Source organism: Apium graveolens, chromosome 7 (assembly GCF_009905375.1).
Source record: "Apium graveolens cultivar Ventura chromosome 7, ASM990537v1, whole genome shotgun sequence".
In the NCBI taxonomy this organism is placed as follows: domain Eukaryota; kingdom Viridiplantae; phylum Streptophyta; class Magnoliopsida; order Apiales; family Apiaceae; genus Apium; species Apium graveolens.
Window position 1 is genome coordinate 219,881,664 of NC_133653.1, and position 144,179 is coordinate 220,025,842.

Genomic DNA, 144,179 nt, shown 5'->3' on the forward strand with positions numbered 1-144,179 from the left:
CGTAGTTCTATGCAAATTAGAAGCTCCTTTCTAATTTCATTTACTCTGGCCAGAGATTCCTGAACTAGCATAAGTGGATCAGCCTTGAACATTCGCTTCCTTCACTGGAAGGGGTAGATCCTTTATTGATCATACACTATCTTCGTGTACAAATTCCTATACCCAGTAGAGCCCTAATAATTGTCCCTGGAGACTAAGAACTAAACCAAAGCATAGTTCAGTGTACACAAGATGACTATGATGACCTCAAGTCTAAGGATACTTGTACAACTATCACTATGTGAACAACTGCTGACACGTGAGTGAACTCCATCAGTTGTTCAGCTGTGCGAGTCATGTTCAGTGAACTTATTCCATAATAAGCACCTACATACTAGCTATAGTGTCACCACACAAATGTCTATGAGAACAGACATCCTTCATAATGAAGTAAGCATAGTATATACCGATCTTTGCGGATTATTAATTACCAGTTAGTAATCCTATGACCAAGAACTATTTAAGTTTAGAGTTATCATCTTTTTAGGTCTCACTATTATGATCTCATCATAATCTATAAAAAGCTTTACTCTAAACTATGGTATATCTTATTTAAACACTTAAATAGATAGAGCCCGTAATAAAAACAAAACAAGCCTTTTATTAATATCAATGAAATCAAACAGATTATATAAAAAGTTATTCCTAAATCCTAATACATGATTGGACTTAGGATATATTCCTTTCAATCTCCCACTTGTACTAAAGCCAATCACTCTGGTATCTAATACCCATCTTGTCTTTATGACGATCAAAGTGACTTTCATAAAGTAGCTTTGTGAGTGGGTCTGCTATGTTGTTATGTGTGTCAACTCTAATTCAATACAATAAAAGAAATGTTACCGCGCTCCCACTAACCCTTTTGTAGACGCATGGTTCATCTACGCTTTTGATAAAATCAAACTCTTTGATTGTCTCATCAAAACGAATGTTCCATCTGCGAGAAGCTTTCTTTAAACCACATATGGTTCGCAGTAGCTTACACACTAGGTTTTTATTTCCCTTGGAAAGAAAACCATCTGGCTATTTTCCAGATCTCATAGTCGTAGTAAGCAGCAAATGCAAGCAAAATCCGAACTGATTTTAATAGGGCTACAGGTAAAAGGTTTTATCAAAGTCAATCCATTGCCTTTGTTTGAATCCTTTTGCCAAAAGCCTGGCCTTTTAGGTCTCCACCTGGCCATCTGCTATAATCTATCTTTTGTATACCGTATACATAGATTCCATTCTGGATTTCATGGCACTATGCCATTTCTCTGAGTCAACACTACTCATAGCCTCATTATAGGTCACAGGGTCGTCATCATCAATGATCGACAACTCATTGTCATTCTCAATGACAAGGCCATAATACCTCTCAGGTTGGCGAGACACTCTCCCTGATCTATGAATGGGCTGTTCCACAAAAGGTTGTTCAGTCAGAACAGGTGTTTCCACTTGATCTGTAGTAGTTTGTGCTTCTTGAACTTCATCAAGTTCAATTTTGCTCTCACTGTTTCCTTCAAGGATAAACTCCTTTTCCAAGAAGGTAGCATGTCTGGAGACAAACACCCGATGATCGGTGTAAAAGTAATACCCTAAAGTCTCTTTAGGATATCCCACAAAACTACATTTTATGGATCGATATTCCAGCTTATCTGGGTCAACTAACTTGACATAAGCTGGACATCCCCAAATCTTAACGTGTTTAAGACTCGGTTTCCTTTCTTTCCATATCTCATACGGAGTTTGAGGTACAGATTTGGAAGGCACCTTATTCAGTAAATATGCTGAGGTTTCCAATGCATAACCCCATAGGAATACTGGAAGATTTGCATAGCTCATCATGGACTGAACTATGTCTAACAAAGTTTGATTTCTCCTTTCAGATACCAATCTGGAGGAGTCCACTGGGAGACTATACCATTTACTTTGAGATAATCTAGAAACACTCCATTAAAGTATTCACTACCTCGATCTAATCGAAGAATTATAATACTATGTTTGGTTTATTTCTCCACTTCATACTTATACTCTTTGAACTTTTCAAAGGCTTCAGACTTGTGTTTCATCAAACACATATCCGAATCTAGATCTATAATCTATGAAAGTAATGAAGTTTTAAAATCCACCCATGGCTTGCTTAGACATTGGTCCACATACATCTGTGTGTACCATTCCCAACAAATTTGCAGTCCTCTCTCCATGTCTACTAAATGGAGACTACAGTGCCACAATAAAGTGAGATTTTCATCATCCCTTTTCTTTTATTAGTTTGTTCAATCTGAAGTAAATTATGTCGCATATATATAGACCATTATTTAAAGTACCACGTCCATAAAGAATATTATCTCTAAGAATAGAACATTCATTATTCTCAATAATAAATGAAAAATCCAGCCAAGTCTAACATGGGAATAATATTCCTCACAATCGAGGGAACAAAATAACAATTATTTAAAAACAATAGTCTTGCCCGTAGGCATATGTAAATGAAATGATTCTACATCTTCAGCAGCAACTCTTGCTCCATTTCCCATCAGTAGAATCACCTCCTCTTCCTCAAGAGTCCTACTTCTCCTTGGTCCCTGCAACAAATTGCAGATATGAGAACCACAGGCGGTATCTAATACCCAAGTAGAAATTTGATTTAATGACATATTCACTTCTATCATGAACATACCTGAATCAGAAGCGATAGTCTCACTACCCTTCTTCTTCAATTCTGCAAGGTAAACCTTGCAGTTCCTCTTCCAGTGCCCCACCTTGTTACAGTGAAAGCAAACAACTTTGCTCTTGGGGTCTTCAGCTTTTGGTGGAATCGACGTTTTCTCACCTACTTTCTTCTTCTTGGAAGAGTTCCTCTTCCTTTTCTTAGGATTGGAACCTTCACCAATTAGAAGAACAGAACTCTTCTTAGGGGGAAAATTCGATTCCGCAGTCTTCAACATGTTGTGGAGTTCAGGCAGGCTGACATCCAACTTATTCATGTGAAAGTTCACAACAAACTGCGAGAACGAACTCGGAAGCGATTGCAAGACCAAGTCTTGGCTCAGCTCCCCATCCATGGCAAAACCAAGTTGTCCAAGACGTTCAATCAAATTGACCATGTACCCCTCAGACATCCTACAACCGAACAACTCCTTCGATATCTCATATCGAGCTGTCCTTCCCGCCACATCATATAACTCTTGTAGATGCATTAGGATAGTGTGAGCATCCATATACTCATGTTGCTTCTGTAGCTCAATGTTCATGGAAGCTAGCATGATGCATTGATCAACATTTGCATCATCTAACCACTTACGATACATAACATGTTCATCATTATGTGCATCACTAGCAGGTTCAGTAGGCTTAGGTGAGTCAAACACGTATTCCAGCTTCTCAATCCTGAGAACAATTCTCAAGTTTCGAAGCCAGTCAGCATAATTAGGACCAGTCAATTTGTGAGCATCTAGTATGCTCCTGAGTGATAGTGCAGAAGACATAACGTACAAAGTAAATCTGTAAATTATAAACATATAACAACACTTAGCAAATATTCGATTTCATTTCAAAAACACTATATGAATCGGGTCTTTATTCATAAGTGGCTCCCACTAGTTTATCTAATTTATTCAACCCCCTACGTGAAAAATTAAGCATTCATAATGCTAGTGGGAATAGGGATCCTACATTCCATTACACAACCCCGGCTGTGGCACGAAACGCCATGTAATGTTCAATAGGCAGACAACTCTTGTCAATTACATCTAATGTTATTCCTTAATCAAACTTTAGCCTCTTGAATAATTGAGTCACGGATGTGGCATGACAAACTCAATATTCTAAGTCAAGTCTAACCCAACATTCCGTACAATTGAATCAGTCCCCAAAGGCCCACGGCTGTGGCACGTAACGACCTTTAGATTCTTATTCAATGTACACATCTCTATGTAATAGACAAGTATTTCTTACTTCGAAATCAAAGCCCTCGGCTGTGGAACGAAACGACAATGATTCAAAAATAAGAACTACTTTTCTATCATGTTGGAAGGCTATGACCGACACAAGCCCGTTGTGTCACTGGCCAATTACTACTTGATATTATTTAATTTTAGAGGGATTATATTACGTTACAATCATAATCATATTATAAAGAGATTCTTCCTTTTAAATTAAATATTTCAAATCAATGATCAATAATCAGATGATTCCCAGATCGGGTGGAGCATTGTCAAGAGGCGTCACTTAATAACCCTTTCTTACAGATAGAAATCTGTTGTTGACAGAATCATCCTTTCTCTCATATCAAAAATTCATATTCAATTACGTGTTTCATAAACACAAGAATCTCATGATTGTATTCATAATAATATTATTAAGGTTATGAAACAATTTCACTATACTAGGTTGTCTAACAAACGCCTTATGTTCATTTAAGTTCACCTAAATCTATCATCGCATGATAAACTAAGCATATATCATATATATCAACATGAATAAACATCAAGGTAGGCATGTTACATCATCTAGCACATTAGTCTAAGCATTATACATCTCTATGTATCACATGAAGCATTTAAAAGCAATTAAAAACAGTCAAAAACAGCTTTAAAATACTTCATGGAAATATAAACAGTTCAAAACTTTTATATAAACTAAAATTGATCACTCCATTAGATCCGTCTCGGAAAAACGAATCCAACGGTATATTGCACGCCTAAAACGGAGTTACGAAACTCCCAGAAAATCAATTTAAAATTAACAGACGGGCTGTAACGCATTACAGGAACGCGTTACAAGCCCTGTAACGCATTCCGGTGATGCGTTACAAGCCTTTTAAGCAATTAAAAGGTGTAACGTATTTCGTGAATGCGTCACAGGGTGTAACGCATTCCCGGAATGCGCGACACCCCCAGCCGCCGCCTGACAGCTTCCTCGATCGCTTTTCTATCTTTTCTTCCGTGCAGAATTCAAACAACAGCAGTAATGTAGATAACTTACAGATGTACATATATATATACTTACAAATAATATATATATATATGATTTATTTAATTATGAATTTAATTACAAGATCTTCAAAAATTCATAATAAAAAATCTATACATCCTAAAATTATGAAAAAAAATACCCAGACGATCTACAACACTTGAAGAACCCAGATCAATATTCAAAATTATTCTGAGAAACGATTTCTCATCAGACAAAATTAATCCATGATATAACTTGTAAAAATCATAATTAATTCATACAAGCACATAAAATTCTGAAATTTTTACCACAGATCTATATGCATACAACCTAGGCTCTGATACCATTGTTGGATTTTTAAACGTAGCGGGGCTTGGAAAAACACTTTCGCACATATAAAATCCAATTAAAAGCATACAGATCATGAATAAAAATTCGTGGGATCGAATCTAACCTTTAAAATTAATTCGGAGACAACGATCAGAGATCCTTAGCAGTTGCTCCTCAAGTGTGAAGCACTCCACCGGTATCCACCAAGAAAACGATGTTAAGGAGGAGGAAGGAGGTGGAGAGAATTGGGTTTTTCAAATTTTTTGGGTTTTGGGGTTCAATGGTTCGAATAAAAATAGAGTCTATAATAGTGTATTTATAGGCAAAATTTTCAGCTGAAATTTTCCCATAAATATTATTATTATTATCCCATTTATTATTCTCATTAATAATTATAACACCTTTTAATTATTAATCCTTTTTCTAAACACTTTAGAAATAATTCTCTCTCTTGATTTAATTTCCAAAAATTAAATCCTTAATTAATAATATTAAGAACTTTTCTTAAATAATTTATAATCATTAAATCTCATTTAATCAATTATTAAATTTGCCAATTAATTATTTATTTCACAAATAAATAATTATTAGCCATTATTAATTAATTCCTCCACCGTTAAATCATTCTCCTTTTATGGTGTGACCCTGTAGGTTTAATATTAAGCCGGTAGTAGAAATAAATAATAATAAAACTATTTTATCATTATTTATATAAATTCTCTAATTTATTAAATATGATTAATTAATTAATCACATTTATTCTACATCGTGAGGGATACTTCTCAGCATATCGCGACTATCCGGATAATATGAATTCACTGCTTAGAATACCAAGAACCTATTCAGTGAATAGTTACCGTACAATAAACTCCTTCCACCCTACAATGTCCCGATTAAATACAAGGCATGGATCTCGTGTCAAGCCTATCTAATTCAATCACTTGCTTACCATTTACTATGCATAGTTCTATGCAAATTAGAAACTCCTTTCTAATTTCATTTACTCTGGCCAGAGATTCCTGAACTAGCATAAGTGGATCAGCCTTGAACATTCGCTTCCTTCACTGAAAGGGGTAGATCCTTTATTGATCATACACTATCTTCGTGTACAAATTCCTATACCCAGTAGAGCCCTAATCATTGTCCATGGAGACTAAGAAGTAAACCAAAGCATAGTTCAGTGTACACAAGATGACTATGATGACCTCAAGTCTAAGGATACTTGTACAACTATCACTATGTGAACAACTGCTGACACGTGAGTGAACTCCATCAGTTGTTCAGCTGTGCGAGTCATGTTCAGTGAACTTATTCCATAATAAGCACCTACATACTAGCTATAGTGTCACCACATAAATGTCTATGAGAACGGACATCCTTCATAATGAAGCAAGTATAGTATGTACCGATCCTTGCGGATTATTAATTACCAGTTAGTAATCCTATGAGCAGGAACTATTTAAGTTTAGAGTTATCATCTTTTTAGGTATCACTATTATGATCTCATCATAATCCATAAAAAGCATTACTCTAAACTATGGTATATCTTATTTAAACATTTAAATAGATAGAGCCCGTAATAAAAACAAAACAAGTCTTTTCTTAATATCAATGAAATCAAAACAGATTACATAAAAAGTTATTCCTAAATCCTAATACATGATTGGACTTAGGACATATTCCTTTCAACTTGCATACGGAATTTAAAAGCATCAATAAGTATAAGCATTTCCTTGTAAAAGTAAACTGGAATCACGAATGATAAGGTTGAGATACTTGCATAATATATGTTTAACAGAGGGAAAACATTTGCATAACATGAGTATGAAAAAGGGCTACTTGATTAAATAAATTTGAAAGGAGTAGAATACTTGCATAAGATAAGTTATGAAGGGGAGGTGCACTTGCCTATCCTAACGACCTTAGATACACAAAAGAAACCTTGAGCTCCCTACTCGAATTTGATGGCAAGAGTCTTTCCTCTATCTTATCTTGAACCTACACATATATACAACCTCATTACTATAGGTTCTAAACACAACTCAAATGACTCTTATACTATTTGACTCTAATGCAACACATATGCACGAATTCACTTATTACCATGCATCTCTATCACATAACCACTTAGTGCACATAATCACATATCATTAGAAGTAGTCACATAGCAACATGGCATATTATTCACATAATCATACGAGTATCGAATAATCTCAAGACACTCCACCCTTGACCACTCGATCTTTGCTATTCCTCATTCTTAGACACCAAACCATGAAATTCCTAGGTACTATAAATCCAATTCTTTTCAGTCGTCTTAGCACATTCCCTTCTAATGACCTTTAAATATCTTAAAAATAACAAGACACGCCTAGGCCTCACCTAATTGAACTCACAAACATCTCACACAAGCCTAACCTTCCCGAAAGCACCATCCGGAACCACCTTGTGTGCCTTGGCAAATTCGAACCTTTATACTTAGTGAATTCACTAAAATATGACTTTCCCTACTTTCTTACTTATAAAAATAACTCCTAAAATTGTTTTGACACTAAGGCCTCACTTGGGCTCACCTATGGCTTCCTATGAAGTTGACAGAATTCTGCATATTGTAATTTTACAAATTGCCCTGATTTACCCAACTTAAAACCCATTAATATTGCTCTAAGGTTGGTTCTAATGGTTTAATAAGCTTCCTTAGACTCCATTACATCTTTACCTATCAAGGCCCGAGGTTACTTACCCAAAACCAATCCTAAATTAGACCCTAAACACACTAACTCCAAAACTGTGTCTGTTTTGAGTTACTCTCGGTTTTACACCAATGCACCCATCAAAACCAAAGAGTTTCCTCAAGTTAAGGCTACTGAATTCAAGCCTATACTATGCATCAACATTATGGAGCTTGGACCTCCTAGGGCCTCACAAATTCTCATTCAAAACACTTCAATCTTTTGACCAAAACTTCAACTCAATACTCAAGCTAAACTACACTTCACCACAAGGATCAACAAAACAAAATCACACTCCCTCTTACTCAATCTACCATCTATTGAAGAGATCATTCCATACTCTAAAAATCATAATAACCAATGATATATAAATACAACTATACATGCATGACATTAACTTCATTTTCGAACTTAACATGCACATATTCAAATTTTTAACTTTAAACCAAGTCATGATACCCACGAATTATGTAATAACCGGGAAAATTATGTGAATATTATATGTTAAATAAATAAATATTATGTTTTTTATAAATTTAGAATAATTATTTCCATGATATGAGATGTTATAGTTGTTATGTGTGTTTCTGTGCGGACCAGAAATTTTTTTCGATTGATTAAAAGGTATTTAAAACTGCAATTATCTGAACCTATCTGCAATCGGGACGCGTATTTATTAGCGTCTTTATTAAGGTACTCGTTTTATTTCAAGTTATACGCGTTTGAATCTATTATACGTGTTTTCGGGATTTTCTGGTAATTTAGGGATCGTTTCCGTTTTTCAAAAATCAACAAACCGGGACCCCACCGGGACGACAAACCCCACAAAAATCCGTGTTTTTATTTTTATAAAATTAGTCGTATTTCAAATACCCTTTATTCTTGTATTTTTAAATTATTCACAATTTTTGGGAAATTTTGACATTAATTTTGTATTTTATCATTTTTAAAATTATTCCCCGTAATTATTATTTTGAGGCCTAATTATTATAATAAGGGGATAAAAACACCCTTAATTTATTTTGGGGATATAATTTCAGATTTATATAAATAGTTGACCGGTGTAATTTATTTATTTTTATATTATAAAAAAATTCAGAAAATTCATAAAAATCAAGAATTGTTCTTGGGGGTGTTCTTGAGGGCAAAAATTAAAACCCAAAGTTGAAGGTGATTCCGGGATCCGCTTGGAACGCTCAAATAGTCGATTTGAAGCTCTCGTCAAGCTCTACATGTTGATACCAATACCTTAAACTGAGGTTAATCCTTTTGTAAATTCGTTATTTTTTATTTTTTTATTATTTAAATTCGGTTTGATCATAGGACGATTGTTTGATGTTTTTGTCAATTGATTATTATTTCTGGAGTTCTAAGGAGTGATTTAGTGTTTAATTTTGTTAATTTTGGTCAAGAATCGATGAAGCTCGAGGTCATGAGTTTAACAGTTTTTTTGATTCAAATTTTGTGGATTGCTTCTATGTTTTGATGCGTATAAAGTACATGAATAGATTATAAGTGATTCCAGCTTTGATTCGAGACCAGAATGGTTGAATTTGGTTTAAAAATGAATGAATTCCGTTTTTCCGATGTGTTCATCGGAAAACTGAAGCTTTTGGCCAGAGTATAGGGTTACAGCGGCGTGTGTGGCCGTGGTTGTGTTTTATGGGTTGCTGGAGAGGTGTTGAATGGTTTAGAGTGGAGAAATCGGGGGAAAGGAAGTTGATTAAGTTTATTTAATTATTTATGAATTTAATTAATTGATTAAAAATCAATTAATCAATTAATTTTATTTATAAATAGTTATATAAATTATTTATAATTAATTCAAATAATTCTAAAAATTATTTTAAGGTTTTAAAAATTATATTTTGGTATTTAAAAATTAATTAATATTATTATTAATTTATTTAAATCTATTTATTTCTTATTTTATTCATAATAATTAAACCATTCGTCCGTTTAATACGAAACGAACGCGTACAGACTCAGAAAAATATTGCGCTTCTAATAAAAATACTTTTGAGTCCTAATTTCTTTTATATTACAATGTCATTTGATTTGAGTATCAGTTGAGTCAGTATTTGATTGGTAAATGCTAATATTGACCTGATTTTAGTTCTGAACGCCTGAGACGTATCTTTTAATGATCTGAGTTATGTGTTACATGAAATAAGTGATTACATGTTATACGAATGCCATGATTATGTGTTACGTGATATGTATGCTATCTGTTTACAGTTTTAAAATGCCATGTTTAGTTATAAACGATTGGGAAGATGTTAAGACGTATAGTTACGTCGATTGAGTTTGGTTCTGTCAATTAAGATAGTCCTTTTGTTTATAGAATCGAGTAGCAAGGAGTGCGTTCAAGTATTAGACGGAGATAGTACCTAACAGCTATAAGTAGAGTTATATTAATAGATTATCGAGAATAGCAGGCAAGTACCCCTAACTTCACTTATTGTTCAAGTGACGTTTATTTTGAATCATATTATGCACATATTATATCTTCATTTATCATTTAATTGATATTGACTCTGAACTATATTCTTTCAATTTCCATACTATTCTAAGTTCAGAATAGTTAAACGCTTTATATTTCGCTATAAATTACTCTATACAATGGAACATTGAATTGAGATTAGCGAATAACTAATTGTTCTAGTTATTTCGTCATCGATTGTTGAGATAACTCTGGACCATGAGAAATGGAGAGTTATATAGTTAATGATGTTCTTTGATTCGGCTCCTTTGATCAAAATGTTTTATGGATTGGATGAATGCGTAAGTGACCGGGACGGACGGTCCAGCGGAGGGCTATTTCTATGTGTTATATGAAATATTATGACACCATTTTTGCCACAGGCAGGTATATTGCCTTTTTATTTGAGTACTCGTGTTTTGGGGACATGTTTCTATGAATCATGACCTTGTGCTATCACACGGGCTGATCAGCATGTGATAGTACGTCCGTCGGAATTATATTTCAATCTAAAAATTATCGTTTATTGTTGATAGCTTGTGAAGCTTTTATTATTGATCAAATATTACTGATTTTATCCTGTTGTTCAATTATTATCAGAATGTGGTTTATCTTTTTAAGCACCTTTAATACTGCTTGCTGAGCATTTCTTTCACTCATACTTGTTTATCAATCTAATCTTTCAGCTAAGCCAGAGCAGGCTTGAGATCCAGGTTTGATCAGAAGTCGAGTGCTTGTAAATAGTTGGTGTGTATTCCAGGTAGACTGTTTTGGGACGCTTGGATAGTTTAGAGGTTTGTAATAAAACTTGAATAATCTGTAAAACTAATTAGACTTATGGTTTGTAATAACAGTTGGTTTGTATTAGTGCCTGTTTCATACTAATAACCTGTGATCGATCCAGTGCATGCAAGGGGTCATATTTGTTATATTATTCCGCTGTGATTATTTTATTATAGTTAGTGGCTAGTGACCCCCAAATCTAGACCCCGGGTTTGGAGGGCGTCACAGGTTGGTATCAGAGCCACAGGTTATGGTCACTGAAACAGGCTTAGGATTGTCATAGATGAGTCATAGGAAGATCACATAAGATAGGCGCGTGTAGTTTAGCTCTTATAGGACTAAATTTAGGTTATTGGGCTGGGTTATAGTTAAGTTATTTAGGTTCCCATTTTGCGTTTAGCTTTAGGCCTTGTGTTATTGCCCTGTTATTTTGTTGGTTTAGTTGAGATTTCAAGCAAGGACTTGAAAGGTTTGGATAATTCTGAGTAAATTTTCTTTGTGTTATTATTCTCGAGATAATAAGCAGGATTATGTGATAATCATGTCGCTTGTGTTAATATGGTAGCAAGTTTATGATATTTTGAGAGGGAATAATGTTTGAGAATTTTGATATGCTAAGGAATTGCTACATATTTGACATAATGCTTGACAGATTATTATATATGTTGCTTGTTTCTTACCAGAATAAAGGCACCGAAGAGAAGGAATAATTCAGGAGAGGATCATACCGAGAGCCGTACGGATCCAGCAATTGTCCAGATGTTGGGACTGATGCAGCAGCAGATGTTACATCTTACACCGCAGCAACAACAGCAGCAACAGCAACAGCAGCACCACCTGCATTGACTTTTAAGCAGTTTCAAGCTGTGAAGCCACCTGAGTTCAAGGGAAGTGCTGACGCTGTGGAAGCCAATGCATGGCTCAAGGAAATGGAAAAGGCTTTTGAATTAGTCGGAGCAGGAACTGAACAGAAGACCAAGTTTGCAAGCTACTTTCTGAAGGGTGAGGCGAACTATTGGTGGGAATCCACACGAGCATTAGAAGGAGGTGAGTTTAAAACTTGGGAGAGATTCAGAGAGCCGTTCCTGGAAAAGTATTTCCCGAGGTATATGAAGAATCAAATGGAGATTAAGTTCTTGAACCTGACCCAGTGTGATCTTACCGTGGCTGAGTACGAGGCTAAGTTTACTGAGTTAGCAAGGTTCGTGCCAGACCAGGTTGATACAGATGAAAAGAAAGCAAGAAGATTCGAACAAGGTTTGAAGTTTTGGATTCAGAACATAGTGGCCATGTTTGAGTTGACTTCATATGTGGCAGTGGTTCAGAAAGCAATGGTGATCGAAAGTAAAAGTGACATGTCTCAGAAAGGAAAGGATGGGAAGAAAAGGAAGATAGAAACCTCAGAAGGAGGTCAGCAGCAAGGTAATTTTCAGGGCCGTTTCAGCAAAAAGCCAGAATTTCAGGGTAATAGGAATGTGGGATTCAGAAGACCACAATCAGGGAATGGAGGACAAGGCAACCGTTTTCAGAATTCAAATCAGCAGAGGCCCAATCGTCCACCAGTACCAGATTGCCAGTTTTGTGGTAGAAAGCACTTTGGGAATTATAATGCTAATGTGACGTGTTTCAAGTGCGGTAGGAAGGGACACTTTGCTAATGTGTGTCAGAATGTGGGAACTGGGTGTTATAAGTGCGGAAAGCGAGGACATATCGCCAGGAATCGCCCAACATAAGGTACGACGAGCAATACACCAAGGCTTACAGGTGCTCCATCTCAGAATGTGCCAAGGATTGAAGGACCACCAGCAAAGGACCAGCCCAAGGCTAGGACATTCAATATGACTATGAAGGATGCTGTTCAGAGTTCAGACGTGGTTGCAGGTACACTTCCAGTCAATTCCGTAGATGCTAAAGTTTTATTTGATTCTGGAGCTACAAGGTCATTTATTTCTCAAGATTTTGTCGATAAACTGCATTGCAAAGTTAAGTTGTTAGAACAAGCATTAATGATAGAATTAGCTAATAAGGATCGGGTTTGTGTCGACCGAGTGTGCCCAAAGTGTGATATTGAGATAGGAGGACATCACTTCTATGCCAACTTGATACCTTTTAAGTTGGGAGAATTTGATGTTATCTTAGGAATGGATTGGTTGTCCGAAAATAACGCTCAGATTGATTGTAAGAATAGAAAAGTAAGACTTCAGACCTTGGATAGTACGAAGAAGGTGGTATTTCGAGGAAATAAGAAAGAAAAGAAGTTCTTAACGATAGCTCAAGTGAAGAAGTTATTGCGTCAAAATTGCGAAGCGTATTTGGCCCATGTGGTAGACACCAGAAAAGAAGTCCCAACACTAGAAGCGATTCCAGTTGTCAACGAATTTCCAGATGTCTTTCCAGACGATCTACCAGGATTACCTCCCAACAGAGAAATTGAATTTGGGATTGATCTAGCACCCGGAACAGAACCAGTTTCCAAAGCTCCGTACCGGATGACACCAGTGGAGATGAAAGAATTGGCAACTCAGCTGCAAGATCTTTTGGAGAAAGGAGTTATAAGACCCAGTGTATCCCCATGGGGCGTACCAGTAATGTTTGTCTAGTAGAAGGACGGGAGTATGCGACTGTGTATTGACTATCGAGAACTGAATAAGCTAACCATTAAGAACAAGTACCCGTTACCAAGGATCGATAATTTGTTTGACCAATTGAGAGGCGCTGTATGGTTCTCTAAAATTGATTTAAGATCCGAATATCATCAACTGAAGATCAAGCCAGAAGATATTCCAAAGACCGCATTTAGAACCAGATATGGGCATTATGAGTTTCTAGTAATGGCATTTGGATTAACCAACGCACCAGCATCTTTCATGGATCTGATGAATCGAGTATTCAAGAAGTATTTGGATAAATTCGTGATCGTGTTCATAGACGACATCTTGATCTATTCTAAAACAGAAGAGGAGCATGCAGAGCATTTGAGGATAGTTCTGGAGATACTGCGATAGGAGAAATTATACGCAAAGTTTTCCAAGTGCGAATTTTGGTTAAAAGAAGTACGATTTCTTGGGCACGTGATTAGCAATAAAGGAGTGGAAGTGGATCCAGCGAAGATTGAAGCCATAATCAACTGGGAGAGGCCCAAGACACCAACGGAAGTGAGAAGTTTCATGGGACTGGAAGGTTACTACAGGAGATTCGTGCAAGATTTCGCAAAGATAGCTACGTCGTTGACAAAGCTCACCAGGAAGAACCAGAAATTTGAATGGCACGAGAAATGCGAGGAGAGTTTCCAAGAATTAAAGAATAGATTAGTATCTTCTCCAGTACTAGTCTTGCCAGATGATCAAGGAAATTTTGTGATCTACAGTGACGCGTCGTACAAAGGAGTGGGATGTGTTTTGATGTAGCATGACAAAGTGATAGCCTATGCTTCAAGACAACTGAAACCACATGAAGAAAAGTATCCAACTCATGATCTTGAATTGGCAGCTATAGTGTTTGCATTGAAGATTTTGAGGCATTATCTTTATGGGGAAAAGTGCGAGATCTACACGGACCACAAGAGTTTAAAGTATATCTTTACCTAGAAGGATTTAAACATGAGACAACGAAGATGGCTAGAACTAATCAGGGACTATGACTGTACTATCAACTATCATCCAGGCAAAGCAAATGTGGTGGCCGATGCTCTGAGCAGAAAAGAAAGGTTGAATATGATAATTTCATCCGAAGAATTGATCAAGGAATTTGAGAAGCTGAAAATAGAGGTCACTATCCCAAGTATGTCTACAGAGATATTGTGTGCAATGTCTTTTCAACCAGAATTATTAGAGAAGATAAGAAGATGTCAGGAAGAAGTCATGAGCCATGAACGAGACAGTTTGACAGGAGAAGAGATAGGGAGTCAAAAGGATGATAAAGGAATATTAAGATTTTCTTCCAGAATATGAATACCCAACGTAGCCGAGCTGAAAGATGAAATTCTTCGAGATGCTCAGAAATCTAGATATTCAATTCATCCCGGGAGTACGAAGATGTACAGAGACTTAAGAGGAAACTTTTGGTGGCCAGGCATGAAGAAGGAAATTGCAGAATGGGTAAATAAGTGCTACACTTGCCAGTGAGTCAAAGCGGAACATCAAAGGCCCAGTGGACTAATACAACCATTGGACATTCCAGAATGGAAATGGGAGCATATCGCAATGGATTTCGTAGTTGGATTACCGAGGACCAGGGCAAATCATGATGTTATTTGGGTTATTATTGACAGATTGACAAAGTCAGCGCATTTTCTTCCTATCAACGAGAGATTTTCAATGGATAAATTGGTTCAGTTATATCTTAAGGAAATTGTGACCAGACATGGAGTTCTAGTATCCATAGTTTCAGACAGAGATCCTCGATTTAATTCAAGATTTTGGAGAAGTTTTCAAGATTATCTCGGAATAAAGCTGAACATGAGTACCGCATATCATCCGCAAACAGACGGTCAAAGCGAAAGGACGATTCAGACTATAGAAGATATGTTAAGGGTATGTGCGCTAGATTTTGAAGGAAGTTGGGACGAACATTTGCCATTGGTTGAGTTCTCCTACAACAACAGTTATCATGCCAGTATTGGAATGCCGCCTTACGAAGCCTTGTACGGGAGAAGATGCAGATCTCCAATATGTCGGGAAGAAGTTGGTAAGAGAAAGATTTTGGGTCCAGAATTAATCCAGCAGACGAAAGAGAAACTAGAACTCATTCGGAAATGATTAGTAGTAGCTCAAGATCGTCAACGCAAATATGCTGATCCTACTAGAAAGGATATGGAATTTGAAGTTGGTGAAGCAGTGCTATTAAAGGTTTCGCCTTGGAAAGGTTTATCAAGATTTGGAAAGAAAGGAAAGCTGAGTCCGCGTTATGTTGGCCCTTTTGAGATTTTGAAGTGTGTGGGAAAGGTTGCTTACGAATTAGCGTTACCACCTCACATGCAGCATATTCACAACATGTTCTACGTGTCAATATTGAAGCATTATTTTCCTGATTCAAACCATGTGATAGAATACGAGCCAATCGAGATCCAGCCAGATTTGTCTTTTGTAGAGCAACCAGTGCAGATTTTAGATAAGAAAGAAAGAGTGCTTAGGAATAAGTCTGTGTCGTTAGTACGAGTCTTGTGGAGGAATCCCAAGGTTGAAGAGCCGACTTGGGAGTTGGAAAGCGAAATGTGATCCAAGTATCCTCATTTGTTTGCCTAGGCCGATTCTGAGGACAGAATCCTGTTAAGGGGAGAATAATGTAATAACCGGGAAAATTATGTGAATATTATATGTTAAATAAATAAATATTATGTGTTTTATAAATTTAGAGTTATTATTTCCATGATATGAGATGTTATAGCTTTTATGTGTGTTTCTGTGCGGACCAGAATTTTTTTTCGATTGATTAAAAGGTGTTTAAAACTGCAATTATCTGAACCTATCTGCAATCGGGACGCGTATTTATTAGCGTCTTTATTAAGGTACTCGTTTTATTTCAAGTTATACGCGTTTGAATGTATTATACGTGTTTTCGGGATTTTCTGGTAATTTAGGGATCGTTTCCGTTTTTCAAAAATCAACGAACCGGGACCCCACTCGGACGACAAACCCCACAAAAATCCGTGTTTTTATTTTTATAAAATTAGTCGTATTTCAAATACCCTTTATTCTTGTATTTTTAAATTCTTCGCAATTTTTGGGAAATTTTGACATTAATTTTGTATTTTATCGTTTTTAAAATTATTCCCCGTAATTATTATTTTGGGGCCTAATTATTATAATTAGGGGATAAAAACACCCTTAATTTATTTCGGGGATACAATTTCAGATTTATATAAATAGCTGACTGCTGTTATTTATTTATTTTTATATTATAAAAAAATTCAGAAAATTCATAAAAATCAAGAATTGTTCTTGGGGGTGTTCTTGAGGGCAGAAATTAAAACCCAAAGTTGAAGGTGATTCCGGGATCCGTTTGGGACACCCAAATAGTCGATTTGAAGCTCTCGTCAAGCTCTACCTATTGATACCAATACCTTAAACTGAGGTTAATCCTTCTGTAAATTCGTTTTTTTTATTATTTAAATTCGGTTTGATCATAGGACGATTGTTTGATGTTTTTGTCAATTGATTATTGTTTCTGGAGTTCTAAGGAGTGATTTAGTGTTTTATTTTGTTAATTTTGGTCAAGAATCGATAAAGCTCGAGGTCATGAGTTTAGTAGTTTTTTTGATTGAAATTTTGTGGATTGTTTCTATGTTTTGATGCGTATAAAGTACATGAATAGATTATAAGTGATTCCAGCTTTGATTTGAGACCAGAATGGTTGAATTTGGTTTAAAAATGAATGAATTCCGTTTTTCCGATGTGTTCATCAGAAAACTAAAGCTTTTGGCCGGAGTATAGGGTTACAGCGGCGTGTGTGGCCGTGGTTGTGTTTTATGGGCTGCTGGAGAGGTGTTGAATGGTTTAGAGGGGAGAAATCGGGGGAAAGGAAGCCGATTTGGGGGATGTTGGACCGCCGGAATCTGGGGATTACCCAGAAACCGGTCGGGGTTCTTCCCGACCCGGTTGGATCCTTCTAACCCGGTTGTGACCCGGTCGTTTGACCCGGGTTCAATCTGATTTCCCCCCGAATGCAAACCCAAAAACCTGTTTCTGATTAATTTCTTTTTACTTTTATTTCAAAATTCATTTTCTTATTTTTAAAAATCATTTAATTTGTTTTCAAAAATCATTTAATAATTATTTTAAATACCAAAAATTATTTTCAGAATTATTTTAAATTTCTAAAATTATTTCCTTTAATTATTTTCAAAAATACAATTGGATTTAATTATTTTTAGTTTATTTTAGTTAATTATTTATGAATTTAATTAATTGATTAAAAATTAATTAATCAATTAATTTTATTTATAAATAGTTAAATAAATATAAATTATTTATAATTAATTCAAATAATTCTTAAAATTATTTTAAGGTTTTAAAAATTATATTTTGGTATTTAAAAATCAATTAATATTATTATTAATTGATTTAAATCTATTTATTTCTTATTTTATTCATAATAATTAAACCGTTCGTCCGTTTAATACGAAACGAACGCGTACAGACTCAGAAAAATATTGCGCTTCTAACAAAATACTTTTGAGTCCTAATTTCTTTTATATTACAATGTCATTTGATTTGAGTATCAATTGAGTCAGTATTTGATCGGTAAATGCTAATATTGACCTGATTTTAGTTCTGAACGCCTGAGACATATCTTTTAATGATCTGACTTATGTGTTATATAAAATATGTGATTACATGTTATACGAATGCCATGATATGTATGCTATCTGTTTACAGTTTTAAAATGCCATGTTTAGTTATAAATGATTGGGTAGATGTTAAGATGTATAGTTACGTCGATTGAGTTTGGTCCTGTTAATTAAGATAGTCCTTTTGTTTATAGAATCGAGTAGCAAGGAGTGCGGTCAAGTATTAGACGGAGATAGTAGCCAACAGCTATAAGCAGAGTTATATTAAGAGATTATCGAGCATACCAGGCAAGTACCCCTAACTTTACTTATTGTTCAAGTGACGTTTATTTTGAATCATATTATGCAAATATTATATCTTCATTTATCATTCAATTGATATTGACTCTGAACTATATTCTTTCAATTTCCATACTATTCTAAGTTCAGAATAGTTAAACGTTTTATATTTCGCTATAAATTACTCTATATAGTGGAACATTGAATTGAGATTAGCGAATAACTAATTGTTCTAGTTATTTCGCCATCGATTGTTGAGATAACTCTAGACCATGAGAAATGGAGAGTTATATAGTTAAGGATGTCCTTTGATTCAGCTCCTTTGATCAAAATGTTTTATGGATTGGATGAATGCGTAAGTGACCGGGACAAACGGTCCAGCGGAGGGCTATTTCTATGTGTTATATGAAATATTATGACACCATTTTTGCCACAGGCAGGTATATTGCCTTTTTATATGAGTACTCATGTTTTGGGGACATGTTTCTATGAATCATGACCTTGTGCTATCACACGGGCTGATCAGCATGTGATAGTACGTCCGTCGGAGTTAGATTCCAATCTAAAAATTATCATTTATTGTTGATAGCTTGTGAAGCTTTTATTATTGATCAAATATTACTGATTTTATCCTGTTGTTCAATTATTATCAGAATGTAGTTTATCTTTTCAAGCACCTTTTATACTGCTTGCTGAGCATTTCTTTCGCTCATACTTATTTATCAATCTAATCTTTCAGCTAAGCCAGAGCAGGCTTGAGATCCAGGTTTGATCAGAAGTCGAGTGCTTGTAAATAGTTGGTGTGTATTCCAGGTAGACTGTTTTGGGACGCTTGGATAGTTTAGAGGTTTGTAATAAAACTTTAATAATCTGTAAAACTAATTAGACTTATGGTTTGTAATAATAGTTGGTTTGTATTAGTGCCTGTTTCATACTAATAACCTGTGATCGATCCAGTGCATGCAAGGGGTCATATTTATTATATTATTCCGCTGTGATTATTTTAATATAGTTAGTGGCTAGTGACCCCCAAATCTAGACCCCGAGTTTGGAGAGCGTCACAAATTATGCTCCCTTAATAACTTATCATACTTTAATATAGCAAGGCAAGTCATTACCTAGTGCATTAAAAACAATATTAAGACTAAAACCCCACAAATTTGAACATATAACACGTAATCATTTAAACTTGATAGTACTCTACTAATACCTTTAGATCACAACCTAAAACTTACATGCAAGCATTTATATCATTATATGTCAAGAAAACGTGGCATGCATGAGTTTATACTAACATGCAAGAATTGAAAACACGGGGATCATTGACTTGCATGAACTTAAATCAAGAGATAAGAGTGGAAACATGATTTTTACACTAAATATAAAGAAAACAACTTAATTTAGCTCCATTCGGCTCCTTTTTAAGCCATTTCCGAATGGTGAGGAGGGGAATGGTGGGAGTATAACACTTCATACACCATTACCTTCTCCAAAAACAATGTATCTCATGGTTTGTTCATAAGAACCAAAATCTTCCACTTGAGTTGTTAAATAATCTAGGCATGCAACACTTAATCACTTAAATTCTTGCACAAAACATATAAATATAACTTGAACAAAGGTAGGAGGGTTCGATTACACTAAGATCTTGAAGAATTTAATAAAATTTGAGTGTGTGTGTGTGTTTGTTTTGGTTCGGCCAAGAGAGAGGAAAAAGAGAGAGAAGGGAGAGAAAGAAATAGTTTGGTTGAGTGGTTAATCTACAAAAATTATTCACTTGATGTGGTCTTGTAATTTTATGTGCTACTTGGATAGTGGAGTGGGTAAGTACTAACCTAAGCTTCTCCCAAAATAACCAAGTTTTTGCATTCAAGGCTATTTTAGTAAATTAGTTAATAGAAAGAAGTTAATGGGGTTGGAAATGACTTTGGTACCCCTCTCTCCTTTTGGATGTTCAAATGCATGTAAGGGTAAATGGGTAATCAACAAATCTTTAATCACAATTCTAAATATCTTTTAAAAGAATGACTTCTATAAATAAAAATAAAATTCCATAAATTACAAGAATTACACTATAAAATAGCTTGGAATTTTAGAAATTTTATAAGATCACTTTTATAATTTTAGAGAAAATATATTTTTGAAAAGTAGATTTCATCAACTTATAAAATCTTGAAAATCACACACAAAATTTCAGATAAAACACTGTGCTCATCGATTTATAATAATATGCTATTTTTGGTCGCATAAATATTTAATTGACACATATTCATGCAAGTTTATAATAACTACACACAAATATCCCAATACGACTCGATTACAAGTACTTAAATACCGGTCATAACATGAAATATGTACAATATTTGTGCATTACAATTTGTGTACTTGGTAAGTACAATATTTGTGCAAAGTAAATATTATCTACTTTTTAGTGTTTGAAATATTGTATGATTAAAATATTCAGAGATGATAAATACTACAAACATGATTAATGCGTAGATCAACTTATCATGCGAAAGAAAATAAACCTCTTTATCATGAATTACCAAACCGATGTACTTGGATCAATCAAAGTTGTTCAGTCGGTATCCGAGAATTCATAATTCCAAGAATTTCATTATTCCGGTTATTTTTACCTTCACTTTGAAAGTAAAGGTTCATCATAACTAACGCGTGAACGAGACAAGCTTCTGGCATATAACAGATACCACCAACCCGAGTGATATTACATTTGACATACTCACGTGCATAATTTATATTATGATGGAGCATGTCTAGCGGCGTACCTGGTTTCGATATGCACTAGGAACGCGTCTACTTATAGAAATATAAATAAATTACAATGATATTATGTATTATATAATTATACTTCAAACATGTATTATATTGTAAAAAACAAAAAACAGGCGATATGACATTCTATTTATGTTAGAAAATATATGTAATTGAATAAAGTAGGATTATATATATATATAATATTTTATAGCTCATTAGCAAGGTGGATGAGTCTCTGTAGTTGTACATCTATTCCTTCTCCCAATGAGGTAGCCACCTAAAAATAAACATGAGTGGATGTTAATAAAAAGAATTATCCTGAAAGTTAACAAAGAAGAAGAAAAGAAGAAGAAAATGTTACGAAACCGGGCTAGGATGATTAGGAGACATAGGACACTTACAATGAACACACCCTCCTATAGGATAGTGTCCTCTCCATTACCGACATAGTTTGTACAAAAAGGAAAAAAAATAGTTTCTTATATACATGAACGTTAAAACAAAATAATACATGATGATGTAAAAACTGTTTTAGTTGCAGAAGAGTATGGGGAGCGGAACGAGGATGATAATGATTATGGGTACATGTCAGCTAAATAGAGAAGGTGGTTAATGACCCAATGTTGCTAAGAAGAGTTCGTTGGTGAAGGTGGCTATGATGATTAAATGCCATAGTGTTGTAACGATTTTCAACCTCCAAAAGAAGATGGTCTTGTCAATAGTGCCTATAGTGGCATATAAGGAAAAAAGATGTTGCATTAGCTTAAGAGTGTTACATTACACAAATACATCGACATTTAGTTAATGTAAGTAGTTTAACACAGTTTTTGTGATTTAATTTTTTTCTTAAGCTAGTAATTGAGAAAAATATTAAAAATAACCTCATTCAAAATAAATACTGCGGGTTTTTTTATAATAAAATATATGAAAAAAATGAAAAATAGATTAAAAATGATAAATAGTCAACATCCATTTCCATATTGGTAGAATTTAAAATGTCAATATGAATCTTGGGGTCTAAATGAAAGGTTTAAATATGGCAAGGTGTTTATAAGGTCTAGCAACCTAAAGATAGAAAGAAGACGGGAAAGAGGTGAAGAAGAGCGTGAGATAAAGAACAATAATAGAGATGGAGGAGATTTAGGCAGGGCAATACCGAGGGGGAATGAGGGAAAGTTATATTAAGTTAGAGGGAGAGAGAGAGAGAGGGAGAGGGAGAGAGAGAGGGAAAGAGAGAGAGAGGGGGGGAGTCCACCATGCATTCCTTGTTGAGGAGGGGGGAGAGAGGGGGAAGGTTCGGTTGGTGGTGGTGGTGTATGTGTATGTAGTTGAAGGAAAGAAAGAGTTGGAAGAAGTTCAAGGGAGAGTATCTTCATGTTCAAGGTGGTGGTCAAACTATTAGCCATGATTTTAGGCTTAGGTGGAACAAGAGATTTGGATTTGCTGAAAACCAAATTGTACATTACTCGCTGGGAGGGTGACATTACCGGCTTTAAAAAGGAATGAATATGGTCTATTTGGTTAAAGATATTAAGCATGATTATATACATTGAATTTAGGTACTTAAAAAAATAAAAAATAATTTTTTTTGCCACAATTGTCCCCGTTCACTTGATCTTATGCATGCACTTTAGACTCTGAATGGTGAAATTAAGTGTTACTCACTTTGCGGAGGATGCTGAAATCATAGAAGATGATCACAATTAAAACAAGAAAGGGGCTAAGAGAGGCCATTGGGTGGGGATAAGATAAATGAAAAATTTATATATATCACACTTCATGCGTGATGGTACTAAATATATTTTACTAATTAAATTAGTAAATTTTTTCATGTTTGTAGAATTATCTTAACTATTCATATTTGAGTTTAGTGCTAAAATCCAAAAACCTCTTTTGTTACTAATGATTTTGCATGTGATGGAGTTGTAAAAAAGTATTTATTTCTTCTTTGGTCATTAGTTGGAAAGTAAGCTTAGGGGCTGAACGTAATAAGAAGAAGGGCATAATTAAGGAATTGATATTTATATCCGTGAAAGAGTTTTACTAATTAAATAAGTGACTTGTATCGTGTTAGTATTAAAAATATTTATAATATTTAGTAAAGTGAAGTCTTCATCAAAGTAAGGAAACAAATAGGTTGTATGTTGGTAATATTTTTTCCTACTCCTAAAAATATATATTTTTATTATCCAATATTCCAGAATAATTATGTATATAGTTTTTCTTTTGTCAATATACACGTAAATGTAAGTAGACACTCTGAACTTAAAATACCAACAAATTTGCTTAAAAAAGGAAAGCTAAAAGATCTAGTACATTGCATACATGTCAATTCTTGATTAAATTTTCTTTGAACATGTTCGTTTTTACGCTCTATTTTTTATTATGAAAGGAAATTATTATTTAAACTTATATACGGATATTGTACTTTCAGTTTCATTCTGCCCTTACTCAAGACTAAGAGATAATGTTTACCTGTGAACATATGTATATATTACAATCAACATATAAATTTTCATCAAGAGCCTTTTAAATTGTAGTTTAATGCAGTTAGTAAAGCTCCATTCTAGTTCCTTTCCATAGCCTTTATGTTTTCCTCAATATTAGGGTTGAGCATTCGGTCGGTTCGGTCCAAAACCTGACCGAACCGAATAGACCGAAAAACCAAATTACCATTTTTTCTTGGACCGAACCGAACCGAAATTGTAATATGGACCGGACCGAACTAATTCGGTTCGGTCCGGTTTTGGACCGGACGGACCGAATTTTTTAAAAAAATAAGGTTTTATTGAAATTTTAAACCAAAAATTATAAAATCTAAAATATAATTAAAGTAAGGTGATTTATAGTGTACTAAGAGTGTATAAATATAATTACAAATTAAAAATTATGATTACAATTATTAAGATATATATAAAATGTATATAATATAAAATTATAGTATTTATAATTTGGTCTATTCGGTCTATTCGGTCCAGACCGAAATATTTTTTAAAAGAACCGAACCGAACCGAATTTTATTTCGGTCTATTCGGTCCGGACCGAATAGACCGAATTTCTGAAAAATCAGGACTGATAGGGATAAATAAGTCCTGATTTTATAATTAATGGGCTGCTAGGCCCAATAAGAAGATGTATGATATTCAGACCAGAAAGGTTAAGCCTGATGGACCAGATCAGGCCTGGTGGAATAAAAAAGGCCCAAAAGCCCTGATTATTAATTATTTTCGTAATTAATTAATAAGGGAAAAATCAGCTATTGAGAAGAGTCCCGATAAGGATATAAATCCTTATAGATTAGCCTCAAGGGGACCTAAAAGGATAAAGAATCAGCTTCCTGCTTCCTAGGACTCCTAAGTCTATTCTAATTATGAGACTTGCCCACCAGGTCTCCTATACCAAGTCCAATTCAAGGACTCCCAACATCTATATAAGGGGCCTCACCCCACAAATCAGAACTATGTTTTTTGGCTTGATTCTCTAATTCACAGAGATACGTAGGCATCTCGTAAAGGCAGAATTAAGCTACGATACACGAGAGCAGCCATTAAAGGCCTTGAGCTCCTGAATCTTAGTAATAAATACAGCAAATAATAACCTTAGTTTTTTATCCATAACATTTGGCGCCGTCTGTGGGAAGCACAACAACAACCATGGCGAGAACACGGAGAACAATTGGAGCTCTAGAGGAAGGAACATCAACCCAGGTGATTTCATCAACCGTAGAGGTTCCTCCCCATTCAACTTATGCATCTACTCAGGAGGAAGCCCAGACAGGGGCAACTCAACCCCAGCTACAAGGGACAACTCCCCCGATTCAAGGTACGAATCCTCAAGTTCAACAAATACATATACCTGTGAATTCTCGACCCGTCGGGTATGAATATTCAACTATTGTTACTACTAACCCCCCTTATGGGATGCCCCTTCACCCTGAGGTTGGAGGAAGCGGATATGCTGGGCGAAGCGAAGCACGAGGACGGTCGCCCCCCTATATACGAGGTTTGGGTCCTATCCCTGAGGATCGGGAATTTTCTGGTCCATACACTGAGAGAGACTCCGAATCTTCGGATGATGAAGTGGCCCCGAGAAGGAGGCGTCCTGGAAAAGAGCCAATGGCCGATGGAAGGCAACGCCCCCAAAGCACCCCAGGGGCGAATCCCCAAGAATTGCAGGAAAGGATCAGGGCTCATGAGGCTGAAATCCAAAGGCTGAGGCGTGATTTGGAGGCTCACCAGGCCACCAGACCCCACATACCTCCTAGGGGGAGAAATCCTCCTCCTGTCATAGACCTGGATGGTCCGGTAAGAAGAAGGGCTGCTGTCCCAAGAACTGATCCAAGCAATTTCCTTCCCCTTGGAGATCCTGATGATCCTACTCCACCTTTCACAGAAGAAATAATGAATGCCCATATTTCAAGAAAATTCAAGATGCCCACTATCAAAGCCTATGATGGCACGGGTGACCCCGCTAATCATGTTAGGACATTCTCTAATGCACTGTTGCTGCAACCCGTGAATGATGCTATAAAATGTCGGGCCTTCCCTCAAACCCTGTCGGGTATGGCTCAAAGATGGTACAGTCGCTTGCCCCCAAACTCTATTGGATCATTCAGAGAATTAAGTCAGGCTTTTATTAAGCAATTCATCAGTGGAAGAGTCCATGAGAAAAGTTCAGCATCTCTTATGAGTCTTGTGCAGGGAGCTAAGGAATCCTTGAGGGATTACCTGAATCGTTTTACAAAGGAGGCTTTAAAAGTCCCAGACCTTGATGATAAGGTAGCCATGATAGCACTGCAACAAGGAACTAGGGATGAGTTTTTCAAGATGTCCTTGGCCAAACGACCCCCTGAAAACATGTTGCAACTCCAAGAGAGGGCAGGGAAGTATATCAAGGTTGAAGAAAGCATGAGGAAGACCGTAGTAAGTAATGAGCCCACTGGAGGCAAGAAGCGAAAAACTGATCTGGAGTATATCGCTAAGGACAAATATCCTAGAACCGAACAAAACCCTGATTCAACCCCCAAGAAGGGAGGACCTGGGCAAAAGTTCACTGAATACGCTAAGCTGAGTGCTCTTAGAAGTCAGATTTTGATGGAGATTGAGAAAGATAGAGATATTCGCTGGCCTAAGTCCTTGAAGGCTGATCCCGCCAAGCTAGATAAGAGCAAGTATTACAGGTTTCACAAGGATGTTGGCCATGACACCGATGAGTGTAGGCAATTGAAAGATGAAATTGAGTTTTTGATTCGAAAAGGAAGGTTGAACAAGTATACTGGAGATGGAGGGGATATAAACAATAATGGAAGGAAGAACTTTGAAGATCGTAGGAGGGACCAAGACGATCAGGGGCGAAATCCCCAACCTAGAGGGCCGGTTATAAATACAATTTTTGGAGGACCACGACGCCCTCGAGGACCTGTGATAAACACGATCTTTGGAGGTCCAACTGCTGCTAGATTGTTCAAAAATTCCAGAAAGGCATACACCAGGGAGGTTATGCATATTGTTGGCGAAGCCCCGAAGAGGGCCAGGACAGAAGTAACATTGGCTTTTGATGATTCCGACCTAGAGGGCGTGAAGTTTCCCCATGACGACCCGCTCGTCATAACACCGATAATAGGAAATAGCCCGGTTAAGAGGGTCCTTGTGGATAATGGTGCTTCTGTGGATATCTTGCTCCACGACACCTTTCTAAGGATGGGGTATAACGACTCCCAGTTGACAACAACCGACATGCCGATATATGGATTTGCTGGAGTAGAATGTCCTGTGGAAGGGATAATCAAATTACCAACCACCATAGGTACGGAGCCAAGGCAAGCAACGCAGATGCTGGATTTCCTGGTGGTAAAGGCTAGTTCAACTTATAATGCTATCATGGGGAGAATAGGGATACATGCCTTCAAGGCAGTCCCCTCTTCCTACCATTCAGTTATGAAGTTTCCCACCCGAAACGGGATTGGAGAAGAGAGAGGAGATCAAAAAATGGCTAGAAGCTGTTATGTGGCCTCTTTGAGGGCAGATGGAGTCGGGGGGCAGGTTCTTCCTATTAAAGATATGGATGTTCGAGAAAATGATGAGGATAGAGGAAGGCCAGCAGAAGAATTGGTTTCGGTTCCTTTAGACCCCAAGAATCCTGAGAGGATGACTTTCATTGGAGCCACATTAGAGGAGCCCCTTAGAGGGAAGTTAGTGAAATTTTTGCAATAAAATAGTGATGTGTTTGCATGGTCAGCAGCTGATATGCCAGGCATAGACCCGGAGTTAATTACTCACAAGCTAAACGTGGATCCAAGCCGGAAGACAGTGAAACAAAAGAAAAGAAATTTTGCCCCGGAAAGACAAGAGGCTATAAAACAGGAAGTAGAAAAGCTCTTAGAGGCTGGTTTCATTGAGGAGATTTAATTTCCGGAGTGGTTAGCAAACCCTGTAATGGTGAAGAAGGCTAATGGAAAGTGGAGGATGTGTATAGACTTCACTGATTTGAATGATGCATGCCCCAAAGACTGTTTTCCGCTGCCTAGAATTGATACTTTGATTGATGCCACTGCTGGACATGAGATGCTGAGTTTCATGGATGGATTTAGCGGATACAACCAGATCAAAATGCATAAAGATGACATTCCAAAGGTATCATTTATCACTGACTTTGGTGTTTATTGTTATCTTGTTATGGCGTTTGGTCTCAAGAATGCAGGAGCCACCTATCAAAGGTTGGGGAATAAAATTTTTAAGAATCTTATTGGTAAGACTATGGAAGTTTATGTTGACGACATGTTAGTCAAGAGTCTAGTAAAGACTGATCATATAGCCCATTTAAGGGAAGCTTTTGAGGTCCTGAGGTACCACAAGATGATGTTGAATCCTACGAAGTGTGCTTTCGGAGTAGGATCTGGAAAATTCTTGGGATTGATGGTCTCAAAAAGAGGAATTGAGGCTAACCCCGATAAAATAAAGGCGATCCTGGACATGGAACCACCAAAAACCATCAAGGATGTTCAGAAGCTCACAGGAAGGGTTGCTGCACTAGGACGATTCATCTCCAAGTCAGGAGACAAGTGCTTGTCATTTTTCAAGTCACTAAAGAGCATCAAAGGCTTTGTATGGAGTGAGGAAAATCAGAAGGCATTTGAAGAGTTAAAGAAGTATATGGGCCAGGCCCCGTTGTTGGCCAAGCCAGTTCTGAATGAAGTTTTATTCTTGTACTTGGCTGTTTCAGAGAGCGCCTTGAGCGCGGTGTTGGTTAAGGAGGAACTGAAGGTCCAGAAACCCGTATACTATGTCAGCAAAATTTTGCATGGCGCTGAGTTGAATTATTCAACTATTGAGAAATTCGCTCTAGCTTTGGTAATGGCTTCAAGAAAACTGCGTCCTTACTTTCAGGCTCATCGGATTGAGGTGCTAACGAATCAGCCACTGAGAAATATCATTCACAGTCCCAAGGCAAGTGGGAGATTGATTAAGTGGGCAATAGAGTTGGGAGAGTTCGATCTCAAGTATAAGCCACGTACGGCCATAAAAGCCCAGGCACTAGCTAACTTCGTGGTGGAATGTACCATACCCAACCAAGAAGTCGGGGGGCAGGAAGATGCCATACCTCAAGACAAGGGAGTCGATAATGAAAGCAAAGAGAAGGATGATAAAGAGTATTGGGTTCTCTATTTTGATGGAGCATCAAAAACAAACTCCAGTGGAGCAGGGTTGGTTTTGCAAAGCCCTGATGGGTTCTTAATTGAGTATGCTATGAAGCTAGACTTCCCAACCACAAATAATGAGGCAGAATATGAAGCCCTGATAGCTGGCCTTGGTCTAGCTGGGACACTTAGAGTCAAAAACTTAAAGGTCCGCGGAGACTCAAAGCTTATCATATCCCAGGTAAAGGGAGAATTTGAGGCAAGGGATGATACGATGGCTAAGTATGTACGCCTAGTAAGGGCTGTGATGACTCAATTTAATGAATGCCATGTTGAACACATTCCAAGGGAAGAAAATGCTAAGACAGATGCGCTATCAAAGTTTGCTTCATCTGAGATAGAAGAAAGTTCAGGAAGTGTATACTTCCGTGTATTGAAGACACGAAGCATAGATGTTAAGCTTGTGGCTCCCATAGGCCTGGGGACGTCATGGATTGATCCCATCAAGGCTCACATTCAGACCGGTTGGTTGCCAAGTGATGCAACTGAAGCACGGAAGTTAACTATTCGAGCACTAAGGTACTCTTTGATAGATGGGATTCTGTATAAAAGATCTTTCGTGGTTCCTTACTTAAGGTGTCTCAGGCCCGATGAGGCACGCTTGGCTCTTGAGGAAGTGCATGAAGGTATTTGTGGGCAACACCTGGGGGCAGGGCCTTGGCTCATAAGATAACCCGTTTAGGCTTCTATTGGCCAGAAATGATGGCTGATGCCAAAGAATATGTGAAGAAGTGTGATCGCTGTCAGAAGCATGCACCAGTTGTTAGACAACCCCCCGAGATGCTGACCTCTATCAACTCCCCAATCCCCTTTGCTATGTGGGGGATGGATATTCTAGGGCCTTTCCCTATGGCCACAGCACAAAGGAAGTTTCTGATTGTAGCCATTGATTATTTCACTAAGTGGATTGAAGCCAAGCCCTTGGCCAAAATCACAACTAAGCAGGTTGCACAATTCCTGTGGGAAAACATTATGTGCCGATATGGGATTCCCCGTATCCTCGTTACTGACAATGGAACACAATTCAACAATGAGGAATTCAAGAAGTATTGTGAAGAAAATGAAATTGAGTTACGGTTCACCTCTGTGGCTCACCCGCAAGCCAATGGGCAAGCGGAGGTAGCAAATCGGATAATCCTGGATGGACTACGGAAGAGGATCGAGAAGTCAAGAAATAATTGGGTGGATGAGATACTTCCAATACTATGGGCCTATAGGACTACCTGTAGAGTCACGACTGGAGCAACTCCCTTCATGTTGGCATATGGGGCAGAAGCAGTGGTTCCCGTGGAGATATCACATTCTTCTTCAAGAATTCAAGCTTTCAATGCTGGGGAAAATGAGGAAGGGCAAAGGTTGGCGCTGGACTTAATTGATGAAGTGCGAGATAAGGCACATGCAAAGATAGTAGAGTATCAGAAAAAGGCTTCGTTCTACTACAACCTAAGGGTTAAAGAGAGGTTTTTCAAACAAGGTGATCTAGTCTTGAGAAAAATAGAGGCTTTTGGTGTCGGACAGAAAGGAAAGCTAGCCCCAAATTGGGAAGGGCCGTACAGAGTCAAGAGCGTTCAGGGTAGAGGAACCTACAAGCTGGAAACTATGGATGGTTTTGAAGTCCCGAGGACCTGGCACGCACAAAACCTGAAGGTTTACTACGTGTAAGATAGGCGAAGTACGATTCTCACTTGTCATTGTGACAAGTAGGTTTAAAAGCACCTGGAAGCTTTGCTTGCGTAGGATTTTATATTCCAGTAGAAATTACATTGTCTAGTTATTATTGATTAGGGTCGAACCCATGCTATGTAAGGTTTTGAAAAACCAGACTTCATTAAAGAGTTTGAAATTATTTCAATCCAAGGATGTTTAAGATTCAAATGCATATTAAGATTGTAAAGTCAAAACAGAAAGAGGCAAGAAAAGCAACATATAAAATATAAGCCCCGAAGGGTAATAAGTTCTGAATATGATTAAGTCAATACATAGAAAGCCACAATGGGCCAAACAAGAAAAACAAAATACTCAAAGATCCTTGAAGAAGTCATCATTGATGTTTCCTTCATCGGCAGCAGAAGAAGGAACTGGAACAGGATCAGCACCTCGAGGACAAACAGCTGCGGCCTCAGCAGAAGAAGCAAGAATAGGAGAAAGAGGGATATCATCAAGAAGAGGCTCTTTCCCAGGAATATCAGGGACTGGATAGGCAGTGAGAGTCACCTCCGGAATCTTCTTCCCAATCTCCTCTACTATTTGCTCCCAACAGCTAGAAAAGGTCTCCGGGAAGTTAGCATCGTACTCAGCATTTAGGACATCCTGAAAGTCCTGAGATGCCTTATACTCAGCTATCACCTCAGCTCGGGCCCTTTGAGCATCCAGCTCCATCTTACGAACTTTCTCCTTCTCATCCGCCAGCTCCTTCTCTACCTCACGGAAACGAGTGAAGTTGGCCTCAGAAGCCTTGAGGTACCTATCCCTGTCCCTCTCAGCAATAGTTAGGCTGGTCCTCACATCCTTCAAATTGTGAAGGGCAGCCTGGAGATAGGTATTCATCTGCACGAACATATCAAAGTACAGTAAGTAATTAAAAAAAATAGTTAAAAAAGGAAGAGGCTTACAGAAGCCACGGCCTGAGCACCCAGACGCTCAATTTGTAGGTCATCAGAAGACTCTACGATCTCAGCCCTGTCACGAGGCGTGATCACACTCTGAGACCAAACGGCGGCAGCCTCGGAACTCCCTACCACCGTGTCCCTCCTCTGAAGGCCCCAAGTGACGGTGAAGGGAGAGGTATCTTCATCAAGGCTAGGAGGCCTCTGGGATAAAAAGGTAGGGACGGCCTCCTGAACTGTGACTGAAGGGCCGTCACCAATCCTAACCCGCTTGTCGCGGTGGGTCTCAACAGCAGAGCCCTTGGCGGCACGGGCCTCCCGCTTCTTGAAGATCGTGTCCAAAGCGGCCCTAGCTGCAGGCAAATACGAGCACGTAAGAAAAAGGACAAATAGAGAATGGAGAAAATGGAACAAAAAAGGGAAAGAAATACCCTCGGGACCAAGGTCACTTAGACCTAAACCTTGCAAATTACCCTCTGAAAGGATGAGAGCGCAATGGTGCAAGTTATCAGCAGTAATGGCCTTGATGGCCGCATCCTCATCTATCCCCAATTTTAGGTCTCTTAAAGACTCGTCTATACTTTTTGAGAAGTTGGGCCTGTATAAATGGTCCCAACCCTCCTCGGAATCCAGAAATACATAAAACCACTCACTCTTCCATGTTGGATACGAGTCGGGATTGGTGCCAGAAATAAAGCAGGAACGAGCCAAGGATCTATGAACTATTTTGACCCATCCTTGGTCCTCAGAAGCATTTACAAATTTAAATAAATAATGAAAGACACAAACATTTGGCTCAAAACCGTGTTTACGAGATTGGGCCATATAACAGTGAATAAAACGCCAAGAGTTGGGTGTGAGTTGGGTCGGACAGACTCGGGCCTCAGCCAAAAGGCGAAAAACAAAAGGATTAGGAGGTAGGCGAAAACCAGCATATAAGGTTTCCTTATAGACCCGAATGGCCCCAGGTTTTGGGTAGCAGGCCCTATCATTTGGGCCTGGAGCCTCGGCCCTATAAGGGTGAGAAATGCCAAAAAGGCGGGCTATGGTACCTACTTGATCTGGACCAAATCTAGAATGATAATTATATGCATCTAAGTGTAACATGTTAGGAAAGGCTTGCCCGAATTCGGTTAAAAGATCCCTAAGAGAAATAACTGAGGAATGTACAAGAGATTTTTTACCTCGGCTGGCCCTAGAGGGACGGGCAACAGCTTGGGGGACATGGGAGTGAGATGAATCAGAATCCGCCATGGATGAAGACAAAAACCCAGGAAGCTCTTGAAAGTAAGTGAAGAAGATGAAGATTCAAACGGAATCTTCAAAATAAGCCCAGAAAGCGGCGGAGTAGAAAGCCGGAAATCGCTTGGAGGTGGCGATTCTTGAGAGACTAATTGCAGAGTTGAAGTTTAGAAATTTTTGTGAAAGTGAAGTGTGAGAAATGAACTCACACTCCACCTCTTATATAGAGGAGCTCAAAGATGCACAAACGGGCCTGGGCCTAAGAAAAATGCGGGAAGCCCATAAGATTTGAATTTTGAAAAGATTTAAAATCAAAGTTCATTGAATGAATCAAGGCTCGAACAGCCTCAACAACGCCCAGGGTACATTATCCCAAGCCGTTGTTAGAAGTGTGGCTCCTAGGCGTGGTACAACAACGCCCAGGAAGCATCTGTCCTCAACAACACCCAGGATGCATCGTCCCTAGCCGTTGTTAGAAGTGTGGCTCCTAGGCGTGGTACAACAACGCCCAGGAAGCATCCGTCCTCAACAACGCCCATGATGCATCGTCCCTAGCCGTTGTTAGAAGTGTGGCTCCTAGGCGTGGTACAACAACGCCCAGGAAGCATCTGTCCTCAACAACGCCCAGGATGCATTGTCCCTAGCCGTTGTGAGGAGTGTGGCTCCTAGGCGTGGATCAACAACGCCCAGGAAGCATCTGTCTCCAACAACGCCCAGGACGCAAGTTTCCTAGACGTTGTTAGAAAACTGTCTCCTAGGCGTGGGTGCACGACGTCTAGGATCTATGAATGCATCAGCCTCCAACAACGCCCAGGACGCAAGTTTCCTAGACGTTGTTAGGAAACCGTCTCCTAGGCGTGGATCAACAACGCCCAGGAAGCATCAGCCTCCAACAACGCCCAGGACGCAAGTTTCCTAGACGTTGTTAGGAAACTGTCTCCTAGGCGTGGATCAACAACGCCTAGGATGTATTGAGCAGCAAAAGTTCTATTTTTCTGATCATTTAATTAGAAATTAGGGAAAAAATCCAAGGAAATTCCTTAAATATTTTCTGAAAAATGTTAATATTTTCAGAAATAAGGAATAAATCCAGAAAATTAAAGGATAAATCCCAGAAATTAGGGAAAAAATCCAGAAAAATAAGGAAATTCCTTAAATATTTTCTGAAAAATGTTAATATCTTCAGAAATAAGGAATAAATCCAGAAAATTAAAGGATAAATCCCAGAAATTAGGGAAAAATCCAGAAATTAAGGATAAATCCCAGAAATTAGGGAAAAATCAGAAATTAAGGATAAATCCCAGTAAATTAGGGAAAAATCCAGAAAATTAAGGAAAATTCCAGAAAATTAGAAAAAAATTCCTGGAAATTAAGATGATTCCTGAATAAAAGGAAGATTCATTGTAAATGTATAGGTCGCTCCACACTTTACGCAAAAATGAAACCCTGTAAGGGAACGAATAGATTTAACTTCTGCGAAACCTAATCAATGTTTCCCAAAAGTTGGGGGGCAAATGATAGGGATAAATAAGTCCTGATTTTATAATTAATGGGTTGCTAGGCCCAATAAGAAGATGTATGATATTCAGACCAGAAAGGTTAAGCCTGATGGACCAGATCAGGCCTGGTGGAATAAAAAAGGCCCAAAAGCCCTGATTATTAATTAATTTCGTAATTAATTAATAAGGGAAAAATCAGCTATTGAGAAGAGTCCCGATAAGGATATAAATCCTTATAGATTAGCCTCAAGGGGACCTAAAAGGATAAGGAATCAGCTTCCTACTTCCTAGGACTCCTAAGTCTATTCTAATTATGAGACTTGCCCACCAGGTCTCCTATACCAAGTCCAATTCAAGGACTCCCAACATCTATATAAGGGGCCTCACCCCACAAATCAGAACTACGTTTTTTGGCTTGATTCTCTAATTCACAGAGATACGTAGGCATCTCGTAAAGGCAGAATTAAGCTACGATACACGAGAGCAGCCATTAAAGGCCTTGAGCTCCCGAATCTTAGTAATAAATACAACAAATAATAACCTTAGTTTTTTATCCATAACAAGGACCGAACCGAACCAAACCGAATTAACACGGTTCGGTTCGGTTTTTCGGTTTCGGTTCGGTTTTGCTTAAACCTTGAGTCAATATGCATATCCAGATTTCTTTTGACAATGAATATGATTTTTCCTACCTATCTTATGATGTTGACTCTTAATTCTATTTTAGATTAAATATATATTTAATCATTATATATGGTGCTCAAATGTATACAAAATATTGATAATCAGATTAATTAGGTGAAATTTTTAAACAAATATTTCTTAATTTGATTTTATGATCACAAATGTTCTATAATTTGTAATAATTATGAATATTAATATTCACTCACCAATCACTACATAACATAATAATTTCATATTATATCTTATATATATTTGGAGTAAGGTTGTTTGGCGATTTGTGTTATGGTTGCAAATAAATTGAGACGTTTTTGAATAAAATTCGAGATAAACTCGTTTAAGTTTATTACTTGGTTCGATTTGTTTCCTTAAATGATTCGATATTGAACATTAAAATGAGCTCGGATGAGTAAACAAGCTGATATTGAATATTATATCTTATATATATTTGGAGTAAGGTTGTATAACGAAGTTTGCTCGTAAGGTCGTAACTATATTTAGTTATTTTGTACGGGTTGTAAGATAGTACCTATATTTTTTTTTAATAAGTGAACCATGTTTTATTGTAATACAAAAGTACCAAAGTACAATACCAAATTTTGGTATTCTTAAGATAATCATATATAACTATTTTCCAAATTTTATATATTACTTTCAACTACCAACATAAATTAAATTTTATTCCCTGTAAAACCTTGTTTTCTATTAATTATTGTCCATCTAAACGTCGATTTACTTTTATGTTAAAAATATTTTTTCAAAATAATTAAGTAATACTAAATGATTTTGTTGACATTTATTTGCACTAAAACTGGAAATTATTGGTTTAATGATTTTATTTGTTGATGTGCATCCTAACGTCGATTTACTTTTAAGTTAAAAAAATATTTATTTACTTTAATTTTGAAAAACAATATATCAATAATTGATGAAAATAACATAAATTTTCTTTTAATTTAATTTTTTATCAATAATTATGTAATATTAAGTAAACTATATTATAAAAGATAATTATAAGATAATAATCAAGCAATATTAAATAATATTAAATTATATAAAATAACAAATATAATTGATTCATCGTTCAGAAGATAATTATACAATTCGTTTTCACAAAATAATACTATAAGAAACAAAGTTAACCTGCTAAATAATTTTTATAATAATAAAAAACTACAAAGCGGTGGAATTTTCTTATTACAGAGTCGATTCATTTTAGCTACATAATATAATAGCATTTATTTATTATATATTATCATCAGGTTTAGTTCTTTAGTTCTTTACCTGTACACATTTCGCAAAGATTTTGAAATTCAATTATGAGCTTGATAAGTTAATATTAATTTTAATATTAATTTGATATTTTTAATTTTGGGACTCGTGATTGGCTTTAAGTTTTTTGTGGACTTGATTTCAGCTTGATAAGTTCGTTCTAATATGTTATCCGACTCGAGTTCGAAACAAAAAATATATTTAATAAAATTATCAAATATTGTTCATTTTATTAAAAAAATTACTCGAGAGTTTAATAATAAAAGATTTGTTTTGTTAACAAAAAAAGCCATAAATATCAATCTAGTTGATCATTCTTGGATTTCGAATCAATTTGAACTCAATAAACTCGAATTCGAATAATATGAAGTAATATTATCTATAATTGTCTATTTTGGTATTAAATTAGTTATTCTCTAAGAATCAAATAGGGCGATTTGTAGAAGGGGAGTTGAATACAAATCAAATCTTTTTGATATTTTTGGACAAAAAACTAAATTGCTAAATTTAAAGAACAAAACAATTAAAATTGCAATTGGTTTATTTTTGATCTCACCACTTGAGATATATATTAAAGAAATAATTTGTGTAAATTACAAGAGCAATATAACATCTGCATTTTTCAGTGTTTTTCTCAAGATAATTCTCTTGAAAGATGAACATTCTTAAAATTATTTATTGAGAGGTAGCACTGCTACTACTTTGTTTATGTATCAGCAAGTTACGATCTTTATTAGACAAAGTATAGCACAATTTTCTAAGTCCAGCAAGATTGCTTCTGCATTCTTTCCTATGAGACTTGATTCGACCTTGATATATTTCTTAAATATCCTCCCTCAAATTTATCATGCATGGAAATAAAATGTTTATTCTTCTTCAAAATCCAAGATCACATGCAAAGTTTGTCTTGACTTGCATTTTCTTTGCTAAGATTCCAGTTAACCCATGTGTTGGTCAGAATCGGGATTTGATCACTGTCAAGTCAATATGAACTGATATTCAAATTGTTTTGGGTGTCGAGAGTGATTATTTAGTCATTGATGGATTGATGTTGTTAGTAATTAATTTTGTTGCTTTATTTAGCAGCTAATAACTCACTTCATTTAATCTGCATTACATGACATCGCAAATTTACAATTAACCATCCTATTCTAGATAATTCGTTAAGTCAAAATGACTTCTGAATGAATACGACATTCCTAACATATACATAATTCTCATTGAAAATGTTACAAAAACCTCATCAGTTAATGAACGGTTATCCCTCATGATGGTTATCCGTTAAAGGATACAAAATTACCTTAAACAAAATTATGATACGTGTTTTACTTATCATCAGGAAACAGGTCTGATTCTGTAAAATTGCGTGAATTTGATTGAATGAAAAATTGTAATCATTAAATGAATATAAATAAAACACCCGCCAAAATTAAAGCAAATGTTTACAAAGTATGGCTAGCAAATAACATCATTATTAAACCATTACACAAAGAATATAGTTGGCTATGAGTAGTTTGGAACTTGGAAATTAATGTTTAAACAATCACAAACTTTGTTAGATAAAATTGATGATATCAGTATTTGAGTATCAGAGTTTATCATCAGATTTTGTGACTGAAAGATATCAGAGTTTGTCACTTGATCAGTATTTGACATATCAAAGTTTATTATCAGCATTTATCTGTCAACATCTACTAAATCTGGATTCTAAGAAGAGATTGATTCTATCTTGAAGACTTGATTTGCAGAAGATATATCGGTGTAGGACTTTACTTACTTGTAGCAATCAATAGTTTGATATGTATTAGAACCCCTTATTTCATATATATCATATCTTAGATTGATTGTGTAACTATGCAATTTATAAGCACGTATTAGGTTTATACCATATGTGTTATTTATTGATATATCATTCGTGTAACCTAGAAGCTCTCAAAGATATCTGTTCATCATTTGAGAGAGTTTTGTAAAACGGTTTTTATACATTAATATAAAGACTGTTCTTCATTTTTGAGTTTTTATTTCGAATTGACTGTTATATACTGTATTCACCCCTCTCTACGGTATACCTTAAGGCCTAACAATTCGTATCAGAGTAAGCTGTTGATACACAAACAGTTTTAAGATCCAGAAAAATAATCAATAATGGCAGATCAAGAAACTCAAATAAAGCAACCACCACAAGTCATAAACTAAATCAACAATAACATAAGCAGATAAGAAACCATCCATGTTCCAATCTTGAAAGTGAATGAATATCTATTTGAAAAGTGAAGATGGTCATGTTTCTGGAAGCAACAGATCTTGAATATCTCAATAGGATTTATGATGGTCCATTCAAGCCTAAGAAACTAGCTGTTTTTTTACTGGTGAGGCTAAAAAGATGATTAATAAAGAAAAGAAGGATTATACTGCTCAAGATTTGGCATCCATCATGAAAGATGCTAAAGTTAGACATCTCTTGCATAACATTCTTGATATTATTATGTACAATAGGGTTATTGGATGTAAAACTGCTAAATAGATACGGGACACTTTGGAAGTTAAGTGTCAAGGCACCACTGCTATCAAGAAGAATAGGAAGACAATACTCACACATGAGTATGAGCACTTTGACTCAAACGCTGATGAGTCATTGAATGAGATATATGACAAATTTCAAAAACTATTGAATGACCTGTCACTTGTGGATAAATAGTATGATCCAAAAGATTTAAACCTAAAGTTGCTTCTTGCACTTTCTGAAAAATGGTATTTAAAGGTCACATCCGTAAGGGACAACTTTGATCTTGAAGATACATCTCTGGATGAGATCTATGGATTGTTGAAGACCCGTGAACTGGAAATGGAGCAAAGAATTAAGAGAAAAAGATCAAGATCTAGACTAGTTGCACTGTAATAACTCAAATTTTTGAGACCTTATAAAATGTTTAATGAATAGTAAACCTGACAGACGGGAAAAACTTTTGAGCCCACACTATGTAGTGCATGAGAAAATGAGTTTCGGAATTGATATTACAACTTCGAAGAAAATGAACTTTGAAAAAAGACCGTATTTACGACTTATCGAGGATTACGGGATTCACAATATAATTACGAGATTAAAATCCTACGGATTTATATTCAAATAGGATAAATAAAAATATAAGGAATAAATACGAAAGGAATTACATCACGAACCATTTACGAGTAAGTATTACGAAGAACGTTTAAGTAACCGAGCGAACGCGTAAACGATTAAATAAACGTAACACACTAACTAAACCATGGTAAGGAAGTAACCATGGTTACTTCATCAAATAGTGAGCTAACCATAGGATGAACAAGCTAGCTAGCAAAATAGTGTGCTAAGGAAGCTAACCTTGTAGTTTAGCTTGTAAGCTAGCAAGCTACAAAGATTTGTCCCCAAGATTTGCTATAAAGAATAAACCTAGAATGCTATACTAGGAAGAATAAAATCAAGTGCAAGATATCACCTCACCTTCCTAGAAGCAACCTATCAAAGCATCCAAGAGAAGCAACCAAGAGGAGTATAAATACCCCCTTGGAAGCTCCATTCGGCCCTAATGCAAAAAGGGAAGAAATCAAATTCAAATCTCCAAGTTCTAGCTCTTGTAAAATCACACAATTAATTCTCAAGCCTCCTAGCAACTAATCTAAGGTAAGAAAATTCTTTCATCTCTTTTTATGAAGGTTTGATGGGTGGAATAAATTCAAGAAACTCACTAGTGAATAGTGTGAATAGTAACCTCTCTTTGGTTTCTTGATTTCAATGGTGGTTTTAGGTTCTAAAAATCATACCAAGCACTTCCAAGCCTCCACCATCCTCAAGAACACATCTCAAGCTTTCAAGAAAGGTAAAAATATTTGGCCCAACTTTATTTAAGGTTCATTTTTAAGATCCATTTAGTATGTGGTAGTAAACCTAGTGTAATGGGTGTTATTGATGAAATCTTGATGATTAAGTTAAGTAGATTTAAGGTTGGTTGTTGTTGCCTCAAGAACATGATGTTTTTGAGAGAAGTTTGTGTGTTGATGATGATATGATGATTGTTGGTGATTGTGTTAATAGTTTGGGCGTAAACGAAACCCCGATCGTAAACGTAACTTCGTTAAAACCAACAAATCGTAACTTTAAGTTTCTGCAGAAAGTCCCGAAGTTTTAAACTGTATATTCTTGAAAAATAACCTTTTTTAGGATATAAAATGTTATAAGGATCGTTTAGGCACTTGAATCGCTTGATTCCGACTTACGGATCAAAAGTTATGGTCATTTTAGTAAAAGTGATTTACGCGACAAAAACTGCTACGAATTACGAACTTTGAAAATATAAAGGATAGACTTAAGTGTGTTCATAAATCACGAAATTTTTATATAGAGTAAAATATTGAGTTTCCTAACTTCCATAAAAATTTCAAGTGAAAATAATGATTTATCAATTTTATAAAAATGTCGGTGCCGAGACCGCGCGACTAGAAACCTTAAGAATCCATAAGCGGAGCCGACGACGATAATAAGAATGAACCTAAGATACTTAGGAAAATGAAGTGACCATAATGTGAATATGACTTAAAGGAATGATAAGGGTAGTGTAAGTTGAGAGGGTGCATAATAAGTAGCTCATGAGTGCGAGTTGCCGTAAATTAGAACGGAACCTAACGAAATGAAATGTGTTTATGGTTATAGATCTCCGAGCGGAACCTAGAGCATCCTCCACCTCGAGATACCCAGGCAAGTTTACGAACTGTTAGGTCCCAATGTGTTTGTAGAAGGGGGGGTTGAATACAAACAATACCGGATAATCGAATTTAGTGCGGAATAAAAAAAATTGAAACAAAATTCAAGTTAAATAAAAATATTATTAAACTTGAAAGGTGTTACAACAACGGTATCGATTACAAGGGATTAATCTCAAATAGATTATCACAAATTTTGAATAAATTCGACATGAACTTTTTCTATTTTTGCAATAAAAAGATTCAAATGCTAAACGCAATTTGAGATTAAGTTCTAGGGATTTTGATCCGCTAGATAGTTACACAAGAACAAGAGAATGATTTCTAGTTGTTTGGATTTAACTTTAAAACTAGAAATTGTGATCTTGAAGTTTGCAGATGAAAGATGAAATATTTGCTGCTACTTTTCTTTTTATTCTTGAAATGGTTGACTTGTGTTCTGTTTTTTTTGTGTCTTCTGTTGCTTCTGTCTTTTTAATTCAATCAACAGAATCACTTGAACTGGGATGACAATCAGTTGAACTAGCAAGACAATCTGCTGAACGAGTAGAACTTTCGGTATGACAATCAGTTTAAGCTAGTATGACTTTCGGCAAGACTATCTGTTGAACTAGCAAGACTATCAAACTGAACTAGCAAGACTATCTCCTTCCAGTAGAAATTTTGGTGAGACAATTGAAATGACCTGGCATGACAATCGGTATGACAATCTAGATTGTCATGCTAGTTCAATTTCAATTGTCTTGCTGAATTAAAACAGATTTTAATCCAATTATAATTCTGAAAATTCTTAATATTAATTCAGAATTAATTAATCAATTAATTTAATTAATCAATAAATTAATCTTTGCCGATATAATTTATTTTCTTAATTAAACTATATGACTTAATTAATTAATAGAGAATTAATACTAATCTTGAACAGCAACCATTCTTCTGAAAATCTTCTGAAAATCACTGTCGATTATGAATCAATTCCACCACTTCAATGTTGACACTTGATGTACTGTCTCGTTCATGAGTGACTAACTTTCATGACGTTTCTTCATGTCTTGACTTTGATAACTTGATTTTCTTCAGATTAAATCCCTGTAATTCTCTAATACCTTGACGAGATCTCTGTCACTTGATTAAATCCACAATCTTGATTTGTATCACTGAGGCTTGATCAATATCTTGAACTTCTTCCAGTGAATTAATTCCTCAATTCTGTAGATGAACCTTATTTCTGAATCCTCTGACAGATGTTACTTTGTGAGATCTCTTAGACGGTAGATCACTATTTACTTGTTACATTGTTATTTGAGTTGAGTTAAATCCTCGAATATACAGATAGGCTATGATATATGCCTTACAATCTCCCCCTATTTATTTGTTAGACAATAACAACAAATACCTAGAGGATAACTCACCTAACAAATAAGAAAAAGATATAAACAGAAATGCAAAGTAAATAGCAGAAAAGTTCTGGATAACATTTAATATTTTCCAGATTCCAAATAGATGTTCCTCTAGACTGAACATATCTTCAAGTAGTTTCATCTTCTTTTGTACAACCACATTTCTTGTTGAGAAGCACATATCTCTCTTGCTTCTCCCCCTATGAGAATCAACTGATTAAAGTAGATCACCTTCGTTTACCACCTCTCCCGTATAATAGGATCCGCAGATAAAAACCAATGGTACTCCCCTTTTAGAAAACAGCTTCTTCCCTTACTAGGAAATCACCTTGTGTTTACCATCTCTCCCGTACAATAGGATCCGTAGTTACAAACAACAATGGTGTGGTGTAGTGTACATATGTAGGATCTTTTTCTTCCTCCCTGCTATTTATCCCCCTTAGTTGAGGAATCCTCCAAACTATTACTTAAGCTTTTATCTCCCCCTTAGAAAAGGAATGTATGTCGTTGTCTGAAGGAATTCTCATATTTCACTTGGTTGGAAATAGAAATAACAAGTAGTTTCTCTTTCTTCCTCACTGTGAGTGTGTGATTCTATTTTAGTATACCTCACATGTGTTTCACTCTTCTCTCCACTCGTGTTTACACTCATTCTCACAAGTGTATCACTCCTCTCATAGCTCCAACATTCAACTGTACCTGCAAGGAAAATCACCTTAGCCATCCTTAAGGAGGTCACAGGTGGTGCAATGGGAGTTCGCAAATCCCCATCCTTGTTAAACTCGTCAGATGAATCTGAGTCATAATCTACAAGTTTCTAGTTTCCCTTTTAGGGTTCCAGATTTGAATTCTGGGAAGGTAAACAATGATCCAAGGAATTTAGCATAAAGATCAAAGTTCCCTTCTAATGTCTGTGAAGACATTTCCTTGTGACTCATCAGGTAATATCTGAATCATTGTCAACAAGTTGCCGATCTGCGCCTATGTCAGATCCACTATCCGAAGATGCATCCAGGGGATTTAAGCCTGGGGAGCTAGACACTGACCACTGACATATGGCTTTTGGATCAGTATCCTCTCCTAACACCTGTAAAGGCAATTGGTCCATTAACGAACCTTGAACAATCGAATCTGACCTTAAAATGGTCGAAACTCTTGTTTCCGTCAACTCATCCTTTGTATGTGTAACCTTTCCTTGTGCATCAAGAATTGTTTATGTTTGAGGTGGTGACACTACATCGGATACCCTGGCCGACAGGGAAATTTCAATAGACGCAACCTGTTGAGAGGATGAATCTAGTAACTATTTTTGTGCCTTTTCAGCCATTACATCTTTTTGAGAAGATGTATGGGGGCTAGTTGTTGTCTCGGTTTAAATATTACTCATCTATGTAGGAGAAAGAGCTGTTGTGTTGACTACCGAACCTTCCTTATGTGGTGCACTAAGGCACTATCTCCCTCACGCTCACTCATACTTCATTTTAGTGGTAAGAGAGTGTTGGTTGGTTCTGTTTCTGTGTTTGTCTTTACAGTATGGGATAGATGTTGTGGGTTTTCAACTTCATGACTGTCAACGAAAGAAAGTCATTGGAGACTGAACCTGTATCACAGAACATATGGCAATAGAGAGATAAAATGTACTTAAGATCTATAATGAATGAAAATTATACATTTAATCTTTTGAGAGAAATGATGTACAATAGTGATTTCAAAAGATTTTACATGAAATAAGAAATCAATAATGTAGATAGAAGTTTGAGTTCAATGATAACATTACCAGCTTACAAACAGCCATATCCCTCAGATAAACCTTTGCTGTTATCTCCAAAGGTAACCAGTGGGCCAGCTTTCTCAACCACATTTGATAGCAGGGCTCTATCTCTGGTCATATGTCTTGACGATCCACTGTCAAGAATCCACACTACTGGTTTGCACCTGTTTAATGCCCTGCACTACAAATGGATTAGACCTTCTTCAGAACCCAAATTTGGTTGGGCCCGACATACTTGTAGAATTGTCCTTTGTCTGGCAAAACAATATTTTTAATTTTAATAATCTCAACTTTCTCAATGACTGAACATTTGACCTTGTAAACAGCCTTAACAAATTTTTGTTTAGGCTTAGGCACAAATGTCTCCTTTCTAGCCTTAGAAGGACTAGCAGTCTTAGACCTATCATGCTTCTTATTATTTACATGCTGACGAGGAGTAGTCTTATCACTAGAAACATACTTACCATTAAAATAAGCATACATCAAATTAAAAGCACAAGACATACAATTAGCAACACCACATGCTTTATGAGAGGGATTAACAACAGGCAAATTATGCATGGTAGACATGGCAGTTTTGTTATCCAACTCATGTGTGTCTAAGTTAGTCTCAGTTGCTTTCACAACTTTGACTGGAACTTTCGACACACTTGACTTGGACACAACCTTCTCATTAGCAAGATCTTCAGCACACATTTCTTGTTGAATAATAGAGGAGGTCGTATCAAATGGTTCAGCAATTGATCTTTTATAGAGGGGTTCATCAACACCCTTAAACACATGTGGTACTTCCCTACCTTTAGCACAGACATGAGGAGGGGAGTTTATGCCTAATTCTCCAATAGCAGCATTGTAATCATAACCTATTCCAGGTGTTTGATTAACAGCTTGCTTACTGTAGAACTCTTTAGCCTTTGAACAAGAATTAAAGTAGGCTTTAACCTTAGTCTCAAGACCGGTGATGATTTCTTTGAGAATAGTTTCGAGTTGTCTATAACAGTTAACTCTATTCTCTAGAAAAGATACTTGTTCTTTTAACTTGTCTTGATTAATGTGCACAAGTCTTAATTCATTGACCTCTTTCTCAAGGTCTTTGATCTGTTGACTTAACAGTTCATTATCACGATGAGCCCAATCTAAGGAACCTCCTAGATGATAAACTAATTCAGCATCAGTAAATTTTACCTCTTTTCTTGACGATGAAGCTTTTCCATCAATAGCCATAAGAGCAAGATTCCCATCTTCTTCATCTTCACTATCAGTATCATCCCAACTTCTTCCCTTTTCCAGGTAAGCCCTTTCAGAGTTACTCTTCTGATTTGAATCATAAGAGTTCTTCCTTACTTGCTTTGGCTTCCTGCATTCTGTGGGAAAGTGTCCTTACTCATTACAGTTATAGCATCTAATGGTGCTCCGATCAACCATCCCTATTTTGTATCCACCACTACTGGTGTTAGAGGATGAAGATCCACCTGTATAGAATCTGTTGTAGTTGGACTTGTACTTGAACTTGGGATTTCTCTTGAATCTGACATTGGAGAATCTCTTGACAATCTGGGCCATTGACTCATCTTCCAATTGCTCCAGCTCTTCTAAGGAATAAAAATCATCACTGGATTGATTTGTAGTAGGAGGATCATATTCTGCTACTAACACATTTTCCTCAGCCTTGGAAAACTGTACCATTCTCTCCGACTGTTGAGATTGTTGTTGTTGTTGACCTTCGGCTACAAGAGCAGTAGATGTGCTGACCATTCTATCTTTCCCGTAGACTTCCTTCTACTGAATCTGCTCCAACTCATAGGTTTTTAACACACCAAAGAGTCTATCCAAAGAAATCTCACTCAGATCTCTAGCTTCTCTTATGACAATGATTCTATGCTCAAGATGAGTTGGCAGTGTTAAAAGGAACTTTTTGTTGACCTCCCTGATTGAATAATATTTTCTATTTATGTTCAGGTTGTTGATCAATGCATTATACCTCTCAAACACTTCAGTAATTCCTTCTCCTGGATTGGATTTAAAATGTTCATACTCAGAGGTTAGGATCTCCAACTTGTTCTCCCTAACTTCCTCTGTACCTTCATTAATCACCTCAATAGTTTCCCAGATGTGTTTGAAATTTTTATAGTTTATCACATGTCTGTTCATCAAGGGATCGAGGGAATCAACTAAAATTAACTGAAGGCTGGCATCCAAGGAGGCTTCTTCTTTTTCAGCAGGAGAAAAATCCTCAGGCTCTTTTGGATAGGTTCTAGCTTTGGTAATCACAACATCATCTACTATCACCTCTAGTTCAACAACCATTGGAGTTTTTGGACCTTCTTTAACAAGTTCAGATATTTGGGATTTGCAACTTGTAAAAACAAGAGTATCTTCTTCTTCCACATGATATAATTTTCTTTATCAAATAGTGGAATTTTAACGGTTCCAACTTTTTGTGAAGTCATTATAAATTTTTGAATGAATAAAAATTCAAGGAGTTGAAAAATCACAAAAGTCTTGGATCTTGATTTGTTCGTTAATCAGAAGGCTCTGATACCAATTGTTAGGTCCCAATGTGTTTGTAGAAGGGGGGGGGGTTGAATACAAACTGTAACACCCCCAAATCCGGGGTCGGGGATTCGGGTTGTCACGAGTTCCATTTCCCTTAATAATACTTAATCTTAACAATCAACCAACTGCTGCGTACTGTGACCCCACAATATACACACACACACACCACAAGTTATAGTCCCAGAGATGAATACCAAAAATAGCACAAGTCATTTTATTCCACAATTAAAAGCCATTACACCTTAAAAGGGTTCTGAATAAATTTACATATTCCTTTCCATTATTATAATTCATAAATATACATAAGTCTGGTACATCAAAAGTTGAAAGCCTAGCCTATTGGTAGACCCTACCTCAGCTACAACGGCATCAACGCCTACAGGAAACTGCGGAACGTTTCCTATCCGCTCGCGAATTGGGAGCTTGATCATGTTCATCTTGTCTATCTGTTGTTGTGTGATGAAAGAAGAAAGCAAGGGTGAGCAACAAGCCCACCGAAATAATATGTATTATAATTAACAATATATGAGCATTCTCATAGTACTCATGAAAGTCTTGGTCAAGAAGAAATGAACCAAGTTTGTTATTTAATGTGACGAAGTCGCAAAATATTCAGTATACATATATATACTTCTCAAATCTTTGAAATCCTCTGACATGTATAATATACACAGAGTTCCCGTTTATAACTGTATAAAATATCGTTGCAAGGTGATCTCATATATCTAACCTTGTCTCAACGTTTTTTCTGAAAATCTTTGTCATACATAAGATAATCATTTACTAGATATAAGTTGAAAAAATGAAGTTACAAGATACTCCCATATACTTATATCTTTTCCGAATACTACTTGAACTACGACCGTTCAAGTTATAATTAGTTTCAAAAGTTCATCACACTGATGAGACTACAAGATAAGACTTGAATAGATTCAATCTTTGAAATATCATTGAATGAAATGAAGTTACGAGATACTTCATTAAGTCCCGATATAGATATATCCATATATATCTCTCACACATTTCCTGAAAACCTCTGTCATGTAAAGTATGAACAAAGTTGCAATATCCAGTGAATTTGGAAAGGAGAAAACCTTGGCATAAACTTGATATCTTGCTGATCAGGCAAAGATACCAATAAGTAACCTTTTCTACTAGTAGATGGATGAATCCCCCACTGGTCATCACCCTGTCCGCATTAGGACCTTATGCTGGACTGCCACTCAGCCACTTACGCATTTGATGGACTCCCACTGAGCCACTTACACTTTCATGGACGCCCACTGAGCCCATGTTGCTTATGCCGACTCAAATAGATGAACTTACTTCCCGAACGTTGGGTAAGTAATCAATTCATTTATCAAAACAACAACCTCGTTGTGAATATAAAATACACCACAGAGCCGGATCCCTTAGATTTTTGAGCGAGTATTCAAGTCCCCTTCAAAAAGGAAGATCTTAAATTTGAAAACGAGTTTAGGGATCCGCTCTAACCTTTAAAAATCATTTTGAAGACTCGAAAATATTTTTAAGAATGTTTGGAGTAATGCTGATTTAATGAAATAAATCAGTCCCGATATATTAGAAAATATCTGAATATTATCATTTAAATAATATTCCCATAAAGGATAATCTCTATAAAAATAATTGAAGTAGAAGTTTTAAAACTCATAATTGAAATGAATAATAAATAACCAAAGATATACTTATACGAAAGTACGATCTTTATTTGAATAATCGAAAGTAAGTTTGATTATCGAAATATTATTCTTTAATAAAATAAAGAATATTATTTAATAAAAGAAGCGGAGTCATAAGCCCTCGAATGATTATTCAAAATAATATTTATTAAATAAATTAAACGGAGTCTTAAGTCCTCGAATGAATATTCAAAATAATATTCATTAATTAAAATAAAGTTATCGAATAAATCTTATTCAATTAATAGTTTTGAAAACTATATCTATATATTATAAATATATATATATACTCGGGAACATCGACTCCCGGTTGGGTCCCTTATACTAAGGGTATATGCAACTACTGCTTATCTCTAGCATAGGTATTATGCAACTTATAAGCATTGAATCAACAATTAGATATCAAGATTACGAAACAGACATGCATATATACCATATCAGCATGCTCCATTATATCGCAAAATTTGCTAATAACAATCACGCACTTATCACAAGATAATGCATATACATATATTTACATCACAACAACAATATAACGGGTAGAAAACTTGCTTGAGTGTTCCGGGGTAGACATAAGCTTAGAGTCGGTCCGGTAACCTATGAACAACAACATAAGCCGGAATTAAACCACGGTCGCTTAAGAAACTAGACTTTAACCATTTAGAGCCCTAATGTTCGCTTTCGCGCTTAACGATTCACTTAAGTCGCTCGAGTACCCTCGGCTCCACCATTTTTAATAAATTAACCATTAAGAGTTTTAAGGCGATTCTTTCGCGAGTACCTTACCAACTGCCTAATCCACTTAACATAATTGTTTCACACCCCAATTAGTCATTTAAAGTCCTTAACCAAGGTTTCAAAGTAAGGCATGGGGTAATGGTTCGGTTGCGAAGCGCCGTTACTTAAAACAGTCGTTTCTCCTAAACCGTACATCGGATTCAAACGAACCACATATCAAAACGAAGCTCGTAACATGAACTATCTAATAATGGTAATGGTCAGAACCTAACAGTGAGTTCATGGGTCCTGATGTTAAGAACAAAAACAGTCTAAAGTAAATCGAGCATTACGACGGCTATGTTTACGCGATTACCAAATTTTATCCTACTCCAAATCAATCCACAATCAACCACAATTCAACCATACAACCAAACTCCATCCATACATTACTAAAACAGCCCCAACACCTCAAGTTCTCCAATTTATATTATTCTCAAACATGAACTAAAACTATTTTTAAGTTCATTAACTAATAACCAAGATTTACAACTCCAAAAACATCACAAAACCAACTAATTTCAACATATTCAATCACCATGCTTCTCATGAACTATCCTACTCATAATAACCTCTTAATATTCAATAACAATGCTAGGTTAAGAGATTATACCTTCCTTGGTGAGTAAGAGTAACTAAGGAGCTTGGAATCACCCTTGAAAGTCCTTACCAAAGCTTAATCTAACCAAAAACACAAGATCAAACAATTTAAATTTCTTGAAAACACTATTCACTCTCTTCTTAAATGATTTATTGAAAGAGATTGTGAAGGAATTTGGAGCTTAAACTCCTAGGATAGCCATAACTAATCATAAGGAACCTTGGATAATTACCTTGCAATTTAACAATGGTTAGATCTTGGATTTTGAAATTTTCCTCTTTGGAAAACAAGAAAAGCCGAGAGCTTCTCTTGAATAATGAGAGTCAACTTTGTTTTTGTGGTTTTTGATTTGTTTGGCTTGGTTGATCCACTTTTGTTTTGATTTATTACCTTTTAACCATGGTGAATTTTGTGTGGTTTATAATCAACCAACCTTCCTTCCTTTTTGGTCATGCTTAGGTCATCATTCTTATGTCATCTTCCCATGCTTGTCCTCTTTTTAGTGGTTTGATGACATCATCCTCACTAACCCCTTTGATTAGCTCCCAATTACTTGGCTAATGACCGCTGATCTGTTATACGGTTCGCTTAACTTTCGTTTTCGTTTATCGTTTGAGGGATCATACCCGTGATCTTATTACTTGGGTTCCCTTAACCTTTCTCAATACATTATATTCCTTTTATGATCCTTTCTTATAATCCTTGAATTTAAATCATTTTTATCATGTTCCCTTATACTCAATTCTTTCGGTATCTAGTGGATTTTCGGGAAAAATCAAAGTGTTCGAATTTGGATTCTGACGATCTTTACATACACTTATATCCCATATCAAGTACTAATAAGATCTCAGAATAACAATAGAAGAACCCCTACATAGTGTGGCATGGAAAGTTTTCTTATTCAGCATAATCAGCAAAATACTATTCATAAGGGTTACAAAAATTCCAAAAATTGGGGTTATTACACAAACAATATCGGATAATCGAATTTAGTGCGGAATAAAAAAAATTGAAACAAAATTCAAGTTAAATAAAAATATTATTAAACTTGAAAGGTGTTACAACAACGGTATCGATTACAAGGGATTAATCTCAAAGAGATTATCACAAATTTAGAATAAATTTGACATGAACTTTTTCTATTTTTGCAATAAAAAGATTGAAATGCTAAACGCAATTTGAGATTAAGTTCTAGGGATTCTGATCCGCTAGATAGTTACACAAGAACAAGAGAATGATTTCTAGTTGTTTGGATTTAACTTTAAAACTAGAAATTGTGATCTTGATGTTTGCAGACGAAAGATGAAATATTTGCTGCTACTTTTCCTTTTGTTCTTGAAATGGTTGACTTGTGTTCTGTTTTTTTTGTGTCTTCTGCTGCTTCTGTCTTTTTAATTCAATCAACAAATCACTTGAACTGGGATGACAATCAGTTGAACTAGCAAGACAATCTGCTAAACCAGTAGAACTTTCGGTATGACAATCAGTTTAAGCTAGTATGACTTTCGGCAAGACTATCAAACTGAACTAGCAAGACTATCAAACTGAACTAGCAAGACTATCTCCTTCCAATAGAACTTTCAGTGAGACAATTGAAATGACCTGGCATGACAATCGGTATGACAATCTAGATTGTCATGCTAGTTCAATTTCAATTGTCTTGCTGAATTAAAACAGATTTTAATCTAATTATAATTCTGAAAATTCTTAATATTAATTCAGAATTAATTAATCAATTAATTCAATTAATCAATAAATTAATCTTTGCAGATATAATTTATTTTCTTAATTAAACTATATGACTTAATTAATTAATAGAGAATTAATACTAATCTTGAACAACAACCATTCTTCTGAAAATCTTCTGAAAATCACTGTCAATTATGAATCAATTCCACCACTTCAATGTTGACACTCGATGTACTGTCTGGTTCATGAGTGACTAACTTTCGTGACATTTCTTCATGTCTTGACTTTGACAATTTGATTTTCTTCAGATTAAATCCCTGTAATTCTCTGATATCCTGACGAGATCTCTGTCACTTGATTAAATCCACAATCTTGATTTGTATCACTGAGGCTTGATCAATATCTTGAACTTCTTCCAGTGAATTAATTCCTCAAGTCTGTAGATGAACCTTGTTTCTGAATCCTCTGACAGATGTTACTTTGTGAGATCTCTTAGACGGTAGATCCACTATTTACTTGTTACATTCTTATTTGAGTTGAGTTAAATCCTTGAATATACAAATAGGCTATGATATATGCCTTACACAAACCCAACTCTATTTTTACTGTTGTGTTGTGAAAGGATTGTTTTACTATCATCGCATAAATACCATGCTTGCCATGATACGTAGTTGTTGAATTTTCGCATAATATAGCGATGTTGTACGATATAGTATATATCGTGAAATGTTTATTCCGCTTTAAGCGTGACATATTATATAAGACCGAGAGTCGGTTAGGATTTAAAATAAAACCCGGGAATCATTCCGGAGATATTATAGGACGGTTATAAGTCCATAGTAGTACGGTTTAAAAGGGACTCATCGTCCACTTCCGAAACATTAAAACACCTCGAACTTTTATTAAAACGATTTTCCAACGATCATATTCCCTCAACTATATTTTATCTTTCGGATAATAAATATTATATACTTATTCCTTTATTATGGGAGTAGTATACTCCAACGTTGATTTATTTCAAACCTGATTAATCATTATAGATTATTAATTATGTAGACACAAACTAGTTGAGGAATATTATTTTAAATAAATCTTTTAGAGAGTAAACTCATTCGAGGTTTGATTATTATCGATTATCATTTAATTATTTATTAAAGGGTTTATTATTGATTTAAAAATCATAGATCCTGATTTAAAACATACTTTCTGATTTCGGAATATCATTCGAATAATTTCAGATCGTCGGTGAATATTATCCCGACTTATTAATATTTTGAATATAGTTTTAAGGAGAAACTTTTCCCCCTTATTGATTATCTGTTGACAACGGTCAACTCACATCCTTAGTACTTCCTCCGAAACATTTGGAAGTACATATATATATATATATACAATGAAGCTATCAGCAAGCAAAACGCTTGGAAGAACTTCGATGTGGTTCGAGTTCTCGAGATACGATAGGATTTCCTAAAGGACAAGAGAAGGGTAGGATCCAAGTACTTCGTATATTGGATAGACTACTGGTTCCGTAGGAGACGGTACAATATGTACCTATGGATCTACGAAGTGTGTACCTGAGAAGGATGGACACAGAAAAGGCCCGAATGCGGCCAGGGTGATAACCGATAATAAAAAGGAGATCGTCCTTCTACTAGTAGAAAAGGTTACTTAAATCGCAGTACGACTGATCATCGTATGCGGTGGCTCCAACGAATGTCCTAATTCTTCCAATTGGAATTGTGATGCAATACCGTAACCCAATCCTATGTGCTGGGATTACTATTAAGGTATTCGCAGGATATTAACATCCCTTAAAGAATTGTTTTCATAAGAAGGTGTGTATCACCAAGGAAAACTATTTTCGAATAAAACATAATTATCATATATGATGTTATCATACAGTCATTTCCATACTGTACATTATTATGTTGGGCATTATAGCTCACACTTGTTTTCTTAAATTGACACAACACAACAGTGAATCAAGATGCCTGCCATGAGAACCACAACCAAGAAACGGGTAGGAAATGGCCAGCTGTTCCGTAGATTGTTTGGTGTTGTACCACAGGTAGTCAGAATAAGCTGGATTAATTTTCAGTTGTTTATAGTTCGGCTTATTTATAAGTATGACTTATGTAAGGTAAGAAATAAGAAATGTATATTTGGCTGGCGGACTAGCCTTACCTAATGGTCACTCCCCGGTAAGATTAATTACATTTGGGTTGTAATAAATATCACTTGATGGTTAATAATTACTCTAGTTATGATGATTCATTTCCAAGACAATAACTTGTAAGTGTGATAAGTGTGGGGTCGTGAAGTGTGAGTATGTACATATTGTAGTGTGAGTTGTGTGAGTTTAGATGGCATGACTTCCGAGACTCCTGACCCCGGGTTTTGGGGCGCCACAAAAATGGTATTAGAGCCTTAGGTTATCAAATCTTGGAATCGATTGGACATAAAATACGTAGACATAAGAATAATAAAATAATCAATTAGAGCTCAAGTCGAGTTCGTCGTCGGGTTACATGGATAGTCTTGACCATTTTACCCTCAAGGGAATTCCAACTCTAAGTTAGTAACACCTTGCCTATTGTGTCAGGTACCAGTGGAGCCAAGGAGGGAGGTTGATCCTGTTGATGATGTCATGATTCCTGAGCGTGACCCTATTCCCGAGCCAGAGAGCCCACCCATTGATAATTCAGATGATGACCCTACTAAGGATGTCCTAGAGGAGGATCCTGAGCTTCCTGTCCCCATAGCTAATGGCGTAGTCTGGAGAGATGTAGAGATGTACCCTTACCAGGCTATTCACTCTCCTACACCACCCCCAGAGATCCAGAGCCCTATTACTATACTGATGATGATGAGGAGGAGGCGATACACACACAGTTCCACGAGGTTTATAACATATCCTCTAGTGACCCAGATTCACCTCTAGCACCACCGACGACCATGCATATAGCTGTACACGACTGGATAGTGGGTTAGCTTAACGCTGAGATCACTGCGGCATCTGCTCGCATTGCGGAGTTACGCCAGGCACTGACAGCTGAGAGAGCCACCCGACTAGGATACCCAGGAGATTTCAGAGCTGCTTCCCCAGCCATAGCCCGTAGAGAGATCGATGGGATCGAGCTCCGTACCAGGGTTCAGATGAGGATGACATCAGTGGGAGGATACATCCCGGTAGATGGTGCAGAGCTGATGATTGCAGGAGCGATGAGGAGGGTGCGTGACCTCACTCGCAGTGATAGTGACTGAGAGACTAGTGACTAGATATGGACCTTGAAGAAGGCTGGGTGACTTGTCACCAATTTTGGTAGGATAGCTAGTAGTAGATAGCGTTCCTAGCCCTTCAGGGTACACGACTTATGTATTTGTATTTCAGTATTCAGAACTAGTAGTGATAGATTGTAATCAGGCATGTATGAACTCGGCTAGTTGTTTTATCCCCAAGATATAAATGGGAGATCTTATTAATATATATCTAAGCAGTTATTAAGAAATGATGTCTATATTATTGCACTTTATAAAACTTGCTAGATAATAAATGACATGCTTACATATGAATAAAATAACCCAACTGTTATAATTACAATTATGTTGACCAATTTTTATTCTCAGAACAATGCCACCCCGTAGAAGAGGAACCAGGGCACAGCCCGCAGAATCTGTTAACCAACAATGAGGTGACCCTGTAGTAAATGTGGAAAGTGAAAAAGACCTAGACTATAATGAATATGATGAGGAAGAATATGTAGAAGAAGAGGCTGAGGATACCCATTAGGGAGGGAATCCCATGAACGAATTTATGGAACTGCTAAGAGCAAATCTGAACCAGCAGCCTATTCCACCACAGCCACATGCTGCCCAATAGACTGCAGCTACTACCTTTAGAGCCTTCAAATCTCTCAAATCCCTAGAGTTTCTAGGATCTGCCGGCCCCATTGAAGCACGGGCATGGCTCAAAGAAATAGAAAAATCTTTGGAGATACTAGGTGTTGAGGAACGACATAAGACCATTTTCGCTTCTTACATGCTGAAAGGAGAAGCTAACTACTGGTAGGAGTCCAAACGAAACCTAGAAACTGATGCTGTGATTCCATGGGATAGATTTACCCGACTGTTCTTAGACAAGTATTTCCCTAGGTTTATGGCAACCCAGATGGAGATTAGGTTTCTGGAGTTGAAACAGGATAAGATGACTGTGGCAGAATATGAGGCCAAATTCACTGAGTTGTCGAGATTTGTACTTGAGTTTGTGAATACCGAAAAAAAGAAAGCGCGAAGGTTTCAGCTTGGCCTGAAACAGTGGATACAGAACCGAGTAGCAGTGTTAGAACTAGAAGACTATGCCACCTTAGTACAGAAAGCCTCGATTGTTGAAGCTGGAAGTGAGCAGAGTGTGAAGGAGAAGGAAAATAGGAAGAGGAAGATAGGAAGCCAAGGAATAGGAACCGGGAACAGGAGCCTTCCGAGCAGGTTCGTCAGGGGAGCGGTGTCCCAACCTGCACGAGGCCCCGGATTCAGAAAGGCCCCGAGTGAGAGCGTTGGCCAGGGCGGCGGACAATCTAGGGCAACATTTCATAGCCAACCACGTGCCCCAATACCAGAGTGTCAAACCTGTAAGAAGAGACACCTTGGAGTGTGTACCCAGACAAGAGCCCTTCTGAGATGTTACCGGTGTGACCAAATTGGACACCTTACCAACAGCTGCACTTGGCCCAATGTAACGTGTTTCCAATGTGGAAAGGTAGGGCACATGAGGAAGGATTGCCTAACATTGAAGCACCCAGCCTTAGGGATGAGCAAACCTGCATCCAACCAACCCCCATCTGCTAGGACCTTCAACATGACTGTTCATGATGTTGTCCGAAACACTGACGTGATAGCAGGTACCCTTTTGTTAAATTTCGAACATGCAAATGTCCTATTTGATTCTGGAGCAACCAAGTCTTTTATATCTCAAGATTTTGCTAAAAAGTTAAAACTTAATGCCATACCCTTACGTGAGATCTTACGAGGGGAAATAACAAACAAAGAAATAATTCCTGTAAATCAAGTACACCCTAAGTGCAAGTTGAAATTAGAAGAGAAGATCTTCGAGGTCGACCTAATCCCATTCGCGTTAGGAGAATTTGATGTAATCTTAGGAATGGATTGGTTATGCAGTAACGGAGCGCAAATAGATTGTGAACGGAAGAAAGTAAAGATAAGTGTGCAGAATGAAAAAGAAGTAGTGTTTAAAGGTCAATGACAGAACCAGAAATTTCTAACCATGCTTTAGGCAAAAAGATTGTTAAGGAAAGGTAACGAAGCCTATTTGGCTTATGTGATAGATACCAAGTAGGAAGTCCCTAATATACAGGACATACCCATAGTAAATGAATTCGAGGATGTGTTTCCGGAAAACTTACCAGGATTACCACCTGACCGAGAAATAGAGTTCGCTATAGAGTTAGCACTAGGAACAACACCAATATCCAAGGCCCCATATAGGCTAGCCCCAGTTGAGATGAAAGAACTAGCTTCTCAACTGCAAGGGTTATTAGATAATGGAATGATAAGGCCCAGTGTGTCGCCATGGGGAGCGCCAGTATTGTTCGTAAAGAAAAAGGATGGCAACATGAGATTATGCATAGACTATCGAGAGCTGAATAAGCTGACTATTAAGAATAGGTACCCTCTTCCCAGAATTGATGACCTATTCGATCAACTCAAAGGAGCTGTACATTTTTCCAAAATAGATTTAAGAACAGGATATCACCAGTTGAAAATCAAACCGGAAGATTTATCGAAGACTGCTTTTTGCACTAGGTATGGACATTATGAGTTCTTAGTTATGTCGTTTGGGTTAACCAATGCACCCGCAACCTTTATGGATTTGATAAACAGAGTGTTCAAAAAGTACATGGATATATGTGTAATAGTTTTTATCGATGATATTCTGATCTACTCAAAGAAAGAGCAAGAACACGCAACACATTTGAGGATAGTCTTAGAAATTTTGAGGAATGAGAAATTGTATGCCAAGTTCTCAAAATGCGAGTTTTGGTTGAGAGAAGTTCAGTTTTTAGGACATGTGGTGAGTAGTAAAGGAGTTTTAGTTGACCCTGCCAAGATAGAGGCGGTATCCAATTGGGAAAGACCAACTACCCCAATGGAGGTTAGGAGTTTTGTGGGTTTAGCAGGATATTACCGAAGATTCGTGCAAAATTTTGCTAAGATAGTCGGTCCACTGACTAGACTTACCCGGAAGACAGAAAAGTTTGTATGGACAGAGAAATATGAGGAGAGTTTTCAAGAACTGAAAAGGAGGCTGGTATCAACCCCAGTGCTCGTTCTTCCCGATGGAAATGGAGAGTTTGTGATATACAGTGACGCATCGCTTAAAGGATTAGGATGTGTACTAATGCAGCACGACAAAGTTATAGCGTATGCCTCTCGGTAATTGAAGGAATATGAGAGCAGATACCCTACGCATGATCTAGAATTAGCAACCATAGTATTTGCCCTAAAAATTTGGAGACACTACCTATACGGTGAGAAATGCGAGATCTACACTGACCATAAGAGCCTCAAATATATTTTCACTCAAAAGGAACTGAACATGAGACAGAGGAGATGGTTAGAGTTGATAAAAGACTACGACTGTGAAATTTTGTATCACCCGAGTAAAGCCAATGTAGTGGCTGACGCCCTTAGTAGGAAGGAAAGACTCAAGATGATAATGACATCGGAGGAGTTGATTAAGGAATTTGAGAAGATGGAAATTGACGTGAGAATGACCGGTAGAGGAATGGAAGGGTTATTTGAGATTAAGCTAGTGCCAGAGCTGACTGAAAAGATACGAATATGTCAGGAAAAGAAGATGAATGAAGAAAGAGGAACCTTGACCGGTGAAGAAGTAAGATGCGAGAAGGACGAGAAAGGGATTATGAGGTATGCGTCCCGACTTTGGATTCCAAATGTGCAAGAATTAAAGGATGAGCTGCTACACGAAGGGCACACCTCTAGATATTCAATCCACCTAGGAAGTACGAAAATGTACCGCGACCTTAAAGAATACTATTGATGGCCTAACATGAAGAGAGAAGTAGCAGAGTGGGTCAGCAAGTGCTTGACATGCCAGAGACTGAAGGCTGAACATCAGCGACCTAGTAGACTATTACGACCCCTAGAAATTACGGAATGGAAATGGGAGCATATAGCCATGGATTTTGTGACAGGCTTACCAAGAACAAAGACCAATCACGATGCCATATGGGTTATCATAGATAAATTGACCAAGTCCGCACACTTCCTACCAATCAACGAAAGATACACCTTAGACAAGTTGGTAGATATTTACTTGAAGGAAATTGTAGTAAGACACGGTGTTCCTGTAGCCATAGTGTCAGATAGAGACCCAAGGTTTAATTCCCGATTTTAGAGAAGCTTCCAGGAATGCGTAGGCACCAGACTAAACATGAGTACCGCTTACCACCCCCAGACTGGTGGACAAAGCGAAAGGACTATTCAGACCCTAGAAGATATGCTACGAGTATGTGCCATTGATTTCAAAGGAAATTAGGATGACCACTTACCCCTGATCGAATTTGCTTACAACAATAGCTATCACGCTAGCATAGGAATGCCCCCGTATGAAGCTCTTTACGGAAGAAGATGTCGCTCTCCCCTGTGTTGGGATGAAGTTGGGATGAAGTTGGAGAACACGAGATATTAGGACCAGAGTTAGTCCAGCAGACCAGAGAAATGGTAGGACTCATCAGGAAAAGACTGGTAGCAGCCCAGGACAGACAAAAGAAGTACGCCGACCAGACCAAGAAAGATAGGGATTATGAAGTAGGAGATTCTGTGCTATTGAAGGTATCTCCGTGGAAAAGAGTGATGAGATTTGGAAATAAGGGGAAGCTGAGTCCCGGATTCATAAGACCCTATGAAATTTTGAGGAGAATAGGACCTCTAGCTTACGAGCTCGCCTTGCCTCCTAATTTGCAACAAGTACACAACGTGTTCCACGTGTCCATGTTAAGAAAGTACCATGCAGATGCACGACATGTAATAGAGTACGAGCAGGTAGATTTATAACCAGACCTGACCTACATCGAGTAGCCAGTAAGGATAATGGACCAGAAAGAACAAGTGCCGAGGAACAAAACTGTGAAGCTAGTTAGGATCTTATGGAGAAATCAAAATGTTGAGGAATCAACTTGGGAACTTGAAGACGCCATGAGGAATAGATATCCCCACTTATTTTCTAATTGATTCCGGGACGGAATCCTTGTTAGAGGGGAAGACTGTAATACCTCAATTTTTTGAGACCTTGTAAAACGTTTAATGAATAGTAACCCTGACAGACGGGAAAAACTTTTGATCCCACACTATATAGTGCATGAGAAAATGAGTTTCAGACTTGATATTACGACTATACGTACCAAATGAGTGTATGTAAACGCTATTAGTTTTCGAAGAAAACGAACTTTCCAAAATGACCGTATTTACGACTTATCGAGGATTACGAGAATCAAAATATAATTACGAGATTAAAATCCTACGAATTTATATTCAAGTAGGATAAATAAAAATATAAAGAATAAATACGAAAGGAATTACATCGCGAACCATTTACGAGTAAGTATTACGAAGAACGTTTAAGTAACCGAGCGAACGCGTAAACGATTAAATAAACGTAACGCACTAACTAAACCATGTTAAGGAAGTAACCATGGTTACTTCATCAAATAGTGAGCTAACCATAGGATGAACAAGCTAGCTAGCAAAATAGTGTGCTAAGGAAGGTAACCTTGTAGTTTAGCTTGTAAGCTAGCAAGCTACAAAGATTTGTCCCCAAGATTTTCTACAAAGAATGAACCTAGAATGCTATACCAGGAAGAATAAAATCAAGTGCAAGATATCACCTCACCTTCCTAGAAGCAACCTATCAAAGCATCCAAGAGAAGCAACCAAGAGGAGTATAAATACCCCCCTTGGAAGCTCCATTCGACCCTAATGCAAAAAGGGAAGAAATCAAATTCAAATCTCCAAGTTCTAGCTCTTGTAAAATCACCCAATTAATTCTCGACCCTCCTAGCAACTAAACTAAGGTAAGAAAATTCTTTCATCTCTTTTTATCAAGGTTTGATGGGTGGAATAAATTCAAGAAACTCACTAGTGAATAGTGTGAATAGTAACCTCTCTTTGGTTTCTTGATTTCAATGGTGATTTTAGGTTCTAAAAATCATACCAAGCACTTCCAAGCCTCCAGAATCCTCAAGAACACATCTCAAGCTTTCAAGAAAGGTAAAAATATTTGGCCCAACTTTATTTAAGGTTCATTTTTAAGATCCATTTAGTATGTGATAGTAAACCTAGTGTAATGGGTGTTATTGATGAAATCTTGATGATTAAGTTAAGTAGATTTAAGGTGGTTATTGTTGCCTCAAGAATATGATGTTCTTGAGAGGAGTTTATGTGTTGATGATGATATGATGATTGTTGGTGGTTGTGTTAATAGTTAGGGTGTAAACGAAACCCCGATCGTAAACGTAACTTCGTTAAAACCAACAAATCGTAACTTTAAGTTTCTGCAGAAAGTCCCGAAGTTTTAAACTGTATATTCTTGAAAAATAACCTTTGTTTAGGATAGAAAATTTTATAAGGATCTTTTAGGCGCTTGAATTGCTTGATTCCGATTTACGGATAAAAAGTTATGATCATTTTAGTAAAAGTGATTTACGCGACAAAAACTGCTACGAATTACGAACTTTGAAAATATCAAGGATAGACTTAAATATGTTCATAAATCATGAAATTTTTACAGAGAGTAACATATTGAGTTTTCTAACTGACATAAAAATTTCAAGTTAAAATAATGATATCTCAATTTTATAAAAATGTCGGAGCCGAGACCGCGCGAGTAAAAACCGTAAGAATCCATAAGCGGAGCCGACGACGATAATAAGAATGAACCTAAGATACTTAGGAAAATGAAGTGACCATAATGTGAATATGACTTAAAGGAATGATAAGGGTAGTGTAAGTTGAGAGGGTGTATAATAAGTAGCGCATGAGTGCGAGTTGCCATAAATTAGAACGGAACCTAACGAAATGAAATGTGTTTATGGTTATAGATCTCCGAGCGGAACCTAGAGCATCCTCCACCTCGAGATACCCATGCAAGTTTACGAACCCAACTCCATTTTTACTGTTGTATTGTGAAAGGATTGTATTACTATCATCGCATAAATACCATATTTTCCATGATACGTAGTTGTTGAATTTTCGCATAATATAGCGATGTTGTACGATATAGTATATATAGTGAAATGTTTATTCCGGTTTAAGCGTGACATATTATATAAGACCGAGAGTCGGTCGGGATTTAAAATAAAACCGGGAAATCATTCCAGAGATATTATAGGACAGTTATAAGTCCATAGTAGTACGGTTTAAAAGGGACTCGTCGTCCACTTACGAAATATTAAAATACCTCGAACTTTTATTAAAACGATTTCCCAACGATCATATTCCCTTAACTATATTTTATCGTTCGGATAATAAATATTATATACTTATTTCTTTATTATGGGAGTAGTATACTCCAACGTTGATTTATTTCAAACCCGATTAATCATTATAGATTATTAATTATGTAGACACAAACTAGTTGAGGAATATTATTTTAAATAAATCTTTTAGAGAGAAAACTCATTCGAGGTTTGATTATTATCGATTATCATTTAATTATTCATTAAAGGGTTTATTATTGATTTAAAAATCATAGATCCTGATTTAAAACATACTTTCTGATTTCGGAATATCATTCGAAAAATTTCAGATCGTCGATGAATATTATCCCGACTTATTAATATTTTGAATATAGTTTCAAGGAGAAACTTTTCCCCTTATTGATTATCAGTTGACAACGGTCAACTCACATCCTTAGTACTTCCTCCGAAACTTTCGGAAGTACATATATATATATACAGTAAAGCTATCAACAAGCAAAACTCTTGGAGGAACTTCGATGTGGTTCGAGTTCTCGAGATATGATAGGATTTCCTAAAGGACAAGGGAGGGGTAGGATCCAAGTACTACGTGTATTGGATATACTACTGGTTCCGTAGGAGATGGTACAATATGTACCTATGGATCTGCGAAGTGTGTACCTGAGAGGGATGGACACAGAAAAGGCCCGAATGCGGCCAGGGTGATAACCGATAATAGAACGGAAATCATCCTTCTACTAGTAGAAAATGTTAATTTTATCACAGTACGACTGATCATCGTATGCGGTGGCTCCAACGAATGTCCTAATTCTTCCAATTGGAATTGTGATGCAATACCGTAACCCAAGCCTAGGTGCTGAGATTACTATTAAGGTATTCGCAGGATATTAACATCCCTTAAAGAATTGTTTTCATAAGAAGGTGTGTATCACCAAGGAAAACTATTTTCGAATAAAACATAATTATCATATATGATGTTATCATACAGTCATTTCCATACTGTACATTATTATGCTGGGCATTATAGCTCACACTTGTTTTCTTAAATTGACACAACACAACAGTGAATCAAGATGCCTGCCATGAGAACCACAGCCAAGAAACGGGTAGGAAATGGCCAACTGTTCCGTAGATTGTTTGGTGTTGTACCACAGGTAGTCAGAATAAGCTGAATTAGTTTTCAGTTGTTTATAGTTCGGCTTATTTATAAGTATGACTTATGTAAGGTAAGAAATAAGAAACGTATATTTGGTCGGCGGACTAGCCTTACCTAAAGGTCACTCTCCGGTAAGATTAATTACTTTTGGGTTGTAATAAATATCACTTGATGGTTAACAATTACTATAGTGTGGGGTTCGTTTCCAAGATAATAACCTGTAAGTATGTGTATGATAAGTGTGGGGTCGTGAAGTGTGAGTATTTACATATTGTAGTGTGAGTTGTGTGAGTTTTGATGGCGTGGCTTCCGAGACTCCTGACCCCGGGTTTTGGGGTGCCACATGCATTAAAGGCTCAAGAGAAGCCAAGGAAACGATATGTAAGAAAGAGTCATTCAAGAGGAAAGACCATGGTTGCAAAGTCTGATACTGAGTCATCAAATACTGATGATAACTCAAATACTAATATCTCCACAGACTCTAAAAGTGATCACTGTGATGATGAAAACATCTTGAAAATGGTTGCCTTGATGGTGAAAAGCTTCAGGAAGATAGCTTATAAGACTTCAATAAATGAAAGAGATTTTCCAGGAGAGGCTTCAGTTCTTCAAACTCTGATAAGAAGAATTACATAAAGTATGAGAAGAAGTTGTCCAAGTAAGAAAAAAATGACAATTCCAAGATCAAGTGTTACAATTGTGATGGAATTGGGCACTATGCAGCTGATCGTAGGAAGCCAAGAGCTGAAAGGAAGCAGGCCTTGATCACAAAGAAGAAAGACTGGGATGATACTTCAGAATCTGATAAGGGTGTCAACTATGCTCTTATGACAAATGTTGATAGTAAATCTGAGACTCCTGAGACTAAGGTACCTCAAAAAACTCTTTCTTTTGATACGGATGATATCTGTCAATTAAGACTATTTCTGAAAATCTTGCATGTTAGTTATAAGGATCAAACTCTTGAAAATGCTAGGATCAGAATTAAAAATTCTGACTTAAAGAAAAGAAATCAATATCTATAAGCTGAGTTGATTTACATGTTAGAAATTCAGAAAGAAAGAGATGATGTTGTTTATGTTAAAGATAAATATTAGAAAAGCATGCTTATTTTGAGAAAGAATTAATAAGACTTTGGACTAATTCAGAAAAAAATCAGGATTTGATTGAAAGTGGCTGTTGGGGGTCATGATTAGGTTATGCAGACAAACCTAGTACTGGGAGTTAAAAGGAAATTAAATCTGAGAATCTTAAACCAGTAAGCACTGATAAACAAATCAAAAAGAACAAGTCTAATCTAACACCCGTTAAATCGACTTAAATGATGATGGACTCAAAAGAGTAAATGAGAAGGGTTCAACATCAAGACATAAATCAAACTTAAAAACTGATAGTTGTGAACATGTTAAGGCTAATCAATGTTAGTATAATGACCTGGAAGCAGCTTAAGAAAAAATTGAAAGATATTACAATGAAAAAGAAGGAAAAACAACCTAGGAAGAATAGGAATAGAAAATTAGGTGTTAACAAGGAAAACAAATAAAAACCAATTCCCAATGCACCTAGAAAGGCTTTTTTAAATTGTGGTAGTACTAACCATCTTGTTGTTCTTGCAGGAAGAATAAAGGAATAAATAATGTTCCTCATAAATCAGAGTTTAGGAACTGGACAGTTAGATATAGACCATAGCAACCTTGTTTTCATTGTGGTAATACTTGGCATTCTATTTACACATATAAAGAGTATCATAGTTTGTATTATGATTATTATAAACTGAAACCCTCTTTAAATATAACAAAATTTATTTATGCATGTGTATCTCCTGATATTAAGAATTTTAACATAATCTCTAATATGAAGACTTCTCCTGCAAATGTTAATAAACTTAATAAGGCCAAATGATCCAAGCAAGTCTCAGTCCTTAAAAATTCTAACTAATGGCTTATCTGATTGCATGGTAGTTTGAAAAAGTACTCTACTCTTGGACAATGGATGCTCATGACATATGACTGCAAATAAATCCCTGCTATCAGAGTTTAAGGAGAAGGGTGGCCTAAGTGTTTCTTATGGAAACATAGGGAAAACTATGGAATATAGTAAAATCAAACTTGGGAATGTTATCATTGAAAATGTAGCTCTACTTGTAGGACTCAAGTATAATTTGATGAGTGTGAGTCAAATCTGTGACAGAGGTTACCATGTGGACTTTTGTGATATCATTATGAAATTGTCAGCAACTCAAGTGGAAATGTCGAAATGATTGGTTACAGACATGGTAACTTATATGAAGCCAGGGTTTCCACAAACAATGATGGATTTGCAATCTGTCTGCTAAGTGGAGCAACTACGGAAGACAGCTGGAATTGACATTGAAGACTTTCTCACTTGAACTTCAATAACATCAATGAACTTCTGAAGAAATATCTACTAAGAGGATTTTCCAATACAATTTTTACTCTTAATGGTTTATGTGACTCATGCCAAAAGACCAAGCTAAGGAAATCATCATTCAAGAGTAAGACTAAATCCTCAATTTTTGAACTATTTCACTTATTACATAATGATCTTTTTGGTCTAGTAAATGTGATGTCTATAACCAAGAAGAGATATACACTTGTCATTATTGATAAGTACACTGGGTACACTTGGGTATATTTTCTGCATACAAAAAAAGAGAATCAATCAATTCTTCTTGAATATGTGAGGCAACTGTAAAAAAAGATCAAAACAAACTATGAAGATCATCAAAAATGATAATGGAACTGGATTCAAGAATAATACTATAGAAGAATTTTTTAAATACAAGGGAATCAAATTGGAATTTTATGCCCATATTTTCCATGGAAAAATGGAGTTGTTGAAAGAAAGAACATGACTCTCATAGAAGCTGCATGGACCATGCTTGTGAAAGTAAAATTGTCAACCTACTTTTGGGATGAGGATATGCAAACTGCATGCTTCCCACAGAATGCAACTCTGATAAACAAGCATCGTAACATACCATTTGAGATAGTAAAGGGAAAGAAGACAAATTTAAAGTACTTTCATATTTTTAGCTGCAAATATTTTGTTCACAAAACTCATCCTGAACAACTTACAAAATTTGATCTAAAAGCTGATGGGGGCATTTTTGTTGGATATCTACTGTCAACAAAAGTTTTCAGAGTTTATAATATGAGAATAAGAATGGTCATGGAATCTATTCATGTATCTTTTGATGACGAAAAGATAACTGGATTAGAAGATGCCAATGATCGTGAACAACTGAGATTTAAGAATGAAATACCATATGATGATCAACTAAATCTTGATTGATGAACCATTTTTTAATGGTAATACTTCAAATACTAAAACACTTATTGAGGGGGAGCAACGTGATCAAAATTAAGAGTCAAGTTCAAGTGATACAAATGAGGAAACATCAGGAGATACTTTATTAGACAATAATTTCTCAAATACTGATGGAACAAATCCTAGCAATTCTGGAAGCATTGATTCAAGGGGAGCTTCAGAATATAATGATGGTACACATCAATATCAAAATAGAGACTTCATAAATCATGAGGGAGGATCTACTTCAAGGAGTCAACTTTTTTCTGCAAGAAAATGGATAAGTTACACACTCCTAACTTAATCATTGGAAATTGTGATAGTATTGTAAAGAAAAGAAAGGCCACTCAAAATGAATGTCTTTATCACTCTTTTCTATCTCAGGATGAACCAAATCAAGTGGATGAAGCTCTTCAAGATGTTGAATGGGTCACAGCAATGAAAGATGAGCTTAATCAATTTGAAAGGAACACAGTCTGGACTCTAATGCCAAGGCCAAAGAACCGATCACTGGTAACACAAAATGGGTGTTCAGAAACAAAACTAATAGTGTGGTCATAATTATAATAAATAAAGAAAGGCAAGTTGCAAAGGGTTTTTCTCAACAATAAGGCATTACTTATGATGAGATTTTTGCTCCTGCTGTAAGACTTGAGGCTATACGAATCTTTTTGGCCTATGTTGCTTATATGAAGTTTAAATTGTTCGAAATGGATGTAAAGAGTACATTTTTTAATGGTGAACTTGAAGAGGAAGTATATGTTAAATAGTCTCATGGGTTCATTGATATAAAATATATAAATTATCTCTACAAATTAGATAAGGCACTCTATGGACTAAAGCAAGCTCCAAGAGCCTGGTATGAAACACTTGCACAATTTTTACTAGAGAGTGGTTTCAAAAGAGTTACCATTGGTAAAACTTTATTTTATAAAAATAATGGTAATGACTTGCTATTAGTTGAAATATATATTGATGGTATTATTTTTGCCTCTACTAATGATAAACTTTGTAAGAGGTTTTCCAAGCTTATGTAGTCAAGACATAAGATGAGTATGATGGGAGAATTGAGCTAAAATCTAGATTTACAAGTTAAGCAGACTAAAGAAGGAATCTTCATCAATCAAGATAAATACACCAAAGATTTATTAAAGAGATTTGGAATGCATGATAGCTCAACTGCTACAACTTTCATGGCAACTATAACCAAGTTAGATTTAAATATTGTTGTATCAGTAGATATAACTAACTATAGAGTTATGATTGGATCATTCCTATATTTGAATGCTAGTAGACTTGATATCATGTATGCTACCTATCCGTGTGCAAGGTTCCAAGCTACTCCAAGGAAACCACATCTTATAGTTGTAAAAATAATTTTCAAGTATCTCAAAGGAACCATGAATCATGATTTGTGGTATCCTAGAGAATCAGACTTTAAACTAATTGGATACTCAGATGTTGATTTTACAGGATGCAAAATAGACAGGAAAAGCACAAGTGGAAGCTTCCAATTTCTTGGAGGTAGGCTGGTTTCTTGGTTTAGCAAGAAACATAAGTCAATTTCCACTTCAACTGCAGGAGCTGAGTACATTACTACATGAAGCTGTTGTGCACATATTTTATGGATGAAGAATCAGTTACTGGATTATGGGTTAGAATATTCTAAAATTCATATATATTGTAATAATCAAAGTGTTATTTCAATGACATGAAATATAGTTCAATATTCTACGACAAAGCACATTAGTATAAGGTATTACTTCATTAAAGAACATGTCATGGAGGGTATAGTGGAGTTGCACTTTGCGCCTACAGATCAGCACCGAGCATATATATTCACCAAACCACTTTGTGAAGCTACTTTTACAAGACTGGTGAATGAGTTGGGATTGATTTCAAGATTTTTCTCAAATACTAATGAATAAGTTATTATCTACTACAGGCATATGAAATCGGAATTTGGAATTTGTTACTAGAATCGGTATTGATTAAACTCTGATAATTTTTAGGATTTTACATGTGTATGTGTTAAATACTAATACCATGTATTCATGCTACTTGCTAAAATGATATTTAATTAGAGTGTTAAATTCTAATAATTTAATCTTTATACTGCTTTGCATCAATAAACTCTGATAGTTGAACAAATACTGATATCAGTCAAACGTAAGTTGCTTGACAAACTCTGATGATTTTGAATTTATTCAAAATTTTCCAAGTTAGTATTTTATTTGAATACGTAGTTTGAGGATAAATTAGTAATTATTTGTAATAATTACAGTTGTGTGTGTAGTGGCATCTAAAAAGGAAAAACGGTTCAGTGATTATAAACATTACCTTGTGTTACCGTGTACGCAATTACTGCTTTCCTTTTTATCTGTTCCACTATTATTTGTTGTGCCACACGATATGTGCCACATGTCCCACAAATTGGAACTATTTGTCAGTAAAAGAGTATGGAGTTATAAAGAATCAATTCTTGATTTTATTCTCTCACTTTATCTTTCCTAAACTCTATCTACTCTCTTTTACTTTTTTTCTCTTTATACTAAACTCTAAAACTCTAATCAATTTTTGAGATTTTTGACAAGCAGTTGCAATGACTTCTCCAATATCAACTAAAATTTTTTCTACAATGAAGCAAGATTATTCCAAACAACTATGCTTCTATTCTTGATAACACTAGCATAAATCCTGATTATCACATCTTTCAGGATTTATTAGCTGTAAGTGAGGTGGGATATGCACTTGCTCATCCTATAATGATTTCTGGTAATAATATTCTTGCTTTTTCGAAAATAAGGGTTTTTGGTGATGGTGCTCGAAATGGTAGAACTTCAAGTATAGTGTTTGAGTTCAATGGAGAATCCAAGGCAGTCCCACCTCAAACTTTCAGGGAAGGTCTCCGCATTCCTTCTTATACTTCTTACTAAATTCCAATTGCTAATAGATATATGAGATGATTTTTGACCCATATTGGGTATGACAACGAGATGGAGAACTTGGGTCAATTGAAAAGCGAAAAGAATGAAATTTCTTTTTTGATTACATTAATGGGGAATTCAACAACAAAAGCACTAACTTTGATGCCCTGCCTATGATGTCACAACAAATTGGGTACTCTCTACTTCATTCTTCTCATTATAATTTTGGTAGAGTAATTTTGTGCTTAATAGAAGATAGGTTAAAAGCTGATCCAAACATTGTCTATTATGCTAGATTTTTCAGCTTATTTTAACTATTGTTGTCCCAATTTTACTATTAATAATCAGATCATATCAATGTTTAAGTAAACAAAAGAGTCTTTTCTTATATGGTCTCCAAGGATAAAGAGAAGAATAATGTTTCTGCTCTTAAAATACCATTTTTCATCTTGGAGCTTACTAATGGAAAGGATTCCTGAGGTGTATGCACGATAAAATGTGCAAAGTGCCAAGCTACAGGAAATCACTAATAGGAACCCTCATGTAGTCGACCTTGGCACAACAACCCAACCACAACTACAAACACAATTTACCTCAGGTGTCTCCCAACCAACACTTATTGTAAAATAATAGAAACTGGAAAAGTCTGATGCTTCTCAGGAATCAAGATTTAGGGTCCCTCATAAAAAGCCCATAAATGTTGATGATGGACAGGGTGGGAGTAAAGTAACAACTTCTCAATATCCTACACAACTTTCAGAATATAAAAAGAGAAGGCTAATTGCTCATGAGTTAAAATCAGATGATAAGGACAATGTTCCCTTACCATCCAAATTTTAGAAATTGAAGTCTGATTCTACTCAAAAACCAGTTGTTTTATCAACTGCACAAGACACATCAACTACTGATGATATAAACACTGATGTTTCCATCATTGGAAAAAAAGGAGAAAACTGATCAAGACTTACTTTGTTGAGAAAGCCTTGAAGATTAAACAATAAATTGCTGATGAAGGTGCCTAATCAGGGTTTACTGTTGTAGCCACTTAATCAAGCTTAAGGAGTTATATGGATGGTAAAGTTGTTGCTACATCAACTTATGTTTCTGACTCACTAGTAAAGTCTGGTAAAAAGTTGAGGGAAATTTTTGCCACTTCTGAGCAAGTGCAAAGGATAATGGCTGATATTCAGGAAACGCAGGCTCAGGAAACTGAAGCTGAGAGAGATGTTAAGTGGCATTTATGTCCACTTAAGATGCTCTATAAAGGCTTGGATTGGTGTTCGGTACTCAAGTTATTTGTGTTTGTGATATATTTTGTAGTGTTTTTGCATTTCAGGCATATAACAGGGATCAAGGTGATTTAGCATTGCTTTAATGCTAAAATGGTGTTAGGAAGGAGTCATGAAGATTGGTCGTGCAAAGTCGTCAAGAACCAGCTAAATAAAATAAGCAAAAGAATTTTTTACAAAATGTCAGCGCGCCCGCGCTATGCTAGCGCGCCCGCGCTGTGCTAGCGCGCGCCCGCGCCAGAGAAGCAAAATGACAGCGCACCCGTGCTGGTGAAGTGCGCGGCCGTGCCAGGTCAAGATCTTAGAATCCTATTTCTACTACAATTTTGATATGCTGGACTTCTGGATTAATTGGGCTGCTATATAAAGACAACAAAAAGATGTTTTTCATAACAAAGCTTAAGGAGAAGACAACAAGAAGACCTATAGCACAATTCAACCAAGTCGAAGAAGATCTAGTTTATTCTTTTGATTCTTTGTTCTAAGTTGTAATCTTGGATGCTCGTTTCTTGTTTTGTTGAACCTAATACTCTTTTTTAACGTACTTTGATTATTATTCATATTTATAAAGACTTAGTTTATTATACCATGCTTTCATCGGAACCCACGGTAATGATGAGTTCGGTTATGGGCTAATCGTTATCGTGGGGTTCTAGCGGATTTTCTTATGAATTTCAGTAGTTAATATATTTTAATACCTTAGTGTGTGGTGATTGTATGATATCCTAGTTTTGGTTTTGCTTATTCGTCTTATGAGCGTCGTGAACTTATAAGATAGTGTGTTAATCTCTAATGAAGCGACAGTGAATTTAGAGGTTTAGAACTTTCCATGCTAGCATAGGTTCATGTATTTGTTATGCATGATTCATAGGTAATTTTAACCATCTTACTTGCCCTATGTAATCACAATAGATAACTTGCATATTAAACCGTTATGTTGTTAAATTCTATAAATAAATAGGGTCTCAATATAATTAGTGTCTATTCAGCTTCTATCTCTTTTGTGGATGTCTGGTAGTAGGGTATTCGTACAACGAAAGTTGGCGTTTACTAGTTTCGTGTTATCTGATTAGTGTCATTACCATTACATGCTAAGGTTAAGAACAAAAAGGCTATTGAATGAAGTAGTAATGAAGTTAGAATCCCATGTTTGTGTTATATAAGAAAATCAACCTTTTTAATCTCTTAGTTAATTGCATGATAGTTAATAATCTTAGTGATAACAAAACCAATTTGTTATTCATCTTAGCATTGAATAATAACCATACCATTGTTGCATAAGTACATTAATTAAAATTAACCTAAAAGAGTCTCTGTGGGAACAAACTAGAAATAATTCTATATTACTTGCGATCGCGTATACTTGCGTGAATATTAGCGCGTGTTTTTGCCCTAACAAGTTTTTGGCGCCGCTGCCGGTGACTCGTGGTTATTTTAAGTTTATGTGCTTGACATCAGTGTTCGTTAAAGTTCATTGCCTATGATATATTACTTGTTTGTTTGTTGCTTTTTCAGGTACTCTAGAGTGCGTGTATGCTAACGCGTTCTCAACTTCGAAAAAGAACACTGGAAATAGCAGAAGAGGAAGTTGTAGAAGAGGTCTTAGTTGAGAAAGTTGAAGAAGAAGCTCTTGTTATAATGGGTAAACCAGAAGTGAATATAAAGGCTTTGATGGACTATTCTCAGCCAAAGATTAATGATATTCAGTCTAGCATTGTCCGACTAGTCATCGCGGATAACACTTTTGAAATCAAAGATAGCACAATTCAGATGGTGCAGAACTCAGTTCAGTTTGGGGGTTCTTTGACTGAAGACCCCAATATGCATATTAGGGATTTCATCGAGATCTACAACACTTTCAAATTCAACAATGTGTTTGAAGATGCTATTAAGTTGAGGCTTTTCCCATTCTCCCTGAGGGATAAAGCTAAGTGTTGGTTGCATTCTCTACCATCAGGCTCTATCACCAAATGAAAAGATCTTGCTCAAAATTTTCTTACTAAGTTCTTGCCTATGACGAAGAAAGCTACAATCAGGAATGCTCTTACTCAATTAGCGCAGCAGTCTGGAGAGTCTTTGTGTGAGGCTTGGGAGCGATATAAGGAGATGCTTCAAAAATGTCCTCATTATGGGATACCTGACTGGATGATCATTAACCATTTCTACCATGGGTTGGGTGCAACTTCTAGACCCATGCTTGATGTAGCATCAGGTGGAGCCTTATGGGCTAAAAGCTATGATGAAGCTTATGAGTTGATTGAACTGATGGCTACTAATGAATACCAAAATCCAACTCAGAGATTACCTCAGGGAAAGGTAGAAGGAATTCTGGAGGTGGATGCAGCTACTACTATAGCTGCTCAGCTTAAGGATTTGACGATGAAGGTGGATTCTTTGGCTAATTATGAAGTGAATCAAATCACTAGTGTTTGTGAGCTTTGTGCTGGTGTGCATGAGATGGAGCAGTGTGCTATTTCTAATGAATCAGCTCAGTTCGTGAGCAACTTTCAGAGGTCGCGACAGCCAGTCCCAGCCACCTATCATCCCAACAACCGTAATCATCCTAACTTCAGCTGGAGCAATACTCAGAATGCGGTGCAACAGCCTTATCGGCAGTATACTGCAAAGCAATACAACCCCCTTAGATTTCAGCAACTGCAATATGCACCAAGATAACAACTCCAGTTGCAACAAGCTAATAAAAAATCTGAATTGGAGGAGTTGAGGCTCATGTGCAAGATCCAAGTGGTTTCTATTAAGACCTTGGAGAATCAAATTGGGAAAATTGCCAATGCCTTGCTGAATCGATAACCTGGTACACTCCCTAGTGACACTGAAGTTCCAGGAAAGAAGAAAGCAAAAGAGCAGGTTAAGGCAATTACATTGAGGTCTGGGAATGTTGCAAATTCCGAAAAATCACAAGTTTCGGAAGATGAAGCTGTGGCTGAGGAAGAAGTGCAGAAGGAAGCAGAAGTGGAACCAAGGAAGATTACTGTAGAACACACTCCTCCTGAGGGCAATACAGGGGAGAAATAGATCTATGCTCCACCTCCTTTTCATAAGAGGCTGCAGAAGAAAAAGCTGGATAAGTAGTTTGAGAAGCTTTTGGAGGTGTTGAAGAAAATTCATATCAACATACCTTTTGCTGAAGCTCTTGAACAGATGCCTAGATATGCGAAGTTCATGCAAGGTATTCTCTCTCAGAAAGTGAAGCTTGATGAAATAGAGACAGTTGCTCTCACAGAAGAATGCAGTGATGTGCTGCAACAGAAGTTGCCTCCAAAACTTAAAGATCATGGAAGCTTCACTATTCATTGTACCATTGGAAAAGTGTCATTTGAAAAATGCTTATGTGACTTGTGAGCTAGCATCAATCTGATGCTCTTGTCTATCTTCAAGAAGTTGGACTTACCTGATCCAAAGCCTACTTATATGACTTTGCAGTTGGCCGATCGTTCTATTACTTATCCATGAGGCATTGTGGATGATGTCTTGGTCAAGGTGGATAAACTCATCTTTCCTGCTGATTTTGTAATTCTTGATTTTGAGGAGGATAAGAAGATTCCCATAATCTTGGGAAGACCATTCTTGGCTACTGGCCGGAACTTGATTGATGTGCAGAAGGGTGAGCTTACTATGCGAGTACTGGATCAGGATGTGACGTTCAATGTTTTTAATGCCATGAAATTCCCTACTGATAATGAGGAGTTCTTAAAAGTGGAGTTGGTCGATTCTGTGGTTACTTCAGAACTTAATCAAATGCTAAGGTCTGATGCCTTAGAGAAGGCCTTGTTGGGGAATTCAGATAGTGAAGATGATGAAGGTGATGAACAGTTACAGTATTTGAATGCTTCTCCTTGGAAGCGAAGGTTGGATATGCCTTTTGAATCTCTTGGATTGGAGGAGCTAAACAAATCTCCAAAGGACCTCAAGCCATCTATTGAGAAAGCTCCTACACTTTAGCTTAAACCATTTCCTGAACACTTAAGGTATGCTTTTTTAGGTGATGCATCTACTTTTCCTGTTATTATTGCATCTGACCTTTCAGGTAGTGATGAGGAAAAACTTTTGAGAATTCTGAGAGAGTTCAAATCGGCAATTGGATGGACTATAACAGATATTAAGGGAATCAGCCCTTTTTATTGCATGAATAAAATACTGCTAGAGGAAGGTAGCAAGCCTACTGTTGAGCAACAGAGAAGGCTTAATCCGATCATGAAAGAAGTTGTGAAGAAAGAAATTCTCAAGTGGCTGGATGCAAGGATCATCTATCCCATTTCTGACAGTTCTTGGGTGAGTCCAGTTCAGTGTGTGCCGAAGAAAGGAGGCATCACCGTGGTAGCTAATGGAAAGAATGAGCTCATTCCTACTCGAACACATATAGTATAAACCTAATATGTGATTATATAGTGCACAATTACACAATCAATAAAGAATCATATTCTATTACAATAAGGAAACCTAATACATATCCATGTATGATTGCTTTTGTAAGTAAAGTCATCTACCTCCTTGAATTTTGCAATCCCTTTCATTTTTTGATATCTACTAATGTAACTAAATTCTGATCATCAAATGTTGATCATCAAATACTAATAGAAAAGTATTGATGACATCATCTTCAGTAAATCCTGATATCAAATACTGATAATAAACTCTGATAGTTTATATAATGATATCATCAATTTCTTCTAACTATCTCTCCCAACTTGTGCATTATGTAATTATGTACAAGTTCTAATTGATGATGTCAAAAACTATCTAAATGCAGAATTCAAGTAAATATAGACATTCTTAAAATCAGTGATTATCAGACTTTATCTTCAATTCTGAACTCTAACACAGTCTTCAGCTTTTTCAAGAAACTTCTTCAATAAATTTTCTTCCATAACATCCTAGTACTATTGCATACTCTGTTTGATATCTTTTAGCTCATCTGTTTATTCATCATTTTGGTAGATGGCTGCCCTGAGGTCATGTAGATTTCAATTTTCAGGTGATAGATCATCCAGTTCCAGAAATCCAATCTTCCTTCCATCAGGATTAAATAAGTTAAGACTTCCCTTCCTAGACTCATTTCTACCTTGGCTCCTCCAATAGGCATATCAACAGCATATTCAGTTTGATCAATGTACTTTGGAATGTAGTTTGACTTGTAAGTCATCCCTCTCTGCTTCAACTGTATTAAGTTCTTCAAAAATGCAGACCAGCAGTTATAGAGTTAGTTACCTTAAGAATTGTAGCAACAATTTCCAACTCCCGCCATGGTTTATCTTTCACATGTTCTTGTGTCAACCTCAACCTCTTCCCATATTCTACAAAATATATAATCTTTTCTCCAACCAGATTAGTAACAATTTATACTGATATAATCTTCTGCAAATCTTCAAACATCACATTGTCTCCAATTTCTGTTAGATTTGCATGCTTTCTTAGAATCAAAGCATCAGCCACAGATGGATCAACGCCTAACCTTCCCAGACCACTTGCGATTCCAGGTCTTCTAGCATGACAACTCCCACTGTAAATCTTCTTTAATATTTCATAGGAATATCTTCTAGGTGCAGGTTTCTTACTTCCCTATAGGAACTTTCTCTTCTCTTTAAAAGTAAGCTCTGGCACATCAGAGTTTACGTTCTCAGAATCAGGATTTGTTGTCTCAGTTTGAATGTTTGAAGTATCAACAACTTGAGTAGTATTAGAGGTTGTGACTGGTTGAACATTAACATTTGCTTCTTTTTTAAGTTGAGCAGTGACATAGGTTAATTTCAATTTATCAGCCCAATCAGCTCCATAAATCTTTCTTCTTTGATGAGCTTGACTAACATCTTCTTCTTCAACTTTTTCTTCAGTATCAAAAGCTTGAGCTACTATATAGACTGTATCCATCAGTATTTGAGGTTTGGATACTTTAGATACTGATTTCCTCTTAGCAGCTTTAGCTTTAGGCTTTGGCTTGGACTTCTCTCATATCTTCTCTTCCCCCTTATAACTCATGTCATAATTTAAGATTGCTTGGGACCTGAGAGGTCTTTCAGCATCTGCTTGACTCACCTTCTATATAACTACCCCTTTTTTTGGTCTATTTGAAGGATCATCTTCATAAAGTATTTGAGTGATAGCAGTATCAGTATTTGATGTCCTCATGGATTTGAATTCTTCCTCTAATTGCCTAAGTTGTTCAAGATCAATTCCAGGATTTTCTTTCTCAAAGATTCTTCTACTCACCTCAGAATCAAATGCTTGAATCTTTGGGACCTTGTAGAAAATTTATGTCTTTCTTTCTTTGACTTTCAGAGTTTGTAGATACTGACTTGCTTCTACACCTGGTTATATCTCCAGAATGCCTTGGTCATCGGTATTTGTGACTTTCAGAGGTTGTTGAGTTGTAGTAGTAGTCACAGTCAGTTCTTTAGATTGAACTCTCCTTTCACTCTTCCTGCTTCCTCCACCTTGTCTAGATTGAGACCTAGTGGCTCTTGATGATCCACTAGTCCCAACTAGATCTTCTCGTCTTCTCCTTACAATATCTTTATGTCCCCCCTTATGCCCTCCATCGGGATTTTCATCATGAGCATTTTTCAATGTTAGTTGCTTGCATTTAGATTTATTAACTTTCTCTCTCTTTTGGCATCATCACCAAGAAGAAAGGAAAGTATCAGCTCCATTGAAGTTTGTACCTCAGTAAGTTGCCCATACATTATCTTCTGATGTTCCTCCAATCTAGGCTGATTGTCTTCAATTTGAGTTTGTCTGTCAACAATAGGTGCAATCTGCTTCTGAATTTCCTTATTAATAGTCAGCTTTATTGTAACAAAAGAATCTCTGATTTGATTGATTTGTGAAGTAGTAGATTCTTGAGCTGTCTGTAAGGATCTTATCAACAAAGTGGATGCTTTAAGATGATTCAGTACATCAGGTGATTTTGAATAGTCTGTTCAGCTGTTTCCAAATGCTTAACAATATTGCTCTTGGATATAGGATATTCAGCATCCTTCCATTTTGCATTCTAAACATCATCAAAGAACTCATTTGCATGCTGAGCTTCCAACTCCCTTAACTTTTATTTCCTTATAAGGGTAGGCATGTCTTCAGGGAAAAAAGTTGATCTTGATTCTTATCAGGATCTAGAATTGCATTATTGTTGTCCCCATCATCAGACTCGGTCTCGTGAACTAATTCTTCATCAGCAGTTGGTTCCGCAATTAGCTGCTGAACTACATCTCCAGCTTCAGCATTTAAAGTAGAATAAGAAATTGGTAATGTATGTGATCCAGATGCCTCAGAACCTTCCATGTCATCAACATTTAACTCCACACCTTCAAGAATAGTATAAATGTAGGTGGAACTTCAGTATTTATCTCCAAGACCCTAGTACCTATAGAGTGATGTGGTGACCCTGCTATGAATATATCTTCATGAATGGACTGTTGTGCATCAACACCTTCAGCAACAACAGGGAGAATAACATGTGATGGATTGATAGAGTGAGTGGACTGCAGGAAAGTATCAGTACTTCGACATGCAAGGAGATTATCAGCACTCGGTACATCAGAGTTTAACCGAGGGTCTATAGACTTTTTTTCAGCAGTTGATTCATTTGTACTCTATGCACCTGCAAAATATAACAAGTAACACTTAATCTCTATATTCTTTTAAAGTAGTCTCACTACTCCTCACACCACACAACTCATAACTTTTAATAATTATAGTTTCCTCAAAAGGATTACTAAGTCCTGACTCTCATCTACCTCTCCTTTTTCCAGGAAGGATCCTGCCTCTCTTAATTCTGTTTTTCTCTAAATCTTTTCTCTCATTCTCACATGAAAGGCTCAAATAATGTCTTCCTACAGAAATAAGAGGTGACTAAAGAAAGGTCGTTAGAGGTAATACAACTAGAGGTAGTCCTTAAATAAAGGTCTAGATATAATCATACCAACAATATTTATAACATGAAAAAAATGTTGATAATACAAAATCAGTATTTAAAATAAATGCTAATAAAGTGAAATCAGTATTTATACCTTGTGATTATGAAGACTCGGCTTCTTTCAAAGCATCCAATGGAGGTACAAATAAGATTTCAGTAGATGGTGGTGATGGATGTATTCCACCTTCAGCATCTATAACCAGTATCACTGCTTTAGGAATTAAGCCTTTATTGCAACTTTTATGCAATGGTTCTTAAGGGGATGGAGATTCAGGAGTTGCTGGATGACTTTGACATTCAGGTTCTTGTGTACTCCTCTCCTTAGATTGAGTTTCTAACTCCTGTGCTTTTCAATGTTTGAACCCAGCTCTTTGCTTAGAAGTATGCTTCTTATTAGAATGAAAAAAATCTTTAATCTTTGCAACTTCAGCTGTGAGCTTAGCAGGTTCATCATCATGCCATTGTTGAATGGACTTTTCAGTAAGAGACTCTATTTCTTTAATATTTGTTGCACTACTTTGAAGTGCAGGTTCTTGTGGGATTGGATCAGAATATGTAGTTGTATCCCTTTGAGATAAAAGTTCTTGTGTGCTTGATCCAGGGAAAAGACTTTCCCTTTGTAGCCTCTTGACACTTTCTTCTACTTACTCAAGAGTTATTTCCCTTACTCTTTTCCTTGATTGCTTCACTGGAAAATCAGACAAGTCCACATGTGCATCAAGATTTCTCTGGAAATCAGGATTTGGAGTAGATGCACTCTGTGTCTCCTCGGTAATTTCTTCCTTAATCTTAAGCATATTCTGAGCATAGTAGCCTTTGGCCAGCTTCCTTTTCCCTGGTCTTTGGCTTGTACCAGTTTCAACATCATTTCTGGCACTTTGAACAACATCAATAGTTGTTCCCTCATCATTTGGTAAAACAACTGGTCTTAGAGGTGAATCAGATTTTAAGCTTGGAAATATGGAAGATAAGGTAGCATTGTCCTCATCATCATCTAATTCTAGTCCTGCAAGCACAAGCTTCCTCCTGACAGGTTCTGAAGGTTTAAAAGATTGAGGAACTTGTGTTGCATCAGCTTTTGACTTGGATACATCAGTATCTATAGCAGCTGAACTCCTACCCTCCTCGGGTTTCTCAACTGGAGCCTCAACCATGGCAGCCAACTTAAGTTTCTTTCTTTTTGCAATAGGTGACTTTTGAGAGACACCTGAGGTGGTTTTTGTTTATGTTTGTGTTTGGGTTGTTGTGTTGGGGTGAGCTACAGGGGGTTCCCAATGGTAATTGCCTACAACTGAGCACTCTGTCTCTTGGGCAAACCATAAGTCACAGGGAGCCTTGCAATGAGCAAGTTCCTAGAAACCACTAGCAACCTCAAATAAACTGACTCCTCTTTCTTTTCATCTTGTGAAATGAGATCAGAGAAAGCCCTTTTTGTAAGCTTAAATACTAACACAATTTGATTAGAGGGGATAGGGGTATCAGGGAAACAGATATTTAAAAATCAACTAACAGAATCTAGCATAATACACAGTTTTTCTATCAGCAGTTAATCTATCCCCTATAAAATATAAATCTACTCTACAAAAGTCATAATTTGCACAATGAATTAGAGAGTACCCTGTTTGTTGTGTCATGATAGGCAGAGCATCAAAGTTGGAAGATTTGTTGTTGAAAGCCTTAATAATGCAATCAAAAAAGAAATTCCATTCCTTCCGGAGCCCATTCCTCTTCAACTGACCAAGGTTCTTCAAATCCTTGTCATAGCCTATCTCATTGAAAACCTCCTCATTTCAGCATCTCCTACAAAAGCAGAGTAGGAGTCATGACCAGGAAACTGTAACGCATCCCTTACAGTTTGAGGAGTTACGATCCTTGTCTTGTTAACAAACTCAAACATAAGATTTGGAATCCCATTGGCAACTTCATCATCATAAACACCAGTTTTACAGATAGCTAGTACCTGGTCTCCTGAGATTGTGGGTCGAGCTATGAGAGCAAACCCAATCTCACTAGATCACAAAAAGTCCTAAAAGATGCGAAAATTAATATTGACATTGTTTTTATCCAGTATGGTCGAGTAATTGTTAGTAACAAGCTTGGCACCATCATAACTAAAAGGCTTAGAAGCAACTGGTGAAGGCATGGTGAATTTGCAAGAAAAAGTTTTGAGAAGAAATTAGGGTTTCGGAGCTTACGGGTGAGAGAGAGAGTAAATTAGCAGAGAAGAAGATAATAGAGACTTTTTAAAGTGTTAATTTGAAATCAAACAATTGATTTTGCTTAACAAATCACTCCACTAACACAAAAACATTTTAGTTTAATGGGACACATGGCAGCCTGCTATTGACTGTAAAAACAATCATGTGAGCGCGTAATAAAGGTAGTTACTACATGCATAGTTTCCCAGAATAATGTTTTGTGTATACTCAAATGATTTTACATATCCTCACGCCATCAGTAAACAACTTTAATTATGCATAATTACCCACTTGCATATTACTTCACCACTGAAATTAAAATACTGATTAAAACAATACTTGAATAAATTCAAAAATTATTATCAGAATATAATGGTCAATCAGAGTTTGACCAATATCAGTATTTAATCAACGACTATCAGAATTTATCAGTCAACACAAGTTTGACCAATATCAGAGCTTGTACAAATAATCAGAGTTTAACATGCAACTACTGGTCGGGATTAATAGAAGCTAATTACATGCTTTCATGGCATCAGAGTTTAACACTTTAATCACAAATACTGATACATAATAAGAAGACACCACAATCTAATTATCAGTAGTTATTCCAAATTATCAGAGTTTGAGAAATATCCTGATATCATTCCCAGTTCATTCATTAATCTTGTAAAGGTAGCTTCACAAATAGGCTTGGTGAATATATCTGCTAATTATTGATCAGTTGGAAAAAGATCAATTCCATTGTACCTTCCATCAAATGCTCCCTTATGAAATGATACCTAATACTAATGTGTTTAGTCATTGTATGCTGTACTGGATTTCCTCTCATTGCAATAGCACTTTGATTATCATAATATATAGGAATTACATAATACTCTAACGCATAATCCAGTAACTGATTCATCATCCATAGTAGTTGCGCACAACAGCTTCTTACAGCAATATATTCAACTTCTGCAGTTGATCTGAAAATTGATTTTTGTTTTCTGCTGAACCAAGAAACCAACCTGCCACTAAAAAATTGGCAGCTTCCAAAAGTGATTTTCCTGTCCATTTTACATTCTGCAAAATCAGCATCTGAGTATCCAATTAGCTTAAAGTATGAATGTAACGACTGGGAAATTACGCTTGTATTATATCATAATAAAGATAAATTATGTGTTTTATTATGCTATTATGTGTATTTAGTCATAAAACCCTAACTGTTATATGCTATGTGGGTTCTGTAACGTCATTGTATTTTTCGGGTATCTTATTTTCTATCAAAATATTTCGTATCAAAAGTTATACGACCCAAACTTTGTTTTAATAGCTGATATTTCAAATAAAATAATTGGCCTTATTTTGCCTAGTATGACTTGTACCATCTCGTTATTCTGAACATCTAGATATTTTATAAATTTTCTCATTTCGCGAAAAATGATTTTCCGGGCCCCTTTGGGTGTTAAAGGCCCCACAAAAAACACATTTTTATTTTTATAAAATTTTAGGACTTTAAATAGTCCATTTCTTTGCATTTTTGAATTAGTCACAATTTTTGGGATTTTTTGGCATAATATTGTATATTTTAAATATTTAAAAATTAGGAATTAATACTCAAAAATTATAAAATTAGGAGCCAATTAATTTTATTAGATGTATAATTATGGCCTTAATTTTAATTAGGGGTATTATTTTTACTACTATAAATAAATTAATTTTTATTTAATTATTTATAATTAATTATAAAAAAATCAGAAAATTCAGAAAATTCCCCAATTTCCCAGAAATTAGGGTTATTGAGTTCTTGGATTCAAGCAGCGATTTCGATGTGTTTCTGTTGTCCAAATCGTTCATGTAAGTAACCAATCGAAAGCTCTTGATCTCTACTTTCTAATTTTGTTATCAATTTCATGATTAGATGCATCGATTTTTAATTTTAATTTTTAGGTTTTGATTTGAATTCGGGTCCTTTAGTTTGAGACTGTTTTGATTTGATTAAGTGATGTAGAGTTATAGATCGTGAAATTTCTGATCGATTGAGACCGGTTTCACTGAATATGGTTTACGTTTGGTGTTCGCCGGAAAATCGCCGACTTAAACGACGTTTTCGTTTTTCCAGTCATGGGGATGATTGTTTGATAATTTCTTGGACTAGGTTGAGTTAATAACGAAGAAAGGAATGATTTGCAACTGGTTTCATCGAGTTCTAGGTTGACGTTGCGGGAAAACGCCGCAACTGTCGCCGGCGTTCTTCGACTTTGGTTGGAGAAGACGATGTAGTTATCGTCTGTAATTTTGGATTTGGGGTTTGGGTTTCTGCGTTGATAGGGATTAAAAACCCTATGAAATCAGGAGTGAATAACCCTCTGTGTAGCCTGAATTGAGGTCGTCGGGAAACTGGGTTGTCACTCGAAAATTTAACCGGCCGACGACCCGGTTGTTTTCTTGGGAACCCGAATTCAAACCCGGTTTTCCCCAAAATTATTTTTATAAAACTGTTTATGGAAACTTATTTTATTTTATTTTTATAAATTATAAAAAAATCAGTTTTATTTATTTTATAAATAAATTAATTAATTATTTAATTAATTGATTTATATTATAAATAAATCTGAAATATTTTCTAAAAATTCGAATTTAATTATTTCTTTAAATATTTATTTATTTATTTATTACTTATTTATTTATTAATTATTTAAAAATAATTAATTATTATGATAATTAATCAAATTATTTTCAATAAATCATAATAATTTTTTTTAATTTCAAAAATTATGAAAAAATCATTTATAATTCTGATTTTTCCTAAATAATTATTTAAAAATATATTTGAGGTTCAATTATTTTAAATAAATAATTATATTGAATAATAAATTGATTTATCCCTATTTATTGAATAATAATTGAATCGTTTATCCGATTTAAACGAAACGAAAGCCCCTTGACTCGGAAAAATGATTTGTTTTCATTAGAAATAGTTTCAAACCTTTATTTATTTTGGAAACAAGTTGGTTTTCGATATTTATTCATTTACAGACCCTATTACTTATAGAGACGAGCCCAATAAATTCTGAAAATTAGGAAACGAGCCAGATGTTGTTCAATAGTGCTAGTAGTGAGTCGATTTCAATTCTAAAAATTATTTTCAAACCTAGAATGACTATGTGACTTATGTGCTATGTGAATTATGGGGTTCATCGAGTCCCACTTGCTATCACTTATTATATGAGTCAATTGTAAACGTACGGGTAGACAATAAGGGCTACGTGGCGTTAGTTTGAGACGCGATTGACATACAAGTTGACTGAATAAACATCTTTCTTTGATAGACGAAGCTAAAAAGGCGGACTGAGCCAGTGTTAGAGAGTGGTGGTATACTTGCAGTAGATCGCGTAACAGGCAAGTTTTTCTCCTATTCTAAATTCAGAATAGTGAATTGTTTTCTCTTATTCAGATTCTCATCGTAGTTAAACACTGATAATTCCTGTTCACATATACTGACACACAATTATTATTCCTTTTTTCATATTTCATTTCGATTCCTGATTTCTTTTGATTCCTTGAATACTCTATTCATATTCCAATATTATATATATATATATATATCCTGATATATTTGGATGTTGGGATACATCAAAGCATACCAATTTTTCCGATTGCTCATCTGTGGACTGGATGGTGACGATTAGGATCAGGTATATACTTGATCCTAAGGACTGAGAATTAACCGGATCCTTGTGTTGGGTTGTAAAGCCTGGGTACCCGAATGGATCTATATATAGATGTGTAGATCTACACTGTATCATGGCTGATCAACAGGATATAGGTGCAAACTTGTGTCGAGTCTAGTTTATTGATAATCGGCGATAGTGGCCTTCGTTCTCTTTTACAAAAATAGTTATCGATACAATCAGATTACCGGTTCATTTAGCTTTAACATACTACTGTTTATATATTGTGGACTTGTTGAGCAAATTTTGGCTCACCCCCTTTGTTGTTATTCACCTTGTTTGTTTTCAGTTAAGAAGGAAAATGAAACATATCCGGATTCGCGTGGTAAAAAAATGAGTCAAGCAGCGGAATCCTCTAATACCAAAAGTGTTAATCCCGATCCAAGAAGAGAGTTTTGAGCCGCCTGAGCAGGTGTAGTGTAGATAGTTATGGTGTGAGTTTGAATAAAGTGAATTTAGTTTAAAACTAGTTTAGATAATGGTTTGTAATAAAGAGAGTTCTATGAGATTTTATATTTGAATTTGTAATAAAGTTAATATGTCATTCTTGTTTTCTTACCTCAACCTGAAAAGATCCTGGATAGATGAAAAGGGGTTAGATATATGCATGCATAATTATGATGCATGTTTGTACTGGATTTGGAGATTAGCAAGTAACCCCAGATTTAGACCCCGGATTTGGAGGGCGTTACAAGTTTGGTATCAGAGCTGTAGGTTTTGGTCCCTGAAACAAGAATATTAGGATTAAGATAAGATAGAAAGATCACATAAGATAGGAATATAATTATTAGGATTTAGAATTTTTTTAAGATTAGGAATTTATAAGTTTTAGGATTGCTGAGTGAGCTTTTATTGTCTTGTGTTTGGTTATATTATCAGATGGCATCATTATCTTCTGAGGGGATCTTTACAGGACCGATAGATCCGGTGATACCACCAGCGCCAGTTGAGGTTCCAGCACGGATACCTCCACCAATGATACCACAGGAGCTAGCATTACCAGCCCCTGAGCTGTTCCCAAATCCTGACATATTTGATCTTATATAGTTTTTCGAGCCATTGATACCATCTCCATTACCTTTCGAGTATCAGTTCATACCTGAGGTTGAGGCAGAGTTTCCACCGGTTGTAGCTCCACTTCCTATGCCAATATATGCTCTAGTTACATAGGTGTTTCAGATGGCCCCGGTTGAGGGGATGGGAGAGCATGATATAGGGTCGTAGTTAGGATTACCTCAGCAGGGTGTTGCTGGGATACCCAGGGTTTAGTCACAAGAGTCAGTTGGATAGGTTAGAGAGCTGCACATGGTACCTTATCACGAGTATAGAAGTATGAGAGAGGATGTGCATTATTGGTGGTCTCGGTGCAGAGAGATTATGGGATTGTTCGATCATAGAGATAGAGGACTGTTATCAGCACTCCAGCCAGATTATCTAATGAGATAGAGGTTACAGCAGACAGTTTATAGTGCTTCTCACGAGTTGGATGCATTGGTGCATGATGGGAATCACACTTATGTAGAGTTTCATTAAGCTACTCATCTTGCGCAGTCAGTTATTGAGACTCTTCGACAGGAGTTAAGTCGTATTCCGCCAGGGTTCTGAGATATGACAATTGGACCAGGGATGTTGTAGTATATGTGATATATGTAGATAGAGGCAGCTGTAGTATGGTAAGACTAGATATGTATGTGTGTACTCAGTTTTGATCAGTGGCGATTCTGATAGACTTTCTGGTTGGACTTTTGTATCAAGCACTAACACCCGATGCCGGTGTCAGTTATATAAAATAAACCTTTTTCAACTTTTTCTCTCATTTATTTAAATTTTCAGTCTTTACAGCATTTACGTTTACTTTACTGTTTTATAGCTTTTTCATATCTTTAAATTTTGTTCAAATCTGAAAAGATAAATGAAATGTTTAAAATAATGTTGTTCAGATTATTTACTTAACATTCTAAATTGTTTTAAATGCTTTGTTAAAATCCTAAACTGTTTAAATTTTATGTTTTAATACAAGTCAATTTGCTTCTTTATCAACTATCAACTGTTTAATAAAATTATTAAAAGAACTATTTGCCTTATTATCAGAAAATGGCACCAAAAAGAAACACCAGAAATAAAACCTTAAACAACAACTCTGAGGTACAGAATAATAACCCTATGAACCAAAAGTTCCATTTAATGCAACAACAGATTGTAATGATGCAGCAGCAGATGCATCAACAACAACAACAGTTTTAGTAGCAAATGTTACATCAACCACCTCATCCTGAACCTAGGATACCACCAGTTGTGCATGTTGTTACTTTTAAACAGTTTCAGTCAGTTAAGCCTGCTGAATTTAAGGGCACAGCTGATCCTACTAAGGCTAGGGCTTGGTTGAAAGAAATGGAGAAAATGTTTGCACTTGTAAAAGTTGAAGAGAATCAGAAGACTGATTTTTCTAGCTATTTCTGAAAGGAGAAGTAAATTATTGGTTGGAATATAAGAAAGCTTTAGAAGGTGAAGGCATCATGACTTGTGAAAGGTTCACTGAATTATTTCTGGAAAAGTATTTTGGTGGCGCCCTCCAAACCCGGGTCAGAAATTTGGGGTCCACACACACACACACCTTATTTATAACCTGCTTATAATAATAATAAAGATAATAATAATATGCAGTGACCTTACTTACCAACCACCACGGACCGCATTAGGTGAAAGTATGCACACAAGCCACACACACACACTTTATATTACAAACGTCCAAATCCCAACTATTCAAACTCAGAACTGAATATTAAACATTATTACAAACTTTTACAAACTTAAACTATCTCAAAAGCTGTCCGCTAGCTTAACTTGATCAACCTGGACCCCTAGCTCTCGCATTGGATTGGGGATCCTCGCTACCCACTGGTTCCTTCTTAACTGGAAAAGAACATAAACAACATCGCACAAATGAGCTAACTAGCTCAGTAACTCACAATGACAAGACTGAGAATAATGATCATCAAGTGAAAAGGGTTAAGGTGTTAAGTGAACAACGATTAATGATTTAGAATTGGATATTATATTTTCATTTAAAAAACCAAGGTTAGGCTGCTGATCACTCACGCACTAACCCCGAGCAAGGCACACAACTCTGCTCTAATTACTGGATCCAAGGCACACATTGGCCTAACTTGACCACCAATCTGGTTCACAATTTTATAAAATAATCCAGTTATAACATAATAACAGAATAATCAATGTAAAGCAATAAACAAAATCATAAACAATATTGGATGTTCAATAACAAGATGGTTTCAATTTTCAAAAAGGAACAATATGGCAATTTCAAAGAATGGCTGTTAGGTAATGAAAGAATTGGATAACAAAGGAATCAACGTTTCAAGGTTACAAGGATTTGGTTTTTCATCAAAGCATAGGGTACAATGGTTTGAATACATAAGTCATTTGATTTTGTGATTGGTATTTAGTTTGTATGTATTTGTGGAGTAGTATCGTATATCTATGGTTTGTACTCGGGTATTCAACAATCAATGGTTTAGAAAGAATAAGGTTTACGGCTCAAAGATCAACAATTGGAATCAAGATTTAGGGTTCAGTGCTTCAAAGCACTTGCAATATAAAATAGGACTATCAATCAATTACAATATATCTCGAGAAAGTTCAGAACACTTGCCTGGTACTAGCTTGCTATACTTCTCGAACTTCCAATTACAACCGTCTTATTCCTCGACTATCTGCTTTCCTTTCCTAAGCCTCGCCTCTTCTACTCACATATCATAAGCATCTATCAATACTCAACTCATACGATTCTAGTCGGTATACACTTCTATCTACCCTTCATTTTACCCAAATCCGACTAACGGATTGAAAGTTACGATATAAACAAGTAAACACCGAACATATAGACCGACAATCAAACAACAAGTCACATATAACATGTAACATGTCAAACAATCAATTATATATCATTTATAAAGGAGTCTCGGGTCATAAACAAGCTTTCAGGTTTATTTATATTTGAATTAAAAATAATTTTTGGAATTTAAATAATATTTTTTGGAATTTTCAGAAATTAAAAACGAATTTTTATAATTAAAATAAATAGGAAATATGATTATTTTAAATAATTTATAAACAGGAATCCTAAATTTACAAGTTCTGGAAAGTTCAGGGACTGAACTTCATCGTTTTCAAAACAATAGGGACTAATGTGCAATTTTGCACCCCCCATCGCCAGAAAACGCCCTGTCTCGCCGGAGACGGAGTTCCCGAAATCCTCACACCTCCACAAGCTCCAGATTTAATCTACACAATACCAGGAACACAACCATGCAATCAAATCATTCTAAAAACCCTTGAGTTGGCCGGAAAATGGCCAAGAAACTCACCGATTTCCGGTGACCCAACGTAAACTTCAAAACACAACTCCCTTCGATTCAGGGATCCTCTGTTAACGAACTATACACCAATCGATTGCAAATTTCATAAGGAACACAACCCGCTATATTTCAACACCTAATAATCCCTAGAACAAAAAGTCCTAAATTTCAATTAAGAACATTTATACGGGTTATAAACCCTAATTTTAAAATTCGAAAATTAAACTCAATTTTGAACATGTTATTGAACTCCAAATCAGTCATATGACATATGAAAATCATCAGGAAAACAAGCTATACAACATTCAAGCATCAAATCATTCAAAGAATTATCCGAACAAAAAATCATATTTTTAATCAAAATAATTCAAAAATAAATAAAATTACAGAAAATAAACCTTTGATTCTGCAGTGATAGGAAGCACAGATTATGATAGTATATTTCAAGAGCTTTGATTTGAGTACTCGAGCTTCACCAACGGATTCCGGTAACACCTTAAAATTGAGGTTTGATTCTTGGTAGGTTTTATGAAATTAGGGTTTTTCTCTGGAAAATTCTATAATTACTGTTTGCAAATGATTTTTGGTACAAAATAAAATACGGTAAGGTTATTTATAATTACGGAAAATTAGTACCCGTTAGATCATTCCGGATATAAAATGGTACATTTATTTATAAAAGCAGATCCAAACGGTATCAGTTTTCGGGATAATTATCCAAATCAGTACAATTTGTACTGCGGTCTTGGTCTCAGCGCCTGGTTACACGTATTACGAGGTGATAATTATAACAGTTTAATAAAAAGATCCCGTGTATCGAAAATACGAGTTTTATTGATTTACCGAAACGAATAATATATCGAAAATATTGCGCCGGGACCCGCGTATGACAAACCGTACGCCGGATCGAAAAAGTTGAAACATGGAAGATGCTCGGAATATTGCAATTAGGTTAGGAAGGAGTTCTCGGAAGAGTTTCGGGTTATAAAAACATAAAAATAGGTGACGTCGGTTGGTTCCCGATTGTATAAAATAGTTTATAAATACTTCGGAAAAAGAATTTATAAAATCCATATATTTCCTATAAAATCATAAATCAACATAAAAATAAATCGGAAGATATGACAATTATCTATATTTTATTTTGGACATATAAAAATTAAAATACTCAATTGATATTATTTTTAAACATCCAAATACATATACCACTTAACAATTAATTCACAAAATAAATACTGAACATACATAATATTTATTTATTAGCAAAAATAATTACACGATATATCCCAGATATTACATCCTTCCCCCCTTAAAAGGCAACTGTTCTCAGAATCTCCTAAGAAAACAAATAAGGGTACTTTTCTCTCATGTCACTCTCTAACTCCCAGGTTGACTCTTCAACCTTTGGGTTTCTCCACAATACTCTTACTAACTTTACCACTTTATTTCTTAACATTTTCTCTCTTTCTTCTAGAATCTCTATCGGACTCTCTACATATGACAAATCTTCTTGAAGCTCTATTGGCTCGTATTCGATTACATGCCTTGAGTCTGGATTATACTTCTTAAGCATCGATACGTGGAAAATATTATGAATGTGCTCCATGTGCGGAGGTAATGCCAACTCGTAAGCTACTTTGCCAACACGTTTTAGAATCTCAAAAGGTCCAACATATCTTGGGCTCAGTTTTCCTTTCTTTCCGAATCGTGTCAATCCTTTCCATGGCGATACTTTCAGTAATACCAGATTTCCTTCTTCGAATTCCATATCTTTCCTTGATTGATCTGCATATTTCCTTTGACGGTCTTGTGTTGCTATCAATCTCTTCTGGATAACTTCAACAACTTCCTTAGTCTGTAGCACCAATTCAGGTCCAAGTATTTTACGTTCTCCTACTTCGTCCCAATATATGGGAGATCGACATTTGCGTCCATAAAGAGCTTCATAGGGTGGCATCCCAAAACTGACATGATAACTGTTGTTGTAAGCAAATTCTACCAAGGGTAAATGCTCGTCCCAACTTCCTTTGAAATCAATGGCACAAACACGTAACATGTTTTCGATTATCTGGATTGTTCTTTCACTCTGGTCGTCCGTCTGTGGGTGGTAAGCCGTACTCATATTCAGTCTCGTTCCCAAACATTCTTGAAAACTCTTCCAAAATCTTGAATTAAATCTTGAATTAAATCTTGGATCTCGATCGGATACGATAGACACGGGGACTCCATGACAAACTACGATTTCTTTCAGGTACTTATGGACTAACTTGTCTAGTGAAAATCTTTCATTTATAGGCAAAAAATGAGCTGACTTGGTAAGTCTGTCCACTATAACCCAATCGGCATCATGATTAGCTTTCGTTCTTGGTAATCGTACTATGAGATCCATGGCAATATGCTCCCACTTCCACTCTGGAATCTCTAATGGCTGCAACAATCCACTTGGTCTCTGATGCTCTGCTTTAACTTTCTGACATATATAACATCTGCTAACCCATTCTACAATTTCCCTCTTCATATCGGGCCACCAATAATTTTCCTTTAAATCTCTGTACATCTTGGTACTTCCTGGACGGATTGAATACCTTGAATTATTAGCTTCCTGTAAAATTTTATTCTTCAACTCCGTTACTGGTGGAATCCAAATTCTAGAAGAAAACCTAAGAATACCTTGATCATCCTTTTGCGTGCACAATTCTTTACCTACCAAAAAATTTATGTCCTGATCCATTATCTCTTCTTGACACTTCCTTATCTTCTCTAATAACTCCGGCTGGAAACTCATATTATACACTTTTGCTTCATCAGGCTTGCAAATTCTAATCTCCAATTCCAGTTTCTGAAATTCCTTGTATATCTCTTCGGGTACTGATAACACATTCAACTTTTTTTTCGACTTAACGCGTCCGCCACAATGTTTGCTTTACCGGGATGATAGTTAATCGTGCAGTCGTAATCCTTGATCAACTCTAACCATCTTCTCTGTCTTATATTAAGCTCCTTCTGTGTGAATATGTACTTCAAGCTTTTGTGATCCGTATAAATCTCGCATTTTTCTCCATATAGATAATGTCTCCAAATTTTCAAAGCGAATACTATGGTTGCTAGCTCCAAGTCATGAGTAGGATACTTTTGTTCGTGTGGTTTCAATTGTCTTAACGCATATGCAATCACCTTATCGTGTTGCATCAGAACACATCTGAGTCCTTTATGAGAAGCATCGCTATAGATCACAAAATTTCCTTGATCGTCTGGAAGTGACAAAACATGTGATGTAATTAATCTTCACTTCAATTCCTGAAAACTTTCTTCACATTTATCATTCCATATAAACTTTTCATTTTTCCGTGTAAGCTTCGTCAATGGTGTTGCAATCCTTGAGAAATTTTGAACAAATCGACGATAATATCCCGCTAATCCCAAGAAACTTCTTACCTCTGTTGGTGTTCTTGGTCTTTCCCAATTTGTAATTGCTTCAATCTTCGTTGGGTCCACTTTGATCCCTTCATTACTGACTATGTGTCCTAAGAGCTGGACTTCCTGTAACCAAAACTCACACTTCGAAAATTTAGCATATAACTTTTTCTTCCTCAAAATCTCAAAAGTTGTTCTCAAATGTTCTGCATGATCCTCTTCTGTCTTTGAATAAATCAAAATATCATCTATAAACACAATAACAAACTTGTCCAAGTATTCCTTGAAAATTATATTCATCAGGTCCATGAATGCTGCCGGGGCATTGGTTAATCCAAATGACATCACTAAAAATTCATAATGTCCATACCTGGTTCTGAAAGCTGTCTTTGGTATATCCTCTGGTTTAATCTTTAGTTGATGATATCCCGATCTCAAATCGATCTTGGACAAGTACTTGGCTCCTTTCAATTGGTCAAACAAATCATTAATTCTGGGTAACGGATACTTGTTCTTGATTATAAGCTTGTTGAGCTCCTGATAGTCGATGCACAATCTCATGCTTCTATCCTTCTTCTTGACAAATAGTACCGGTGCACCCCACGGGGATACACTGGGTTTGATTACTTCTTTCTCTAACAACTCTTGCAATTGCTTTGCTAGTTCCTTCATCTCAACGGGCGCCATTCTGTACGGGGCCTTGGATACCGGTTCCGTTCCAGGTGCTAAGTCGATCACAAACTCAATTTCTCTGTCTGGAGGAAGTCCTGGTAACTCATCGGGAAACACGTCTGGAAATTCATTGACTACTGGAATATCTTCAAATTTTGCTGGCTCCTGACTTCTATCAATCACATAAGCAACGAAATGCTCGCATCCTTGTCGTAGTAACTTTTTAGCTTGAATCATTGTTAAAAACTTCTTTACTTGCTTCTGACCCTTAAACATTACTATCCTCTCGTCTGGCATCTTCACCATTACCTTCTTATTTCGACAATCTATCTGGGCATCATGCTTAGATAACCAATCCATTCTTAAGATAACGTCAAACTCTACTAGCTTAAATGGTATCAAATCTACACAAAACTTATTACCAGAAATCTCAATCTCACAATTCCCACAAACTTTATTAACAGATATACGTTCTTGATTTGATAATTCGACAGTCATTATTTTATTTAAATACTCAACTGGATAATTTAACTTACTAACAAAATATTGAGAAATAAACGATCGAGTTACTCCGGAATCTATTAACACTTTGGCACATAAATAATTCACATTAAGCGTATATGCCATGACATCAGTATCCTGAATAGCGTCCTTCACCGATATATCAAAAACTCTAGCCCTTGGAGTCTCATTTACTGCTGGAGTAGATCCCATAATTCTTAATGCATTACTAACTGGAGCTGGTGTCTTGCAATCCCTGGCTATATGTCCTGGCTTCCAACATTTAAAGCATGTAAATCCAATAGCTGGAACCTTAATCGCTGGATTCTGGATAGGCTAATCCTTGTTTGCTGGCTCTCTCACTGGCTGATTGCGGTACTCCCTCGAATAGTGCCCTTCCTGATTACACTTGAAACAAACCACATTCAACTTATTACAGACTCCTCCATGTTTCTTCCCACATACCTGACAATCTGGAAAAGTTAACCTCAACTGATTCGGCTGATTCACATTGACTGGACGGTTACTTTGACCTCCGTCACCTGCATTTTGCTTTCTGAAATTAAAATTTCTCCCTGGATGAAACTTGCCCCTCTTAAAAGTTGGAAACTTCCCTGGTTGTGACTGACCATCATTCCCTTCAAACTTCCTCTTCTTACTTTCCTTTTCATTCTGTGACATCTCACTCTCAGTTTCTGCAATCATGGCCTTCTGTCAACTCCTGCATAGGTATCCAATTCAAATATGGCTACCTTCCCTCTAATCCATGGCTTCAGACCTTACTGGAATCTCTTAGCCTTCTTCCTGTCAGTATCCACATATGCCGGCACATACCTTGACAATTCTTCAAACTTACTTTCATAATCAGCTACCGACATATTTCCTTGCTTTAACTCTAAAAACTTCAGCTCCATCTGATCCTCAACAAACTAGGGAAAATATTTTTCTAAAAATAATTCTTTGAACCTCTCCTGAGTAATAACAACTGTACCTTCCAATGTCTTCACAGTCTCCCACCAATAGGTGGCCTCATTCTTCAAATAATAACTTGCAAACTCCACGTTCTATTCTTCCTTCACTTTAACTAAAGCAAACGACTTCTCTATTTCCTTTAACCAAACATTCGCTTCAATCGGATTCAAGGAACCCTTGAATTCTGGTGGGTTTACCGCCTAAAAAGTTCTGAAAGTTACCTGGGGATTGGTTTGTCTCTGTTGTTGTTGAGTCAAGTGAACTGTTTGTTGGGCCAAGATTTGGAGAATCTGGGCTATTGCTGGGTCTATGGGTCCTGGGTTTGCATTCTGGTTAATATCATCTTGGTTGTTATTGTTGTTGTTGGTTTCTTCATTCTGGGTGTTGGTGCGGGTATTTCTTCTGGGAGACATTTTATGTAAAGAATCAAACAACTTATTTAGCTTTTAAATCAAATCCTTTGCATAAAAGAAAAGTTTTGTAAAATAGAAATATCTCTTTTTGAAAACAGTTGTAACAGTTGAACTAAGTAAATTGCATGCTTCTTTACAGAATATAAACAGTTAAGGGAACAGGTTATATGGTATCACAGGGGTATAACTGGTACAATAAATAAAGTAAAGTAAAACAGGTGCAGTAATGTAAATGACAATGCTGGAAAGGAAAAGGTACAGATATATATAGATCAAAAGGTTTAGGTAGTACAAGCGTAAAGACGCTTTGGAAGTAAAAGCAAAATGGTACAACAAACCTACTCACTAGTCAGCAGATCTAGTCTATAAATACAACCCAAAAGTCTACTGATACATACTACACACTACTGCACATACTAAACAACCACAATAGCACTGATCATCATCTCCATCTCTGGATCTAACTCCAAGGAAACTTTGGTCCTTCCAGTCTCTCAAAGTCCTCCATCACCTCACTAGCCCATCCCATAAGTGCATCAGGGCCTCAACCAGGTAATGTAGCTCCGTGTAGCCTAGCCTCAAGAATCCTGTGTGTCACATGAATCTCCTCTTGAAGCTCCCTCACACCATGATCAACATCGGTAGTACTGATGATATGCTGCAGCTCTCGGATCTGTGCCAACAAGGAATCACGCTCCAATAAAAGAGCCTCATACCGGTAATAAGGAACACGATGCAATGTAGACTGGAATGGGGCACCCGCAACTGTATGCCTAGTGGAATTTGAATCAGCTGGTGGAGGTCCTCTAATATATGGTCTCATGCCTAGGGGTGGAATAGCCTGCAGTGGTACGGGCTGCAACATAGGTGGAGGTAAAATAGCCAACACTGGTGGAACAACAGGATGTGGATCTGAAGATGGTCCTCCAACTGAGGGCTCTGAGTGATCAACTGGTACGGAGATGAAAGAGTCGGCCATCGCTGATAGCTAAAATCATATCGTAATATAAGAATCTCGAACCACAACATGAATTATACTAATACCTTTTATACCGTCGCACTCATCCTCTCGATGTTCTATATTTCCATTTCCTTACTTCTAATCCTAACCCTCTACCCATTCCCATCAATCTAGGCTTGTGTCAGTGACTTATAACCTGTAGCTCTGATACCAAACATGTGGCGCCCTCCAAACCCGGGTTAGGAGTTTGGGGTCCACACACACACCTTATTTATAACCTACTTATAACAATAATAAAGATAATAATAATATGCAGTGACCCTACTTACCAACTACCACGGACTGCAACAGGTTAAAGTATGCACACAAGCCACACACACACTTTATATTACAAACATCCAAATCCCAACTATTCAAACTCTTAACTGAATATTAAACATTATTACAAACTTTTACAAACTTAAACTATCTCAAAAGTTGTCTGCTAGCTTAACTTGATCAACCTGGACCCCTAGCTCTCGCACTGGATTGGGGATCCTCGCTACCCACTGGTTCCGTCTTAACTGGAAAAGAACATAAACAACATCGCACAAATGAGCTAACTAGCTCAGCAAGTCACAATGACAAGACTGAGAATAATGATCATCAAGTGAAAAGGGTTAAGGTGTTCAGTGAACAACGATTAATGATTTAGAATTGGATATTATATTTTCATTTTAAAAACCAAGGGTAGGCTGTTGATCAGTCACGCACTAACCCCGAGTAAGGCATACAACTCTGCTCTAATTACTGGATCCAAGGCACACATTGGCCTAACTTGACCACCAATCTGGTCTGACCATGAATCTGGTCCATAATTTTATAAAATAATCCAGTTCTAACATAATAACAGAATAATCAATGTAAAGCAATAAACAAAATCATAAACAACATTGGATGTTCAATAACGAGATGGTTTCAATTTTTACAAAGGAACAATATGTCAATTTAAAAGACTGGTTGTTAGGTAATGAAAGAATTGGATAACAAAGGAATCAACGTTTCAAGGTTACAAGGATTTGGTTTTTCTTCAAAGCATAGGGTACATTGGTTTGAATACGTAAGTCATTTGATTCTTTGATTGGTATTTAGTTTGTATGTATTTGTGGAGTAGTATCGTATATATGTGGTTTATACTCGGGTATTCAACAATCAATGGTTCAGAAAGAATAAGGTTTACGGCTCAAAGATCAACAACTGGAATCAAGGTTTAGGGTTTAGTGCTTCAAAGCACTTGTAATTTAAACAGGACTATCAATCAATTACAATATATCTCGAGAAAGTTCAGAACACTTTCCTGGTACTAGCTTGCTATACTGCACTAACTTCCAATCACAACCGTCTTATTCCTCGACTATCTGCTTTCCTTTCCTAAGCCTTGCCTCTTCTACTCACATATCATAAGCATCTATTAATACTCAACTCATACGATTCTAGTTGGTATACACTTCTATCTACCCTTCGTTGTACCCAAATCCGACTAACGGATTGAAAGTTACGCTATAAACAAGTAAACACGGAAAATATAGACCGACAGTCAAACAACAAGTCACATAAAACACGTAACATGTCAAACAATCAATGATATATCATTTATAAAGGAGTCTCGGGTCATAAACAAGCTTTCAGGTATTTAATATGATTTTTAAAACATTTTTCAGAATTAAAACGGGTCGTTGGATCAATTTTAAAGCATTAAACAGGGTTCGGTTGGCCACATCTGGCTTCAAAATAATTTTCTAATAATTATCGAGCCTTGAAAATAATTTAAAGTAATATTTTAAAGCTCAAAATTATTTTTCAAAATTTTTAAATCATTAATAAATAATTAAATCTAATTAAATAATTAATTTAAATCAATTAATAATTAATTAAATCAATTAATCAATTAATTTTCAAATTAATTGACCAATAAACTAATTAATTATTAAATAAAATTAATTAACTAATTAATTCAAATTTTATTTTTGAATTAAAAATAATTTTTGGAATTAAAATATTAATTTTTTGGAATTTTCAGAAATTAAAAACGAATTTTTATAATTAAAATAAATAGGAAATATGATTTTTAAATAATTTATAAACAGGAATCCTAAATTTGCAAGTTTTGGAAAGTTCAGGAACTGAACTTCATCGTTTTCAAAACAACAGGGACTAAAGTGCAATTTTGTACCCCTGTCGCCGGAAAACTCCCTGTCTCGCCGGAGACGGAGTTCTCGGAATCCTCACACCTCCACAAGCTCCAGATTTAATTTACACAATACCAGGAACACAACCATGCAATCAAATCATTCTAATAACCCCTGAGTTGGCCGGAAAATGGCCAAGAAACTCACTGGTTTCCGGTGACCCGACATAAACTTCAAAACATAACTCCCTTCGATTCAGCGATCCTTTGTTAACGAACTATACACCAATCGATTACAAATTTCATAAGGAACACAACCCACTATATTTCAACACCTAATAATCCCTAGAACAAAAAGCCCTAAATTTCAATTAAGAACATTTATACGGGTAATAAACCCTAATTTTAAAATTCAAAAATTAAACTCAATTTTGAACATGTTATTGAACTCCAAATCAGTCATACGACATATGAAAATCATCAGGAAAACAAGCTCTACAACATGCAAGCATCAAATCATTCAAACAATCATCCGAACAAAAATTCATATTTTTAATCAAAATAATTCGAAAATAAATAAAATTACAGAAAATAAACCTTTGATTCTGCAGTGATAGGAAGCACAGATTCTGATAGTATATTTCAAGAGCTTTGATTTGAGTACTCGAGCTTCACCAACGGATTCCGGTAACACCTTGAAATTGAGGTTTGATTCTCGGTAGGTTTTATGAAATTAGGGTTTTTCTCTGGAAAATTCAATAATTACTGTTTGCAAATGATTTTTGGTACGAAATAAAATACGGTAAAGGCTATTTATTATTACGGAAAATTAGTATCCCATTGGATCATTCCGGATAGAAAATGGTATGTTTATTTATAAAAACAAATCCAAATGGTACCGGTTTTCGTGATAATTATCCAAATCAGTACAATTTGTACTGCGGTCTTGGTCTCAGCGCCTGGTTACACGTATTACGAGGTGATAATTGTAATTGTTTAATAAAAAGATCCCGTTTATCGAAATACGAGTTTTATTGATTTACCGAAACAAAGTCGAAATATGGAAGATGCTCGGAATATTGCAATTAGGCTAGGAAGGAGTTCTCGAAAGAGTTTCAGGATATATAAAAATATAAAAACGGGTGACGTCGGTTGGTTCCCGATTGTATAAAATAGTTTATAAATACTTCGGAAAAAGAATTTATAAAATCCATATATTTCCTATAAAATCATAAATCAACATAAAAATAAATAGGAAGATATGACAATTATCTATATTTTATTTTGGACATATAAAAATTAAAATACTCAATTGATATTATTTTTAAACATCCAAATACATATACCACATAACAATTAATTCACAGAATAAATACTGAACATGCATAATATTTATTTATTAGCAAAAATAATTACACGATATATCCCAGATATTACAATTTTCCTCGTTATATGAAGAACCAGATAGAAATCAAGTTCTTGGAGTTGAAGCAAAGGAACACGTCAGTGACTGAATATGAAACAAAATTTATAGAATTAGCTAGATTTATTCCAGAACAGGTTAATACTGTTGTGAAACGGGCTAAAAGATTCCAACAGGGATAATCGTAGACTAAGAAGGTGGAAGCAAACACAATTTAATTGGACACATGGATTCATAGCAGAGTGGCAGTATTTGAGTTGACTACATATACAACCGTGGTTCAGAAAGCCATGATCATTGAAGGGGAAACTGAGATGTCCCAGAAGGAAAAGGGACAAGGAAATTTTCAGAACCGTTTTAACAGAAAGTCGGGATTTCAAGGCCGGGCGAATATGAATTTTAAAAGGATAGGACAAGGCAATCAGAAAGCATGTAATTATTTCCAAGCTCCAAACCAGCTGGGAATGGTCAGACCACCATTGCCATATTGCAAAACATGTGGTCAGAAACATACGAGCGTCTACAATAAAGCAAATGTGACATGTTTCAAGTGTAAGAAGAAAGGGCACTACTCCAATGAATGTCTTGCAGGAAGAATAGAAGTTACTTATTTCCAATATGGGAAGAAAGGACATGTTTCCAGGGATTGTAGAGGACCAGAAATGGCAGCTAGCATTCCGAGAGTATTGGAATTACCTCCACCACCACAGCAGAATCATCCTAGGGAAAGGACTTTTAATATGACTATGAAGAAAGCTGTGCAGAGTCCAAGTGTGATTGCAAGTATGATTTTTGTGAACTAGGTTAATGCAAAGTATTGATTGATTCTAAAGCCACAAGATCCTTGATTTCTGAAGAATTTATTGATAAGATATGTTGTGAAATTCAACGGTTGGGCGAAATGTTGATTATAAAAATAGTGAATGACGACCAAATTCATGTAAATCGAGTATGTCCCGAGTGCGATATCGAAATATCAGGACATCACTTCTCAATTGACTTGATACCTTTCAAGTTAGGATAGTTTGATGTTATTTTAGGAATGGATTGGTTAGCCGGTAATAATGCTCAGATTGTTTGTGCGAATAAAAAAGTGAGATTGCGAACTGCGAAGAATGCAACGGTAATATTTAGGGGTGAGAAGCAATAAAAGAAATTCTTGATGATGATGGAGACTAAACGATTGTTACGACAAGGATGTAAGACATATTTAGCCTATGTGGTGGATACTGAAAAGGAAATTCTGAGGATTGAAGATATTTCCGTCGTGTGTGAATTTCCTGATGTCTTTCTAGATAAACTTCCAAGATTACCGCCGAATCGAGAAATTGAATTTACTATTGATTTAGCACCAGGTACAGAACCAGTTTCGAAAGCTCTGTATCGAATGCCACCAGTTGAAATGAAAGAATTGGAAATACAATTGCAAGATCTTCTGGATGAAGGAATTATAAGACATAGTGTATCCTCATAGGGTGCACCGGTATTGTTTGTAAAGAAGAAAGACGGTAGCATGCGACTATGTATTAACTATCGTGAGTTGAATAAATTAACTATAAAGAATAAGTATCCTCTACCATAAATCGATGATTTGTTTGATCAACTAAAAGGAGCCGCATGGTTTTCCAAGATAGATTTGAGGTCAGGGTACCATCAACTGAAGATCAAAGACCGAAGACATTCCCAAGGCTGCTTTTCATACCAGATATGGACATTATGAATTCCTTAAATGACATTCGGTTTGACTTATGCACCAACAACGTTCATGGATCTGATGAACAGAGTATTCAAAAAGTACTTAGATAAATTTATGATTGTACTTATTGATGACATCTTGATTTACTCGAAGGTCGAAGAAGAAAATCCACAAAAATATGATGCATAGAATTTTCTCTCTAGCCTCCCTGTTTCCCTTTTTGGAGATTTCTTAAAGAATCCATAAGTTTGCCTTTTTTCTTTGATATTAGTGTTAATTTGCATCAAATATGTCTTCCCCTCAACCTAACAATCGATCCAATAGTAAGAACGTGAATTTTAGTGACCAGAATGTTCAGATCTTGACTAAGGATGCTTTGAAACCATCGGGTACGGCTGGTAATCTCAAGAGGAAATCGAATCCTCGCTATTTTGAGATGGATGATAAGAGATTGGATGGGCTTCCGAATGTTGGGGTTCCAATATCGGTGCAGAATAAGAGGTTGGATGTGCGCCCACAAGTTAAAAATGGTAAGATCATGGAAGGTGTGGTATCTGATGAGATGCTCGTTGATGGTGGACTTCAGGAGAATGATCAGAATCTGGCGGTTATTGGGCAATCCCGATCTGGTAATGGAGTCGCGACTTCGGGAGTTTCTAGTGAGGATGTGCTATCAATGAACCCGTTGTATAATTATGATGTGACTGAGATTGGAGTGGAGAGAAGGAAGGTAGATGGGTCTGTAATAGGTGTTCAGGTTGGTAACGGGTTGGGTGCTCAGGAGAGTTTTTTGAAAGATGTGGTTGGAGGAGTTTAGCAGGTGGCTGGTAGTTTAGAGAAATCTGGGGTTTCTGTTATGGATTTTCCAGCTGGTAAATTACAGGATCAGAAGCATTTGTCGTTTGAAGAAAAAGTGGAGAATAATTCTGGTAGGTTGGGTAAGCAGTGGGCTGAAGTAGTGACGCCTAAGGATGGGTCTGTGCGTATGAAATTTGAGTATCATTCCCCTGAGATAATAGGAGGTAGAGTTAATCACTCCATTACATGTTGATATTCAGGGAAAGAAGGCGTGGGAAAACTGCTTAGTGGGTTACTTTTTCAAAAAAAGGTTGCGTTTCATGTTATGAATCATATTACAAAAAGAAAATGGTCGAAACGGGGACTGGTGGACGTAATTATGAATAATGAGGGCTTTTTCTTCTTTAAATTTGATTCAGAGCATAAACTTCTGGATGTGCTCGAGGAAGGTATTTGCCTGATCGAGGGGAAGCCTCTAATTCTCTAAAGATGGTACCCCATATCATATTATTGAAGGAAGTTTGTAAATTAGTACCCCTTTGGGTTAAGATTTTTAATATTTCACTTCAATACTGGAATAAAGAGGGCCTGAGTCGTATAGAAAGTGGAGTAGGGAACATTCTTATGGCGGATTCTCTGATTGAATAGATGTGTAGAGAGGCGTCTGGGTGTTTAAGTTTTTCTAAACTTCTAATCAAGGTTAATGCTCGTAAGAATCCGCCAGACCAGCTATTTGTTTGCATTTCGCATGATAATGGTTGGAGTCCGGTTGAAGTTTGCTTACAGGTCGGGTACCTGTGGAGACCATCCTGGTGTAGCAGTTGTTCGAAGTTCGGACATTCTGTACAAGGATGTCCGGTGTTGGCAGGAATTCGGGAGCAGGATATTAACAGAAGCAAGGAGGGTATTTCAGGAGAGACCAGTGCAACCGGTATGGGAGATGGTTTACTGTAGTGCAATGACATGGTAAGGGTAAAATGAATGAGGGTCGGGGGTCTGGGCAATTAGGTAAACAGAAAGGTGTGAACTTCAAGTCTGGTCTCCAAGTTGCTAATCGAGGTGTGGTTATTAGGGGAAATTTGCAGCAGAAGAAGGTTGAAATAGTGCAACCTGTGAGTTCGAAAGATCCGAAAGAGAAAGCCGGTGCTCCTGTGGTAATTAAATATAGATTTGATTAATGAATTTAGAGAACCCTGACTCTGAGTTGGTGACTAGAAATAATATGACAGAGCTGGGAGCAGGAGTAGATTCGAGTGGGAATATGCAAGGGATGGAAAATGAGCTGGTAGCGCGTCAGGAAAAGTCTTCGATGGAGATCCTGAATGACCGAGTGAAGGAATATATATGTAGTGGGAGTAATTTTCCAGTGGGTGATCAATGTAATATGGAAAATTTAATTGCAGAAAAGGAGGAGAGGCAAATTGATTTGCAATTCCAGGAATACTCTATCTGTAATTTGAATCGGGGGGAGGACTACCATTCTGATTTGGACGATATGGACCAATTTATGATGCAGGGTATTATTCATGAGAAAGGCAGGGAGGAAGAGGATGGAGCTGTGGACTTTACTGGACTTCTAGGGAGTCTGGAGAATTAATTATTGGTTTTGGTGCTTTTCTTATCTTAATTTTTATGGATAAATTAGCCTTTTGAAATGTCAGGGGTTTTAATCAGCCCTAGAAATGTAAAGAAGATGCTGATTTAATTTATAAGAATCAGATTGGGATGTGTGCTTTGGTTGAGGCGCATGCCTCTAGTGGGAGAGTTAATAATGTGTTTAATAGAATGTTTAGAAGCTGGGATTGGTTTTCTAACTCCGATTATTGTTTGAAAGGGTGCAGGATTGTGTTAGGTTGGAATCCAGCTGTGTTTGATGTGTTGGAAATTATTTCTATAGACCAGGTTATGCATTGTGTGGTTATTGATTTGGAAAGTAAAAATTCTTTTCATTGTTCTATTGTTTATGCTGCTAATGAGTATGTGGCTAGGAGGGCTCTATGGAAGTCGCTTTGTTCGTATAACATGTTGACTGTCACTTCTCCGTGGATTGTAGTGGGGGATTTTAATACAAATTTGAATATTTCTGAGATGCAAGGAGGGGTGGATAGTAGGACTCCGGCGACTCAGGAATTCAAAGAGTGTGTTAATTTTATTGAAGTTCAATATATTGTTTATTCTGATATCCAGTATACATGGGCAGGCTCTCCTCATGGGGTGGGGTGGTGAAATACTTGGACAGAGTTATGGCTAACCTGAATTTTCTGAATAAATTTGTTGGGACTTCTGTGAATTTTTTGCCGAGAGGTGTTAGTGATCATAGCCCGGATGTGGTTGATTTGCAGCTCTGTGGAAGGAGGGGTAAGAGTTCTTTCAAATTTAATAATTTCTTAACATATCGAGAGAATTTTCTTGACCTTGTTTCAGGTATTTGGAAGCAAAGAGTTGGTGGAGTTAAAATGTATCAGGTTACTCATAAATTATATAGATTGAAGAAGATTTTTATTATTGAAACTTGGAGGGCGGTGATTTAACTCAGAAAGGTGTTGTTCTTAAAGCCGGGCTGGTTGATATTTAGAACCAAATGGATCTTTATCCGTTTGATGAGGATATTCGGAGTAGGGAAAATGCAATTGTCAGGGAGTACAGGACTTGTAAACTTGAGGACGAGAGGCATTTTAAACAGCGGGCTAAGGTGCATTGGCTTAAGGTTGGGGACCAGAATACCAAGTTTTTTCACAAAAGTCTTTAGACCAGGAGGCACAAGAAGACAATTCTTGAGATTACTAATGAGGAGGGAGAGGTTCTTCAGGTGATGGTATGATTTCTCACTTTGTAGAATTTTATGAAAAGTTATTGGGAAAGAAAGATACTTGTGACAGGTGTGTTGGGTTAGAGACTTTTTTAGTAGATTGGATGTCTCGGTTGCTGATGACTTAATTAGAGAATTGTCGAGCAATGAAATTAAAGATGTCTTTTTTCATATGGGGGATGATAAAGCATCTGGTCCGGATGGCTATTCAGCTCTCTTTTTAAGAAAGCTTGGGTTATAATTGGAGAGGATGAGTGTCAGTCTGTCAAAGGGTTTTTTTGTGTATGGCAAATTACTCAAGGAGGTCAATGCGACGTTAATTGCTCTAATTCCTAAAATAGATCATCCCACTATGGTTGGTGAGTTTCGTCCTGTAGCTCTTTTCAATGTTCTTTATAAATGCATTACCAAAATCATTGCTAATAGGATCAAGGGGTGTCTTAATGGGATGGTGGATGACACCCAGAATGCGTTTATTCCAGGGAGACTCATTAGTGATGATATTTTTCTTACTCAGGAGTTGTTAGAAAATTATCATAGACAGGTTGGCTTTCCCAGGTGTGCTATTAAAGTTGATATCAGGAAAGCTTACGATAGTGTCTCTTGGGATTTTCTTAGTGATGCTCTTCAGTTGTTTGGATTCCCGGAGAAAATGATTGGCTAGATCCGAGAATGTATTTCTTCTCCCTCTTACTAAGTAATTCTTAATCATGGGTTTTTTAAAGGTGAAAAGGGTCTTTGTTAGGGTGATCCTTTATCACCTTATCTGTTCACTTTGGTTATGCAGGTTTTGTCCTTGATGATTTAAAAGAGAATTGAGGAAGAAGGTACTTTTAAGTATCACCCTAAGTGTGCTAAGCTTAAGATCACTCATTTGTCCTTTGCTGATGATTTGTTCTTATTTTGTGTGGCTGTGCCTTCTTTGTTTCAGATTTTGAAAGATTGTTTGGAAGATTTTGGGAGCTGTTCTGGTCTTTGGCCGAATAATGATAAGAGTAATGTGTTCTATGGGAATGTTTCTCATTCGAATAAATCTCTTATTTGGAACATTTTGGAGTTTAATGTTGGTATTTTGCAAATTAAATATTTGGGTGTTCCTCTTATCTCTACCACTCTTTGGGTTAAAGACTGTAAACCCTTGGTGCAAAAAGTTCGTGATAAAATTGAATCATGGGAGAATAATTGGCTTAACTATGCTGGTAGAGTCCAACTTGCTACCTCGGTTCTTTTGTCCATGCAAGTTTATTGGGGGTCTATATTTATTTTTCCAATTATTGTTACCAAAAAAATTGAGAAATTAATTAGAGGATTTATTTGGGGTGGTAAAGATTCTTCGAAGGGGAAAGCTAAAGTTGCTTGGAAGGATGTCTGTTGTCCGAAGATGGAGGGGGTTTGGGGTTGAGATCTTTAAGATGTTGGAATAAGGCGTTGATGTCCTATCATATTTGGTTAATAGCTTCAAATTCTTGCTCTTTATGGGTGAAATGGGTGCAGGAGTATCGTATAAAATGAAGAAGCTTCTGGGACACTAAGACTGCTTGGGATGCTTCGTGGAGTTGGAAAAACATTTTGGTGCTGAGAAGAGAAGTTAGGCATTTTATTAAATCAAAGGTGGGTAATGGTCGTAATACTAATTTTTGGTTTGATGCCTGGGCTCTGGACGATCCGTTCTCTAAATTTTGTTCGCACCGGGATATTAGAGATTTGGGTTATAGTAAGTTTAATTCAGTGGTTGACTTTGTAGTAAATGGTCGTGTGGATTGGCCTGTGGGTTTATTGTTGGAAATCCCTAGTCTTCAGAGTAGTTCCCCTCGGATTTCAGACTCACCTGATTTAATTCAGTGGATTTTGAAAGCTGGTAAACCGGAGAATTTTAATATCTTGTAGGTTTGGGATGATTTAAGAAGTAGTAGGAGCATTGTTAGATGGTGGCACCTGGTCTGGTTTGCTAAAAGCATCCCCAAGCACTATTTTATTTTGTGGTTGGCTTTACGACAGAGATTGTTAACCCAAGATGGACTTAAAAGTTGGAAAATTCAACAAAACCCAGTGTGTAGTTTCTGTGAGAGGATCCAGGGCTCGGTGAATCACTTGTTTTTTGAGTGTAAATTATGTCGCATCATTCTTGCTGAATTTTAGAAGAGGAATTATTTAGTGGATTTCCATGGTAATTGGGAGATTTCTATTCAAGTTTTCTCGGAGACTTGGAAGGGTAAATCGTTACATGTGTTGATTAATAAGTTGTTCCTAGCAGCTATTGTGTTTCATATTTGGCAAGAGAGGAATAGGCATATGTTCCAGCAAAAAAGAAAAGAGCCTTGACAGATTGTTGCGGATATTGAAGATGACGTCAGAAAGAAGCTTTAGGGTGATCTGTGATTAATACCTTAAGGGTGCGTGAAGAGTTAGGGAAGTGGGGTATTTATTTAGAGCATTCTTTATCCTAAGTTTGTCTCGGGGAGGTTTTTTTGGGTTTCAGGTTGATATGTGTATTTTTATGATTATGGTGATGTTGCTTTCTGTGTTTTTAGGAGGGTTGTTTTTAGTTCTTGCTTGGAGAAAGTGTGGTATGGTGGGGTTGTTTGGATTTTAGCTAAGTTGATTACTTGAGAGATAGGATTCTACTAGTTTGCAGAAGTCTGGTGTGTTTATAGTAAGTGATTTTAGGTGTGCTATTGGTGTGTTTGGTTTTTGTGGTCCCTGTTTTGCCCGTGTTTGTGGCCAAGTCTTTGTTGGGAGTTTTGCAGTAGTGGCTGGGTTGTTTTTATTTGTAGTCTGGGATCCTGAAGAGTATAATGTTTATTTGAAGAGGGCTGTTTGGGTAGGGTCAAGTAGATGTAGGTTTGTTGTGGTTCAGAGAAATCGTGGGTGTGGGATTATGAGTAATGATTTGATAGAGCTGCCTTTAATCCAAAGTAATTGGTCTGTCGTCTTGACTGGATTGCTAGGAGGTATTTTGGGGTGGTCTCTATATCTGGTTTGCGTTTTCAAAACAGAAGGTTATCTGGGGTGGTTCTGGTTAACTTCAAGAAAAGGGGTTAGAGGCACTTCCATGGATTTGGTGGTGCGATGGATTAGGTTTTTGCAAGCAGAGAATGGTGTTTTTAGTCCTGGTGGTCTCTTCTTTTCGGACTGTTCTTATTTTGTCAAGAATTTTGCTTCAAGTTATGCTCTGGTGTGTGTGTGTGTGGTGTATGTGAGTGTGCGTGTGTACTTGGGTGGGAGGTTATTTCTTTGGTTAGAAATTTTTAGATGTAGGTGGTTTTTGAGGGTTGGGCCTTGGGGTTCTGTGTTGATGGATGGGAGGGTGGTTTTGCTCGGGTTAGGTTGGTGTAGAGAGGTTAGAATGGATTTGGGTATTTGTGTTAGGTCGGGTTTTTTGTCGATGGGGGATTTAGTGGTATTCTGCTGGTGTTGATTAGGTGGATAGGTTTGTCAAGGTGGTGGAGAGGGAGAGTGTAGTTGAGGTTGAGTTGTGGTCAAGCTTCCCGGTGCGCCTGTTTTGTTCTGGGTTTTTTCCTACCTGGCGAGCTGGGTCTGTGGTTTTATGGATAAGGGGATGGCTTGTTGTCAAGTTCGAGGCTAGTTTTTAGGTTGAGGTCGAACTGGTGGGAGCTCCAGAGTGTTAAGTTAATGTTTGGAGTTGGCTTTAGTGGTTTTTCGGGTGGGACGAGAAGTTGTAGTTGGTCTTGGCAGAGGAGTAGTATTCATTTGGGCATGGTTTGTAAAAAATGTGATGTGCTGTGCGATGGGAGCTGCGTTCTGAGTTCTGATTTTGTTCGAGGAGTACGTCTTTGCTGGATGTTGAGATGCTCGAGTATATATGCATGTGCTCGTGCTTCTTTGACAAGCTTGATGTATTTTCTGGTTAGCTCTTCGAGGTACAGGCTTAGTCTCTTCGAGTTAGACTTCATGGCGAACTTTTTTTATTCCCTGGGGTGTCTTTTGGGTCTTCTTGGATGTAATCTTGGAGGTCCGTGTTGGATTTGTTTGCTGGGTTTGCTCGGCTCCTGGAGCATTATTCTCTTTGGAGTGTTGTATTATTTTTGTTTTGTTTGGTTAGTTTGCCTAGCTTGTTAGGCTTTTTGTCTCTTTGTTTTAGTCTTTTGGTGTTTGTTCCAAAAGGCTCTAACTCTTTGTATATTCTTCTCTCTTTATATTTAATTTACGAGGCTTGACCTCAATTACCCAAAAAAACATGCTGGGCACTGGAGAATTACCTTGGAAATCTTAAGGAAAGAACAGTTTTATGCGAAATTTTTGAAATGCGAATTCTGGCTAGGAGAATTGCAATTTCTAGGCCATATCATTAGCAATATATGACTCAAAGTTGATCCAGCAAAGATTGAAGCTGAATTAAATTGGGAAAGGCCAAAGACGCCGATGGAAGTTAGAAGTTTCTTGGGATTGGCAGGTTACCATAGAAGATTTGTTAAGGATTTTGCGAAGATAGCTACGCCATTAACCAAGTTGACTCGAAAGAATGAAAATTTTATATGGGATGTAAAGTGTGAAGAAAGTTTTCAGGAATTGAAGAACTGACCGGTGACTACACCTGTACTTGTACTACCAGATGAGCAAGGATATTTCATTATTTACAGCGATGCATCCTACCGAGGACTGGGATGTGTATTAATGCAACATGGTCACGTAATTACATATGCTTCTAGGCAACTGAAACCCCATGAATAGAAATATCCTACGCATGATCTGGAACTAGCAGCAATTGTGTTCGCACTAAAACTTTGGAGACATTATCTTTAAGGTGAGAAGTGTGAAATTTAAACGGATCAAAAAATTCTAAAGTATATCTTTATGCAGAAGGAACTCAACATGAGACAGCGAAGATGGCTAGAACTGATAAAGGATTATGATGTTACAATCAGCTATCATCCAGGAAAAGCAAATATCGTAGCAGATGCGCTAATCCAGAAAGAGAGATTGAATCTTTTAACTTCTTCAGAAGAATTGGTCAAAGAATTTAAGAAATTGGAAATTAAAGTTTGTATTCCAGGAAAATCCACTGAAATGAACTATGCAATGACATTTCAACCAAAATTGTTGGAAAAGATTTGAAGATGTCAAGAAGAAGTAATGAGTCAAGAAGACGACAACTTAACAGGAGAAAAAATCACAAGTCAGAAAGATGATAAGGGAATTCTAAGATTTTTATCAAGAATCTGGATACCTAATGTGCGAGAATTAAAGGAAGAAATCCTACGGGACGCTCACAACTCAAGATATTCCATTCATCCAGGAAGCACAAAGATGTATCAAGATTTGAAAGAAAACTTTTGGTGACCAAACATGAAGAAAGAAATAGCGGAATGGGTAAGTAAATGCTATACATGCCAACGAGTCAAAGAAGAACATCAACATACAAGCGGATTATTACAACCATTGGATATTCCATAATGGAAATGGGAACATCTAGCAATGGATTTTGTGGTCGGACTTCCATGAACCCGAGCAAACATGATGTAATCTGGGAAATTTTTCGATAGATTAACGAAGGCAGCACATTTTCTTCCAATCAACGAGAGATTTTCGCTCGATAAGTTAGTGCACTTATATCTCAAATAAATTGTGATGCGACATGGAGTTCCCGTATCAATTGTATCTGATCGAGATCCACGTTTTAATTCAAAATTCTGGAGATAATTTCAGGAATGCTTAGGCACTAAACTGAATATGAGTACTGCTTATCATCCACAAACGGACGGACAAAGTGAAAGGACGATCCAAACAATTAAACATATGCTACGTGTATGTGCAATTGACTTTGAAGGCAGTTGGAACGAACATTTACTGTTAGTGGAATTTCCTTAAAATAACAGCTATCATGCAAGCATTGGAATGCCACCTTATGAAGATCTATACGGAAGGAAGTGCTGATCACATGTATATTAGGATGAAGGTGGTGAATGAAAAATTCTAGGTCCAGAGTTGATTCAGCAGACCAAGGAAAAAGTAGAGATTATCCGAAAGCGACTAGAGGCAGCACAAAATTGACAACGCAAATATGCAGATCAAACCAGGAAGGATATGGATTACCGAGAAGGAGAGCATGTATTATTAAAAGTATCACCACGGAAAGGATTAACCAGATTTGGGAACAAGGGGAAACTGAAGCCCCGATATGTTGGTTCATTTGAAATCTTGAGGAAAGTCGGGAAAGTTGCGTACGAATTAGCCTTACCACCTCACATGCAGCATATCCATACCGTGCTTCACGTGTCACTGCTTAAGAGATATAATCCTAATTCTAGACATGTAATAGAATACGGGCCGATAGAAATTCTAGCTAATTTGTCTTATATAGAGCAGCCAATAAGAATTCTAGATCGGCAGAAGCGAGTATTGAGAAATAAGTTTGTACCTTTAGTACGAGTTTTGTGGAGAAACCCTATGGTTGAAGAATCAACCTGGAAACTTGAGAGTGAAATATAAAAAAATATCCCCAGTTATTTTCTTAGCGAGATTCTGAGGACGGAATCCTATTAAGGGGGAAGGATGTAACGACTGGGAAATTACGCTTATATTATATCATAATAAAGATAAATTATGTGTTTTATTATGCTATTATGTGTATTTAGTCATAAAACCCTAACTGTTATATGTTATATGGGTTCTGTAACGTTAGTGTATTTTTCGGGTATTTATCGAGTATCTTATTTCGTATCAAAAGCTTTCATATCAAAAGTTAAACGACCCAAAATTTATTTTAATAGCTGATATTTCAAATAAAATAATTTGATAGGGATAAATAAATCCTGATTATATAATTAAATATTACAGTAATTATACATGATTTGGGTTGCAAGGCCCAATAAGAAGATGTATGACATTAAGACCAAAAGGGTTAACACATTGATCAGGCCTGATGGACCAGATCAGACCTGATGGAACAAAGAAGGCCCAAAAACCCTGAATATTAATTAATTTCGTAATTAATTAATAAGGGAAAAATCAGCTATTGAGAAGAGTCCCGATAAGGACATAAATCCTTGCAGATTAGCCTCAAAGGGACCTAGAAGGATAAGGAATCAGTTTCCTACTATTTAGGACTCCAAAGTCCATTCTAATTCTGAGACTTGGCTACCAAGTCTCCTATACCAAGTCCAATTCAAGGACCACCAACATCTATATAAGGGGTCTCACCCCACAAATCAGAACTACATTTTTGGCTTGATTCTCTAATTCACAGAGATACGTAGGCATCTCGTAAAGGCAGAGTTAAGCTACGAAACACGAGAGCAGCCATTAAAGGCCTTGAGCTCCCAAACCTTAGCAGTAAATACAGTAAATAATAACCTTAGTTTTTTATCCATAACATTTGGCGCCATCTGTGAGAAAGCACAACAATAACCATGGCAAAAACACGGAGAACCGTTATAGCCCTTGGAGGAGAAACACCAACGGGGACAACCCAAGTGATTTCTTCAATTGTGGAGGTACCTCCTCACTCAACCTATGCAACCACGCAAGGAGAAGCCCAGATAGGGGCAACTGAACCTCAGCTACAAGGGACGATTCCCTCGGCTACTCAAGGTACGAATCCTCAAGTTCAACAAGTACATGCACCTGTGAATTCTTGACCCATCGGGTATGAATATTCAACTATTGTTACTACTAACCCCCCTTATGGGATGCCCCTTTACCCTGAGGTTGGAGGAAGTGGACATGCTGGACGTAGTGAAGCACGAGGGCGTTCGCCCCCATACATACGAGGTTTGGCTCTTATCCCTGAGGATCAAGAATTTTCTGGTCCTTACACTGAGAGAGACTCTGAATCTTCGGATGATGAAGTAGCCCCAAGAAGGAGACGTGTTGGCAAAGAGCCGATAGCTGATGGCATCCAACGTCCTCAAAGCACCCAAGGGACGAATCCCCAAAAAGTGCAGGAAAGGATCAGGGCTCACGAGGCTGAGATTAAAAGGCTGAGGCGCGACTTGGAGGCACACCAGACCACCAGACCCCCAGTACATCCTAAGGGAAGAAATCCTCCCCCTATCATAGACCTGGATGGTCCTGTACAAAGAAGGGCTGTTATCCCAAGGGCTGATCCAAGCAATCTTCTTCCCCTTGGAGATCCTGATGATCCTACTCCGCCCTTCACTGAAGATATAATGAATGCCCATATCTCAAGGAAGTTCAAGATGCCAACTATAAAAGCTTATGACGGCACGGGAGATCCCGCTAATCATGTTAGAACATTCTCTAATGTACTACTGTTGCAGCCCGTGAATGATGCTATTAAGTGTCAGGCCTTTCCTCAAACCCTGTCGGGTATGGCTCAAAGGTGGTATAGTCGTTTGCCCCCGAACTCTATTGGGTCATTCAGAGAGTTAAGTCAGGCTTTCATTAAACAGTTCATCAGTGGGAGAGTGCATGAGAAAAGTTCAGCATCCCTCATGAGCATTGTGCAGGGAGCAAATGAATCCTTGAAAGACTATCTGAATCATTTCACAAAGGAGTCTTTAAAAGTCCCAGACCTTGATGATAAGGTAGCCATGATAGCACTGCAACAAGGAACTAGGGATGAGTTCAAGATGTCCTTAGCCAAACGCCCCCCTAAAAGCATGTTGCAGCTCCAGGATAGGGCAGGGAAGTACATCAAGGTGGAAGAAAGCATGAGGAAGACTGTAGTGAGTAATGAGCCCACTGGAGGCAAGAAGCGGAAAACTGATCTGGAGTATATCGCTAAGGAAAAGTATCCTAGAACCGAGCAAAACCATGATTCAACCCCCAAGAAGGGAGGATCTGGGCAAAAGTTCACTGAATACGCTAAGCTGAATGCTCCTAGAAGCCAAATCTTGATGGAAATCGAGAAAGATAGAGATATTCGTTGGCCTAAGCCCTTGAAGGCTGATCCTGCAAAGCTAGATAAAAGCAAGTATTGCAGATTTCACAAAGATATTGGTCATGACACCGATGAGTGTAGACAGCTGAAAGATGAAATTGAGTTCCTTATTCGGAAAGGAAGATTGAACAAATACACTGGAAAAAGGAGGGGATAGGAATAATAATGGAAGAAAGAACTTTGAAGATCGTAGGAGGGACCAAGATGATCAGGGGAGGAATTCCCAGCCTAGGGGACCTGTGATATATACATTCTTCGGAGGACCCCGACCCCGAGGGCCTGTGATAAACACAATCTTTGGAGGACCAACTGCTGCTGGGTTATCCAAGAACTCCAGGAAAGTGTATGCCCGAGAAGTTATGCATATTGTTGGGGAAGCCCCGAAGAGGGCCAGGACAAGAGTAACAATGTCTTTTATTGATTCTGATCTGGAGGGTGTGAAATTTCCCTATGACGATCCGTTAGTTATAACCCCGATAATAGGGAACAGCCCAGTGAGAAGGGTCTTTGTGGATAATGGTGCTTCAGTGGATATCTTGTTCCATGACACCTTTTTGAGGATGGGATATAATGACTCCCAATTGACCCCAACCGACATTCCTATATATGGGTTCGCGGGAGTGGAGTGCCCCGTAGAGGGGATAATCAAGTTGCCAACAACCATATGACAGGAACCAAGGCAAGCCACTCAGATGCTGGACTTCGTGGTGGTGAAAACTAGTTCGACTTACAACGCTATTATGGGAAGAACAGGGATACACGCCTTTAAGGCAGTCCCTTCTTCCTACCAGTCAGTTATGAAGTTTCAACCCGGGATGGGATCGGAGAAGAGAGAGGAGACCAAAAAATGGCTAGAAGCTGTTATGTAGCCTCTTTGAGGGCAGATGGAGTTGGGGGACAGGTTCTTCCTATTAAAGATCTGGATATCCGAGAGAATGATGAGAAATGAGGAAAGCCAACAGAAGACTTGGTTTCAATTCCTTTAGCCCCTGAAGATCTTGAGAAGGTGACTTTTATTGGAGCAACGCTCGAGGAGCCCCTTAGAGAGAAGTTGGTGAAATTTTTGCAAGAAAATAGTGACGTATTTACATGGTCAGCAGCTGATATGCCAGGCATAGACCCAGAACTGATTACTCACAAGCTGAATGTGGACCCAAATCGGAAGACAGTGAAACAAAAGAAAAGAAGTTTTGCTCCAAAAAGGCAAGAATCTATAAAACAGGAAGTGGAGAAGCTCTTGGAGGCTGGTTTCATTGAGGAGATTCAATTTCCAGAGTGGTTAGCAAACCCTTTAATGGTGAAGAAGGCCAATGGAAAATGGAGGACGTGTGTGGACTTTACTGATCTAAATGATGCCTGTCCTAAGGACTGTTTCCCGTTACCAAGGATCGATACTTTGATAGATGCCACTGCTGGGCATGAAATGCTAAGCTTCATGGATGGATTCAGTGGATATAATCAAATCAAGATGCACAAGGATTACATTCCAAAAGTATCATTCATCACTGACTTTGGTGTTTATTGTTATCTAGTTATGGCATTTGGTCTTAAGAATGCAGAAGCCACCTATCAAAGGTTGGTAAATAAAATTTTTAAGAATCTTATTGGCAAGACTATGGAAGTTTATGTCGATGACATGTTAGTCAAGAGTCCGGTAAAGACTGACCATATAACCCATTTGAGGGAAGCTTTTGAGGTCCTGAGGTACCACAAGATGATGTTAAATCCTAAAAGTGTACTTTCGGAGTAGGATCTGGAAATTTTTTGGGATTAATGGCCTCCAAGAGAGGGATCGAGGCTAACCCTGATAAAATAAAGGCAATCCTGGACATGGAACCACCAAAAACTGTCAAGGATGTTCAGAAGCTCACAGGAAGGGTTGCTACGCTGGGAAGATTCATCTCCAAGTCAGGAGACAAATGCTTGTCATTCTTCAAGTCACTAAAAAACATTAAGGACTTTGTATGGAGTGAGGAAAACCAGAAGGCTTTCGAGGAGTTAAAGAAATATATGGCCCAGGCCCCGTTGTTGGCCAAACCAGCTTTGAATGAAGTTTTATACTTGTACTTGGCCGTTTCAGAGAGTGCTTTGAGTGCTGTGTTGGTTAAGGAGGAACTGAAAATACGGAAACCCGTATACTATGTCAGCAAAATTCTGCATGGTGCTGAGTTGAATTATTCAACTATTGAGAAATTTGCTCTAGCGTTGGTAATGGCTTCAAGAAAATTACGTCCTTACTTTCAGGCTCATCAAATTGAGGTATTAATAAATCAGCCCCTGAGAAATATCATTCATAGTCCTAAGGCTAGTGGGAGGTTGATCAAATGGGAAATAGAGCTGGGAGAGTTCGACATCAAGTATAAGCCACGGATGGCAATAAAAGCTCAGGCATTAGCTGACTTCGTGGTGGAATGTACCATACCCAACCAAGAAGTCAGGGGGCAGGAAGATAACATACCTCAAGACAAGGAAGATAAGGGGGATAAAGAGACGGTTAATAAGGAAAAAGAATACTGGGTTCTCTTTTTCGATGGAGCATCAAAAACGAATTCAAGTGGAGCAGGTTTGGTTCTACAAAGCCCTGATGGGTTCTTAATTGAGTATGGCATGAAGTTAGACTTCCCAACCACAAACAATGAGGCAGAATATGAAGCCAGAATATGAAGCCAGATTATGAAGCTCTGATAGCTGGTCTTGGCTTAGCAGGGACACTTAGAGTCAAGAACTTAAAAGTCTGTGGAGATTCGAAGTTGGTCATATCCCTAGTGAAGGGAGAGTTTGAGGCAAGGGATGATATAATGGCTAAGTATGTCCTCCTAGTAAGGGCCGTGATGACCCAATTTGATGAATTCCATGTTGAGCACATTCTAAGGGAGGAAAATGCTAAGGCAGATGCATTGTCAAAGTTTGCTTCATCTGAGATGGAAGAAAGTTCTGGAAGTGTATACTATCGCGTTTTAAAAACACGAAGCATTAATGTTAAGCTTGTAGCTCCTATAGGCCTGGGGACATCATGGATTGATCCCATTAAGGCTCACATTCAAACCGGCTGGTTACCAAACGATGCTACTAAAGCATGAAAATTGGCTGTTCGAGCACTAAGATACTCTTTGATAGATGGAATTCTGTGTAAAAGATCTTTCGTGGTTCCCTACTTAAGATGTCTCAGTCCCGATGAGGCTCGCTTGGCTCTTGAAGAAGTACATGAAGGCATATACGGGCAACACTTGGGGACAGGGCCTTGGCTCATAAGATAACCCGTTCAGGCTTCTATTGGCCAGAAATGATGGTTGATGCCAAAGAATATGTGAAAAAATGTGACCGTTGTCAGAAGCACGCACCAGTTGTTAGACAACCGCCCGAGATGCTGACCTCTATCAACTCGCCCATCCCCTTTGCTATGTGGGGAATGGATATACTAGGGCCTTTCCCCATGGCCATGACACAAAGGAAGTTTCTGATTGTAGCCATCGATTATTTCACCAAGTGGATTGAAGCCAAACCCTTGGCCAAGATCACAACTAAGCAGGTTGCACAATTCCTGTGGGAAAGTATTATGTGCCGGTATGGAATTCCCCGCATCCTAATCACTGACAATGGCACACAGTTCAACAACGAGGAATTCAAGAAGTATTGTGAGGAAAATGAAATTGAGTTACGATTCACATCTGTGGCTCACCCGCAAGCCAATGGGCAAGCGGAAGTGGCAAATCGAATAATCATGGATGGACTAAAGAAGAGGATTGAAAAGTCAAGGAATAACTGGGTGGATGAAATACTCCCCATACTATGGGCCTATAGGACTACCTGTAGAGTCACGACTGGAGCAACTCCCTTCATGTTAGCATATGGTGCAGAAGCAGTTGTTCCTGTAGAGATATCACATTCCTCCCCCAGGATTCAAGCTTTCAATGTTGAGGAAAATGAAGAAGGGCAAAGGTTAGCCCTGGATCTAATTGATGAAGTATGAGATAAGGCACATGCGAAGATAGTGGAATATCAGAAAAAAGCTTCGTTCTACTATAACCTAAGGGTTAAAGAAAGGTTCTTCAAACAAGGTGACTTAGTCTTGAGGAAAGTGGAAGCTTCTGGTGTAGGTCAGAAAGGGAAACTTACCCCAAATTGGGAAGGGCCGTACAAAGTCAAGAGCGTTCAGGGTAGAGGAACCTACAAGCTGCAGACTATGGATGGTTTTGAAGTCCCGAGAACTTGGCATGCCCAAAACCTGAAGGTTTACTATGTATAGAACAGTTGAAGTACGATTCTAACTTGTCAGAGTGTCAAGTAGGTTTAAAAGCACCTTGAAGCTTTGCTTGCTTAGGATTTTTTATATAGAGGATATGTTTTAGATTTTATCAGGGTTGAACCCATTTCATGTAAGGTATCAAGAATACCAAGTTATAATATAAAGCCTTCGACTTAATCTTAGCCTATTAGATTGATGCATTGTGAAAGATAAAACCAAGTTATAAACTTGAGTTTGAAAAATCAAAAGAAAAATACGACGATACTTAGGTAAAATATGACTGAAAACAATAAAAGTCAATTACAAAGTTCAATATTGTCTAAGAAAGAAGAAATACATAAAAAACTTAGGCCTTGGAAGGCTGGGATTCTTCGGAACCACTATCTGAAGTCTCCTCGGATGTCTCTTCCTTCGGTCCCTCGGAAGTCCCCTCGAAAGTCTCCGCAGAGGTTCCCTCGGAACTATCTTCGGACGCTTTGGATGCTGCAGGAGACGCTGGTTTAGGAGACGCTGCCTTTGGAGGCTCTTCTACCCTGACCTTCTTTATAACGGGTTCAGGCTCCTCCTCAGAAGAAGATTCCTCCTCTTCAAAGCTGGACACGAGCTCCTTCCTCTTTTGGCCTTGGCCTTGACTCCCCGATGGGCCGTCTTTGATCAAATCGGCAAGCTTGTCTGCAACACCCCAAAGTGCTGGAACTCGCACAGGACAAGGGAAGGAAGACTGTTCAAGGACTTCTGGAAACTCGTCCTGAATAGCCTGCACCGCGGCATCCCAGCCTTCCTTATAGCTGACTGGATGAAGGAGAGCATCATGCTCCACCATTAAATCTTTGAACTCCTGAGTGTCCATTCAGCCGTCAAAGGCTTTATCCTTTTGAGCCTTGAGGATATCATTTTCAGCCTGGGCCGTTTCCAAATCAGAAGTAGATGAGGCAAGTTGGGCTTCAAGGGCCTCTATTCTTTGGTTGGCCTCCTTCAGCTTCTTGTTCGCATCTTCGAGGCCAACCTTCCAAGCCTTGGCTTGGTGAATCGTCCCTTGAAAATGGGCGTTCGCCTACAAGAAACACATCAAAAGTAAGAGATGGGAAAAATCAAAAAGGCAACTATGAACGGCTAAGGAAAAAGACGTACCGTCGCCAAAGCCTGAGCTCCGAAAAGCTCGTTACCCTCCAAGTCCTGTTGAAGGACAAAGTATTGATAGTCAACCGGGGAAATGGAATGCTTAGACCATTCATTGGCAAGCGCTGTGTTGCCGACAATCGAATCCTTGCCTCGGATTCCCCAAGCAGGTTGGAAGTAAGACCCTGGTTTTTGCTTGGTAAGTAAAACTTGGCTTGGGCCTTCTTCGCCTGGTTCCATTGCCTGGAGTAGGAACTCCGGGAAACAATCCCCAAGGCACGGGTCTTTGAAGACCTTTCCGGCACGCTTCATCCTGGTCATTTCCAGGTCTTTAGGCTTTGTAGCCTCCTCAATTTTCTCAGCCACTGCAACAAATAAGATAAGTGAGTTGAGAAGTTAGCAAAGTAGAAGATAGAAGGAATGAAAACAACTAGATAAGGAAGGAAACGTACTCTTCTTAGGGACGGGAGAAAGGCCGCGTTCTACAAGAATGGTCTCCCTGATAAGATCCAAAGAATGGGAAGTCCCATTATCTTGCGTAAGGATGTTGAAAGCTCTGATCTCCTCCTCAGACAAAATTATATCGTTTGGGCTCCCATCTACGGCTAGCCCAAAAGACGAGCGAAATAGGGTGCCCCAATCGCCACCCTCCCAAATGACGAACATAAAATCCTTCTTCCACCCCAAGTTGTTGTCAAGGATGGACTTCCCATTCACTATGTGGGAAACGGTTGGGCGCTGGTTTAAAGAAACCCACCCCGGATTCTTGTCAGGACTGTTCTTGAACTGGAAAATCTTTCTAAAAACAGCAGCAGAGGTAGAGACATTGTGCTTGGCACATTGCGACAGATAGCACAGAATCAACCTCCAAGAGTTAGGAGGGAGTTGGCAAGGGCTGATGCCCACATCAGCTCGCAAAACAGGGATGAATGGGTGAAAGGGGAGTCTAATACCTGCCCTTAAAGTATCCCTGTAGACGCATAGTGCGTCTTTCCTCCACTGACAGGCCCTGTCGGCCGGACCTGCAAGAACTAGCTTGAAATGATCCTTGATTCTGAAACAACCGGTCAACTTGTCCAGCTCCTTTGGATCCCGCAAGGCACTGATATGGTCGTGCGCATCTTGATGCGCATCTGACGGGTACTCGTCCCATCGGGTGTTGACCATATCAATCAAGGAAGTGTACCTTGACCGAATGGGGAATTCATTGGACTTTTTGGCCACATTCATCTTGGCCAAACAGGTCATTTTCTTATCAGCCATCTAAAAAAAAAGCGCCACATAAGGAGACAATTTTAAAACGCAAACTATGCAAAAATAAGCACAAGAAGTAAATGGAGAAGTCTTACCTGAAGTAATGCTCCTAAAAAAGGCTTTGAGGCTTAAGATTCTCCGACCTACTGTTATTACTCTGAGATTCTTAACAGAAGAAGAAAGAAGGAGAATTTAGAAATGAGAAAGTGAGGAGTAGCAGACTCTACTCACTCCTTTATATAGGAGAAAAAGTGAAGTTGAAGGGACAAACAGCCCAGTAAGGATAAAGGCCCAAAGAAAAAAGCCCAGAAAATGGAACATTCCAGAATATTCCAAGGAATTCCAAAGAAATTAAATAAAATTCCTGAGAATTCTAGAGAATTATAAGGAGGGTGTTTTGATATATTAAGCCCAGATTAATAAGAGGCCCAATGGGAGGCCCAAATCCAATTGAGATTTGGAAAAATAAAAAGCCCATATCCAATTAAGATTTGGAAAAATAAAAAGCCCAAATCCAATTAAGATTTGGAAAATAGAAGGCCCAAATCCAATTAGGATTCGGAAAAATAGAAAGCCCAAATCATAGCCCTAAAAAGGATAAGGCCCATGTAATAGCACGCACTTTCGAACCATTAATTCTAAATCAAAACTAAAACAAAATACAATTTACTAATCCAAAATTCAATTACAAAGGAGACTATTATAAAAGCGCAGCTAACAGAAGCGGTCAAAAAGTCAATCTACTCCAAAACTAAGGCCCTCGAACACCAATGCTATCCAGCTCGAATCTTAGGAGAAACCTGAAATTGTCAGTAATGAGCTATACAGCCCAGCAAGAAAACAATCGATCCAACTAGTAGGCCAAGTAACATATACACATATAACAGAATACATAATCTATACGATACGATATACGAAACAAACACTTTCGATAGACATTCTAATTCTTATTTGATACATACGATACACATAACACATAACACATAAACAACAATAATTCAAAACCCATAATTTATGCCACGACCACTACAACCCGGAGATAACGGTCCTAAATTTGTAGAAAACTGTCGCTACAATCCGGTGACTGCGGTTCTAAGTTCTTATTCGATATTTTCACAAACCATGGCACAAATCAAAGATCTCAAATTATCGTCTAGACATCACATATATACATCGATACATATTCTATATCACATAATAATATCAAATATATGATCACTTAGCCCAAGTTTTGATAATCAAATATAAACGCACAACACACAATTTTGAAAATACTAGTAAGATCGATCGAAAACTTGCCTCAAACCCTGCCCAGATCTGAATATAGCCTTTTTCACCCTCTAAACGACGTTTTCTTGAAAAACACAAAACACGAAAGTTGAAGATAACGAAAAGACCTCTCCGAAAAGTCCAGAATCACTGAATTCTAACTTACTATGAATTTTCTACGAATTTTATAAGACTGCTGATTTTTGCTGAGAAGAGCCCTACGAATTTTATTAATTAAGGCGAGGAAGATGAATAGGGTGTATTTATAACGAGACAAAACCTTATATCTTAACCTATAAGTTATCCATATTAGAATCTGATCCAAATTTTAAGCCCATTACTCTAATTCAATTTTAAATCCTAGTCTTTGTCTAATTTTAATCCTTTTTATTCTATTATTCAATTAATAATCTAATTCTAAAAATTACGGGATATTACAGCCCAATCCAAATTGGATAAGAAGGAAGCCCAATAAGACCAGGATTGAGGTCGAGTTCCAAGTCGTGAATTCTGCTCGAATTCTTTCGAACATGCACCCGAAAATTACGGGTATAATAGACCAGGATTGAGGTCGAATTTCAGCTCGTGAATTCTGTTCGAATTCTTTCGAACAGACTCCCGAAAATTACGGGTATAATAGAACTGGATTGAGGTCGAAAGCCAGACCAGGATCGAGATCGAATTCCTGAATCAAGCACAATATTTTTCAAGAATGGGGTGCAGAAACCTAGACTAAAATCCAGGTCGAAGAATCGACTAGGATCCTGGTCGAAACCCAGGTCGAGAATCCTAGTCGAAGTCTAACGACCAGGAAGCAAATGAGCACAGAAGTCTCGACTAAGATCTAGGTCGAAGGTTAGACTAGGATCCTGGTCGAAACCTAGGTCGTGGATCCTAGTCGAAACCAAACGACCAGGAAGCAAAGAAATACACTAGTTTTCGACCAAAATCCAGGTCGAAGGTTCGACTAGGATCCTAGTCGAAATCCAGGTCGTGGATCCTAGTCGAAGTCCTTCGACCAGGATTGGAAAACTGGCCCAAAATTCGACTAGGATCCAGGTCAAAATTTCGACTAGGATCCTGGTCGAAGAAGGGCTGAAAATTTGAGAATATTTGTAAAAAATTACAAAAAATGTGAAAAAATCTCGAAAAAAGGGAAAATTCCTAAAAAATACAAGAAAATTCCTAAATATAGGGAGAAGGTAAGAAAATAGAAGGGGAAGTTTTTTGACCCTGAAGCCACGTACAAGGCAAATCGTTGTAAGCGTGTAGGTCGCTCCACACTTTACGCAAAACGATACCCTGAAAGGGAATGAACGAACTTAACTTTTGCGAAATCTTATACGGTTTCCCAAAAGTTGGGGGGCAAATGATAGGGATAAATAAATCCTGATTATGTAATTAAATATTACAGCAATTATACATGATTTGGGCTGCTAGGCCCAATAAGAAGATGTATGACATTCAGACCAAAAGGGTTAACACATTGATCAGGCCTGATGGACCAGATCAGACCTGATGGAACAAAGAAGGCCCAAAAACCCTGAATATTAATTAATTTCATAATTAATTAATAAGGGAAAAATTAGCTATTGAGAAGAGTCCCGATAAGGACATAAATCCTTGCAGATTAGCCTCAAAGGGACCTAGAAGGATAAGGAATCAGTTTCCTACTATTTAGGACTCCAAAGTCCATTCTAATTCTGAGACTTGGCTACCAAGTCTCCTATACCAAGTCCAATTCAAGGACCACCAACATCAATATTGTGGCACCCTCTAAACTCGGGTCAGAAGTTTGGGGTCCACAACACAAACACATTATATTAACCTATATAAGAAATATTATTTATAATGACCCTGCTTCATAAAACCACGGATCGCAATAGGTTAAAGTATGAAAATAAGCCACAACCTTAACTTTTATTACAACGTACCAAATTTCCCTTTAATTTAACTTACTACTGATAATAAAAGTATTCTTACAAGTTGACTATCTTTCTACCCCATGAAGCTTCTGCTAGCTCGATCCAACTCAACTGGAACCTTAGCCCGCACTTTTGACTGAGGAACTTCACTATCATCCATATCCTTTTCAACTGTAACATATATAAAAAGATTCTCAAGAGTGAGCTAACTAGCTCAGCAAGTCATGATAACAATAACTGAGGTTAAACAAAGATCAAATGAGATGATTTAAAGGAATCAGGTTTCTTTTTAACTAATTATTAGAATTGGATATTCTTTTAAGTTTTATAAAAAACCAAGGTTAGGCTGCTGATCAGTCACGCACTAACCCCGAGCAAGCACACAGCACTGCTCTAATTACTGGATCCAAGGCACACATTGGCCTAACTTGACCATTGGTATGGTCTGACCACGAATCTGGTCCACGTATATAAAAACTATCCAATCCTAAAGCAGTTCAACATGATAATAATATGATTCAATAAAACAAGTTCATAATCAATGATGCTTAAACATTTGCATAAAAAAAATAAAACGTAAGGAAACTCATAGATATCTCAAGGGTATATCAAGGTATGTATAAGAAACGGTTTTCAGTTTGTACAAGGGTCAGGTATTAGACCAGTAATGATTTTTCAGGATATGGTTCTTTGATGTTATTAAGAATGATTGGAGTATAAAAGTTTCTGTGTTTTCAAATCATTCTCTTTCAGTGTTTGGTATTTGGTAGTTATACCTTTGGGGAGTAGTGTTATATTTGTATGGTTTGGTGTCTGAGGATCAACAAAGGACGGATTACAAAGAATAAGGCTTATGACTCAAGATCCAGAAAATCAGGGTTCAAGGTTAAATGGTTTAAAGCTCTTACAATATAAAGTAGGAGTTATTTTAAATAATAGTGACATGTTATAAAACAGTTCAAAAACATTGGTAACATATATCTTGAAGAAAAGTTCAAAAATACTTGCCTTACAAGGCTTTACAACTACAATTCTGCCGTTTAAGCTTTTACGTCCAACCGCTATATCATTCTGGATTCGACCTCAACACTTAAGTCCTTTGATTGAGACCTTACTAAGCTTTTTGACTCACCACCAACTATCTTTCGTCCAATTCCAATTCTCAGGCATTCCGACTAGAACCTACAAGGTCGAAATATCCTAACTTAGACATTCGATTATGCTTGATATATCCTCGCTAACAATCTACCCGAACGTTAACAAAATCTGACTCGTAACATACTTCATATAATAATACACGTATCACTTAGGGTTCACGTTCTCGAAAATCGGTTTAGTGTTCGTTTTCGGAAAATACCCATAGTCTTTATTTTATGAAATCAGGGTTATCGAATTGGGCAAAATATTCCATTACATCACACAACCAAGTTTCGTATATAAAACATACACATGTACATATAGTCACTCGACTTCCCGATAATCATTGGGTACGTTCCCGTATTTACATAATTCAGTTTCCCTGGAAATCGGGCAACGTCTCCTTTGTTTATCGGACTACCCGTCGAAACATCAATCGACGTCAAGTTTCAAACACAACAATCTGATTAAAATACAACAACCCATCACACTCGCAAATCCCAATCACCGATAAAAAAAATTTAGTTAATCATTATTATTCGTAGGACTCAGAAATGATTCATCACCGTCCACCGTCGGCTCACTGAAGCTCATCGTCGACGTCGATAAAATTCTCGGGTTTCCGATTATCGGACATCCTTCGAGAATCCCAACGATTAATTAATAATTATTTCCGCATATAATTTATTTTTATTTATCTCACGGATATTATTCAATATTTCCCTGCAGAAATGAATAAAATAATAATAAAAATCCCTATTCAGAAAATAACACGCGCTCACGCGCATAATCGGAAAAGAAAACACCACCATGGCCGGAAAAAGGCACGGCACAGGCGACAACAGACGAAGATAACACCACAATCATACAACTGGACAACACACATACATATACGCATGTATTTATGTATGTACACAATCCAACAAAACAAATAAAAGCAACAGCCAAGAACAACACAATCATCAAAATGGAACAGGGAAGACAACGCACACGCGCCGCCCCAACAACAGGGTCACCTCGCCGGAAATTAGTCCGACGGTAACCAAATAGAACAAAACAGACAACAGATACCATCACACACCAACACATATATACGCATATACATATATATGATTCAAGCAACAGAAGCCATAATCGAAAGAATGGGAATTACCGGAACTAAATTAAGCAGCCGTAGGAGACACATATATATGAACCCGCGAATAAAAAAAGAGACAGGGAGATTAAAAAGAAAAGAACGAAAAAAACGAGAAGAGCAGTGAGATGGAGACACGAGTGACCCAGGAGGGTTTGTTTATTTTTTTTTCCTTTGCTGAGTAACCCAGGAGGTAGCAACACGTGGCAACTGAAATTCTGAAAATCCGACAGGTGGCTTTTAAGATAATTACGAGGGTTTTAAGTCCCGATTTTTAACTCGAAATTTGCAATTTAACGAATTAAATTGCACTTAAAACAAATTCAAAAAATTACGAGAATAGTCTTAAAATGTTAGAAATATCCCGAGGTAAATAAAAACATAAATTTTGAAATTTTAAATTAATTTCCAAAACACAATTCATACCCGCTTTTAGCAATTAACGAATCGATGCGCAGGTGAAATAAATCCCGAAAATTTCCAAAATAATTTTGAAATTCTCGAAATATTCCAAACTTAAATAAATATGAGTTTCATAATTTTTGAAGAAACCTGGAATTAAATACAGATTTTACAATTAAATGTAATCAGAAAATCATACATGGTTAAATAATTGATAAAATATTGATATTTAAATTTTGTAAAATCCCAAAAATAATTATTAAAATTATAGAATCATAAAACTAATTTTAGAGACAATCCAAATATTTACGGATTCAGAACTTTAATAAAATCACCTTTAAAAATTAAAACAGAATAATATAACTCAATCTTCAACTACACATTCCAATCCTTTACACCAATAAATCACAGACAAATAACATATATCAACATATTGCTACCAAAACCAAAACACATATTTTATATATTTAATACTTCCACAATTACCTATTTAAATAATTCAAAAATACACGAGTCGTTATATCCTTCCCCCCTTAAAAAGATTCTGTCCTCAGAATCTGGTTAACTAAATAAGTGAGGATATTAGTCAAGCATATCTGACTCTAGTTTCCTAGTAAACTCTTCTACTCGAAGATTTCAAACGTACTTACTATAGATATACACTCATTTCCAATGACTCGCCTTTAACGATCAAGAGTTTGGATTGATCGCCCTAGGCAAAAAAAACTTGGACAAGAGCTCATTGGCTCCTGATCAATCACTTGATTCGAATCAGATACTTATCGCCTTAACATTGACACGCAAAACACATTATATGTACATACTTCTATAACGGTAATATCAATTTATGAACAACTTTATCTATATTTATCAATACCTCGAATGGTTTACTAAATTTAGGACTTAACTTGTCTCTTCTATTCAACTTATCCAATCTCTTTCAAGACGACATTTTTACTAACACTACTAGTCCTATTTCTATATTCATACTCTCCCTCGATATAATTTCGCTTCATTCTTTGTTTACTCTGAGCTGCTTCAATCAATATCGTTACACCCTTGGTGTGCTGGATTAACTTAGAATTTAACAATTTTCTTTCTCCCACTTTATCTCGATAAAAATGGGGACCTACACTTGCGTTCACATGAAGCTTGGTAAAGTGGCATTCCAAAGCTGACATCGCTGATAAATGGTCATTCCAGTGTTTCCTTAAAACTCCACCTCTCAACATATCTTACATTTCCTAAATCATTTCCGTACTTTGACTTTCCGCATAAGAATGTTAGATGGTGCTCGTTTTCAACTTGGTTTCTAAACATTTAAACATATCTTACTCTTTCCATCAGTTAGGGTTAAAAAGTAATCTCATATATTCACGTATTAGTACCTTGTAGTATTTGAACTTCAGATTCTAATATTTCCAATTCGTTTATTATTTCCTCGGTGGTCTTAATTATATCCAATCCTTTCTGTCGGCATAAGGCATCTGTTATCATACGGCTTTGCTTAGGTAGTTGTTAATGGATTAATTCCGAATCTTTTGTTAATCTTAGTTAAAATTTCATTCTTGAAGACTTAACGTATAGTTTCCTGAATAGCTGAAGATGTTATCAATAAATACAATTCACTTATCTGAGTACTCCTTATACAACATGTTCCTTAATTCCTTATAGACAACTGATACACTTGTTATTTCACCTAATATTACCGGAGCTTGCAATGCTCATAACTCCCTTTAATCATAATCTCTGATATGTTCTCAGGTCGGATCTTAAATTAATTCCCAAAACGTAACATACTTCTTGAATTAGGTCTCGTAAGTAATTAATTCTTTATAGGGGTCACTTCTCCTTATTCGCTGTTTTGTTAAACTTCCGATAATCCGTACATAATCTCATAATTTCATTCCTTTTCTCCATCAACATTACTGGTATATTTTACGATTCACTTCTTGTAAAACCACTCTTTGGTCTGCCTTGTCCACTAGGCCTCTAATACTTCGTCTTAATTCTTTGACGTGTCCAACACTTTCTAATCCATTTTGAAATATCCTTCTTATACCTGGTTATCGTTGTTTTTTTCATAAGTTTGGCATCTCTTCAATAGAGTATATACTTTATACTATGAATTCCCTATGGCATCTCATTTCTTAATTCTTCTACTTATAACTTCCAAGTGCTGGAAAAGAACCTGGGGATATAGTGATCGTTTTCCTGGGTACATGAATTTCCTTTTATTAACTACTAACATTGTGATTCCATTATCTTCTCTTGCCATCTCGCCCTTCCCTTCACAACTTCAACTGAAAGGTCATACTATCCATCCTTGTTCCTTTTTGTTTATCATTTGCTACTACATTTGCTTTTCCTCGTGAATATATACTTCAAACTCTTAGGGTCCGCATATATCTTACACCTTTCTTCATACATATCATGTTTCCCAATCTTTCAAAATAAATACTATTACTGTTAGTCCCAATTATGAGTAGGATACTTCTGCTCATAAGGTTTTGGTTGTATGGGTGCATATATAATAACTTTATTGTGCTGCATCAACACACATCCTACTTCCTTATGAGAAGCATCACTATAAACTACCAAATCCCCTTGATACTTTCCATATGGTAAAGCAGGTGCTGTAACCATTTTCTTCTTTAACTCCGTAAAACTTTCTTTACCCTTCTCCATTTCATATAAATTCCTCGCTTTTTCCTAGTTAGCTTCGCCAAAAGTATTGCAACTTTCAAGAAATCTTGCACAAATTTTCAGTAGTAACCGGTCCATGGTAAAACTTTTTACTTTTGTTGGTGCTTTTGGCCTTTCTTTATTCATAGTAACTTTAATTTCTACTGGATCTCCTATGGTCTCTTCTTCACTGATTACTTATACTTTCTACCATTAAAAATTTCACCTTGCAACCTTTACATACTTCTTTCTTCTCTGACTCCTTAGTTGTCATTAAATGCTTCGCATGGTCCTTTGCTGATTTTAAGTAACACAAATACAACTCATCCAAATATTCCCTAAAGATTTCTTGATAGTAAACTTGTTGAGCTTTCTCTAGTCGACGCATAATCTCATACTTCCATCTTTTTATTAACAATTAGTACCGGTGCACCTTATGGGATACACTGGGTCTAATCGCTTCTTCTTCTAACATCAATTGTATCTGCTTTACTAACTTCCTCATTTTAACTGGTGCCATTCTGTGGAAGGCCTTGGTCACTGGCTTCGTTTCAAGTGTTATGTCAATCGCAAGCTTCATTTCCCTATCTGGAGAAAATTTTGGTAATTCGTTTGGAAATATATCTTGAAACTATAAAATCTTCAAATTCCGTTTACTCCTGAATTCTATCCATAATCACCATAGTGCTTACCTCTTGGTCACCGTAACCTCTTAGCTTAAGTCATCGTTAACAAATTCTTTACCTTCTTTCATCTTCTGAACCTCACCACCTTTTCATTTGGCGTCCTCAGAACTATCTTTTTATCATGACTATCTATCTGGACATCACGCTTAAATAGTTAATTCATTCTTTAGAATAATATCAAGTCCTCTTATCTCAAATGATATCACTTCTTCATAACTTATTGCCAGAAATCTCAATTCCATCATTGGTATTCACTTATGTAACAATTACACGTTTCTGACTTGCTAGTCCTTTAATCATAATCTTATCAATTCAACAGAGTAATTCATCTCATCAACAAAATCTTGAGGGATAAACAATTAAGTTTCTCTCACATCTTTTAATACTTTAACACATAAGGTACTTACCATAATCATCCATGTCATCACGTCTGTATTCTGAATAACATATTTCGCAGGAAAACCGCATATTTTCATTCACGAAGACGCATTCTTTATTGGAGTAGCTTCCTTTGATCCTTAGTGCATCCCTGACTGGGTTAGTAATTTACAATTCTCGCCATATGCCCTTGTTTGCTTTCCATGCGTGAGAGGTAGATGGAACTTTGCCCGCTTGGTCCGTAATTTGTTGATTTCTGTTTGAAAAACTTTTACAAAGAACGATAGTACAACGAAGCAACTAGAAGGATTCACAATTCAACAAAATTTAGAGTTGGAAAGAAAGAAGAAACAAGGATTTGAATATGAATGAGACAACCACATTGGTATTTAAGATGACCAGTCTTTCATACCATATGACATACAGCACATGATTAGGTGGCGTCGCACCCGACTCTTCGTCATTTTGACAAAGTGTCTCACCATAACACTGTTTGTCCCAATCAAAAAGCAAAACTTGAGGAAACAATTAAATTTGAAAGGAAGGCAATATCCTCCTTTTCAATATCATTGCAAAGAATTTATTTAAGAACAGAAGTTCATACAATTTTAGGAATTAAAAAGGAATATATACTGTAATATTGATGACAAGAATGACACCATTGGTCACCACCCACATTTCATTTGTATTCATCTTTCGAGCTTGTTCGATCATATCCCAATTGCGTCATATAACAACTCTAGAAGGTACACTGAAATGCCCTCGCAAATTAAGCATCGCATCCACACGTATAATATTTTAACAATTCGATCGTAATAGCATTCTGATCAGATAACTTCGGGTTTCCTCTTTTTAATTTAGAATAACCACGACCCATTCAATATAACGATCATTCTGTTAATAATGTTCTTCTTTTAGGAAAGTCTGGAAATCTTCCCAATCTTCTTCGATCACGCTCAGGCTCTTTTTAAATCAATGAATTCTTTAAACTCTAATGATCTCTGCAACTGGATAATTAATTACTCCGTATACGGATTCTGTTATTAACCTTGTCAAACAACATTTACACCTTACCATTAGGAATAATCATCTTCTTCATAATCGCGGATCACTTTATTCTCTGAATTAACAGTACTGGGTCTAAAATAAGTATCCTTCCAGGTAATCCGGGTCTTTTAACAAACAAGAAACTCAAGTAGTAACTTGACAACCAAGATTTAAAACTTATTTTATTCAAAAAGGCTTTTAGAAATTTTGTAAGGAAAATCTTTTTCGAAAACTTGTTAAAAATTTTGAAAATCACAAATCTGGTTGTCCTTACTATATGAGTTGGTTGTTGTCCTTCCGACCTATAACAAGGTACCAAATTAAAAAAAACAATCACATAAAGGTCTGTTCACTTCGATCTACCTTTTCCCCTTTATTGAGTCCATTTACCTTCCTTAATCAACGAAAACTTCAGTTGTCGTTGCATGTTACCTTATTCGTAGCTTCACATTAAAGCTCCCATACTGGTAATACTTCCATCATCAACTTTGCAATCGTTAAGGGGAACAGACTATTCATTAGTCAACAAGTCTATTTTATAGAACCAAAATTTGCTCATATCATATCACATCACTACTTTACATATCGCATTTATCATAGCACCATCATTTAATTTTACGAAAATTCCAGATCTATACTTTTCTCTCTAACTCTTTCAAAACTCCTCTAGTCCATCCCACAGACTAATCACGGGTGGTCTATTCACTAGTGGCCTCATTTAATCTAGTAACAGTTATCCTTCGGAACACTTAAATCCTCTTTTAATCTTCTTCTCACCTTTCTTTATATCTCAAATACTCACCATTTACTATAACACCCAAATCCGCCCTTGTAGGTCCAATTGCTTCATAGTACAAGTTTTAAACTGGGGGTATAAAATGGGATGTAGGGTAAACTGAAGAGATACACTTACAACCGAATGTCCAGTAAAACAAGAATAGACAGATGGAGGTTCTTGAATAGGTAATCTCATATCAAGTAGGGGAAAATTAGCGTAGAATAACTTGAAGAAGTGCAACCGTTAAAACAGAAGGTGGTTCCATTAATGCTAATGGAGAAACAAGGTGCAAATCAAATCTGAGAGAAGATGACGATTCTCGAACGGAAAGCTCCAAACAATCAGATGATGCATGGAAATCAGGATCTGCCATTGTCGTTGTCTGGAAATCACGTCGCAAGCTAAGAGTCCCGAATCGCAACACGAACCGTGCCGAAGACCTACTATATAGTCGCACTCACCCTCACGACGTCTTATCTTTCTATTTCCTATTCCTAATCCTAACCCTCTACCCAATCCCGACAATCCAGGCTTGTTTCAGTGACTTATAACCTGTAGCTCTGATACCAAACTGTGACGCCCTCCAAACCCGGGTCAGAAGTTTGGGGTACATAACACAAACAAATTATATTAACCTATATAAGAAATATTATTTATAATGACCTTGCTTCATAAAACCACGGATCGCAACAGGTTAAAGTATGAAAACAAGCCACAACCTTAACTTTTATTACAACGTACCAAATTTCCCTTTAATTTAACTTACTACTGATAATAAAAGTATTCTTACAAGTTGACTATCTCTCTACCCCATGAAGCTTCTGCTAGCTCGATTCAACTCAACTGGAACCTTAGCCCGCACTTTGGACTGAGGAACTTCACTATCATCCATATCCTTTTCAACTATAACATATATAAAAAGATTCGCAAGAGTGAGCTAACTAGCTCAGCAAGTCATGATAACGATAACTGAGGTTAAACAATGATCAAATGAGATGATTCAAAGGAATCAGGTTTCTTTTTAACTAATTATTAGAATTGGATATTCATTTTAAGTTTTAAAAAAAAAACCAAGGTTAGGCTGCTGATCAGTCACGCACTAACCCCGAGAAAGCATACAGCACTGCTCTAATTACTAAATCCAAGGCACATATTGGCCTAACTTGACCATTGGTATGGTCTGACCACGAATCTGGTCCACGTATATAAAAACTATCCAATCCTAAAGCAGTTCAATATGATAACAATATGATTCAATAAAACAAGTTCATAATCAATGATGGTTAAACATTTGCATAAAAAAAACAAAACGTAAGGAAACTCATGGATATCTCAAGGGTATATCAAGGTATGTATAAGAAACGGTTTTCAGTTTGTACAAGGGTCAGGTATTAGACCGGTAATGATTTTTCAGGATATGGTTCTTTGATGTTATTAAGAATGATTGGAGTATAAAAGTTTCTGTGTTTTCAAATCATTCTCTTTCAGTGTTTGGTGTTTGGTAGTTATACCTTTGGGGAGTAGTATTATATTTGTATGGTTTGGTGTCTGAGGATCAACAAAGGACGGATTACAAATAATAATGGCTCAAGATCCAGAAAATCAGGGTTCAAGGTTAAATGGTTTAAAGCTCTTACAATATAAAACAGGAGTTATTTTAAATAATAGTGACATGTTATAAAACAGTTCAAAACATTGGTAATATATATCTTGAAGAAAAGTTCAAAAATACTTGCCTTACAAGGCTTTACAACTATTACTGATCAATTCTGGGCCAATTTGCCGCTTAAGCTTTTACGTCCAACCACTATATCATTCTGGATTCGACCTCAATACTTAAGTCCTTTGATTGAGACCTTACTGAGCTTTTCGACTCACCACCAACTATCTTTCGTCCAATTCCAATTCTCAGGCATTCCGACTAGAACCTACAAGGTCGAAATATCCTAACTTAGACATTCGATTATGCTTGACATATCCTCGCTAACAATCTACCTGAACGTTAACAAAATCTGACTCGTAACATACTTCATATAATAATACACGTATCACTTAGGGTTCACGTTCTCGAAAATTAGTTCAGTGTTCGTTTTCGGAAAATACCCATATTCTTTATTTTATGAAATCAGGGTTTTCGAATTGGGCAAAATATTCCATTACATCGCACAACCAAGATTCGTATATAAAACATACACATGTACATATAGTCATTCGACATCCTGATAATCATTGGGTACGTTCCCGTATTTACATAATTCAGTTTCCCTGGAAATCGGGCAGCGTCTCCTTTGTTTATCGGACTACCCGTCGAAACATCAATCGACGTCAAGTTTCAAACACAACAATCCGATTAAAATACAACAACCCATCACACTCGCAAATCCCAATCACCGATAAAAAAAAAATTTAGTTAATCATTATTATTCGTAGGACTCAGAAATGATTCATCACCGTCCACCGTCGGCTCACCGAAGCTCATCGTCGACGGCGATAAAATTCTCGGGTTTCCGATTATCGGACATCCTTCGAGAATCCCAACGATTAATTAATAATTATTTCCGCACATAATTTATTTTTATTTATCTCACGGATATTATTCAATAATTCCCTGCAGAAATGAATAAAATAATAATAAAAATCCCCATTCAGAAAATAACACGCGCTCACGCGCATAATCGGAAAAGGAAACACCACCATGGTCGGAAAAAGGCACGGCACAGGCGACAACAGACGAAGATAGCACCACAATCATACAACTGGACAACACACATACATATACACATGTATTTATGTATGTACACAATCCAACAAAACAAATAAAAGCAACAGCCGAGAATAACACAATCATCAAAATGGAACAGGGAAGACAATGCACACGTGCCGCCCCAACAACAGGGTCACCTCGCCGGAAATTAGTCCGGCGGTAACCAAATAGAACAAAACAGACAACAGATACCATCACACACTAGAACATATATACGCATATACATATATACTATTAAAGCAACATGAGCCATAATCGGAAGACTGGCAATTACCGGAACTAAATTAAGCAGCCGGAGGAGACACAAATATATGAACCCGCGAATAGAGAAAGAGAGAGGGAGATTAAAATGAAAAGAACGAAAAAAAACGAGAAGAGCAGTGAGATGGAGACACGAGTGAACAGGGGTGGGTTTGTTTATTTATTTATTTATTTTCCTTTGCTGAGTAACCCAGGAGGTAGCAACACGTGGCAACTGAAATTCTGAAAATCCGACACGTGGCTTTTAAGATAATTACGAGGATTTTAAGTCCCGGTTTTTAACTCGAAATTTGCAATTTAACGATTTAAATTGCACTTGAAACAAATTCAGAAAATTACGAGAATAGTCTTAAAACGTTAGAAATATCCCGAGGTAAATAAAAACATAAATTTTGAAATTTTAAATTAATTTTCGAAACACAATTCATACCCGCTCTTAGCAATTAACGAATCAAAGCGCGGGTGAAATAAATCCCGAAAATTTCCAAAATAATTTTGAAATTCTCGAAATATTCCAAACTTAAATAAATTTGAGTTTCATAATTTTTGAAGAAATCTGGAATTAAATACATATTTTACAATTAAATGTAATCAGAAAATCATACAGGGTTAAATAATTGATAAAATATTGATATTTAAATTTTGTAAAATCCCAAAAATAATTATTAAAATTATAGAATCATAAAACTAATTTTAGAGACAATCCAAATATTTACGGATTTAGAACTCTAATAAAATCACCTTTAAAAATTAAAACAGAATAATATAACTCAATCTTCAACTACACATTCCAATCCTTTACACCAATAAATCACAGACAAATAGCATATATCAACATACTGCTACCAAAACCAAAACACATATTTTATATAATTAATACTTCCACAATTACCTATTTAAATAATTCAAAAATACACGAGTCGTTATATATATAAGGGGTCTCACCCCACCAATCAGAACTACGTTTTTTGGCTTGATTCTCTAATTCACAGAGATACGTAGGCATCTCGTAAAGGCAGAGTTAAACTACGAAACACGAGAGCAGCCATTAAAGGCCTTGAGCTCCCGAACCTTAGCAGTAAATACAACAAATAATAACCTTCGTTTTTTATCCATAACATAATTGGTCTTATTTTTCCTAGTATGGCTTGTACCATCTCGTTATTCTAAACATCTAGATATTTTATAAAAATTTTCGTCTCGCGAAAAATGATTTTTCCGGGCCCCTTTGGGTGTCAAAAGCCTCACAAAAATCACGTTTTTATTTTTATAAAATTATAGGACTTTTAAATAGTCAATTTCTTTGCATTTTTGAATTATTCACAAATTTTGGGAATTTATGGCATATATATTATATATGTTAAATATTTAAAAATTATAAATTAATACTCAAAAATTAAAAAATTAGGGGCCAATTAATTTTATTAGATGTATAATTAGGGCCTTAATTTTAATTAGGGGCATTATTTTTGCTACTATAAATATCTTAATTTTTATTTAATTATTTATAATTAATTATAAAAAAATCAGAAAATTCAGAAAATTCCCCAATTTCCCTGAAATTAGGGTTCTTGAGTTCTTGGATTCAAGCAGCGATTTCGAAGTGTTTATGTTGTCCAAATCGTTCATGTAATTAACCAATCGAATGCTCTTGATCTCTACTTTCTAATTTTTCTATCAATTTCATGATTGGATGAATCGATTTTCGATTTTAATTTTTGGGTTTTGATTTGAATTTGGGTCCTGTAGTTTGAGGTTGTTTTGATTTGATTAAGTGATGTAGAGTTATAGATCGTGAAATTTGTGATCGATTGAGACTAGTTTCATTGAATATGGTTTACATTTGGTGTTCGCCGGAAATTCGCCGCCTTAAACGATGTTTTCGTTTTTCCAGCCACGGGGATAATTGTTTGATAATTTCTTGGACTAGGCTGAGTTAATAACGAAGAAAGGAACGATTTGCAACTGGTCTCGTGGAGTTCTGGGTTGACGTTGCCGGAAAACGCCGCAACTGTCGCCGACGTTCTTCGACTTTGGTCGGAGAAGACGATAAAGTTATCGTCTGTAATTTTGGATATGGGGTTTGGGTTTTTGTGTTGATAGGGATTAACAATCCTCTGAAATCAGGAGTGAATAACCCTCTGTGTAGCTTGAATTGAGTTCGCCGGGAAACTGGGTTGTCGCCGAAAAATTTAACCGGCCGGCGACCCGGTTGTGTTCTTGGGAACCCGGATTCAAACCTGATATGAAACCCAGTTTTGATCAGGTTTTTCCCAAAATTATTTTTGTAAAACTGTTTTTGGAAACTTATTTTATTTTTATTTTATTTTATTCTTATAAATTATAAAAAAATCAGTTTTATTTTTTTTATAAATTGATTAATTAATTATTTAATTAATTGATTTATTTTATAAATAAATCTGAAATATTTTCTGAAATTCGAAATTAATTATTTCTTTAGTTATTATTTATTTATTAATTATTTAAAAATGATTATTTATTTTGATAATTAATCAAATTATTTTTAATAAATCATAATAAATTCATTTTAATTCCAAAAATTATGAAAAAATATTTTTTAATTCTGATTTTTTCTAAATAATTTTTAAAAATATTTTTGAGGTTCAATTATTTTAAATAATTAATTATATTGAATAATAAATTGATTTATCCCTATTTATTGAACAATAATTGAAAAGAAAGCCCTTTGACTCGGAAAAATGATTTGTTTTCATTAAAAATAGTTTCAAACCTTAATTTCTATAGGAAACAAGTCGGCTTTCGATATTTATTCATTTAAATACCCTATTAGTTATAGAGACAAGTCCAATAAATTTTGAAAATTAGGAAACGAGTTAGATGTTGTTCAGTAATGCGAGTAGTGAGTTGATTTCAATTCAATAAATTATTTTCAAACCTAGAATGACTATGTGACTTATGTGCTATATGAATTATGTGGTTCATCGAGTCCTAATTGCTATTAATTATTATACGAGTCAATTGTAAACGTACGGGTAGATAGTAAGGGCTACGTGAAGTCGGTTTAAGACGCGATTGGCATACAAGTTGACTGAATAAGCATCTTTCTTTGATAGAGATGAACCTAAGAAGGCGGACCGAGCTAGTGTTAGAGAGTGGTGATATACTTGCAGTAGATCGCGTAACATGCAAGTTTTTCCCCTATTCTAAATTCAAAATAGTGAATTGCTTTCTCTTATTTAGATTCTCATTGCAGAACATTGATAATTCATGTTCACATATACTAACACACAATTATTATTCCTTTGTTCATATTTAATTTTGAAACCTGATTTCTCTTAATTCCTTGAATACTCTATTCATATTCCAATATATATTATATATATATATATATTGTAACACCCCCAGATCCGGGGTCAGGGATCCGGGTCGTCACGGTCTTTCTTTCCACAATATCACTTCACTTAATTAATAATAATTAACCTTATGTTGTGACCCCACACTAACACACACCACCACCCGTTATAGTCTCAGAGATGAAATTGAAATAAGTACAAGTCTTTGAATCCACAATTTAAAAGTTATTACAACCCAAAATGATTACTTGATAAGTTTACAATTAATTGCCATTATCTGCCACAAGTTATAATTATACATAATTGATTCCCCAAAAGTAGAAGGTCTGATCTACAGATAGATCTACCTCTACAGCTATAGCAGCTATGATCTCAACGGGAAGGCGCGGGGCGCTTCCCACGCTCTTGCGCTGGGTCTGCTTGAGTCTGGCCATCTTTCCTAACTGTTGTTGTGTGATGAAGAAATAAAGCAAGAGTGAGCATTACAGCTCGCAAGATAATATATAGTGTAAACAATAATGCAAGTATCTAAATGGATAACTTACTAAAATCCTTTATCAAGTGTAAGATAATTACTTACTGGATATAAGTAAAAATAAGGGATGAAGTTACCAAATACTTCACTATACTTATATCATTTATAAAGCTACTTGAACTACCACTGTTCAAGGTATAAGGAGCTTTCAACAGTTCATCACATAGATGAGACTACAAGACAAGATTTGAATAGAATAAATCTTTGAAATATTATTGAATGAAATGAAGTTATGAGATATTTCATTAAGTCCCGATATATATATCCGCATATATATCTCTTTATACATTTCCTGAAAACCTCTATCATGTAAAGTATGAACAGAGTTTGTAACATCCAATGAATTTTTGGAAAGGAAAAGAATTGTGACATAAACCCGATATCTTGCTGATCAGGCAAAGATACCAATAAGTAACCTTTTCTACTGTAGATGGATGAATTCCTCGCCGGTCATCACCATGGCCGCATTCGGACCTCGCGCTAGACCGTTACCCGGCCACTCACGCGTGGATGGACTGTCACCCAGCCTCTTACACCTTCATAGAACGTACCCCGGCCTGTCGCTTATGCCGACTCAATCAGATGGACTTACTTCCCGAACATTGGGCAAGTAATCAAATTGTTGTCTCAAAATAGCAACCACGTTGCGAATATAAAATACACCACAGAGCCGGATCCCTCAGGTTTTGAGCGAGTATTTAAATCCCCTTGAAAGGAAGATCTTAAATATAAAAATGAGTTTTTGGGATCCTCTCTAACCTTTAAAAATCATTTTGAAGACTCGAAAACATTTTTAAGAATGTTTGGAGAAATGCTGATTTAATGAAATAAATCAGTCCCGATATATTAGAAAATATCTGAATATTATTAAATAATATTCCCATAAGGATAATCTCTATATAAATAACTTGAAGTAGAAGTTGTAAAACTTATACTTGAAATGAGTATTAAATAACCAAAGATATACTTATACGAAAGTACTATCTTTATTTGAATAATCAAAAATAAGTTTGATTATCGACACCTTATTCTTTAATAAAATAAAGAATATATTTCAGTAAATAATCGGAGTCATAGGTCCTCAAATGAATATTCAAATAATATTCAATAAATAATATAAAGTGAGTCATAAGTCCTCGAATGAATATTCAAGTAATATTCATTAAATAATATAAAGTGAGTCATAAGTCCTCGAATGAATATTCAAGTAATATTCATTAAATAATATAAAGTTATCGAATAAACCTTATTCGATTAATAATTTTTAAAAACCATATCAATATATATATATAAATATATATATATATATATCATATACTCGGGAACATCTACTCCCGGTTTTAGAAAAGGGTTCACCTTTGGGTCCCTTATACTCAGGGTATACGCAACTACTGCTTATCTCTAGCATAGGTATTATGCAACTAATAAGCATTTGAACCAACAGATATATAAATCAAGAATACGAAACAGGCATGCATATATACCATATCACATGCTCCAATATATCGCAAGAATTTGCTAATAACAAATATGCATTTATCACAAGATCATGCATATACACATATACATCACAACAACAGTTATACGGGTAGAAAACTTGCCTGAGCGACTGGGGGTTACAAATGGCTTGGGACGAGTCTGGTAACCTATAAACAACATATAAGTTGGAATTAAACCAAAGTCACTTATAATTCTATACTTTAACCAATTTAGACTCTAACGCTCACTTTGCGCTTAACGATTCACTTAAGTCGCTCGAGTACCCTCGGTTCCACCATTTTTAATAAATTAACCATTACGAGTTTTAAGGCGATTCTTTCGCGAGTGTCTTACCAACTGCCTATTACACTTTACATAAATGTTTCATACTCCAATTAGTCCTTTAAGGTCTTTAACCTATGTTTCCAAAGTAAGGCGAGGGGTAATGGTTCGTTCGCGAAACGTCGTTACTTAAAACGGCCGTTTCTCCTAAACCGTACATCGGAATCAAACGAACCACATATCAAAACGAAGCTCGTAACATAAACTATCTAAAAATGGCAATGGTCAAAACCTAGAAGTGAGTTCAAGGGTCCTAATTTTAAGAGCAAAAACAGTCTAAAGTAAATCGGACATTACGACAGCTATGTTTACGCGATTTTCCAATTTAAAACACTCCAATTCAACCCACAATCAATCCACAATCACAACCCAATAAAAACTCCCTCCATACTTCATCATAACAGCCCCAACAACTCAACATTAACAATTTATACTTATTCTTAAACTTGAATTTAAAACTATACTTAAGTCCTTTAACTAATCAACAAGATTCAACATTCAATTCACTACAACTCCAACCCAAACTCTAAACCTACAAGCATCAAGCTACTATTTTACCATAACAATAAAAATCATCCTAATATACAAAGTAAAGCTAGGGTTTGAAGATGTTATACCTTCCTTGAAGTGATTTGAGTAGCTAGGAAGCCTTAAGAAGCCTTGAGATGTCTTAGGGATGCTTTGATCTTAAAGGAAAAACAAGAAAAATCAAGTTAAAAATCTTGAAATCACTGTTCATTATCTTCTTCATTGATTTCTTGGAGAAGATTGTGAATGATTTGGAGGCTTAAACTTATAGGATAGCTATATCTATGCATAAGGAGTACTAGATAATTATCTTACCAATTAAGGAAGCTTGGAACTTGAATTTTGAAATTCTTCTTCTTGAAATGGAGAGAAAAGCCGAGAGCAATGGTTGAAGAAATGAAATGATTTTGTGTTTGTGATTTGTTTAGCTTAGCTTGGTTGTTTTTTATTAGATTTTGGTTAATTACCTTATTAACCTTAAACTTTGTGTGGTTATCATTCATCCACACCTCCTTCCCCCCTATGTCATGCTTATGTCACCTTGTGATGTCATCATCCCTTACTTGCCCTCTTCTTATTGGTTGGATGACCTCATCCTCCTCAACCTCCTTGATTAACTTCCTAATTGTTTGCCTAATGACCGCTGATCTGTTATACGGTTCGCTTAACTTTCGTTCTCGTTTCTCGTTTGAGGGATCATACCCGGGATCTTATTACTTGGGTTTCCTTAACCTTTCTCAATACATTATATTCCTTTTATGATCCTCTCTTATAAACCTTTAATTTAAATCCTTTTTATCATGTTACCTTATACTCAATTCTTTCTGTATCTAGTGGATTTCCGGGAAAAATCAAAGTGTTCGGAATTGGATTCTGACGATCTTTACATACACTTATATACAATATAGCGTACCAATAAAATCTCAGAATATCCATATAAGAAACCCTACATAGTGTGGCATGAAAAGTTTTCTTGTTCAGAAATATCAGCAAAAACACTATTCATAAGGGTTACAAAAAGTTCAAAATTTTGGGGTTATTATAGTCTCCCCTCCTTAAAAGGATTCCGTCCCGGAATCAAATAGAAAACAATTGGGGGTACTTTTCTAGCATTGCGCTCTCTAGCTCCCAAGTTGATTCTTCCACATTATGATTCTGCCATAGCACTCTGACTAGCTTGATCACTTTATTCCGAAGCACCTGCTCCTTCTTATCCATAATCTTTACTGGTTTCTCCACGTAAGTCAGATCTGGTTGCATATCCACATGCTCGTACTCCACTATGTGTCTGGCATCCCGATGATACTTCCTTAGCATTGACACATGGAACACATTATGAACTTGTTGTAGGTTCGGGGGTAAGGCTAGCTCGTAAGCCAACTTCCCAATCCGTCTTAGTATCTCAAAAGGTCCAATGTATCTTGGGCTTAGTTTTCCTTTCTTTCCGAATCTCATTAACCCCTTCCAAGGGGATACTTTTAGTAGTACTAAGTCCCCTACTTCATACTCCTTGTCCTTTCGGGCTAGGTCTGCATATTTCTTCTGTCTGTCTTGGGCTGCTACCAGCCGCCCACTAATAAGATCCACTATGTCTTTGGTCCTTTGGACCACTTCGGGTTCGAGCATCTTCCGTTCCCCTACTTCATCCCAGTATAAGGGAGATCGACACCTTCTTCCGTACAGGGCCTCATAAGGCGGCATTCTGACGCTAACATGAAAGCTATTGTTATAAGAAAACTCGATCAACGGCAAGTGATCATCCCAACTTCCTTTAAAGTCTATTGCACAGACTCTCAACATATCCTCTAGTGTCTGGATGGTCCTTTCACTCTGCCCATCCGTCTGGGGATGGTAAGTGGTACTCATATTTAACTTGGTCCCCGCACATTCTTGAAAGCTCCTCCAAAATCTGGAGTTGAACCTGGGGTCTCGGTCTGAGACAATGGACGCTGGGACTCCATGTCGCGTCACTATTTCCTTAAGGTAAATGTCCACCAGTCTATCGACTGTGTATCTCTCATTGATAGGAATGAAATGAGCTGACTTTGTCAGTCGGTCTATAATCACCCATATCGCATCATGGTTGGCTTTTGTCCTTGGTAAACCGACAACAAAATCCATGGCTATCTGTTCCCATTTCCATTCGGGAATCTCCAGGGGTCGTAAAAGTCCACTGGGTCTCTGGTGCTCTGCCTTTACTCTTTGGAAAGTCAAACATTTGCTTACCCATTCTGCCACGTCCCTCTTCATGTTGGGCCACCAGTAATACTCCTTCAAATCCCTATACATTTTGGTGCTTCCCGGGTGAATGGAATACCTTGAACTATGGCTTTCATCCAAAATCTCGTCTTTAAGCTCTCGAACGTTTGGAACCCAAATCCGGTAGGAGTACCTCATTATCCCTTTATCATCTTTCTCAGTATGGATCTCTTCTCCAGTCATTGACTCTCTGCCTTCATTCATTACTTTCTCTTGGCACAATCTGATCTTTTCCAATAACTCTGGCTGCATCGAGATCTCAAACAGTTTTTCAGTTCCGGTTCCGGTTACCTGTACTTCTATTTCCATTTTCTCGAAATCCTTTATCAATTCTTCCGAAGTCGTTATCATTCTGAGTTTTTCCTTTCTACTAAGGGCATCAGCCACCACATTGGCTTTCCCCGGATGACAGAGAATCTCACAATCATAGTCATTGATTAGCTCTAACCATCTTCTCTAGCGCATGTTGAGCTCTTTCTGCGTAAATATGTACTTGAGGCTCTTATGGTCTGTGAAAATCTCGCACTTCTCTCCATACAAGTAGTGCCTCCAAATTTTTAGGGCAAAAACTATTGCTGCGAGCTCAAGGTCATGAGTAGGATATCTAATCTCGTATT

The 144,179-nt window shown here is 36.7% G+C and overlaps 1 non-coding gene across 1 annotated transcript; it reads right to left on the reverse strand.

Moving 5' to 3' along the window:
• Positions 1-73,117: 73,117 nt before the first annotated feature.
• LOC141676107 (small nucleolar RNA R71) lies at positions 73,118-73,224 on the reverse strand. The gene has a single exon (XR_012556714.1). It is a non-coding gene; the product is annotated as a small nucleolar RNA R71 (small nucleolar RNA).
• Between the last annotated feature and the right edge of the window lie 70,955 nt (positions 73,225-144,179).